Source organism: Camelina sativa, chromosome 4 (genome assembly GCF_030686135.1).
Source record: "Camelina sativa cultivar CO46 ecotype springtype chromosome 4, ASM3068613v1".
Taxonomy (NCBI): domain Eukaryota; kingdom Viridiplantae; phylum Streptophyta; class Magnoliopsida; order Brassicales; family Brassicaceae; genus Camelina; species Camelina sativa.
Window position 1 is genome coordinate 18,142,995 of NC_141883.1, and position 117,349 is coordinate 18,260,343.

The 117,349-nt window shown below is 37.4% G+C and overlaps 12 protein-coding genes, 2 long non-coding RNA genes, 4 other non-coding genes and 5 pseudogenes across 29 annotated transcripts; 11 read left to right on the plus strand and 12 right to left on the minus strand.

Annotated features, from left to right (window-relative positions):
* The first annotated feature begins 10,522 nt into the window (after nucleotides 1-10,522).
* On the plus strand, nucleotides 10,523-10,629 carry LOC147945923 (small nucleolar RNA R71). Its single transcript, XR_015597813.1, has one exon. It is a non-coding gene; the product is annotated as a small nucleolar RNA R71 (small nucleolar RNA).
* Nucleotides 10,630-13,596: 2,967 nt separating this feature from the next.
* LOC104780459 (U-box domain-containing protein 13-like) lies at nucleotides 13,597-16,826 on the minus strand. The gene is made up of 4 exons (XM_010504959.2): nucleotides 16,204-16,826; nucleotides 15,829-15,945; nucleotides 15,154-15,603; nucleotides 13,597-15,063 (listed from the first exon to the last, which is right to left on the minus strand). Exons 1-4 carry the CDS (start codon nucleotides 16,471-16,473, stop codon nucleotides 13,927-13,929), a joined length of 1,974 nt encoding a protein of 657 aa, XP_010503261.1. The 5' UTR covers nucleotides 16,474-16,826; the 3' UTR covers nucleotides 13,597-13,926.
* Nucleotides 16,827-19,370: 2,544 nt separating this feature from the next.
* LOC104780460 (actin-12) lies at nucleotides 19,371-21,625 on the plus strand. Its single transcript, XM_010504960.2, has 5 exons — nucleotides 19,371-19,788; nucleotides 19,993-20,062; nucleotides 20,136-20,529; nucleotides 20,624-21,237; nucleotides 21,334-21,625. The coding sequence occupies exons 2-5, from the start codon at nucleotides 20,003-20,005 to the stop codon at nucleotides 21,397-21,399; spliced, it is 1,134 nt and encodes a 377-aa protein (XP_010503262.1). The 5' UTR covers nucleotides 19,371-19,788; nucleotides 19,993-20,002; the 3' UTR covers nucleotides 21,400-21,625.
* A 759-nt stretch (nucleotides 21,626-22,384) lies between these two features.
* LOC104780462 (disease resistance protein RPP13 pseudogene) lies at nucleotides 22,385-25,857 on the minus strand (annotated as a pseudogene). Its single transcript, XR_015596815.1, has one exon. The product of XR_015596815.1 is annotated as a disease resistance protein RPP13 pseudogene (transcript).
* A 135-nt stretch (nucleotides 25,858-25,992) lies between these two features.
* On the minus strand, nucleotides 25,993-27,589 carry LOC104780461 (uncharacterized). The gene is made up of 4 exons (XM_010504962.3): nucleotides 27,239-27,589; nucleotides 27,024-27,146; nucleotides 26,717-26,878; nucleotides 25,993-26,607 (listed from the first exon to the last, which is right to left on the minus strand). The coding sequence occupies exons 1-4, from the start codon at nucleotides 27,385-27,387 to the stop codon at nucleotides 26,121-26,123; spliced, it is 921 nt and encodes a 306-aa protein (XP_010503264.1). The 5' UTR covers nucleotides 27,388-27,589; the 3' UTR covers nucleotides 25,993-26,120.
* Nucleotides 27,590-27,730: 141 nt separating this feature from the next.
* LOC104780463 (fasciclin-like arabinogalactan protein 4) lies at nucleotides 27,731-30,755 on the minus strand. 5 transcript variants are annotated; one of them, XM_087510286.1, is made up of 3 exons: nucleotides 30,588-30,755; nucleotides 28,576-29,937; nucleotides 27,731-28,109 (listed from the first exon to the last, which is right to left on the minus strand). In XM_087510286.1, exons 2-3 carry the CDS (start codon nucleotides 29,842-29,844, stop codon nucleotides 28,068-28,070), a joined length of 1,311 nt encoding a protein of 436 aa, XP_087366412.1. In that variant the 5' UTR covers nucleotides 29,845-29,937; nucleotides 30,588-30,755; the 3' UTR covers nucleotides 27,731-28,067. The 5 variants fall into 5 exon arrangements, with proteins under 5 accessions (XP_087366412.1, XP_087366414.1, XP_087366413.1 ...); XM_087510288.1 differs by having other exon boundaries at nucleotides 27,731-28,103; nucleotides 30,588-30,704; XM_087510287.1 differs by lacking the exon at nucleotides 30,588-30,755 and having other exon boundaries at nucleotides 27,731-28,103; nucleotides 28,576-30,419.
* Nucleotides 30,756-31,381: 626 nt separating this feature from the next.
* On the minus strand, nucleotides 31,382-32,507 carry LOC104783839 (glucan endo-1,3-beta-glucosidase pseudogene; annotated as a pseudogene).
* Nucleotides 32,508-44,653: 12,146 nt separating this feature from the next.
* LOC104780464 (methyl-CpG-binding domain-containing protein 5) lies at nucleotides 44,654-46,176 on the plus strand. The gene is made up of 4 exons (XM_087510289.1): nucleotides 44,654-44,819; nucleotides 44,915-45,192; nucleotides 45,503-45,628; nucleotides 45,729-46,176. Exons 2-4 carry the CDS (start codon nucleotides 45,016-45,018, stop codon nucleotides 45,987-45,989), a joined length of 564 nt encoding a protein of 187 aa, XP_087366415.1. The 5' UTR covers nucleotides 44,654-44,819; nucleotides 44,915-45,015; the 3' UTR covers nucleotides 45,990-46,176.
* Nucleotides 46,177-46,423: 247 nt separating this feature from the next.
* TRNAG-UCC (transfer RNA glycine (anticodon UCC)) lies at nucleotides 46,424-46,495 on the plus strand. Its single transcript has one exon. It is a non-coding gene; the product is annotated as a tRNA-Gly (tRNA).
* A 1,706-nt stretch (nucleotides 46,496-48,201) lies between these two features.
* On the plus strand, nucleotides 48,202-53,726 carry LOC147945924 (uncharacterized). The gene is made up of 2 exons (XR_015596816.1): nucleotides 48,202-49,521; nucleotides 53,270-53,726. It is a non-coding gene; the product is annotated as an uncharacterized LOC147945924 (long non-coding RNA).
* Nucleotides 53,727-56,672: 2,946 nt separating this feature from the next.
* LOC104780466 (uncharacterized) lies at nucleotides 56,673-58,269 on the plus strand. Of its 3 annotated transcripts, none has more exons than XR_766749.2 (4): nucleotides 56,673-56,998; nucleotides 57,434-57,488; nucleotides 57,638-57,697; nucleotides 57,823-58,269. It is a non-coding gene; the product is annotated as an uncharacterized LOC104780466 (long non-coding RNA). The 3 variants fall into 3 exon arrangements; XR_002037602.2 differs by having other exon boundaries at nucleotides 57,844-58,269; XR_002037603.2 differs by having other exon boundaries at nucleotides 57,865-58,269.
* Nucleotides 58,270-59,514: 1,245 nt separating this feature from the next.
* TRNAG-UCC (transfer RNA glycine (anticodon UCC)) lies at nucleotides 59,515-59,586 on the plus strand. Its single transcript has one exon. It is a non-coding gene; the product is annotated as a tRNA-Gly (tRNA).
* A 1,776-nt stretch (nucleotides 59,587-61,362) lies between these two features.
* Nucleotides 61,363-65,243, plus strand: LOC104711112 (telomere repeat-binding protein 2). The gene is made up of 10 exons (XM_019244640.2): nucleotides 61,363-62,060; nucleotides 62,536-62,689; nucleotides 62,819-63,398; nucleotides 63,490-63,633; nucleotides 63,715-63,777; nucleotides 63,859-63,938; nucleotides 64,047-64,243; nucleotides 64,336-64,635; nucleotides 64,719-64,782; nucleotides 64,873-65,243. The coding sequence occupies exons 2-10, from the start codon at nucleotides 62,609-62,611 to the stop codon at nucleotides 65,038-65,040; spliced, it is 1,677 nt and encodes a 558-aa protein (XP_019100185.1). The 5' UTR covers nucleotides 61,363-62,060; nucleotides 62,536-62,608; the 3' UTR covers nucleotides 65,041-65,243.
* Nucleotides 65,244-65,305: 62 nt separating this feature from the next.
* On the plus strand, nucleotides 65,306-67,896 carry LOC104780470 (scarecrow-like protein 30). The gene has a single exon (XM_087510291.1). The coding sequence runs from the start codon at nucleotides 65,982-65,984 to the stop codon at nucleotides 67,755-67,757; it is 1,776 nt and encodes a 591-aa protein (XP_087366417.1). The 5' UTR covers nucleotides 65,306-65,981; the 3' UTR covers nucleotides 67,758-67,896.
* On the minus strand, nucleotides 67,887-70,469 carry LOC104780469 (protein LOW PHOTOSYNTHETIC EFFICIENCY 1, chloroplastic). The gene has a single exon (XM_010504968.3). The coding sequence runs from the start codon at nucleotides 70,185-70,187 to the stop codon at nucleotides 68,178-68,180; it is 2,010 nt and encodes a 669-aa protein (XP_010503270.1). The 5' UTR covers nucleotides 70,188-70,469; the 3' UTR covers nucleotides 67,887-68,177.
* Nucleotides 70,470-73,466: 2,997 nt separating this feature from the next.
* On the plus strand, nucleotides 73,467-74,515 carry LOC104780472 (small polypeptide DEVIL 15-like). Its single transcript, XM_010504973.3, has 2 exons — nucleotides 73,467-74,119; nucleotides 74,379-74,515. The coding sequence occupies exon 1, from the start codon at nucleotides 73,541-73,543 to the stop codon at nucleotides 74,048-74,050; it is 510 nt and encodes a 169-aa protein (XP_010503275.1). The 5' UTR covers nucleotides 73,467-73,540; the 3' UTR covers nucleotides 74,051-74,119; nucleotides 74,379-74,515.
* Nucleotides 74,516-75,785: 1,270 nt separating this feature from the next.
* Nucleotides 75,786-77,600, minus strand: LOC104780473 (E3 ubiquitin-protein ligase RDUF1 pseudogene; annotated as a pseudogene). Its single transcript, XR_015596817.1, has one exon. The product of XR_015596817.1 is annotated as an E3 ubiquitin-protein ligase RDUF1 pseudogene (transcript).
* A 1,000-nt stretch (nucleotides 77,601-78,600) lies between these two features.
* On the minus strand, nucleotides 78,601-80,765 carry LOC104780474 (protein DCL homolog, chloroplastic). The gene is made up of 3 exons (XM_010504975.3): nucleotides 80,166-80,765; nucleotides 79,148-79,262; nucleotides 78,601-78,916 (listed from the first exon to the last, which is right to left on the minus strand). Exons 1-3 carry the CDS (start codon nucleotides 80,495-80,497, stop codon nucleotides 78,746-78,748), a joined length of 618 nt encoding a protein of 205 aa, XP_010503277.1. The 5' UTR covers nucleotides 80,498-80,765; the 3' UTR covers nucleotides 78,601-78,745.
* Nucleotides 80,766-81,231: 466 nt separating this feature from the next.
* On the plus strand, nucleotides 81,232-94,669 carry LOC104780475 (transcription factor LUX). Of its 2 annotated transcripts, none has more exons than XM_087510292.1 (3): nucleotides 81,232-82,524; nucleotides 83,339-83,532; nucleotides 84,186-90,830. In XM_087510292.1, the coding sequence occupies exon 1, from the start codon at nucleotides 81,481-81,483 to the stop codon at nucleotides 82,483-82,485; it is 1,005 nt and encodes a 334-aa protein (XP_087366418.1). In that variant the 5' UTR covers nucleotides 81,232-81,480; the 3' UTR covers nucleotides 82,486-82,524; nucleotides 83,339-83,532; nucleotides 84,186-90,830. The 2 variants fall into 2 exon arrangements, with proteins under 2 accessions (XP_087366418.1, XP_087366419.1); XM_087510293.1 differs by lacking the exon at nucleotides 84,186-90,830 and adding an exon at nucleotides 94,324-94,669 and having other exon boundaries at nucleotides 81,263-82,524.
* LOC104783840 (flavonol 3-O-glucosyltransferase UGT76E12 pseudogene) lies at nucleotides 84,048-85,169 on the minus strand (annotated as a pseudogene). The gene is made up of 2 exons (XR_015596301.1): nucleotides 84,993-85,169; nucleotides 84,048-84,815 (listed from the first exon to the last, which is right to left on the minus strand). The product of XR_015596301.1 is annotated as a flavonol 3-O-glucosyltransferase UGT76E12 pseudogene (transcript).
* LOC104783842 (UDP-glycosyltransferase 76E11) lies at nucleotides 89,788-90,610 on the minus strand. The gene is made up of 2 exons (XM_087509412.1): nucleotides 90,304-90,610; nucleotides 89,788-90,056 (listed from the first exon to the last, which is right to left on the minus strand). Exons 1-2 carry the CDS (start codon nucleotides 90,608-90,610, stop codon nucleotides 89,788-89,790), a joined length of 576 nt encoding a protein of 191 aa, XP_087365538.1.
* LOC104780476 (UDP-glycosyltransferase 76E6-like) lies at nucleotides 90,913-92,512 on the minus strand (annotated as a pseudogene). The gene is made up of 2 exons (XR_015596818.1): nucleotides 91,969-92,512; nucleotides 90,913-91,899 (listed from the first exon to the last, which is right to left on the minus strand). The product of XR_015596818.1 is annotated as a UDP-glycosyltransferase 76E6-like (transcript).
* Nucleotides 94,670-97,347: 2,678 nt separating the features above from the next.
* Nucleotides 97,348-97,454, minus strand: LOC147945925 (small nucleolar RNA R71). The gene has a single exon (XR_015597925.1). It is a non-coding gene; the product is annotated as a small nucleolar RNA R71 (small nucleolar RNA).
* Between the last annotated feature and the right edge of the window lie 19,895 nt (nucleotides 97,455-117,349).

The following is a 117,349-nucleotide window of genomic DNA, read 5'->3' on the forward strand; positions in this document are numbered from 1 at the left end:
GGCATGCAAGACTTGGTCATATCAGTTTCACAACGATGAACTCTATGTCCTCACAAGAGATGGTTCGAGGCCTGCCTAAAAACACAAGTAAGAAAGTGTTGTGTGAATCATGTACGAAAACAGACGAGACATGTGTTTTCGAATTCAACACAATATAGGTCTACACGAGCATTGGAGTTGTTACGCGCCGATCTTTGTGGACCTATCTCACCAGCCACGCTTGCTAGAAACCAGTATATCTTTGTAATAGTGGATGATTACACCAAATACATGTGGACAATCTTCCTCAAAGAGAAGAGTGAAACCTTTGAGAAGTTTCAATCGTTTAAAGCTCTTGTCGAGAAGGAATGCAACAAAAATTGTAACTCTACTCACAGACAGAGGTGGAGAATTTACATCAAGAGACTTTCAAGAATTCTGTAATGCAAACGGAATCAAAAGGCATCTTACAGCACCTTACACTCCCCAACAAAACGGAGTAGTTGAGAGGAGAAACCAGACATTGATGGAGATGACTCGGAGCATTCTTAATGCAATGTATGTTCCAAATTATATATGGGGAGAAGCTGTAAGACATTCAACATATTTGATCAATAGAGTTCCCACTCGAGCTCTAAAGAATCAAACACCATATGAATGCTTGAGAGAAAGAAAGCCAAGTATCGAGCATCTTAAAATTTTTGGTTGCATCGCTCATGCAAAGGTAGAGGGAGAGCATTTGAAAAAGCTAGATAGTCGATCACAAACACTTGTCCACCTTGGTATAGAACAACAAACTAAGGCATATCGACTTTACAATCCAACAACGAGAAGAGGTAGTAAGTCGTGATGTGGTTTTCAATGAGAAGGAATCTTGAACTTGGAGGGGAGTAGACAACAAAGGAGATCAACCAGGGATGTGTCAAATGACATGGGGAGCAACTATAGACAGTGGACAAGGACCATTCACTGACAATAGTTCTCAACCCACAGATGATCAAGAAAACGCAAAGGGAGAGGAAGTGCAGGATCATGAAAACATCGAAGCAGAGCCAGCTCCGGTCAGAAGATCCAGTCAACAATACAATCCCCCTAGTTATCTTTCCGACTATGTTCTTCTAGCTAATCTAGAATACGAAATACTTCTCTTGTCGCTAAATGATGAACCTAAAAACTATCAAGAAGCAAAAGAATCAGTCGAGTGGACAAAAGCCTGTCAAGAGGAGATATATTCGATTAACAAAAACAATACGTGGGATCTAGGTGAGAAACCACTTGGTGTAAAAGTGATTGGCCTTAAGTGGGGTTTTAAGATCAAAATGAATGCTGATGGAACAATTAACAAATTCAAGGCTAGACCCGTTGCTAAAGGGTATGCACAAAGATAAGGAACTGATTTTAACGAGGTATTCACACCGGTTGCAAGGCAAGAAACAATTAGAATGTTGATTGGATTAGCAGCTTCACATGGATGGTAAATTCATCATCTCGACGTTAAGACTGCTTTTCTACATGGTAAACTAACTGAGGATGTTTATGTTTCACAACCTAAAGGATTTGAAAAGAAGGGAGAAGAATACAAGGTTTTCAAACTCAAGAAAGCTCTTTATGGTCAACGTCAAGCCCCTCGCACATGGAACACAAAACTCAATCAAATTCTTAAGAACATGATGTTTAAGAAGTGTCAGAAAGAACGTTATGTGTATCACAAGGAAGAAAGAACTAAGATTTTGATCGTGGCTGTATATGTTGATGATCTTTTTGTAATCGGAAGTACACTGGAGATCATCAAGGAGTTTAAGGTCGGTATGTCAACAAAGTTCGAGATGACAGACCTTGGCAAGCTTATTTATTATCTCGGTATTGAAGTTAGTCAAAGAATCAACGGAATAGAATTCAAGCAAGAAGTCTATGCTCGTCGAATTTTTAAGGAAGCTGGTTTAGACTCTTGTAACTTGACGCTAATACCAATGGAATTGGGGTTGCAATTGTCAAAAGGACTGAATGAACCAGAGATTGACCCTACCACGTATCGAATAAGGATTGGATGCTTGAGATATCTTTTACATACTCGACCGGACCTTTCTTCCTTAGTAGGGATTTTGAGCAGGTACATGCATGATCCGAGAAAATCACATGGCATTGTATTGAAACAAATCCTAAGGTATTTGAAAGGAACAATGACTATGGAGTCTCATACAAGAAAGGAGCACTAGAAATTTTTGGCTATAGTGATAGTAGCCACAACACGGATCCGGATGATGGTAGAAGCACCACAAGTCATATGTTTTATCTCGAAGGAGCTCCCATTACTTGGTGTTTGCAAAAACAAGAATAGTGGTTTTGTCCTCATGTGAAGAAGAGTTCATTGCAGCTACGGAAGCGGCTAAGCAAGCTATATGGATTCAAGATTTGCTAAATGAGATCACCGGGAAAAAGTATGAGAAGACTATGATCCGCATTGACAACAAGTCGGCCATTGAACTTCCCGGTTTTTCACAAAAGGAGGAAACACATACACAAATGTTTCCATCTCATTCGTGAGTGTGTGGAGAATGGACTACTTGAAGTGGAGCATGTACCTGGAGAAGAGCAGCGTGCAGACATTCTTACCAAAGCCTTGGCAAAAATCAAGTTTAATGAAATGAGAGAATTGATCAGAGTTCAAGATCTCATGAAGAACAACTTGAAGCTTAAGGGTTTAAATGTTGGATAAGCTTCTAGAAAATTCTAGAATAGATATCTTAAAAAGAAATAGGAATCTAGTTAGGAAAAGGAAGAGTTGTAATCCTAAACTAAAAAGGAAGTAGAATGTTTAAGAAAAGGAAGTCTAGAACCTTATAAATAGAGATCATAGTAAGGATGTATGATCACAAGGAAAAACAGAGCTTGTGTTTATGATAATAGGATTTTTACCTAGGGTATCAATTCCCTATGCAGTTGTAGTACAAAGGGTTATCAATCCAAATGGTTGTTATGCTAGCAGATAAAATATGATCATAACAAATAAGTCAAGCCAAGCAATAGTTTGATCTAACAATCCTAAAATAATTAAAAAAAATATATAATCAAGAACCACACGACCTAAGTACTCGATGCGAGCATTCGAGTACAGGATCGGGTGGAGTGATCGAGTAAAGAAGAAGAGTAGGAACAGCTCGAAGGCGTACACGAAGCTGGTGATCAAGTACCAGTTCGGGTATAGGGTCGAGTTATGAATAAAAACGTAAACAATCAAGATGCGAAAGTTCCTAAGGATGGGGTAATCGACTCCTAAGTGTTCCTGACCAGCATGGATGTCCTACATGCCTCAAGCAAATATTCCCTAGATAATGAATCTCTAAAACCTTGTTAAAACACTCTCGTGATGAAAACAATCAACCTTGATCACTCCCCTACCCAACTCTCGTTGGAGAAACATGACCAAGCAGGCAATATAAACCGATTCATTATTGTCAATAAACGCCTTACACATCTAATCTCTTAGGCTAACTGAGTAAATCTCTAGCATTGATTGATTCAAGCAATTCAACAACATCTCTCGATGGCAAAACACTCTAGATCTACTCTCAACCTCTCGGTCTGAAAATAACATTAAGAACACCAATCTAGAAAGGAATTTATATAACATAAACAATCAAGCTAAGACATCCTAACCGATCAAGAACACATATTTGTCTATCCCATCCCTAGAAACTTTGTTTCACTACTCAGATCTCATTGCAGAAAGCATAAAAAAACATATAAACAAAAATTGCATTGTATTGAAAATATAAATAGAGTAGAAGAGTACAAAATCGAAATCTAGAAGAATAGCAAAAAGAAAATGAAAATAAATCCTAACAAAGTGGAAAAAGAGTTTGGATCGCTCATTTTCTCTCCCATAAGCTCTCGCTCTCTCTTCCGAGGGTGTGCGGCGTGCTAAGGCGATAGGAAGAAGAGGGGGATTTATATATGGAAACCCTTTAAACCTAGCTGCCCAGTCCTGCCCGAGGGTTTGCTCGAGGCGGTGCTTGAAGATGTGGTCGGGTTACTCCTCGGATAGGTCTTCGGGTTGTACTTCTTGCACTTTGATCCTCTTCGATCGGGTTGAGGTTCAGATTGTTCTTCCTGCTCCATAGCTCCTTCGGGTATATGCTCGGATTTGACCTTGTTTCTCCCCATTTTAGGCTCTAAAGCACCTGTTTTCATCCAAAATGTGCAAATGCAAGAATGCAACACCCTAAATGGCCTAAATGTGGATTCCTACAGTTAATGACCTAAAAACGCTAAGGTTAGGGGTATATCTAATGCAAAATATGGACAAAAAAAGATGCCTAAAACATGTAAATTAGAGAGTTAACAGACCCCCAAACTTAAATCTTGCTAGTCCTCTAGCAAGGAAGTAGGAGGAAGAGGTTAAAAATGGGACTCATAACCTTTTGAGCTAAGCGAAGGATTCAAACCATAGTCTTTAAAGATAGTTTAACGGTGCTAAGATCAATCATCATACTTACAAATATTTTTCTATGCTTATCACCATGCATCGATCTAGTTCATCCTCCAACTATTAGTAAAGACTGCAATTCCAAAGAACATCTCTTTCACATTCATTAAAGTGTTTGGCGAATTCTTGCAAATGGAAAGTGAATTAAGCTCATTCGGTTTCAAGGATAAGGCTTTTTGGTGGGGTGGTTTCAAACAATATCTTTGGGTGGTTTTCTCTCAAAAGATGGAACGCTAGACAGTTGTGAAAACTATCTAAGATTGAGAACAATTAGGGCCTACAAAGCTTAACTCTTGATAATCTACCCTTTTCTCATTCACTTTTCTTTTTTTTTTCTTATCAAACCCCCTATAATAGAACTACCCACATCCTTGATTTTAACCCTTTTTTTTTATAATCCCTAAGGTCTAATCTTTAAACATCTAACTCTTCTTCTTCTTTTTTTTTTTTTTATTTCTTTGCTAAACTCCTAATAATATTCCTATATTTTTTTTTTCTTTTTCTAGGAGACTATAGCAAGATCTTTTTTTTTTTTTTACTTAGAGACTTAGAGCTTAAATAAACCGAACCTTAGGGACCTTCTTCTTTAATTTCCTTTTTATTCCTCAACCCAACCCCAAATAATCATGCTAACCACCTATCTTTCAAAACCGATTCTATTAGCTAGTCCAAATGATTCTAAACTTAGCTAAAACAAGAGCCAGTTCTTTGTCGTTCTCAATACTCTCAAGGTTTCACAACCTATAGCACAATGAAAAGGCCTCACTCAACAATTCACAACAAGCTTTGAAAGAAAGGCTTGGGTTCAAGGGTATGGAAAAACAAATCGGGTTAAACGAAAAGATTGGCAAAAATGGAATGTTAACCCGAGTTTAGAGTTACCATGAGCAAGTATTCAAATTCCATAAGCAAGATAATTTAAATTCAGGTTAAGTCCAATAATATAGAGATGAGGCAATGTTCAAGCAAGTTTCACACAAGTGGAGGAAGCTTTCAAAAAACACAAGGTTTTAAACAAAGATTTTTCATTTTTTCCAAAGATTGATCTAGCAACAATGAACTGAGGGTTATAGCTTCAATCCTAAGGTTTGGCTTTAAACAAGGTGGTTTTAATCATTGTCCCCTAAAATGCATATGCAACAGTCCTATATGAAGCAATCTAGACTCAATCCTAATATAGAAATGCAACTAAATGAACATTCTTTTATTTTTTTAATTATTTTTTAAAAATTTTCAAATTTTTTTTTTTTTGGATTTTTTTATGCAAATAGATGCAGACTCAAATCAATAAAACTAGCATGCAAAAATTTGAAATAAGAAAATTAATAAAATAAAACACAATGTTATATACATTCTCAGATCCTCCCTCAAACTTAAATTACACAGTCCCTTGTGTAAATAAAAGTCTGAAAAAGCAATCTGAGAATCACATAAAAAGAAACAAAATAAAATGCAATGGTATAAACAATGGTTTGGATGAAAGTGGTACCTCATGGGTTGGTGAAGAAGGAGGTTGTGGAAGCCTCCATGCCTGCCAACATGTACCCAGGATCGTCACCGGCTTCAGCAGGTGCCAGAATTCGCTCATCAGAAAGCTCGGTTATGCGCACGGACGACCTGCTCGGACCAGCATCCGAGGGGTTGATTGGGTAAGACATCGCGTAGGTCATCGAGTATGGCATCGGGTATTACGAAGGGTATGGTGGGAGAGGTCCGGAATAGTCACCCGTGTAGCTGCTCGCAGGGTGCATCGAGTACGGCATCGGATATGGCATATGATATGTCGGAAGGAAAGGACCCGAGTGGTCACTCGAATGTGTGCTCGATGGTGGCATCGTGTAAGGCATCGTGTACCTCGTCGGGTTAGGCGTCGGATAGGCAACCAAATGGCTTCTCTGTGACCTATCGGGTCCGGTTACACCTTCCTCAGCGTGGGGCTCATAAGAGGATGTTCTATGGGGTTCTGGAGGTGCTAATCCTCGGATTCCTCCTAATGGTCCGTTCCTCCCCATCCATGTGGGTGCATAAGCCGAACTGGGAGCTGAGGCACAGCTTGCCTTGTCTTGCAGCTCCCTGATCTGTCCTTCCATCACCTTCACTGTGCCAGTAAGGTCCTTCACTTTCCTAGCCAGGAACTTGTTCATCCTCTTCAACCATCCGATCCTCTTGTGAGCTTCCCTCACTCCAACTGGTTGCTTTTGAGAGCAAACATAGTCCTCCAAGTTTTCTCCCTGTCCTTGCTCAGTCGACTCTCTCTCTTCAGCTGCGGATTCCTCCTCAGGGTTGTACAACTCTTCTAATGGTGGCACAAATTCTATGGTCTCTCCTAGCCAGATTTTGGTGCACACGACGTTGGGCAGGATCATCTAAGTAGCTCCGACTGCTGGATGAACAAACCTGAAAAGCCACATATCATTTGGCTTCTCATAAGCCAAGAATCTCGCGAATGTGAGGTAGTCGATGTCTAGCCATCTCGGCTCATGTACTACCCCCTTTAGGGGCACATTGCAAGCGACCAAAATTGGTGTGACCAAACCTCCTATTGATATCTCTCCAGCTCCCTCTCGCCTCTCGGTTTTCATTGTCCAGGATTTCAGATAAAGGAACTGATCGAGCAACACAAAGATCATGCTAGTGTCCGCAACATCCCCTACTAGCAGTCTACCATCCCTAGCATTATCCAATATTCCACACAAGGCTATGTCTAGCAGTTGGAGCTCATGATCATTCACATTTCAAGTCTCCTTCCTAGCGAATAAGGTGCAAGCTAGAGATTTGTGAAAGTACCTCAAAATTGGACTCCTTATTTGAGCGGATTTGGAGCTTGTAGACTTGTAGGGAAGCTTATCTCCTATTGTCAGCCATAGGGATTTCATTTCTTCCTTGTTTACTTCCATGTTTTCTCCACTCTCAGCCTTGAATCCATACAGCTCCTCCATCTCCTTGTAGGTGAGTCGGTATTCCTTGTTGCGCAAGGAGAAGGTGATGATCCCGATCCCGCCATCGGGTAGTAGGGTCGGGTGGTCTTCAAAGTAGTGTAACCACAGCGTGGAAAGGAAGTGAACCGTCTCCTCCTCATAAGCTTCGAGGTTGGTTCGCATCATCTGGCCCAGGTGGCACATGTCGAAGAGAAACTCGACTTCTCTTGCGATTCCCAACTGCTTCATCGTTTCGCGGTGGGGGTAGCCGGACCAACAAAACTCATCTTGCGGAGGACCTTGAATAGCTTGGCCGGAGTCTCCACTTCTCTTTGTTTCAGCCTCCTTGATGCTAAATGTGTGTGTTCCCTCTGCTCCTCTTCATTATCACGGCTCTCATCCTCGGTACCTTGATCTTCTTCTTCTGCCGCTCTCTCAGCTACCTTCCCAGCCTTTTCAGAGGCTGGTCTCTTCCCCCTCGCAATCGCAACTCTGCTTCTCAACCTGGAGGTTTGGATCTCCTCCGGTTCTCCTCCATCTGCATCTGAATCGACCTCTATTGGGTCGGTGACAGTTCTCTCGACGAAGACAGGTCCCTACGTTGAGGAGATCGGCGGATTGCAACCGCTACTGGGCTAGGTGAGCGAACACGGGTATCTACCCGAACGGGTGCTCGAGCGTCTCCTAGGGTAGATGATCGTGTTGAACATTGGTTGGGGGATTGGAAACGTCCACTCAGCAATTGGGAATGCGAACCATTTCCTCCTCCCTGAGAATCGCGAGCATCCACACTGTCACCTCCGGTTCTAGTAGCGGCGGAGGTTGATCTTGTCCCCTTCTTTTGGTAAGTTTTCATCTTGGGAGCCATTGGTCAATCCTTGAAAAGAGAAGAAACTAAACTCGAGATCAATAGGGTTAGTTCCCAATAGATTAAAGACTCTCGATCCTTTGAGAGAAAAATAGAAAGTTAAAAGGCAAAAAGTTTTTAGGGTTGAGAGACTTATCGATTTTGTGATGCTGATAGAGAGGGGTCCAAGTCCCCTTAAATAGAAGAGGCAGCTTCTAGGGTTTCACCGAGAGTGGGTTAGGGTTTTGTGGATTTTCGGACTCCACTCGCCACCCGAGTAGGGACATGATCAGGCGCGTCGGGTACGGATTCGGGTAGAGACTCAGGTTCCCCAAAATTTCCTTTTAGATATATATATATATATATATGTAAATATGTAAAAATCGAAAATAAGACAAAATAATTAAATAAAATTAAAAGAAAATAAAAGGATACTTTTGGGACTTCCTCCCAAGTGAGCTTGTTTTAAGTCACTAAGCTTGACTCTTCATGCTCTTTAAGCATGGGTTTTAGGAGGGAGAGGTTTTGGAATCCTCTCCACTGTAGCTGGCTGATTTAATGGATTTTTTCTAGTTCTTGTCCAGGTTCCACAACAAATGTAGTACGGACTTCTTTGTGATGCTTGACTCTTCTTCGTTTTGTCTGGGTGAAAAAAGCTTGTCCATCAATGGTTGGCTTCTTAATTCCATTCTTGATACCAAATTCCATTTTGAAGTGCTCTCCATGCTCAATGCTGATCTTCCCTTTTTCACATCTATTACCGCTCCTACTGTTGCCAAGAATGGTCTTCCTAAGATCAGTGGATCTTCTGGTTCCTTATCCATATCAAGGACCATGAAATCGGTAGGAACTTCCACTCTTCCAATCCTAAGAGGCAGGTTTCCAGAATACCAATGGGGTGTCTGACCGTTTTATCATCTCGAACCAAGTACAGGCTACTTGGTTTAAAACTGCTGAAACTCATCTTGTTGGCAACTGATAGTGGCATGATGCTGACTGAAGCTCCCAAATCGCACAAGAAGTTGTTGAAGTTCGTGTGGTGGCAAGAGCTTAGGTGGCGGGGCTTTTCGTTTGGACATACGCTCTGCAAGCGCCTCTAACTAGATGTCAAGAGCAGCTCTGAACATTTCCTCTAATTCCCTTTCCTCAGCTTGAGGCAGTTGAGGTTGATCTGTCATCTGAACATCTACCCGATGGATCATCCGATCACAATCATCGGGTATGTCATCTTTTTCAGCCTCGGGTGGTGCATCGGTTTGCGATTCTCGAACCAGTGCTCGATCATCAACTCGATCAGCCTCCTCGGGTGAAGGATCGGGTTCATACTCGGATATGTAGTACTGACACTCATTCATCCCATAGTAATCCATATCCTCCCCATCTTGAACATCGCTATCCTCAGTGAGGTAGTCCTCAAAATCATCATCAAGAAAGATGGCTTGGGCATTGGCATAGTCTTTTGGGTTTTGAACAGCTTTACCTGGAAGCTGGTTGATTTTTGGAGGTGGTTGTGTGCTGTGTTGGCCTTCAAGGTATCGCACCTTAGTGTTGAGAGAGTCATACTTGGCATTTAGGTCATTATACCCAGAATCGATCTTGTTGCTCATCTCCGCGAACCGTTTTGCATTGTCCATTGCAGCCGATGCTTGACTTTGTATCATCTGCTGAATTAAGCCACATAGGTTAGCTTCTTGAGATTGGTTCTGCGGGCCTTGTTGTTGTAGGAATCCAGGTGGTGCAATCGGTTGGTGGTAATTGCCAGAATATTGTGGCTTGGGAGCATAGCCTTGATTGTATTGGACAAAAGGCTTTTGCTGGCCTTGGTTCCCTTGGACTGTGGATGGGTAGACTTGGTCCTGAGGATTTGCAACATTGGGGTTATGGTATGACAGATTCGGGTTTGGTTTATAGTTGTTGTACCCTTTGTTGTAACCACCTCGGTTGTTGATGTAGTTCACATCCTCTAGTTGAGCACTCTCCCCATCTTGTTGCTGAAACGGGTCTTCCTCTGAGATTGCATGGACATGCTGCTGCTGGTTGAGGAGCTTATCCAACTTGTCATTGAGGGCTTTCATGTCTCTCTTGTACTTGGCATCATTCTCTCCAGTAGAGCGTATAGTGCGATCATACTCCTCACTGTAATGCCCATCAGATTGAGCCAAGTTCTCTACTAGATCCCAACCTTCATCGACATCCTTGTTGAGGAAGTTTCCATTACTAGCGGTGTCCAGCAACATCCGTATCTTAGGGACTACACCTCGGTACAGTGTACTTAGCAATGAAGCATTGCTGAAGCCATGATGAGGGCATCTATTTGTGTATCCCTTGAAACGTTCCTAAGCTTCACTGAACGTCTCATTGCTTTTCTGAACAAAGCTGGAAATGTCATTTCGCAGCCTTGCGGTTCTGGAATTGGAGATGAATTTGGCTAGAAACGTCTTTTTGCATGCTTTCCAAGTGGTGATGGACTCCTTGGGAAGTGATTTCTCCTAGATGTGTACTTTGTCTCCCAAAGAGAATAGGAAAAACCGGAGATTGAATCCATCTTCATTAACTCCATTTATCTTGGTTAGGCTACAGAGCCTATCAAACTCATCTAGATGATCCAATGGGTCCTCCATTGGCAGTCCGTGAAACTTGTTGCTCTGAATCATCTGGATGAGACTACTCTTGATCTCAAAGTTGTTGTTTTGAACAGTAGGTGGCACAATGCCATGTCTTTGAGTGTGAGTAGATGGAGCATCTCCTGCTCCTATGTTGGTCCTCTCTTGAGGAGCTTGTGGACCATTCTGATTATTCATGACCTCCTCAATTGTAGTTGGTTGTGGTTGTTGGACTTGTTGTTGACGTAGTAGCCTAGGTCTATCGATGTTGTCGATAAAAGGACTCAAGTGTTGGCTACCTTTGGATCGTGTTTGCATGCACAATCAGTTGACCGAGTGAGTACACGAGGGTCTACTCGATCCAGGTGATCGAATGACGGGTCGGGTGGGTTCTCGGTTTGTACCTGAAATGCAAAACAAACAAACACAAAAGTAAACAAGTCAGTAACGAACCTAAGTATATAATAGAACTTGATCTAGCAAGTGCTGAAATCTTAAACGTAGCAAATTAAATTCAACCAAATGGCAACGATGCCAAATTGATAATAGGATTTTTACCCAGGGTATCAATTCCCTATGCAGTTGTAGTACAAAGGGTTATCAATCCAAATGGTTGTTATGCTAGTAGATAAGATATGATCAGAACAGACAAGTCAAGCCAAGCAATAGTTGGGGTTTGATCTAACAATCCTAAAATAATTATAAGAAAATAAATAATCAAGAACCACACGACCTAAGTACTCGATGCGAGCATTTGAGTACAGGATCGGGTGGAGTGATCAGGTAAAGAAGAAGAGTAAGAACAGCTCGAAGGTGTACACGAAGCTGGTGATCGAGTACCAGTTCGGGTATAGGGTCGAGTTATGAATAAAAACGTAAACAATCAAGATACGAAAGTTCCTAAAGATGGGGTAATCGACTCCTAAGTGTTCCTGACCAGCATGGATGTCCTACATGCCTCAAGCAAATATTCCCTAGATAGTGAATCTCTAAAACCTTGTTAAAACACTCTCGTGATAGAAACAATCAACCTTGATCACTCCCCTACCCAACTCTCGTTGGAGAAACATGACCAAGCAGGCAATACAAACTGATTCATTATTGTCAATAAACTCTTATACATCTAATCTCTTAGGCTAAGTGAGTAAATCTCTAGTATTGATTGATTCAAGCATTATAACAACATCTCTCGATGGCAAAACACCCTAGATCTACTCTCAACCTCTCGGTCAGAAAATAGCATTAAGAACACCAATCTAGAAAGAAATTTATATAACATAAACAATCAAGTTAAGACATCCTAACCGATCAAGAACACATATTTGTCTATCCCATCCCTAGAAACTTTGTTTCACTACTCAGATCTCATTGCAGAAAGCATAAAAACACATATAAACGAAAATTGCATTGTATTGAAAATAGAAATAGAGTAGAAGAGTACAGAATCGAAATCTAGAAGAATAGCAAAAAGAAAATGAAAATAAATCCTAACAAAGTGGAAAAAGAGTTTGGATCGCTCAGTTTTTCTCCCAGAAGCTCTCGCTCTCTGTTCTGAGGGTCTGCGGCGTGCTAGGGCGAGAGGAAGAAGAGGGTGTTTTATATATGGAAACCCTTTAAACCTAGCTGCCCGAGGGTCTGCTCGAGGCGGTGCTCGAAGATGTGGTCGGGTTACTCCTCGGATAGGTTTTCGGGTTGTTTTTCCTGCCCTTGGATCCTCTTCGATCGGGTTGAGGTTCGGACTGTTCTTCCTGCTCCATAGCTCCTTCGGGTACATGCTCGGATTCAGTGCCGTGCCAATGATTCGAGAGGCTTGGGGCGAAATTTTGTAATGTAAAATTTTAGAAAACTTAACTAACAATATATCATCTAAAATTCGTGTTAAAATAAAATTTATAGAGTTTTTGAATCAAATACTAAGAATTATAAAAGATGATAACAAAAAGATTAATGATAATGATGATAAAGTTCAAATTTGTAGTTAAAAACAATTAAACATTGAAATTAACTGAATAAATCTATAAAAAAAAATATTTGTCAAATGTGGCCTAAAAAAATATGATCAAGGATGTGGCCTAGGGCTATTGCCCCATTTTTTATTAAGTAAGCACGGCACTGCTCGGATTTGACCTTGTTTCTCCCCATTTTAGGCTCTAAAGCATCTGTTTTCATCCAAAATATGCAAATGCAAGAATGCAACACCTTAAATGGTCTAAATGTGGATTCCTACAGTTAATGACCTAAAAACGCTAAAATTAGTAGTATATATAATGCAAAATATGGACAAAAATGGATGCCGAAAACATGTAAACTAGAGAGTTATCAGTTTAATTTTGAGAATATTTTCTAAACATTAATACGGAAAGGATTCTTATTCAAGCTTAAGGTTTTGTGCTTTTATTATTTATTCCTTCTTATTTTCCTGATTTCTTGCCTCTTAGTATTTCTCGTAGTTGTAATCTAAAGGCTTTTCAAAAGTCATAACAATTTCCATAGATTCATCCAAAATCATCTGATTTGTCTAGAAATCAAATCGCCAAAAAAAAGGAACAGAAAAATTGGACTATGTTGGGGAGTTTTAATTTGTTGCTGAACTGTATAATATTGAGTTTTTTTATGTGGAAGGTTCATTTGAAAAGAAAACAAATGGCGGGTTTGAAGGTTTTTAAAGCAATTTTTCGATTTGAATGGATTGAGGTTTTGAATCTGTTCATGAAAAACAAGAGTCTGCATTTTGTACAATCAATATCTCCAAATGCTATTAAGTGGTGTGAACAGAGATCTTCTTGTATTGAAAACAAAAAACCTCGTGGAAATGATTACAAACATAAAATGTTACAATGATACAAGTTGACGTGTATGTATGCATATTTGCTTTCCTCTCCTGTGAACCGGATTGCTCCGTCCACGCAAAGGTATCACCATAAAGTTAAAAAAAAAAAAATAGATCGGAGGAGGAGGCCATCTTTCCTCTTCTGCATCTACAGTGAAGCCTACCTCGAGGGAGGATCGAGTAGCGGAAAAAGAAAAGTGAGAATAATAAACATACGTACGTAGAAGGGATGACCAGAGCACCAAAACAAAGAACAATCTTTTTTAAGTATCAGTAGCTTCTGTAGTGGATGCTGGTTCAGCAGCTTCTTCGGTTTGTGACTGTGCCATTTCCTTCTGCTGTTCAGGGAGACGGCTGATGCGTTCAAGTAATTGTGCTGCTTTTCGTTTCCCTCTATCTGTCCCATTTTCAGCTAAATCTATCAATGGACCCATAAGGCCAAGTTTCTGTGCTTCGACAAGATGTTGTGGGTCTCCAGAACAGAGGTGGACTAGAACCGCAGCTGCGTTCTCTTTGTTTCTAGGCGTGCCAGTTCTAATGAACGCAACTAGACTCGGGACTGCATCAGAGGATCCTATGATTGCCTTCCCTTCGGGATGGCTAGAGAGAATGGCCAAAATTGCAAGCGCCTCGTCAACCATTCCGCTTCCAGGCTCTGTCAAGAGTCTGGTCAACGTGGGAATCACTCCTGCACGTATGGCTTTTCCTTTGTTTCCTTGGTATATGCAAAGGTTAAAGAGTGCAGTAGCGGCATCTTTCTTGCCTCTTTGTGTACCTTCATTAAGCAGTACAACGAGTGGGGGAATCGCTCCCAAGGCACCGATAGTCACTTTGTTTTCATCAATCACTGATAGACTGAAAAGTGTAGCCGCCGCATTCTCTCTGGCTTCCATGCTTCCTTTCTTGAGTACTTGAACTATACCAGGAATAGCTCCAGCAGAAACAATGGCTCCTTTGTTGTTCTCACATATGGAGAGGTTTAAAAGAGCTGTTACTGAATGTTCTTGGATACGAGAATCAGGAGTTGAGAGTAGGCCTACGAGAAGAGGTATGGCTCCAGCTTCAGCTATGGCCACGCGGTTGTCTGCATTTCGTTTTGCAAGAAGGCGGATTTCTCCAGCTGCAGACCGTTGGTCCTCGGGGTTTCCGTAAGCGAGTCTCCACATTAGATCTTCGATCTTGTTTGCTTCTGCTGGAGACGAGAATGACGATACTTTTCTAGGTCTGTAACTGCTTGGTGGCTTTGGAGGCTCAATATCGTTGGCCTCGCACCACTGAGCTATGAGACTACGGAGAACATAGTTTGGTGTGAGGGTTGTACTTGTTAGCGCCTGCTGTGTTTTTGGACATGTTGAATGTCCACCTTCTATCCACTTCTCAATACAGGTGCGTTCGTAGGTCTGTACATAGAAGAGAACATGCTTCTATAGTTAAATCTTAGAAGATCGCAGAGATATATTTGAAGGAGCTGAAGTTGAAGTGAACTATACCTGCCCTGATGAAACAATAACTGGATCCCTCATCATTTCCAGCGATATCGGACAGCGGAAATCATCAGGAATCACGGGTATCTTCTGACTTGCTACCGTAGAAGTTTGTCCATTGTTTCTCGAGTTAACCCCTAGTTTCTGCTCCTCGCCGTTGTCATCCTCAGTCTGCACAAAATCCTTAATCATCTTCAGAATCATTGCCATCTCCTCAATGTTTGCACCGACGTCTCCACCGCTCGAAGCAACCATTTCATGCAGAGCCACTGATTCTTGAGCTAGGTCAGGAATCTCCATAAGATGTAACTTCTTTGCAACCCGCTCTAGGGCAGGCTGATAAGAATCTACATCACTACTTTTATTACACAGCAACTGAAGATCTTCATATAGTTCATCATCTGATACATCTACTCTTCCTTTCGCTCGCCTAAACTGGCTGAGAACCAGCTCAACCTACAACACAACAAATACGCTATGAAATACGCAAACATCCGAATTTTATGAACCCGCTAAAGTTACTAACTACAGTTGATTTCAATACACATCCTAAGATTCCCATGTGTTAATTGGTGGTAGTTTCTAGCATCTCAGCTCATTGTAAATAAACTGATATCAAGAACTCATTCTACGTAGCTACTAGTCATATCTTCAGAACTGATCATAGAGACACTGGCGTACCTGTTCTCTAACTTCATCCGAAATGTCGAGATCCTCATACTGAATCTGGCTCAAAGACTGTTCTAACTTAACACACACCTCCAGCAATTTACTTGTCACTTGTTCCCTCTCCATGACCTACAAGAAACATCTCTCGTGTCAACATCTTCACTATCAGAACCACAAATTCTCAACAACTTCCACAGATCAAAATCTAACATCTAATCAAAAATTCAAGAAGCATTGATATCATCACTCAATACTATAATACCATAAGCAAATAAAAAAACAAAGCACATGGCTCAGGCTCATTCAATGACAACACCAATTCGTCAAATCAACAGATCTAATCAAAACTAAATGCCAAAATAAAAATCGGAAACCACAAAGACGAACCAGATAAATCTTGCTCCCTTCGCTGCAGAATTTGAGATAATCCTTAGCAGAACTCATCGCTTCTTTCAAACCAACCAAATTAGCCAAAGTAACTTCGCTGATCGGCTCGTTGCTTTCTCTAATTTCCTCAAACATAGGAACAAGCAGCTTCAATCTCCTCGCTAGATTATAACAAAGCTTCTTCACCGTAATCCTGTAATCGGAAATCGCCGCAATCTCGTTAACTACATCGATTAAGCTCTGCGCAGCAGTAGCTTTCTCTTCCTCCATTTTTATTGATTCTTTTTTATAAAAAAAAAAAAAACTTCCGATTTATGGATCCGATCTAGTCTGTATATATTGGTGAAGCTTTTCTTCTTCTTCTTCCAAATAAGGTGGAGAGATCTTTCCCGTTTTGGAATCTAAGTGGCGAGATTCGAGCTTAAACGAAGAAGAGAACCATTTGCAGAAGTGCGAAAGAGAGAGAGATTTCTGAGAAAGAGAGAGAGAGAGAGAGAGAGAGAGAGAGAGAGAGAAGACGAGGACTTTTCCCAAACCGACGTTGTTTAGCTGACGGCTTTTGGTTTATTTTGCAAGTTGTGCGCTTCTTTCCCTCGGCTTAACCCTTAAACCGGAGTTAAGGTTTCAGACCGGGATCGATTAAGATTGTATATGTTTATTTATTGTCATTAAATATAAAGTATTGTTTGACAAAAAAAATATATATATATGTATTATCTTTTAAATGATTCTTATATAAATATTACAATTTATTTTGTGAAAATTTTAATACTTTATAAATTATTTAATTCTATAAAAAAAATTAACAAATCGAATTGAATATATGTTTATTTAGTGGATTTGTGGTCATACTAAAAAAAACTGAACCGTGAGTGATTGGGTTCGGTTTTGGTTTTCTTCAAAAACATGTTAAGTTACAGAATTATTAAAAATATTTTGGTTTAATTTGTTTTAAAATCGTAAAACCGTTCGATTATTTTGGGTTTCTAATTTTTCATTATAGGACCACATATTTGGTTAGTGTTTCATCATTTTGGGTTTCTTATTTAGCATTTTTAAAATTGTAAACATTTATTTTTTGGTTGTCGTAGAAGAAAAAAATTGTTAATGAATTTAAATCTTTTGGATTTACCAATAATGGAAGAATAAAAAAACAACTGATACTTCCTCTCTCTGTCTCTCTCTAATCATGCAAGAAAATGTTTTCTTTATAACTAAAATTAGTTATAAAAACATTGGACAACGAAATTATCCCGGTATAGTTCTTTCTTTTGATCTAATCCATCTTCTTTTAAACCTTTTCTTTAACATGTTTCTTGTTATTAGGTAAGTTATTAAGCTTTTTTTTAAATGCGTAATTTTCTAAAAGAGATCTATAAAAACGTGATTACCTCGAAAAGGGAATACACTAGTTAGATAAGTGCATCGATCAACATGACAACATGGATGAATGTTCGCTTTGATTGTGGGATGATAAAAGTTAAATACACTAGAAAAGTCAAAATCCAATCTAAAAATCCCCCCCCCCCCCCCCCCCCCCCGGGTTGTCTCCACATTCCGTAACCCCTATACCAAAAAGTCAATTTTATTTTCTTGATTGAGATTGATTCACTATATAGTTAAAATAAATATTTTCTCCTAAAAATTGTTAAGCCACAGAATAGAAACACTAAAAAGACACACTCTGGAAATAAAGATTTTATTTTGTAACCTTTTTTTTATTAAAAGTCTTGAATAATATATAGATACTAGATTAAGATCCATGCTGAAATTTATTTTATTTATATTGTAATTTTATATAAAATATAATTTATGCGGTTGTTTTTTAAAGTTTTTTTGGATACAACATTATGCAATAAAATAATATATGCAATAAAATAATATGCTAAATATGATTGCTTGAAAAAAGATACATATTTTGTAAGTTTTATATTGTTAATGATTCTAGATAAGTACCCGTGCTATAACACTAGTTAAATTTTATTTTATACAAAATTTTATATATTTTTTATTTTAAAATAAAAATTTAATATGTTGTATTAAGTTATATATGTGAAGTTATTTCAACAATGTATATTCTACATCATGACCTCAATGTTATTATAAGACATAATTTTGTAAATTTGAATTTAAATATTCAAATTTTGATCCATGTAAATTTTTTAATTCAATATTTCTACAGAATAATATTACTAAAGCTTAAATATTTTATAGATTAAACAATTTATATATGTTTTTAAAAATTCAACTTATGGTATATCCGTAAATAAAACTATTTTTTAATTATAATAAATAATATGATAATTTTTTTGTTTCACAAAATAGACTCATATATAAAAATGAGAGGTGAGTATAATGATAATTAACAAATTAATATGTTAAGTTAGATATCAAAAGATTTTATTTGATGAATAATTTAATAAAAGAATTTAATATGGTAAGTTAGATAATATGATTCTTTAGAATATTCTCTTTAAGATTTTCGGTATAATCTATTTGTAACCAATTAATCTATTATTAATGTATAACCTATTTGTAACTAACTTATTAAAATTATATAGTTTACAAAACAATGTTGTGTATTTCCATTTTATTATAAAGGGGATGCTAATGGTGTTTCTCAAATAAAGAAGCTAAGCTGATGATTTTAAGTGGAAAAAATATGTAGTCAATTAAAAATAATCTTTAATAAAACAAAATATGTAGTAAATTAGAACTAAGAATAGTTTTATATACTAAAAAGAAAATAGATTATTTATCAACAGACACTGTTATTTGTTTTTTGTTTTTATGGACAAAACACTGTTATTTGTTATTTTCATTAATCTCATCGATTCTTTTGTAAGAAACTATAGTAATCAAAACTATAAGAAGCAATAGCAATTGTCCAATTGAACAAACACACACTAAGGTCTCATGTCAAATAATTAAATCTCATGCACATGCTTAATTATTTTACTTCCACATATCTCCATCATCATTATCACATTTGTCAATGACCGCTATCATCATTACTCCCAGTCTTCCCCAACTTTTCAGCAATTTTCACATACCACACCCACTGCCACTAAGATCCTTTTTACTTTTTAAATTATAGTTTTGGAATTTTGGATAGCACTCTTTTACTCAGAGCACTTTAATATTGGAAGAAAGAATAATTACAAGAAAGAGATGTTTATCTAAAATTTCAAAGAAAAATGAAATCTGACTTTTTTAAGTGAAGGAAACACAAAACTCTTATGATGATGGTTTTTTAACTTATTTCTTTTTTCCAAGGCCCAAAGGAGCTCATGGCTTGTTCGGTGACCCGATTCTTCCGGTAAAACAGACCCTGAAACCATATTCTTCGGTCAGATTGGTGGTCTCTTATATTTTTCTCAAGCCAAAAATAGCTGGAGACGTGTCAATAGAGGCTGAGATATTGGTCTTAAGAAGAAAAACTAATGGCTCAGATCAGTTTACGGTCGAACGATATTAAGGGGCTAAGTTGCTTCCCTTCTGCAGAAATTTTTGAAAACCCATTTCAGGACGGGGCGTTTCAATATTCCTGAAGCCTCTTTCTCTTCTTCAACGTAAATTCATCAGGTAAGATACATAATGCTATTTTCTTTGTTTATTTGGTGTCAAAACGTTCATATCTTGAACAAGGAAAATGTAACGTTAAATGTGTTAGATTATGTAATACGTAATGCGAGATTTCTCTACGAGGCTAAATTGTGATATTTTGGATCTTATTAATTATGGAATAGGCTTTTAACCATATATTGATGTTTTTGTTATTTTTTCTAGAGATTGAAAAATGGCAGACGGTGAAGATATTCAGCCGCTCGTATGTGATAACGGGACTGGAATGGTCAAGGTAACGCATCTCCAGATGATTAACAAAAACAAGATTTGAATGTTATTGATACAATTCAAATCTTTGCATATAGGCTGGTTTTGCAGGTGATGATGCTCCAAGAGCTGTATTCCCAAGTATTGTTGGTCGTCCACGTCACACGGGAGTGATGGTTGGAATGGGACAAAAGGATGCATATGTTGGAGATGAGGCACAGTCGAAACGTGGTATCTTGACTCTCAAGTATCCAATCGAACATGGTATTGTTAACAATTGGGATGACATGGAGAAAATTTGGCATCACACTTTTTATAACGAGCTGCGTGTTGCGCCTGAAGAGCATCCGGTTCTGCTAACCGAAGCGCCGCTTAATCCCAAGGCTAATCGTGAGAAGATGACACAGATCATGTTTGAAACTTTTAACACTCCTGCTATGTATGTTGCCATTCAAGCTGTTCTCTCCCTCTATGCCAGTGGTCGTACTACTGGTCAGTACACTCATTTTTACTGTTTGGGTCGATGTTCACATCCCTAGTTATTCTCTATTGATTTCTCTCGTTATTTTTTAATTTTGTTGGTTAGGTATTGTTTTGGACTCTGGAGATGGTGTGAGCCACACGGTTCCAATCTACGAGGGCTATGCACTTCCACACGCAATCCTGCGTCTTGATCTTGCAGGCCGTGACCTGACCGACCATCTCATGAAAATCCTGACAGAGCGTGGTTACTCCTTCACCACAACTGCTGAGCGTGAGATTGTTAGAGACATGAAGGAGAAGCTCTCCTACATTGCCTTAGATTACGAGCAAGAGCTCGAGACTTCCAAAACAAGCTCATCCGTCGAGAAGAGCTTTGAGCTGCCTGATGGTCAAGTGATAACCATCGGGGCAGAGCGTTTCCGGTGCCCTGAAGTCCTGTTCCAGCCATCCATGATCGGAATGGAAAATCCTGGAATACATGAAACTACTTACAACTCAATCATGAAATGTGATGTGGATATCAGGAAGGATCTTTATGGAAACATTGTGCTCAGTGGTGGAACCACAATGTTCGGCGGGATTGGTGACAGGATGAGTAAAGAGATCACTGCGTTGGCTCCAAGTAGTATGAAGATCAAAGTGGTTGCTCCACCAGAAAGGAAGTACAGTGTTTGGATCGGTGGCTCTATCTTGGCCTCTCTCAGTACTTTCCAGCAGGTAAATTACTTGCTGTACATACAAATCTAATTAGTACATAAAGTCTATGAGTGTTTCGGTGTATACATTGTTACAAAAATGTGTGTAAATCTGCAGATGTGGATTGCGAAAGCCGAGTATGATGAATCTGGACCGTCGATCGTCCACAGGAAGTGCTTCTGATCAAATATCAAGTAAAACAAGTGCGGTAAAATTTTTGATAATCATTTTTTCACCTTGAAGCCAGTTTCTATAATTTACTTGCAACTTTTCTATTTTTGTGTTTCTTTTTCTTCTTCTCTCCCTCATTGTTCATTTTAATCTTGCTTTTGAAGCAAATCAAGTTAAACAAAACAGATCAGTCATTGACAGAATGTTATTATTCTATATATGTATATCTTCTTTTGAATTTCCTCTCTGTCTCTGCCAATTGTTTCTAAGCTTGGACCTCAATTCCATTTAAATCTTTTCAATATGTGTTCTCATCAAGCAATGAAACGATCTGTATAAATTACTCTCACCATACGTAAATGGATGGTTCCCGTCTTCTTCGGCTAGAAACAAGCAAGAAGTGGGTTTTTTTTTACTGTACATTTTCATCATCTTTAGAAGATAGTAGTCAAGAAACAATGGCACTCTTTTCTCACAACAAAAACTCACAATAATCAAACTTTAATTTTAGAATCAGGAAAATTACATCTATTAGCATCAGCAGACGGTTCAAGAAAGCCATTTCTAAATTCTAACAAAGATCATCATCATCATCAGACTCTATCAGCGCGAAATTACGATGCTTTCGTTCTTGAGAAACCTTAGACTCTATACAGCTTTTTTTTGAGAATTAAGATTCACTCATACATGTTGTTATCTATTAAGTAAGAAAGTCTGCACATATAACTCATAAAGACTCTGAGCTGAGATTCCTTATGGGAAAGGCTGTATATAACATCGTGATCATTTGTTTCTTGATAAATCTTCAGCCAGAGAGCACAAGTGATATGATCAAGATAAGTGTATGCCTCAATTTTGTTGGCAGACCAATGAAAATAAAGATATTTATCATATAAAGGTAGGATTTTATTCATCTATACGTTCTCATTTTTTTTGTTGACTCTCTTTCAGCACATGCTTTTGTCTTATCTTGTTAGTATGTAATTACTGTCAGACATAGAAAAGACGTTTTATGTAGCAAACTTATATATGTTAAAACATGTAGGAGAAAATGACTATTTAAAGACATAAAACTTTAAGGCCTGGTTCACATGTTGCCCTGTTTCTTGTAGCTCATAATTCATCGGCAGCAGTTACGTTTCGTAGAACGTTTCGTAGATTTGAATAAAAGCTCGGAATCGGTTTGGAATTATCAGGTGGCAGTATTGTACTTTGGTGCTTAGTTTCAGCTGAATCAAATTGGGCATGGCCTGTTCTTCTATCTGCAACACACCTAATTTTTCTATGAACAATTGAAGCTTCCTCAACCGACCAAAACCTTGTTCTCTGATGCTCATCTTGCCTCCCACTAAATCACAAGTTTTCAAAATCAGATCTTCCAGTCTCGGCAATTTCTGCAGAATAGGCATTAGGTCTTCCTCGAGATTTATTCCAACAAGTGTCACAGATTCAAGAGTTTGTGATATCACATCCATGGACCTAACTGCTTCTTCCGATTCCAACGATAATCTGATGTTTCTCAGCTTCAGAACACGAAGATTTCTCAGTTTACTTAAGGAAGCCCAGCACACAGTATCTCTTCCTTGCCCCACACGGTTTTCATAAATCTCCAAGTCCCGAAGATTTATGAGCAACTCATGTTTTAGTTTGCTCCAGTTGTAGGATGAGATAGACCTCAAGGTCTGAAGGTTCATTGCGTCGCTTATTAGAAAGTCTCCCAAGAAATTTCCTACGACATGCCTCAGTGATGTGAGCTTACGGAGATCGATTGTTTGTATGAAGGAATCATTGCCAGATGTATCTAGCGTTTGTAGAAACCGTAAATTAGAGATGAAAGCTGGTAAATTTTTTACACGAGTATCAGCAATCCCAAAGTACCTCAAGTGGATTAAATCCCCGACCACATCTGGGAAACTCAATGTAATAACTCCTTTTTGAATAAAATGAACCCCTCCAAGATTAAGCACTCGAAGTAGCTTCATGTTCAAGTTAGTGGTTTTAACATTAACCCTCGATTCTCCAAAGAAGAGGAAGGATCGCATCCTTTTGTTCATACGTTTCTCAGAAAAGTATTTGTTGATGATCTGATGGTTAACCACTTCCCTTCTGCAACAAGTATGTTGTGCCACATGATCGTTATAAACGTTTACAAAGTTTAGCTCTTTAGATTTTTTGATAGCCACGTCTCTCAGAAGATCATGGATTCTACAAGTCATCACTTTTCCTCTTTCTACTCTCACTGCTTCCACTAAGCTTCTGTCTATCAGCTCTTCGATGTAGTACCGAGCCACATCTTCCATCATCATCTCTTCATCCCCTTGTATAAACCCTTCTGCTACAAGTAACTGTATCAACTTCTCTACCTCAATCTCATAGTCCTCAGGGAAGATACTAAGGTAAAGAAAGCAAAGTTTCAACTCTTGTCGCATCTCCTTGAGGCTTAGATCACACAAAGTGGAAACATGAATGGAGTTATCCTTTAGCCGTCTCCATAAACTGTTACACACATCATTCCACTCGCTTGGACTCTTCCTCGACAAAAGCCCCGAAAGAACGACTATAGCAAGTGGTAATCCACTGCATTTTTGAACCATTTCTTTTCCGATTTTCCGCAGATCTTCATCAACCCATTCCATATTTATGAATGCTTTCTGTTCAAACAACTTCCAGCTTTCTTCAAACGTCAAGAATCTTAACTTATGAGCATAGAATCTCCCGTCCACGCCTTCAGCAACAGCTCTAATACGGGTAGTGATGATGACTATACATCCTTCTTCATGGCTGCAAGGTAACGCTCTCTTTAAACTCTCCCACGCTTCTCGCTCCCATATATCATCTACCACCACCAGATATTTTTTCCCTTCTAAAATACCATGAAGGTAAACTTCTAATTCCTCCTCTGTAAACTTCCTGATCTTCTCCAACTCTTTCACAGAAGCCACCCCCAAAGATCTAATGATCCTCATAAGTATATCTCCAGTTTTATACTCTTGAGAAACATAAGTCCAAGCGCGGTATTCGAATCTTCTCTTCACTTCCTCTGAGTTGTAGAGCTTCCTAGCAAGTGCAGTCTTTCCGAGACCTCCCATACCGAAGATCGAGATAATAAATCTATTGTACTCTCTCTCATCGAGAAGCTTTTCCAATAAAATCTTAGCATCATCTTCCAAACCAACTACAAGCTCTTCTTGATCAATAGATCGAGCACGTCGAAGCTCCCGTACCCTTAAACTTAAATTACTCTCTCCTCCTCGACGCTCACTGAAGTTTCCTATGCCATAAGTCTCCCGCTTGCGAGTAACATCCAAGATTCTTCTCTTGAGGATTCTGATATCATCAACTATGTTGTACGCATCTATCTTCCTGCCTATTTTGTTGGTCAATCTTTTCAAACCACGTCTTTGTGATCTTTCCTCGAGTTTCAGAAAATAGGTGTCCAAAACATCCTCGACGTCATAAGCAATATCTAAAACCAGTTTTGTCCACTCTTTCGAAACCTCATCTTCTTGTTCTCGCGCTTCAACATCCTTGAGATAACCTTGGATGCACGTCAACTCTGTCTTTAGGTCTTCTAGATCATCTTTGACTACCATCAACATTGATGTTTCTTCAATGAGATAGTTGCCTATCTTTCCCACAACGAATCCCGTGATAGCATCTACCATCTTCACTATATGGATATGAATCCAATCCACGGATATATCACAGTAAGCACAAGACTTTATTGAATGTGAGATTTATCTCTAAAAACTGGAGAAGATTTTTCTAAAGAGCATGAAAAAAAAATCAACTCAGTTTTAAAACTAACAAAAGAACAGACCAAACGAGAATACTTTGGGAATTTGTCAATTTTGGCTGCTAAAGGAGATCCACCGACAATTTAAAGAGAGAATTAACCCTTATGGCTTTTTATTTCTTTGTGTCGTCGACTTGATTTCGGAAACATTCATACTTGACTTGTATACATTTAATGAAATTTGAAATTTCTTCGTCTCCTACATTTTATCTTTGCAATCATGCATATTTTGTCGTTTATGTCCAGAATAATTCAAGTAGACCTGGGTGGAAGACCAGCTGGGTGGAAGTTTCAATCTCTCATTTCTCAACTTGTCATACTATCTTTCGTGAAAGTTTCAATTTTTCATATGTATGTTCCCACCTCACATTTTAGCTGAGATTTATGTGACTGTTAAAGTGTATATACTTTAGGGATTTAGAGTCTATAGATTTTTGTTCAAACCAAACATATATAACATCTCTATCACCTTGAAACTCATGAGAAACATTTTTCTCTGAGAAAAATGTTCAAAGCTACGAGTGAGAGTATACTTGTCTTAATTATATTATAGCTTAGTGCTTTTGTGTATAATAATACTGTGTGATAAATTGTTACAAAATGTGTGTGATCCAAATTTGCAGATGTGATTGTCAATTGCGGAAGCCAAGTATGAACGGATATGGACCACAGGAAGTGCTTTTAGACCAAAATACCAAGTAAAACAAGTGAGCTATAACTACTTACTTTTCTATTTGTGTTCTTTTATTCTTGTCCCTCATTGTTCATTTTAATCTTGTTTTCGAAGCAAATCGACTTAAAAACAGATCAGTCATTAACAGAAGTGTTATTATTATATATGTATGCATATTGGTATACACACATTATCTTCTTCTTGAGTTTTCTCTCTTTTACACAACCGCGATTTCATTTTAAAAATTATCAATCTGCGTTCTCATCAAGCTATGAGACTACTACTGTATGCTTTATTTTCGCCATCCGTAAATGGATGGTTCTCGTCTTCGTCCGCTAGATCTTGACCATCCCGTTTATTACAACCCAAAAGTGGGTTTACCTCTGTCTTCTCATCATCTTCAGGATTCATATTTTCTTTCATACCTGTCCTAGACTCCTCGTTCTGATCAGTTACCAGCGGCTGAGGAAAGAGACTGGTTTCATTAGAAGAAACCATTGAGTTGTTCTCTTGGTCATCCTCATTGTACTTGGTAAAGTTGGAATTGCATTTCCTATAGACTGGAGAATCTTGTAAGACTTCATTCTCTGACATACAACGAGATGAAGACTTGTGGTCAAAGCTACCGAAACCTTTAATCTCTCGAGATAACTCACGAGCACGCTTCCTCTCTTCCTTGAGCAATTCCCCTTTCTCAAGTAGCTTTAACACCTTCTCTGCTTTCTTTCTAACAGCTAATCCCCAATTGAACCTGCCCCACAAAAAAAAAACCAATTGTCTTAAGAAGATCGACACTGCAAACAAAGTTCTGTTCAAACCAAACATGATCCGCCTTAAAACCTTCTAAGTAAAACAAGTACCCTTTCTCATCGATGCGTTGGAAAGTTTCCATTTGAGAGATAACATCTATATCGCATTGAAACTCATCCGAGACACTCTCTGGTCCGTGAGTGAGCAAATGTTCAATAACTATGAGTGAGTTGTAAGCTATTCTCCAGTTTCTCTTATCAAACCTTGCCAATCTAATTTACACCAAACAACACACAGATCCACATCTCAGTAACATAATACATGGCATGTCCTACTATTAAGTAAAAAATTATAGACTAATCACCGATTTAATCCAAACTTGGCAATATATGATAACTGAATTAGGAATAATGAAACCTTTTGTGCAAAACATCAACGATCCGCAAATAATCTTCAAACTCGAAAGCAGCCTTAGAAATGGATCCTAAGGTTTGTGTATTTGGCCCCCATGATTCACCATCCGTAGCTTCCTCGGTCATTCTTCAACCAAATTTGTTCAAATCATAAATTACATACACATAAATCAAGAATCCTTAAGAAAAGAGATAAAGCACAAAAAACACAAAACTAACAGTTGAAGAGGAGTGACATCAGTGAGAGCCAAACGCGCAGTTTTGAGCTTCTCTTTGAAGAAGAAAGAAGCTTGTTTCTTCAACTCAAGGAACGATGGTGTTCCCATGGCGATGCTGCTGCTGCTTCTGTTTTTGCTCATCATCGACATCTCTTAAGAAAGAGAGAGAGAAGAGAGATGTTTTTGAAACTACTATTTCATAGTGTTGGGTTAGTTCAAAAACCATAGATATATTCAAGATTGGTCATTGAATATAGGGACAACAAAAACGTTAATTTAATCAAGAAAAGTCCAAATCTGTGATCCAAAAAGGTCCTCAAGTTTGAAAATTCGAAAGATCATTTACTTATTTGTTACGTCGGGAAAAGTCAAGCACTATGGTACCACCAAATTACCATAAATTCTAACATCAATTTCCCTAACCGATCCGATAGTGAATCATTTTTTTTATAACTAGTAGTAAGACATTAAAAAAGTTCCAAAAAAATTAACATTTGAAAACGAATACTATAATTTATTCTGTTTATAAAAATTCATGCTGATGTTTTTGGTCGGCTACAAAAAAATACTGATCTAAGGTTTTTTTTGTTAAGATAAGGTTATATAAAAAAGAACAGATAAACACGGTAGTAGAGTGCGAGCGACCGCAGAGTATTGTGACTCTCATCTTTTTTCAGAGTCAGTGAAGTGAATAAGGTTAGAGTTAGATCTGACCGGACACCCCACACGCGCGGCTAAGTGAACTAGATCTCAAGATCCAACGGCTCTGGATAACCCGTAAATCTAGCGAGAACTTGACCTGAAGAGATAGCAGATCTGGACCGTCGGTGTCAACTTGGTACGAGTACGACCCACACAAGACACAACTGCACCTGTCACGCATTTACTGTATATTATTCCTGCTGAGCTAATTCACTGATTTATTTAGATTCCTCCATTCTTATTCTCTTATTCACTTCCGTAGAAAATTTCACCACTTGATAAAATTAAAATCTAATTGTATTGGTAGTAGAATACACACCTTTTCACAAAGCTGAATTATACCAAATATTTTAGGTTGACAAAAAAAAAAAAAAAAAAAGAGATTTTGATGGAAGACCAACAAAAGAGAAAATAAAAAATAAAGGATTTTTTTTAGACATGGGTTTTACCCAAAATTGCCCAATCAAATCCAAATTTACATGGGAAAGTGAATTTGTTTTTTTCCTCAGACTAATAAAATAACATTATGACGTAGAATAAATATATAAACCCTCGTGAAAAAAAAAATCCAGTAAAAATAAATAAAGCCCTAATCGAAGGCAAAACATTTATGTGATTAAAAAAAAAAAATCATACCAAAAGATAACAAAATGCTATACACCAACAACACCACCACCACCACAAGGCTAATGAACCAAGTGGTCTTTTAACCGCGCCGGAAGAAACTATCTCACGCGGTGGTGATACTAATCGCGACGGTTGCTCATCAGAACTCTCCGGCGACAAAGAGATCTCTTGTGGAGGAGCCGGGGCAACGGGTTGACCCGACTTCGGAAACAGTTCTTTAGGCAAAAGAACTTTGGATACTCCGAAAACAGAAACCGGGTTTTGATCAAATGCCGTTTGTGTCACGACAGCTAAAACCACACCCGAATTGATCGTTACGATTGACCCGTTAACCCGGGAGATGTTGAGCGTGTATGAACCGGCTCCCATTTCTTCGGTTGCTAATGTCGGTTGAACCGGATTGGTTATTGATTCGAGCGAACCGAGAGTGTAGTATGAATGTAGCACATGGAACTTTAACACAAAGGCTTTTTGCTCCGCCGGTAGAGACTGGAGGTTAACGTTGGAAGGGAGATCGGAGAAGGCCGAATCGGTGGGGACGAAGACTGTGATTCCGGCGCCACGTTCGTCGTTTTCGAATTCCGTTATGACTCCGGAGGCGACGAGGAGGGAGAGAGCGACGTTGAAGTTGTGTCCATTGATTAGTATCTGAGTGAGGTTGATTCCCGCTGGTGGAGGGGAGAGAGACGTCGATGTCGGCGGTGGAGTGAGAGTCTCCGATGCGGTGATATCGATTCCGGTGGGGACGATGAGTGAGTCGACGGAGAGGACGGTTATGTTTGGAGGTTTCGTTTCTAGCAGCTTTAAAACGGTGACGTTTTTGGTGCTCGGAGATCCGATCGTGACTGATCCTGAAGCCGGGTCACGGGTCACGTTAACGGATCCGGATCCGAAGAATGTACGGCCGGAAGCTTCGTAGAGAGTGGTGACGGCGGCGCCTGAAGGTGGGATACGTCGTAGATCGGAATCTGAGAGGAACTGAAGGAGGACATGGAAGCGGAGGAGATCCGCGAGCGTTGAAGGAGGTAAGCGGCGCGTGAGGTCCACGGAAGCGGAGGAGAATTGAGAATTGGGAACGGCGAGGAGGGTTAGCGAGTTTCTACCGGAGAGTTCGGCAGCGATGCCGGAAGAGACGAGGAGGTTGGAGAAAGAAGATAGGTTAGGGAAAGAAGAGAGGACGGCGGTGACGTTGATGGCGGCGGCGGTGGAGGATAAGAGGAGAAGTAAATAAGCTAATGCGGGGAGGGTAAAATGGGAAAGTGAGATTACGTTCGCCATTTATTTTTTTCGAGTTAGGTCATGAGATTGAGTAAAGGAGAAGAACAAGGAGTGAGTGGATGATGGATAGAGAGAGAAGGGAGTGGTGTGAGTCTGAAGAGTTTTGGTTAGGGCTGGGCAAAATAACCGATAACCAAATAACCGACCGAAACCTAACCGAAAAAAACTAAACCGAACCGAACCGAAATTCTTCAAATACTCGAATGGTTAGTAAAAATCTATATCCAAACTAACCGAAACCGAACCGAACCGAACCGACAATTAAATGGTTAACCGAAATATCCGAAAACCTAGAAGATATCAAATATTATATACTTAATATTATGCAAAACTATAAAATAAACTTAAAATATAAATTATTTCTAGATTCAAAACAATTAAATATTTTAAATAATCAATATATGTAAATGTTATTATTTTGAATTTACAAAGTTAAATACTATTTTGTAAAATTGAATCAATATTTTTCCCTTTTTTGTATTTTTGTTATTGTATATTTGGTTAATTTTGGTTATATTCGGTTAGTTTTGGTTATATTTGGTTTATTTGGTTAATGTTAATATAATTTATGTTAGTTATGGTTATTTATTTAAATAACCAAACCGAAACCGAACCGAAAGAAACCGAACCGAACTAAACCGAAATTTCATAAATATGCAAATGGTTACTATATTACTATATCCAAAATAACCGAAACCGAATACAACCGAACCGAAATCGAATGGTTAACCGAATGCCCAAGCCTAGTTTTGGTGGAGACGAAATAAAAAATTAGAGATACATCTTTGGAGAATTTTGTGACGCGCGGTGTTAAGGGGAGTTAAAGTTCACGCGCAGGACAAAACAGATGTCATTGTGTCAGAGAGATGCTTTTGTGGACACTTCTAGTCTTGTAGTGATTAGATTTTGGTGAGCAAAATTATTAGATTGAAAATTTATTTATATAATTTTGGGTGGTGCCCACGTGGGGTATAGTTTTTTTTTATAATAATAATGTCATTAAAGTTTTTTTCGTTTGCATGTGAAGTTTATTTATAGCTGTGCAGTCTGTTAAAATCTTGATCTCCCACTAGAAACGTTTTGTGGAGTAATTGATTTGGTTGGTAGTATTAGTTTGTATAGTTAGATGAATTGTTTGAACTTGTGGTCGATAAATTATATTTTGTCATCTAACGTCCGTCGGCGATTATCAAATGATTGTTTGACAGATAAATAAAACTCATTGATGATGAAAAATTGTCTTCTCCTTCTACATCATATTTACGATCAATTATATAGTTTGGGTGGATCTGTCAATCAAATGACATCTATCTATCAAGAAATAGTAAAATTGGCATTTCAAAAGATTGATCAAGGCGGATTCTTCCTCTCCAAGTACGATTAGTATACTGGGCTACCTGGAATAAAATTAAGCTAATAGATCTATAAAAAGCCTAAGCCCATCAGGCCCAGTAAAAGTAGGGTTTAAGATGCAGAGAACTAGGGAGGCGATGAAGAACTGAATCTGTTGTTTGTGTAGACGAGTTGGCGAAAAAATGGACGCAAACATGATGGCTGGACTAGATGGTCTTCCTGAAGAAGACAAAGCACAAATGAAGCACCTAGATGACGTTTATATCAGTTTTTCATGATACCGACATCGTAAACCGGGGTGAAGTCCGGTTTGAACAAACCAAAATTTTGCTCGGAAATCGAAGGTTTGAGGTTCTCGTTGAAGAGAGCGAATATGCAAGTCTCGAAAACCCGGTTTGGCATCAATGGAGTTCTCCTACCGGAATTCACATGCTTTATATAAGGTTCCGGTTGTATGTAGCCGCATAATCTAAACCAACGCCGGTCTGGTTCGGTTCACCAGCTGAAGGCCAACCGGTTTCAGCCACAACGATGTCCACGTCTCCGTACCCGATCCGTTTCATAGCGGAGTAAACCGCGTCAAGCTGAGCGTCGAACATGTTAGTGTAGTTTAACTTCGTAACTGTGTCAACGACGACTACGTCGTTTGAGTTAAAGAGTGCGTAGTTTAATGTTTCGGGTCTGAACCCGAAATATGGGTACGGGTTAACCATAAAGGGAGACTTTGTGCGGTTATGGAAGTCGAGGATTGGAGCGAAGATGGCTTTCTCGTAGCCTCTCCGAAACTTTCCGGAGCTAGGTGGTTCGGAGGAGCCTGAGAGGATACCGAGCGAGTGAGGCGTCGAGACTAAGATCCCAGTGACGTTAGCGAGGTGTAATGCTAACGTAAGTGCCTCCATGGCGGGAAGGAGATGACCGATGAGTGTTCTGTCGGATGTGGCGATGAGTTCGTTTCCGACAGCGATGTAACGGATCGAGGTTGCCGGTAGGAAAGGGAGGAGGTTGTACGAGAGCCATGAACGTGCGTTAGGAAGCTTGGAGAGGGAAACGATGTCGGAGTTTGGGATCGTGACGGTGAGAGAGATCCCGGTGATGCCTGAAAATGCAGCGAGGATGTCGGCGTTTGCGTCGAAGATTTTGACGTGGTTGATGTTTGTTTTTGTTTTGATGAAGTTGACGACTTGGTGAGGCGATGGGAGGTTGTTGGCCACCGTGCCGTAGTTTACGCCGACGTGATATGCGGCGGAGAAGGGAAGGATGAGCGAGAGAATCAGGAAGAGAAGTACATGAACAACTTGACCTCTCATCATGATATCGTGAAATGATTTATTAGAGTAACTTCCACGTTTAGCAAAACTTACTACTAGGAGTTATTTTTTGAAGAGCAGGTCATGTTCGTTTGATTGTAGAGCCAGTGAGCGAGTGGCTGATTAATTGATGGTTTTTTAATCAGTAAAATTAGAGATTTTAAATTAATTACATTCGATAAGATATTATGAGAACTGCTCTGAAGACTCTGGCACCGACGTTGTTCTTCCAATGTGGATTGCATTTCTCTAAAATCCAAGTTTTTAAACCGAATCCGACTCGATTTTTCTTTGGTCAACCCAGTTTATTTTAGATTTTTATATATTTGTTTTGTAGTATCTATTTTTTTTTGGGAATTTATATATGCTTGTTTTAGATTTCGTTTTAGCCTCATAAGTTTTTTCTTCAAAAACACTTGTATGAATCTTTGTCATTTACTTTTTTATCATATTTTTTCTTTTAGATTTCTTATTCCTTTTAGTCATGTTAAATCAAAGATCAAACCTATTGTTTGTGTTATCATGATTCTTAGTTAGTAGTCCCTTAAAACCTCTTGGGTACGGTAGATTTTAGATGATTAAGAGTTGAATTGTGGAATTTATTTTTATATTATACTTTATTAGGTGTTGATTGGTTCGTCCATTATCACCCGCGAATGTTAGTAGATGATTAAGTTGTTAACTAGCGTTAATAGTTAATACCAATCGCAAAAACCATTTTATACCGCTTTGAACCGGTCGAAATCGATAGATTTTGAATAGTTCTTTCAAACGATAGTGGGTGTGTCAAAAAAGAAAAAAAATATAAAATATAAAGAATCATTCTTTAACTTTATTTTTACAATATGAATAATTATTTTGTTTCACTATAAAGTTTATTTGTTTAATATTTAAATACTTATTTAGTAATTATTTATGATTTTTCTTTGCTAATCATGTTTAAAACTTTTTCATAATATTGATGTTGTATACATTTTGATAATTATATATTATAGGGAAAATCACATTTTAAACATTTAAATTGTCATTGAGTAGCACTTTAAACCTTGAGATATTTTCACTAACACTATAAACCTTTAAAATGATTTCATTAACACTTTAAACCTTAAAACTAATTTTCCTGTTTGTACCGCCACGAAAGATGACGGAACAGTAATATCCGTTAACGTGAAATAGTTAAACTATGTTGGTTTGATTTAAATACTTATTTAATTAATTTAATTATTTATGACGAATGATAAAAAAAAAAATATACATCAAAACGAAAAAAATGAAAAATCAGAGGTAAGGTTAAAACATTTGACAAATGTAAAATTGAAGACGACAATATATTTAGAAGACTCATTGGTTTCCATGAGAAGGCAATCGATTTGAATCAGAATCTAGTGGAGATGCATTTATTAAAAGGATTAATAATGTGACTAACGTCGTAAAAGTTTTGTCTACAATGAAAATGAATACAAATTTATTTTTTTATCTTTTTATTTATATATAAAAACTAAAACTAATTAAATTTTAAATTAAACAACCATAGTTTAACTATTTCGCGTTGACGAATATTATTATTTTGTTACTAGGTGCTTCCCCATGCAACGCGTGGGTTGTGGTGTAGTTGGCACTTTCTTGTTTTTTTGGTCTTTTTCGTTTTCTCTTTTGTATTATTTCGTTTTAATTAGGCATATATGGGCTTCGCAGTCAATTGTATTTATATACTATATGTTTATACCATTTCGTTTAGATGTGTACAATTGTGGCGTTTATTTTTTATGAATTATGAGGATGTTGTTTCTTGCTTTTGAGGATCCAATCTTATCATTGACTGATATTGTTCCCAATACATTTATTGTATTTTAGATTTTTTAATTAACTGCTTATGTAAACCCTTCATATGTTGATGTTGCAATAATAAGTTATTTTTTAAAAATAATTATCTTCCGTGTAAGTGATTATGTTTGTATGCCCATGTTTTGGTCTAATATCAATAAGATCATTTTTGTTTTTCTTTAGTTGGCTTTGAAACCAATTTTGAGTTAAGCAAATAATGGGTCGAATTATGGTGGTAATAAGTAATATGAATTCTTATGTATATATATTGTATATATGTGACTATAAGTTTAGCTAACTAAAAAATTCTGTAATATTTAAATATAATCTTGAACATATATATATATATATAGATATATATTTGTGGGAGGAATGTATGGAATTATTGGGTAGAAGTTATTTTGAGTTAAATGACCTTTTATGCCTTTAAAGTGAGTTAAATATTAATAAATTTTTATATGTGTTGTGACCTTTTTAAAAAGAAATACCAAGTGTTTCCTTCCAAATTTGAAGTGACATAGTATTTTAGTTTTCTTATATGATTTTATGAACTTCAATGTAAAGGTTTTTCAAAGTAATAAGTACACTCACACTGATTGAATTATAAAATTTGGAGAAATGTTTATTTTGATTAATCATCTGCTCTTTTAAATATATTAAATAAGTATGTTGTTGTTCCTACAAATAGGACAACATATATTATAGTTTAACCATGGAGTTAAGCAATGGAAATGGAACTTGTGATCGCAAGACAAAATGCTTATATATATTATGTTACACATTGATCGTTTAAAAATGAATAGGAACATCTAATTCTCAAATAAAGTTGATTTTTTTTTGTTAAAACCAACATATGTGAATTTAAATTTAACTATGCAAATTTAAAAAATAATTATGAATAGATTAGAAAGGCAAGAAATATAAAAGAAATATTTTGTTTTTATATAAATAAAATAAAAATGGAAAACAATGTTAAATATATATAATACTTTCTAAATTAAAATATATAATCAAACTCTTACAAGTTACAACACATATGAGATATAACAACATTTGATATTGGTGGGAGAGGAGGAGAGAATGATTACTATAAGATGGTAATCCAAATTAGATAATGAAGATAAATCTTTAAAAAATAGAACACTGTAAAATATATATATATATAATACTTTCTAAATTAAAATATAGAATCAAACTCTTACAAGTTACAACACATATGAGATATAACAACATTTGATATTGGTGGGGGAGGAGGAGATAATGATTACTTATAAGATAATAATCCAAATTAGATAATGCAGATGAATCTTTTAAAATAAGAACAGTGTAAAATATATATCATGTAGTCTCTAAAATTAAAATTCAGCATTAAAAATTTACAATGATATTTCATTTGTTTTTTACAACCCATAAAACAAAAATAAGAAATCAAAAATAAAATAAAAACGAAAAATGATTTAAAGTATTGTAGAAGAGAATGAGAGAATGTGAAAATGAGATAGTAAAAGAATGTCAATATGAGAGAATGAGAGATTGAGAGAATGCTTATTTATATGATAAGAAATTATGGAAGTTACATTTAGAATTATGGAGTTACAATAATAATTTATTGTGTTTGAATAAAATCAAGTGGTAGAATATGATTAATGCATAATTTATTTTATTTTCAGTTATAATTTTATTTTAATGTGTGAGTTAAATGTATTGTGTTTATTGGGTCTTAAATATTGTTTAAAGCAATTAGAAAGCAAAAAAAAAAAAAAAAAAAAATAGAAAACATTAAATGAAAATCAACCAATAAGGAGAGACCAAAACCATACTTTTATATATATGATATATTGCTTTAAACTTTGAAATGAGAAATATATTATTAACAATAATTTTACATGAGAAATATATTAATTTAGCCAACCAAAATATGAATATAAATTTAGCCAACCAAAATAATTAAAAAATATTAAAATTTAACCAAAAATATTTTCTCTTGAAAGATAAATAAGTTAGTAGGAGAAATGAATTAATGTACAATTATTGGATAGGACTTACATTTGATTTAAATGGAGTTACATGCCTTTAATTATAAATACATATTTTGATTTTTTATAACCTAAAATAAAAGGAATACCAAGTGGCCGAATCAAAATTTACATGATTTGGTTGTTTGTTGATATAAACTCAACACTTACACATAATATTTCAAAATATAAAAATATCACTTTTGAAGTGACAAACTAAATTAGTTTTTTTATAAAATTCTATGAATACTTCAATCTCAATAATTTTTAAAACCCCAAGGATAACTTATATTTTTTTGGTTTTTTTTTTCACTCATCAATTTAATTTATAGTGCTAGATTTCATACTAATGGTTTCATCTTTAGAGAATTTAGTTAAATGGTTTTTTTTTAATTATATTTTATTTTTATATTTAAGTTCCAGTTGAATATGATTTCTTTTTTGGATCATTTTTTATTTTGATTAAACACACAAAAACCAATTGTTTAATTATGTTCTTTTTGTTTTCAAAAACCTCATATCATAAATATATATATATATATATATATTGTATTGATCTTTGCAGATTTATCAATTGGATCACAAAACAAAATAGTCTTTATAAATGGATAATTATATTGATCTTTAAATATTATATTGATCTTTATAAATTATTAAAAATGATACATGAATATGTAAGATAACCAGAGACATAATAGATAATTAGATATGGATCATTTCAACTTCATGATCTTATTGTGTGGTGAATATTGTAAGAAAGTATGAAAATAATGACTTATTATGACAACCCGTCCCGCGGACCCCACTAGACCCCGCTAGCTGCCCCAACGGACCGTCTCTGGACCCTGCTAGCCTCCCGCTAGCCGTCCCAACGGACCCCAAGCTGGCCCTGCAGGGCATCGATCCTAACCCATCACTGTGGATATCCAAATCCACCAGTAGGTTATTGGTGCGCCAGGCATTCCTCGAACCCTGTTCCCCACCCTTTAACAACCTTCCCACAAGACAAGTTGCCACCAATTGAGTTGTGTATTTGGATATCCATGGTGAGGGGTTAGGATCGATGCCCTGTAGGACCAGTTTGGGGTCCGTTGGGGCGGCTAGCAGTGAGGCTAGTGGGGTCCGTGGGACGGATTGTCAAACTTATAAGATGTTAATATAAAATAGAAAATGGAGATAAACCTTTTAAAAGATTAAATATATATATATATATATAAGATATACATATCATACAAACTCTAAAACTAAGCTTTTACAATGATATTTGATTTGATATTTTATAACTCATATACAAAACAAAACAAAACAAAAAAAAAAGAGATTTGAGAGTAGTGAAAGAAGATGAGAGAATGAAAGCGTGATAGACTAAGAGAATAAGATAATAAGTATTTATAGGAAGAGAAATGATGAAAAATTACATTTAGAAAAATGAGAGTTACAATTTTAATTTATTGTTTTGTTTTAATACAATTGATTAATACAACTTAGTGGAGAAATAAAGTTAATGCATAATTTATAGGTGGAATTCATATGATTTCAGTTTTATATTATGTGAGTTAAATATGAAAATTAATTGTTTTTAAATTTGTGTTTTAATATAAATATTTTTTTTTGTTAAAATTGCATTGCCAAGTGGACCAATAAGGAGAGAGTGAAACCTTACTTTTATATATATGATTTTTATGGCGGTACAAAAATGAAAGTTAGTTTTAAGGTTTAAAGTGTTAGTAAAATCATCTTAAAGGTTCAAAGTGTTAGTAACATCATTTTAAAGGTTTATAGTGTTATTGAAATTTTCTCGAGGTTTGAAGTGCTACCCAGTGACACTTTGAAGGTTTAAAACGTGATTTTTCCATATATTATATTTGTTTTGGTAAACTTTAGTTTACCGCTACCGTGTGATTAGCATCTAGGCTTGTTATTAATGCTCATTGACCATTTGATTATCTTTGGAATTTTTTGATGATTAGTGAAATAATTAATATCATAGAGATTGATTAGTATTGTTTAGTGATCTAAAACCTAAGGATTAGCTTCATTTATTTGCATGAACTCCACAAGTGAGCAAATAGCCAAATAGTCATTCTTGTCAATTACCTTATCCCACTTATTTCTTGATTTAAACCATTTGCTTCTTTCCCGCCTTATTTGAATTTGAATTTTGTTAGTCTTGTTAATTAAGCTTGTTACAGTTTATAACCAACTTTGTTTGATTAGATGGAATGAATGCATGAATTCTTAGTGTGTTGTTGTTCTTTGTTCGTTGGGGATTAACACTTTTATACTCAATGACATAACCATATACTTGTTGGGAATTTGTATCACAAGTATTCAAATTTCTAAGATAAATAAGCAAGCAAGCAATGAGGTAAATGATTCTTCATTCTTATGGATATTTGTTGTTGATTGCATAACTGGTATGTAGAATTTATGAAACACTGGTTTAGGTGTCAATGATCTGTTATCATTGGCTTACACTTTCAAAATCACACGGTGCACAAGTCAAAATTTTGGCTGGAAAGAAGATTGAGCTTATCACGTATAAGATGAATTATATGGATCCTAGGTTCACCGTTACTTGGTGCAAACATTATGGAATACCAATTGAAATAGGTAAAAAGCTTCATAGAATAAAACTGTCTTTTTTTTCTTTTTTTTTTTTTTTTTTTTTTTTTTTTGTTTGTCGAAAAGAATAAAACTGTCAAGATGGTTCTTTTTATTCCTTTATAAACTCAAATAAAATATTTCTTTATCTATGTATTCAACAAATCTCTTGTGACAAAATTCGCTTGGGCAATGGAAGCAGAACCGAACTTCATGTTCTAATGCATTTGGAGAGAAATATCATCATCGTCTTTCTTTTGGTTTTGTTTGGTTTTTACCATGACTTGCTAGTCTCATATGATTTTGCCTTTTGTAGTGGTTTTGTAGCAAAAAAAAAAGAAAAGATTTGTTACTCTAATTTACTCAATGAAAAAATCATTAAAACTCCAGTTTATACATAGACGAGTTCGAATTTACTAGAAATATTCTATATTTTATAAATTTAAATTTATTTTATTTAAATTTTGGTCAAAAATATTTGCATTAATAAGATTCAAAAAAGGAAATACCCATATTGATATAAAATATAGTAGTTGTCAAAACAAAAGAGGATTTGTTGTTTTGTAAATGAAAATATATATACATACGGCTGTTGCAAGTTCTCACATTCAGAATAAGATTTTTTTATTTTATTTTAGAATAAGTTTTTTATTTTGACATAAAATTGGAAGGAAACGTTGGAATAGAGAGCAACAAATAAATAAAAAAAAAAAAAAAAAAGGGAACTTTACTCTAATAGCTTAGAAAAGCTTAAAAAAGACTAGAATGTCATTTTTTTCCGAAAATTTTAATGACATATGAACCCTTTGGAAGATGTGTTAGGAAAATAAATTACAAGTGTGCCATTAAAAAGCGATGCCACGTACGTGTTTGTTCTACAACTGTTCAAAGTTTTTGGGGGGGAAAAATTCCCGCTCAAATAATCTATTTAACGATAGACATATTTTTTTCAATAGAGTTATATAAATTTTGGTAGACTTATTGGATAGAGTTTGAAAATTAAGTAGATTAAATTGGTAGAGATAGATTAGTGATGACAGACATAAATATAGTTGACAGAGTTATGGTTATCGGTAGATATATTTGATAGATATATTCTAATGATGATAGAATTATTAATTTTTGATAGAGATATTAGTACAATGGTGACAGATATAATAAGTTAATGTCGGGTGGCAGATTTGTTTGACAGATTTATATAGTCATTTTGGCAAACATATACACTGAGATAGATTTATATGACAGATATAGTTATATGCGATGATAGATATTTCCATATGGATAGACATAATTAAAAGCGATAGAATTATTACTTAATGAAGTGGTAGACATATTTGTTACTGAAATAACAAAAGTTAAGTAGAATTAAACATATAGACGTGATAGAGTTATTTAAATTGACAGATTTATACTATTGCTGTTTTAGGTCAAAACAAAGCATTTTACGAAATATGCTGTGTTTTATTTAATATTAGCTTTATATATGGTTTTAATTGATAATAACATTGAAAGATAAGGTAGTGCAGTGGTTATAGGTTGTTTAAAAGTGTTTCAAATCTGCAGTTCAAAGCTTAGCAGTTAGCAATTTTTTTTTTGTTTAAACTTAATTTGAAAAGGTAAATTCATAATTTGCTCAAGTCACCTTCTTCCCAAAAACCCTAGCGGCCGCTACACATTTCCTGCATTTTGTTCTTCAGATTTTTCCGTTTCTCTTTTTTTTTCCCGTCACTTTCTCACATTTCTTGACCAAAAAAACTTAAATACACCTTTCATTATGAGTTTTTAGCCAAAATTTTAGTAATAGGAGCTTTTTTCTGATTTTTTTTAACGCTTTGACTAAGTCACAACGGCTAACCTCTGCCTCCTCGCCGCGTTAACAGCCGCCGTCGCCGAACTAACCTCCGAATCATAAGAATCCAGTGATGGTTTGTTGCAACGAATCATGTTTTTAGTCATGTGTTATTCCAGACATTTTGTATTATGCAAATTGAGACATGTGAACAATTAAAATGATTCGAAAATCTCCCAAAACCAGTTCAAACCTAAACATTAAAGAGAAAATTAGGTTTAGGTGTATTCTGGCGATTTAGGGTTTCCGATTTATTCTTGCGATTTAATCTATCATCAGAAAAATACAAATATTACAAAAAATAAAAAAAAAACCAACAAACCAAACTAGAGATTTGTTCCTAGATTGATTGATTCACTCTTTGATCAATGGAGAACTTCTCTCCTTCTGTTAATTTTCTTCTGCCGATCTCAGATCCATCCAAGAGATGCATCAAATTCTTCCGGTTCTAGAATGAAGCTCTTCAAATCTTCTCCAAAAATCATCAACTCTGGGAAGGTTCACCACCGATTACGTGCATATCTGGTGTGATTCTTCTCTTTAATTTGCTCTTATAATATGAGCAAAATAATCCCCTAAGACACAACGCAAACTGTAAGTAATCCAAACAAGATTGAACACAGAATAAGAGCTCCACTAAAAGCACCGTATATTGCCATACACATCAAAGCATATTATGAGACATAAACGTCAATTACCTTTCATGGATACATAAAAGCCGAACATGGTCGCCACTTATGTTCGATTCAGAACTCTTCATTAATTTCCATGCCCATCACTATCACAAATACGAATGTGTTATGCTCTTTTTGATCAAATCCTAAATTAATGATAATCTGGATCCAAAGTTCAAATCCTAAATAACATGGGAGCAAGTCCGACATAGATCTCCTTTGGTACCGTGGGCGAAGATTGTTTGGTTCAAACAGCATGTTCCGCGCTACTCCTTCATTGCCTGGTTAGCAATGCTCAACCGGCTTCCCACTCGAGATAGACTCCACAGGTGGGGAATGAATGTTCCTACCTCTTGTGTGTTATGCTCGTCTGAGGTTGAGAGCCATGCCCATTTGTTCTTTGAATGCCCATTTGCCTCTAACTTGTAGGGTTTTCTAGCTGCAAAGTTCATTTCAAACCCTCCCTGCAACCTCCTTGCCGCTGCATCGTGGATTGCCTCTCGCAATTCGCCTTCTCAAGCTAACCTAACCGCCATCCTCAAGCTCCTCCTTACGACTATCCTCTATCACGTATGGAAGGAGCGAAATTCCAGGATCTTCGCCAACGCCGCCTCCACCATCCACCAACTCCGTACTGCTGTTGATCGTGCAATGCGGGACAGGCTTCTGTCCTTCACGGGCCCTTCTGTGCACTCCTCTCTCCTCCTTACTTACTTCTCGCATGTTTCTCCTGTATCCTTTTTGGTGTAAATAATTTTTTTTTCTGTCTAATGTTCCTGTACTAATGGGTAGTTTTTGTAATAGTAGAACCTTCTGTTTCTTTTGGAATGAAATCTTCACATTAAAATCAAAAAAAAAAAAAAAGTTCAAACAAAATACTAGATCTTTGGAATCAACAAACTTGTTTTGAATCAAATCATTTCTGTCCTACATGTTAGCTATCATTAACACTAAGGAACCAAAAATTACAATAAAACATTCTTACCAACGAATTGGACAGTGGCATGGCCTGGATGTGGAACAAGATACAAAGACGAGAGACTCCATTGACAACCCACACCTCGGCGGCTCCACAAACCCAGAAACAAAGACGATAGGCTTCATTAAATACAAAATAAAACTAGAAGGGAAAAGAAACTCACTCTGGCGGCGACAATGACGATGAGGGCTTGTAAATTGCCAGAATAAATCGGAAACCCTAAATAGCGATTTGGGGGCGAAGAGAAAAATGAAAAGGATTAATTAGGGTTTTTTTTTTGGGTGTTTTTCTTATATAATTTCAGTTTTTTTCTGTTTTTAATTTTAAATGACATGAATTTTAAATACGTGAAAATAATAAGGCTTTAAAGTCAATTTTCAAATTTTATGTGTTATTTGAGTAAAAGTTTGGTCAGATGTGTTATTAGAGTAAACCATCTAACTTATATGTGTTGTTTGAGTAATTTTTTCAAAAAGAAAGTTGTAGAATAACATTTTGTTTGCAATGCTCGTAGACAAAAAGAAAAGAAAAGAGAGAATCTGGAGAGAGAGAGAAAGAGAGTTTTGGGGGAAGACGATCAGAGACTATGGCGAGCAGTTTCGAAGATTTGGGGTTATCGGAGGGTCTGTTCAGAGCAATGCTTTATGCTTTACAAAAAAGGCATTTGCCTTAGGCCACACAAAAAAATAAGCAAATAATGGCCACATTTTCTTTTGTACACTAGACTGAGCATTTTTTTTATGTAGTGTTTTAGGAAATTTTTGGAAAGAAAACTCAACATGCACATAAGTTTTGTTTCTTTTTTTTTGCTTAATATAAGCTATTATATCTTATTCTTTAAAGATTTTTTTTTAAAATTAATAATATTTCTTTTTCTTATAACCAAAAAAAAAATTTCTCTTAAAAATAAAATATGTGAAGTTTCATTTAAAATTTTGTTTTAGGCCTCTACGGACCTTGGCACGGCACTGGGTCTGTTAGCTGCGATGCAGGATCGCTGTCGTCTGGAAAAGCCGACGCCTATTCAAGATACCACTCTTATGAAGATGATCGGAGGATCAAGCGTGATAGCAACAGTTGGATCCGGTGCCGATAAAAGCACTCTGGTTGCAATGGCGGTGTGTGGGATTGTGAACTGATTTTGGTCAAAAATATTTGCATTAATAAGATTCAAAAAAGGAAATACCCATATTTGGTTATAAAGTTTAACAACATAATGAATTTAATTCCTAATTGTACAACATGTGTACTAATGAGGTTTAGTCATAAGATTTTTAAACATATTCAACTTGTGATAGCTTTTAATGTGTCTATTTTAAATTGATGATAGATCCCAAAGACTTAATAATAACAATTGTTTGCTCTTCAGTTTTATTTGTACAACTTTTTAAGTAACAAAATCCTTAGAACCAAGTCTTGGATTTTTTTTGGTTATGTGTGTGTTGGTTTCTTTTTGATACATATTATTAAAACAAACGACAATAATTGTGGTATATGATGAAGTCAAAAATCTACATGTGTTGGACAACAAAAGTGTGTCGTGGGTTTGCTATTTCTTTTGCAAAATCTCATAGCTTGCCTAGCATGAAAGCCACCAACTATGATGATAAGGAATGATAGTTTTATTGTAATTGATTTTTAGATTAATATTATTCCATAAGACTTTAACTATTCTTTATAGCTTCGTTACTCTTCCTATTTGCAAAGTTTAAGAGCACCCTTATTATCATTTGTGTGGGTGTATTTAAATATAAAACTATAATAAAAAATTAAAAACAAATTAATTGATGAACTGGAAAGATATGTCTAGAGACACTTTAAATCCCAAAAAGGCTAGTGTCTTTAATTTTTAATATTTTTTAGTTGGTATTAATTACGGTTATAAATTTCTTATCTTGTAATCTAAATTATTTGAACAAGATTTCAGTTTTTTTTGTTCTTAATGTAAATTAGTTTGGTTTTGGTTCTAGTTGATGCAAAAAAAAAAAAAAATAATAAATTTGTTGAGATCTAGTTGATGCAATTTATAGTTTGGAGTTGGTTTTAGTAATAATATAATCTTGAAAATATTAATAATATATGCAATTTGTTTTGGTTAAACAAATTCCAAATTTCCAATTTGCTTTCCCATTGATTTTCCGGTTACACACATTTCGTGTGTTATTCACTTATTCTTAACAACAAGAAGGATATATTAAATTGCCAAATGACCCTTTAAACTGGAGTGGACACATGTGAAAAAAAAAAAAAAAATAGGCCCAAAAACCCAGAAAACAACCAGAGATAAAGGCGACGTGGCTGATTAAAGCCATTCCTCGGAGCTCAAACTTTGAAACAGAAACCAAAACACGACATTTACGTTTTTACGAAGTCTTATTATTATAACCTCTGCTGCGTTCAATTAGCTGTCGTGGTTACATCTTCTTCTAACTCACAAAGCTGTTGTACTTTTGTCTTTTTTTCAGAAACTCTGATTCAGTAAAAAAAGAATCTTCAAATCTCTCTCTCTCGAGAGACCAGATTCTCTCATCCGGATTTGGATTGAAACCCTTTTGCTTTTCGAGAAATGTCGGACGGCACAGATCAGGCTCAACCACCGCCGGAGAACACTTCTAATCCGGTAGATCCGTCGAAGTCACGGAAGCGTGCGACCCCTGGGGATGATAATAATTGGCTTCCTTCTGATTGGAGAACCGAAGTTAGGGTTCGAACCTCCGGCACTAAAGCTGGTGTTGTCGATAAGGTAATTGGCTTCCTCCTGGTCTCTGTGTTCATCGAGATTTGCTTAGTCCTTTAGGAATGGAATCTTGTGAAAAGTTTATTGAGAAATTGTCTGTACAAATTGATTGATATGTTCTTTCTTGATTTGAAATTGGGAAAATTTGATTATTTTGGGTATTTTAGAGACTCTTCAGTGTGTAATGAAGATTATAGATACATAGATAGATTTAGTGGGTTCTTACCTAAAATGCATGATGAAGATTTTGCTCTGTGTCTGTGTGTGTGAAGGATGGCCATTTAGTAATATTTGAATGTCTGGTTCTGTAATGTAGTTCTACTACGAACCTATTACGGGTCGTAAGTTCCGGTCCAAGAACGAGGTTTTGTACTACTTGGAACACGGGACGCCTAAAAAGGCCGTCAAGAAAGCGGATAACAACGGAGACCTGCATCCTGAAGTGAGTGAGAAAAACGTTTCTCTTTGTTAGTTTAAAGTTTAAACCCTTTGTTTGCTTCTTCCTTTACTTGAACTGTTTGTCTTTGCACATTTCTTTGTAGCATTCTGAAGGTCGAGGAAGCAGTAGTAGGCGGCAGACCAAGTCCAACAAAAAAGCTAATGAGCCACCGCCACCGCCAAAGCCTGTGAACTTTGATTTTATGAATGTGCCGGAGAAGGTCACTTGGACGGGGACTGATGGTTCAGATAAAGCTTGGTGGCCTTCCATTGGGGACTACAAGATTCAAGAATCTGTCAGCCAAGATTGGGACAAAGCATTCACTCTTGTCACAACCCGAAACGCTTGGAAACCAATGTTTTAGAAGAAGATTGCTGCTGCAGCTCAAATAACAGAAGCGCTAGAGAATCATATCTATTTGGTACTTTGGATTTTGCTTTCATTTGTTTAACATGTGTAATGTAGGTTAATGATATTTTAATTTGGGTTGTAATATACTTTATAACGTTTCGTAGAGATTTTGAAGGCAATGTATGTCAAATATTATTGCCTTTGAGAGAATCATTGAGTAACAAAGTTTTGAAATCTGAAATTTAGTGGGTGGAGTTAGACGAGCCATGTTACTTCGCTTCTCAGTTCTCTCTGCTTTAAATCAGAAAAGCATCAGCTTTGTACATAAGACTCTACCTATTTTTTTTTTTTTGTCAAACAGACTCTACCTATCTAGGCTGCTTCAAATCTAATACCATTTACAATCTTTTACGCTTCCTAAAGGGTATTATGAAAATCCAATAAAAAGCGTCTGTAGTCCAACGGTTAGGATAATTGCCTTCCAAGCAATAGACCCGGGTTCGACTCCCGGCAGACGCATTTTATTTTTATTTTTGTTTCCCCCCCGCCATAATCATCTGCTTCGACTATATATATGTCTATAATAATACAGATGGAACCGGTCATAATTATACTTAAAACTAGATTATGAGCTGCGGTATACCGCGGAACAAGTTTTTTTTTTGTTTTTTTGTTAATGTACTATTTTCATAGTAATTTTGCTAATGTACTTTTTTGTTAATTTTAGTGATCTAGTATATAATACGCGATATACCACACAACAATTTTTGTTTAATACAGTCTTAATAAATCAGTTTGATTCGATATATTTTATATTGATGTTGTTAAAATAGTAAAATGAGGATTTAACCCGTATTGAAGTAACATATTAATGATATTTTATGTTTTAATATTATCAATTTACTCATGTCATGTCATATAACCAGTCATGTAATATAACTCGTTTGTGTTATTTTAAAAATTTAATATGTTTAAATATTCATAATTTTAAACTTTTTGTTATGTTAAAATATCAGTTATAAATTATAATCTTCTTAAAATTTTATAATTTATTATATACGGTAGATTTAATATATATGTATGTTGAACACACAATTTTTACATTAATTGAGTAATATATGTTTGTTTTAAAAACACAAATTCACAATATATGCAGAAAAAATATTTTTATTAACTTTATGTTTTATATAATGATTTACTACATTTAAAATTTTAAATAAAAAAGATTATAGGAAAATAATTTTTTTTAATCTGGAATAAATCTTCTAAATATCTATATTAATGATAGAACATTATATGTATGGATATTTTAAAATATTTTAATTATGTTTGGTTAGAAATTTAACAAAACTTGTTTGGATATGAATATAAGCATTTAATGGTAAATGTTTCCAAAAACATAATTTTGAGCAAAAACTGCTGCAAAAATACTAGTATAGATTTTTCCATTGAAGAAATTGACCAATAAATAACATATATATTAAATTTCCAAGAATAATAGATATACAAACAATAAAATAAAAGATTATCTCTTAGAAGTACGATTATATGTTAACTATAACAAACATGCTAATGTTGTAATGTAAAAATGGCATGTCAATGGCTGTGGTTAAAAAGCTAAATAATGTTTTTTTAATGTTGGAAAAGCTGAGCAAAACATGAGTTCTTTGTGAAGTGACTTTAATGCAGTGGCCAAAAGTAAGTCCTTAATGCACAAGACACCATCACACCAGGGATCGAGCGTAGAGATTAGACTAATGGACCGGCTTTTTGTTGCCCAATGGTTGACAAAAAAAAAACATGAGTTCTTTATCTTGCTCCAACAAAAAAACACCACTATTTGCCAATTAAAAGTACAAAAAAAATCTATAAGGAAACATAATACAATAAGTCAGTAAATACTTTGGTTTTGTATTATTGTGAGATGATGTACTAAACATATATAAAAGTTTTGGTAGCAATATTATAATGTTTGGAGTTTTAAGTTTGTAGTTTTTGCATATAAGAGAGTGAACGGTTTTTAATTAATCACTGATTTGATTAAGAACCAATTTTTATTGATGCACAAAAGAAGATATGAAAATGTTTTACCTTATGTTATGTGGCTTCAAAACCTAAGTAAATACTAGTTGATATTTTTGTCTTCATACATATTTTTGAATTTTGTATTTGAAATAAAATTTTCGACTCTCAATAGTAATTTGAAAATTTGAAAGAATGAAGCAGTTATAAATTATTATATGTTTGATAATTAATTTTTGGCAACGAGGATTCCAAAACTTCTATAAAAGACAAGACCCAAAGAAAAAATCCATAACTTTGCTATAATTGACCAAACCAGTAGCAAATCCATTACAGACGTTTGAAGCAGGTGATCTACTAGGACAAGGTAACAGACCCTAAAAGAAATCTTTCCTTTTTACTGCTAAATCTATCAAAGAAAATCCTATACGGTTTCTATTATACAGTATTCGAATGAGTGGATGAACCAGAACAGCTGCACGAAAGCTGGTGGACTTGCTGGCAAATAAAGAAATTGCATAATCAAGTACTATTATTCTGAGCGAGGGGAAAAAAAAATCAACAAAACCAAAAACAAAAACAACAAAAAAAACGTTTGAAATTCTCCATGTGATTTGCATAAGTAGATATGATGCTGAGAGGTCCATTCCGGCGTCTAAATTGGTCATCCACAACTCCTTCAACCACAACCGTTCTGAAGCTGTTAGCCTTGGGATCAAATTATATAATCCGAAACGGACTCTCCAAAGCTGATGGTACATAAATAAACTCGCCAGCATCATTGACACCGCTCAAGTGTAATCGGGTTTTTGAAATCGGATCATCGCGAGTGAAAGGTAAATGGAGATGTTTACAAGACCACTCCTCTTTCTCGGCATCTTCCAGAATCCACATGGTAATATCATCATCTTCTGAAGAAACACTAACTAACTTCCCCTCATAAACTATGAGGAAACAATAAGAAAAGGACCATGGTACTTTTATTACACTCAACTTTTCTGACCGGACATGGAACCTCACCAAAAACTGAGAAAGACAATCATATATATGAGAGGCCACATAGTAGACAACCCCGTCAATGCATCGTCCAGAGCCAGAAGGGGTATGTTCAGGAGTACCTTGGATGACTCTCCATGATTCTTCAGCTCCTCCTCCCAGTGTAAGAGCCCGAGGCTGATGATTGTTGCACTTAGGAAAATGACAAGAAGGGATAGACAACACTTTGTATGTACCATCTATCGGATCATATCCTAGAAAGTTAAACGGGAATAACCAGCGACGGTTGGGTATGGGTAAACTCGAGAAACGCCTCGTGGTTGGGTTCCAGATTTGGGATTGTCCTGATATATTATGGCAGATCAGGCCATTGACCGACTCTCAGCTTTTAAAGACACCAAATTGAGGATATGTCATCGAATAACTGTCTGCCACTACTAGAGGGTTCTTCTCCTTTGAACTCTGGTTTTCTAACAAGGACAGAACAAACAGCTTGTCGTTTTCTCTTAACAAGATGACAAGACAGGGTGTAGAATTAGATATCGAACCAACTTTCTTCATTAATTCACAAAACAGAGTATTTATACAAGCGACTCGACACAAAGAGATAGACTCGAGACTACGAGAATATAGGACCACAAGTCCTTATCAACACAAAGAGATAAACACGACACAAAATACAAGTCTATCCGTAATACTCCCCCTCACGGTGGAGGGTGCAGGTCACGAACGCCCAACGTGGACAAAATGTAATGAAACTGATCACGTCCAAGTGCTTTGGTGAAAATGTCGGCGAGCTGCTCAGTCGTACGAACATGCTGTGTAGTAATAATGCCGTCGCGAACCGCATCACGAACGGCATGACAATCGTTTTCAATATGCTTCGTACATTCATGAAAAACCGGATTAGTAGCAATATGAAGAGCAGCTTTACTATCGCAAAACAAACGAGCTGGCGCAGCTTGGTCGATGCCTAATTCCTTTAACAACTTGCGAAGCCACTTGATTTCTTTAAGAGCAACAGACATGGCCCGGTACTCGGCCTCTGCGGAAGAGTGTGAAACAGTTTTCTGCTTTTTAGTTTTCCATGAGACAGGAGAACCACCAAGCAAGACTACATACGCACTAAGCGACCGACGTGTAATCGGACAAGAACTCCAATCCGAGTCATAGTAAACATCGATAGTCAAATCCAGCGACGACTGAAGCAAAATGCCATGACCAGGCGAACCACCTAAATAACTGACCACACGCAAGGCTGCTTCCAAATGAGCTTCTCGCGGAGTTTGCATAAATTGAGCCAAGACATGAACAGCATAACTTAACTCAGGCCGGGTATGTAATAAGTACAGAAAACGACCAATAAGACGACAGTAAGACCTAGGATTCGTAAGTAGCGGACCATCATCAGTAGCAAGGTGATGATTTTGTTCCACAGGAGTATACGCAGGACGAGTACGAAGATCATCACCATGATCAGCAACAATGTCAAGAGCATACTTGCGTTGAGACAAGAAGAAACCGTCAGGTCCACGACTAACTTCGAGACCAAGAAAATACTTGAGCTTGCCCAAGTCTTTCATAGAAAAGCACCGACTGAGATAATCTTTAAACTTTTGGAGCATGTAACTATCATTTCCACAAATGATAAGATCGTCAACATAGATCAAAACATGAAGCTCAATGTTCTTCCGGGTATATGAGAAGAGAGAATAATCATCATATGACTGGAAGAAGCCAAACCGCAAAAGTGCATCGGACAACTTCTTGAACCAACAACGAGGGGCCTATTTCAAACCATACAAGGACTTGCGAAGACGCCAAACCTTGCCAAGATGAGACTGACGAAAACCCGGAGGAAGCTTCATATATACCTTCTCATCAAGATCACCATGGAGAAACGCATTATGTACATCCATTTGGTAAACCTCCCAGTTCTTAGCAGCAACAAGACGAAGAAGTGTACGAATTGTCGTCATGCGAACCACAGGAGCAAAAGTCTCCTTGTAATCGTCCCCCTCAACCTGATTATAACCAAGAGCAACAAGCCTTTCCTTGTAACGTTCCACAGAACCATCGACATTGTACTTTGTCTTATAAATCCACTGACAACCAATCGCCACTTTGTTAGGAGGAAGATGAACCAGCTCCCTGTTTTATTATGTTCCAGTGCCTCAACCTCGTTAGACATAGCATTGTTCCAGACTTTGATCTTAACAGCTTCTTGAAAGTGTTTAGGCTCGTCATGGTTAGCGATTGCCGCAAGAAAAACACGCTGTGCTGGTGAAAAATGTTCATCAGAGACATAATTTGTGAAAGGAGATAGAAAGGTACCTGGGACCGAAGACGAAAACTGTGACGAGAAGGCAGGAAGAGCGTTTGATGATGGTGTGTGATTAACATTGTACAAGACGTAATCACTAAGCCGCACAGAAGGCTTCGTAGGACGTTGACTTTGACGAGGAAGAGGTGGAGCAGGTAAAGCCGTCAGAGCCGGTAATACAACAAGTAGAACAGAATCCTCATGAAGACAGCTAGACGAGACAACCGGAGGCAGAGCAGGTTGACTCGAGACAACAGAAGATGGTTCAACAGCAGGAACTACCGAGTCTGTAACAACCGGAACAGAGGAGACAGGAACAGAACCTACATCAACATTGTCAACCGCCGGTGAAAGAGACTCAGTGCCAGATTCTGGCACAAGAGAAGCAACAGAGCTCCCCCTTGCATCCGAAGTAGAAACAATCCAATCATCATAATCAGAAGTCGGAGAAGAAGACACAAAGGGTAAAGATGCGGCTGATACAACAGTCGCATAAGGAAACACATTCTCTTGAAAAATGACATCCCGCGAGACAAGGAACTCGTTTCTCTCAATATCAAACACCTTCCAACCTTTCTTGCCAGAAGAATAGCCAACAAAAACACACAAACGACTTTGCTGGCCAAACTTATCTTTGTCTCGTGTAAGTCGGTGAACATAACACGCAGAACCGAAGACACGAAGTGTATCATATGAGGGTTTGGAACCATGGAGCAACTCAAAGGGACTGCGACCCGAATGTATAGAAGATGGTGTACGGTTAATCAAATATGCAGCAGTGAGAATAGCCTCACCCCAGAACTTAACCGGTAAATTTGCCTGAAACAACAATGCCCGAGCAACATTGAGTATGTGCCGATGTTTCCGTTCGACACGTCCGTTCTGCTGAGGCGTACCAACGCAAGATGTTTGATGAACAATTCCATTAGTACGAAAGTGTGAAGAGAGACACATGAATTCTGTTCCATTATCAGTTCGAACAACCTTGACAGCTTTACCAAATTGTTTTTCCGTGTATTGTAAGAAATTTGTAAGAACTCCCCGCACTTCGGACTTCTCAAGCAAGAGAAACGTCCAAACTGCTCGAGAGAAGTCATCAACAATAGTCAAAAAATAAACCGCACCACAAGAGGAAGGTACACGGTACAGACCCCAAACATCACAATGTATCATCGAAAAACAATCTGTTGTTTTATTAAGACTATCTGGAAAAACAGCTCTCGTTTGTTTGGCTCTAAAACAAACGTCACAAGGCGTAGAGTCAACAGTAGACGAGGAGCGAGAAAACACAGGTAAAGCTGAAAGAACAGAAAAACTAGGGTGTCCTAAACGCCGATGCCACAGCGCAGGATCAGAAACCGCACTTGCCATATGGACCTTTGTTGTAGCCACATCCGTAAAATAATACACACCATCACGCTCTTCACCGCTTCCAATCAAAGTCTTCGAAAAACGGTCCTGCAAAACACAAAATGTGTCAGAGAATGTGGCAAGACACTTTGTTTGTTTCAAAATCTTAGAAACAGAAATCAAAGTGCAGTTGAGTGAAGGCACAAAAAGAACATTTGTCAACTTGACATCATGTGAGAGTGGAAAAACCCCATGCTTATAGCAAGGTTTTACTTCCATCAGCAAATCCAACCGGACTTGGTGGAATAAAGACCACATCGGTTAACAAAGAGAGAGTCCCCGTCATGTGATGGGATGCTCCAATATCCAAAATAACGTTGCCAAATTTAATCTTACCAGACAACTTGTCGCTTGTATAAATACTCTGTTTTGTAGAATTAAATATCGAACCAACTTTTTTCATTAATTCACAAAACAGAGTATTTATACAAGCGACTCGACACAAAGAGATAGACTCGAGACTACGAGAATATAGGACCACAAGTCCTTGTCAACACAAAGAGATAAACACGACACAAAATACAAGTCTATCCGTAATACAGGGACTTTTTGATCGAGCTGCGAAAGACTTAATGAAAGATGGAAGGGTGGTGGCTGATGAACACAGATTCGACACGCAGCGCGACTTGCCAACAGATTTTGCAGGAAGCCGTACGAGTACCTCCAAGATTAGATCCATAGGAATTGAGGTGCCTTTCGACGATGATGAAAAGTCTTTTATTGCCGTAATCCTTTTTCCTGTTTTCTCTGGATCTTCTTGCTCCCCCATCATCGACGCCGCTCAACCCTAATTCTTCTCTCTCTGTTTTCCTGACGGCTGTTTCTAGCTGTTTGGTTTTCAAAGTTACTTGTTAAAGGGATTACGACACTTATGAATTGTATAGTTAAGATTTGACATGTATGATGTATCAAATCTAAAATTATTAAATATATATATATATAATGTAAAAATTCAAACTTATTTTAAAAAGGATATATATATATATATATATATATATATTATATAAAGTTTGATGTCAATTGTATTGTTCAGATTTCGACATATGTCAATTCTAAATTTATTAAAATTTTAAAAAATAAAAATATAAAATAGAGAAAAGAAAACCTAATTTTATTTAAAAAAAAATTTAGAAACCTTTATAAACTTCCAAAATGTATAACAAAAGTTTTGTTTTTAACAGTTTTAAAATTATTAAAAGGCAATTATAAGAAAATTATAAAATTTAAACAGCTTTAAAATTTAGAAAAGATCATTATAAGGAAATTATGTATATATATATCATAAAATTAGAAATTATAATATTGTTTACAAGAAAAAGAATTACATTTTATATAAGATAAAAAATAATTCAATGATGACAAAAAAATGATTGTGAAAATTATACAATTATTACTGTTTCTACAAAAATGTAAATACTCACCTTTACATAAAGAAAAAGATTGTTGAAGTGAAAAAAATAAAAAATAAAACTAGATCGTCTCATATTATTTTCACCAATCAAATAATTTATTCAATAAGCTATTTAATGAGTTTATAAAGACAATTTGTTGGTAGTAGTAAAGACTAAAAATTATATTTTAAAAATAAAATATATTTGTGTGTACAAATACATTTTTAATGGTAATGTAGATAGTATATTTGTAAATGGATATACATTAGTGAATTATAGGAAAAAACAACTATTTTCTATAACTAAAAGTTTATCTCTTATTCTCTTTACTTTTATACATTGTTTTTACTTACGAAAAGAATTAAATATATATTCTTTGTTAAATTTAATTTAATTTTAATAACTTGAACTCATCTACAACTATTTTCTTTAACAAAAATTATATCTATTTACTTTTTCTTTTTCTTTTTCAACGAAAAAAATAAATTAAAAGGATTTATCTTGGTTAGTTGCCCAAGCTGGAAGGAAAGTGTTTACAAAAGAAACTTCAGAAATAAGAGAACGTGAAGCACGAACAAGACAATCTGCCTTCATATTTGATGCACGCGGAATCCAAGAGATGGAGAATAGTGGGAAGGACTCCAACGAGTTAAACTCATCGAGCAGGTTGGAGAAGGATGACCAATCTTCAGAAGACTGCACCATAGTGAGTAACTCAGCACAATCAGTCTCGAAATGTTGACAAGAAATCCCTGCAGCACGTATCCGCTTCATGGTCAACAATAACGCTTCTAACTCCGAATGTAGGGGGGAAGGGCTCCGTCTTAGGCACTTGGCCCCCAACAACAAGGTTTACTCCTCACCAACACAACACCACCAGCCCAATCATGAATGCAAATTGGCTGCTTTACAAGAACCATCAATCTAACAACCAGGTGAATAAACCTAGACATCCGAAGACGAAGATGGAGATGACATGACCACCGTAAAAGAGAGCGCCTCTTCCCAGACTAACTTATCTCTCGAAGCCTGAACAATTATATCATTTGCCTCGATCTCTAAACCTTGAAAACTCTTTTATTTATGGCCTTCTAGATTGCCTATAAAATCCATTGTAATTGAAAAAGTTGATCAGGATCACCCTGTTGAGAGGCATTCCTACAGACAACAAAATCCAAATTCGAGTACACCAACTCATATGGAAAACCCTCTAACGAGACCGGAGTAAGATAGATCCCAAACTTCACTAGAGCGAGGGCATTCAAAGAAAACATGATGAATAGTCTCAACCGCGGAGTCGCACCTTTTACACCAAATATCACATTGGACACCTCGGTGTATCTACTTACTTTTATAGATAGTTTTTACTTACTAAAATTATTTACTTTATATTCTTTGTTAAATTTAATTTTTTAATTTAAAAACTCTAAACCGCACATCGGACGGATCCTAATCTAGCATATATATATATAACATCAAACCCACTTTTGAGGATCAATTTAAAATAACAGCAGTTTAGATTTGTTAATTTTTAAAAAAGTGACAATGTTTTGATCCAACAATTGTGTTTCTTCATCATAAGCATAACTTTCAATGTTGGCACCTCTTAATTTTACGTACCTTTTTGTTTCGCACCTCTAATTTTTTCACAGCTGTTTATTTTGTACACCTTTTTATTTATATAGATAAAGATTTTTATGGATTTTGAAAAGAGTTTTTATTTCCCTGAGTATTATTTCACACTTCCGAGTTTTAAAAAATCTAATTATTGTTTTTTTTTCAATTTATTAATCGGCATTGATTCACTTTTCTTCGTTGAAATCTGGATAATTTTATTTATTGATTCATTTATCCAATCTTTATTTGGTGTCATTTTCCATCTTATACCCATATCAATCATCTCAACCAAATATTAATCTAGGTGATTGATTGTGACTTCTAATTTTTCATAGATCTATCTTTTAAGTCAATTTAGTTGGTTGTAGCTATGTGCTCTCTCACACTGCTTCTCTTATTATATTTTGTAAATTTTGACAGACTAATGATTTAATTTTTGATTTACGTGAATATCTTCCAAAATTGATTATGTGACTAAGATTCGGCAAACCTAAATTCAAATATCTTGTTAACATTGTTCTCTTATTGTTCTTGAATCGATTTTTGTATTTATTACAAAATTATTATTTGATTAATTTGTTTTCTTTGGAGTTTGAGGATATGACTGATTAATGTTAGACATTGTTTCACTAGGGAATTTGTATCATATAGTTACGTTTTTTCCTACGAACAATTTAATAACAAATAATATCTAGAAACGGTTACATATTATTGATAAAATTTAAATTAATAGATATTGTAGCTGTAATTAGTTACTAAGTGTAGCTATATAATGACAAATAGTAACATACATAATTTGTAGCAAAAATGCTACATATTTTGTGACACAAAATATTGTAACACCGTGATACACAACACAAATGTAGCAAATTCATAGCAAAAATTGTTTGGAAACTAGAACCAACACTTAGAAAAAAAAGTAACATTTCCCTTTATTATTTTGTTTGGAGACAGACAATTTTTTAAAAAAAAACTTAGACCCAAAAAAAAAACTTCGTAGATCTCTTCTCCTCTCTATCGTTGATGTCTGACCTACTCTTCTACTGTCTCTGCCGCTATAGCTGAACCGCGCTCCCCCACCCTCATACTCCTCGTCCACCTCCTCCGTCTCTCTTTCATTCGACCCAACTCACCCAAACCCTACATCACCTTAAATCGAATCTACATGCCTCTCTTGCATATAAGACTAGAATTGAAAATTCATTCTCTTTGTGGTTTCAACAAGTCTAAATGAATTCAATGTGGCAACGTCTCTCATTTCGGGTAAGCCTCTTTCTCTCTTGCGCTGGTGAATTCTATTTGTGGGGTTTTAATCTGATAGGAGGTTAATTTAGGGTTTATAAGTTTTAGGTTTGAATTTGGTGTTGTTTAATTTTTTTTTTGAATTTTGAATTTTGCTGGATTTGTGAATTTTGTTATGGGGTTTGGATTATGTTTGAATATTCTACTTAGATTTCGTTTTGTATTTTGTTTAATCTCTCACAAATTTAGCTTATAGATGACTTTATTATATGTTAGTTTGGATTATGTTTAAATATTCTACTTAGATTTCGTTTTATATTTGACATGGTTTGTTTGTCTTCTCGATTTCCTATCCCTTTTATCTTGATCTCTAATCTCATATTGAAATTGTTATCAAATCATGTGTTTCTAATAGCTGATAGCATGATAATCTGAATTCATTGGATGTTGGAACAGAACATTCATAATTGGTCCTTGTTGCAAATGGTGTATCTGATTTTAACAAGAAGAGGTAAATTAAACATTCATTTTTGATCCTTGTTAAACTTTTCTTAAATTGGCAAGTAAGAAAAATTTGCAGGTCAGATAAAGCTTTGTCGTTTAGCTGCGCTTGTTTAGTTTTAACTGCTAAAATTGAAGAGATATCCGTTTCTCTCTCAGGAACTACGGGAAGAGTCTAAGCCTCTCTCACATGCGTTAAGAGAAGACAGAACATCCCAGGTGCGTTTATGAGCAGCTCCACTGTCCTAAAAGCTGGAATCAATCACAAAGTTATATTAACTTTCTAGTCTCTTATTTGTAATGTCCATTTCCTCTTTTAAACACACCGGTTTGAATTTCATTAGACATATGAGTTTTGATGGAAGGGTGGTGGCTGATGAACACAGCTTCGACACGCAGCGCGACTTGCCAACAGATTATGCAGGAAGCCGTACGAGTACCTCCAAGATTAGATCCAGGGGAAATGAGGTTCCTTTCATCATCGACGCCGCTCAACCCTAATTTCTTCTCTCTCTCTGTTTTCCCGACGGCTGTTTCTCGCTGTCTCTCTCTCTCTCTCTTTTAATCGGAGACGAGACAATAAACACAAGTTATGGCTTTAGTGTCTTCCTCAACGATTTCTTCAACAGCAAGCCTTCAAAAGATAAGTCACACGAGAAGAGACAGAAAATTAGGGTTTCAAAAGATTAAAGGATTATGACGTAAGAGCAAAAATATAAATGGACTTGGAAAAGATTCTCTGTACATGAAGATTCTTAAAACTTAAATTGAAAATTTGAAAAGTTTACAAATCCAATATTTAGTTCCGATTTATATGCAAATTAAAAAGGAAAACAATATAACATTTGCATAAAAATCGGGAATGTTGCTACTAGCATATTTTGTTTTATTCGATTTTTGGTAATATATTTTCACAATGATAATTACTAGCATATTACAAGCATATCTGATTGTTTCTGAATATTGAACTTGTTCTTTATTTCTGTTGCACTAGATTGTTCTCTATTACTCTGCATGCAAGTCGTTTAGCTTGTTATTGCTTGTTCTATCATTTGTTTATCCATGTTTGGCTTTCGTCCAGTAGTTTAATAAGTTTGTTCACTTATTGGATAGTTAAACCTCTTTGAATTTGGCTTGACTTGTTTTATCTTGATGCATCTTAATTGTTAGTGAAATTCCCAATGGGTTAATTGAGACCTTCTAGGGTAAAAATTCTAGTATCAAAAGGTGAAGTCGTGAAGAATGCCCATTGTTTCGAAAAGAATATGATTTTGCAATGTTTGAAATGTGTGGTTTTGTAATGTAGTTTTGCTACGAACCATAACTGGTTCGTAACTTCCAGGAGGTTTTGTACTACTGGGAATACGGGATGCCTAAAAAGGCTGTTAAGAAAGAAAAAACGGAGACTTGTATCCCGAAGCGAGTCAGAAACGTTTCTTTCTTCCCAACTTTATTAGTAGACAGACACCACCTTAAAAGTTTAAACCCCTTGTTTGCTTCTTCCTTACTTGAACTGTTGATTTTGCAATTTTATAAGCATTCTGAAGGTCGAGGAAGCAATAGTAGTAGTCCAACAAAAAAAGTAATGAGCCACCCCCAAAGCCTTTGAACTTTGATTTTATGAATGAACGGGATAAAGTCACTTGGACGGGGACTGATGGTGGCCTTCAATAGGGGAGTACAATATTCAAGAATCTGCCAGCCAAGATTGGGACAAAGCATTCACTCTTGTCACAACCTAAAACGCTTGGAAAACAACGTTCTAGAAGAAGATTACTGATGCTGCTACTCAAATCAAATAACACAAGCGCTTGAGAATCATATCTATCAAAGTTATGAATCATTGAGTAACAAAGTTATGAAATCTGAAATTTAGTGGGTGGAGTTATATGGGCCATGTTACTTCACTTTCTCAGTTAACTCTCTGTCTCTGCTTTAAATCAGAAAAGCATCAGCTTTGTGCATAAACTTTACCTATCTATATCATTTGGAATCGTTTACGTTTGATAAGGAATAGTATGAAAATCCAATAAAAAGTGTCTGTAGTCCAACGGTTAGGATAATTGCCTTCCAAGCAATAGACCCGGGTTCGACTCCCGGAAGACGCATTTTACATTTTTTTTCCACGCCAAAATAGAGCCATGCACCAAAGCATAGATGTGTCCAATCAAACCATATTAAAACGAGAACACAAATAAATGTGAAATGTAAAAACCATCTGAACCAGAGGTCAAGAACATAAGTAACTTAGAAGTATAAAAAAATATGATGGAATTTCTTTTTTTATGGTATCACCTTTAATTCCATATGCTTCTAGAGATATAAATAAGAATTTTTTTATTCACGCACTATAGTTTTTTCCTATCTTATGTGTGGGATCAGTGGATACAAACGGGCCATTACTGTACCTAAAATTATCCGTTGAATAATTTACCAATTATGCGTCGACAATAACGGTGTTTCAAAGGAAAACGTAACAAAGAGTAAAAAGCTCGTGTTGCCACGAATATGAGCCCACAGATAAAACGAACTGGCTTTTATTTAAATGACTGAAATAGTGAATTCTCAAAGCAAAAAAAAAGTTATTTTAACGATTTTAGTTTTTAGAAAAGTTCAGTGACTATTTGATGTCTCTTCAGTCTTCAAAGTTCAAAAAGATCTAAAAACCAACAAATGTTAGATGCTTTTTTGGGTGAAACAAATGTTAGGTGCTTTTTTGGGTGAAACAAATGTTCGACGTTGATCGGACCATATCACAAATGAGAAAACGAACTTGATAAGTTTTCATAGTGAACTTATCTTATTCGAAGTAATTCATGAAAAGTCTATCACAGATTCACAATCATGATCTAGAAATGTTTGAGTAATATCTAGTTTACCACCGTTCTCTAAATCCTCGTAACTCATATAAATGTATCTTTTCATTACGTATTTAGTTGAAGTATACTATATATTCTATATGCACTCATTTTTGGGTTGAAATATACCATCGATCTTAGCCTTTTAAAACTAAAATATGCATGAAATTGCGCATATGTTTTGGTTGTATATGTATGTTAGAATATTCTTTTTAAGTATTTTCCAAACAAATTTAATATTGAACGGTGGTGTTTGTATGATATAAATTCAAAACCACCCACCTTTTATCCCTTTCGAACTTTTTCGAGATAGGATAAGATGACATAATTATTTTATTGTAATTTAAGAAAAGAGGTAGGCCTTCCTTTTAAAAAAATAAAATAATAATAATGATTGTGGGGCTAAATGAAATAATTTGTAATTGTATCCAACACAGGATTATAAATATGTCGAACTTGTTGTACGTAAATGTTGACTTTTTAATTTATTTTTCTCAACACAGGATAAAAATTCGTTAAACGTTAGAAACATCGACGTATGAATTTAATTAATTATGAGAGTGTATTCATTTACACATGGAAATATTTAGTTAGAGCAAACAAATTTAAAACACAAGGGGATTAGACAAAGATACATTCTCATAATCTCACCTTTCCTAAAAACAGGTTCATAAACTGCTGGGGCTCTTTGCTCTTTACTAATGGCAACAGATTCAATTGGATCGAGTACAACTCTAATTGTTTTTTTTTTTTACTTTTCTTGTCACATCTACAATGTAAAATGGTTCATATTATATATACTAAATAGATTACATTCATGATTGATTTTCAATATAAAATTTTAAACATATTTTTCTGTGAAAATTTTGGAATCAGGTACTGTACCATGTTCAGTTTTAATTAATATTCCCAATTAAGAGAAATCGAGTACCTCATAATTGCAATATAACAAACTAGGGACCATCTTATCTTTAAACGTGATTCCTAAAACATAAATATTTCTGGAAAATTTGGTTATTTTCTCTTAGGGAAAATATAAAAGCACAAACGAATATTCCAAATAGAAACTAAAATATATATTACCAAAAAAAAAAAAACATTTTCTTTGCCGGAAATGAGTTTTGTTTGTAATAAAATCAGTGACAAGACGTAATTTACTCAAAAGGCTACGGACCAAAGCCATCATCTTTAGTTCTTTACCAACGTGTCATAAATCTAAGGACTTACGAGTGTGTGTGTGTGTCGTGGGTCATCTCGACCATGGATGGGTAAAAGAACCTGAGTCTTTAGGGTGAATGTTTTTTTTACTGGTTATTATAACCCGGTAAGAACGGGACTGGTAATACCGGTAGCTCCGGTGGTTGAGTTATTTTTACATATGGCTCTATGAGATTGAGAGGGGTTTAAGCAAGAAAGACGTGGTGGTTTACTTCACTTTTGAGGGTTTTTGTATAATTTGGTAGTCGCAAAAAAAAAAAGAAAAAAAAAGAGAGATTTTGATCAAATCCTTTTTGTGGTGAGAGAACATAATCATATAGGTAGCGTTTGATACAAGTAAAAAATAAAAAAAAGTTTCAATCACTTTCTTGGGGTTAAAAACATGGGTTAGAGATTTGATTCAGTGTGTTAAAGAATTCTGATTCCTTCAACTCTGATCCTCTCATTCTCTCTGAAGAATTTCAATTTCGTTTACAGTTCTTGGAAAACTGAATATTCATAGAAAGGTGAGAAAGATTTAAACTTTTTGTTCTTGATGGGTTTTTGTGTTCTCGATTTTGTCGAAAGTTTTGTGTTTTGGTCTTAGGATTTTCAAATTCGTTGGTTTGGGTTTGGATCTTGAAAGGGTTTTTGTGTTATCTGTTTTGAAGTTATCGTCATCTTCTTCGATTGATGTTTTGTCGTTTTGTTTATACAAACCAAAAAAATTCTCATTCTATCGATCTGTGTACCCGATCTGTAAGTGTCTCTCTCTTTTTTTGCTCTACGTTTGATCTGTTATGTTCTTTTAATTCAAAGATCGAAGCTTTTATTTGAATTACGCTTTCTATGTTCTTGATTTGGATCTTGAGTTGATCAGGGTTTTAGGATGGTTTATCAGATTTTGATTTGATAAAACCCAGATCCTTACCGATCTGTATAATTCATGTTTTTCTCTTATGTGAATTGAGTCTTATGGTTCTTGTTTCTTTATCTACACAGATCGTGCTGTGAGTTTCATTCATTGCTTTATCGCTCGTGGCAATCACTATCATTTGTGTTATGCATCCAAGTAATGGTGTCGCATAAAGTCTTGGAATTTGGAGACGATGGTTACATATTGCCTCCTCAAGCTCGAGCTCCCAGATCACTCCGGGTAAAAATGGGCCTTTTGCTATTCTCACAGTTTCTGGTTTTAGCTGTTACAGAATTGATCACAAATTGTGTGTGTGTGTGTGTGTTACATGGATGATCATTCACATTTCTTCATTTTTTTTTTTGACAGAAGAGGCGCATTTACGAGAAGAAACTGTGCGCGATTGACTTATTGGCCACCGTAGCTGGAACCTTGCTGCTCGAGGGAGAAAGCTCGGTGAATGCGGGTGGAGAAAACTGTGTAGTTGTACAAAATACTGTAAAGAAGGAATTCCATGCCGAAGAAAACGCGTTATCAGGACCCCCGAGCCCATTTGACAATGGCAAGTGTGGATTTAGCTCTGTGATTACAACAAATCCTAATCACTTGTTGGTAGTAAGTGACAAAGTAGACAAGGAGGTTGTTGAGGGTTTTAGTAAAGTCAGAAACTTTAGGAAGGATCTTAATCCGGGGGTGAATGTAAAACCTGATGTTGTAGCTAGTATAGGTAGTAACAGTAGTACCGAAGTAAGAGCATGTGGGAGCGGTAGTCCCAATGATTCTCGGGATGATGATGTACATTTATTTACTAGAAATGATAATGATGATGATGATGATGAAAACTTCTCTGGGTACATTCGCCCTCGTCTGACTAGGCCTGTGCCTCGTATTGGAGACAGAAGAATCAGGAAGATATTGGCTTCTAGACATTGGAAAGGAGGCAACACAGGTAATATTGCCTAACTAGTGTTTTTTTTTTTTTTTTTTTTTTTAGTTTTATTGTCTAAGTTAACGTGTGATTTGATGTCTGGTATTTGTAGATGCAAAGCCATGGTATTGCTCAAAGAGGAGTTATTACACGCACAATCATCAGAGGAGTTATCCCATCAAGAAAAGGAAGTACTTTGACAGTATTTCTGATTCGAACTCTGATGATTACCGTTTGCAAGGAAAGACACATAAAGGTTCACAATATTGTCATCTTCTCATTCAGGATGTTGTAAGTCTCTGCTGCTGTAACGTGATTGCACAAAATTAATCTGCAGGAAACAGAACAATAACTTCCATGAAAAGTCGAAATGCATCTTTTGTGTCAAGGGACCATCATGGTAAGTAATGGTGTCTCAATCTGTATCCTTTGTTGGCTATTATTATTTCTTTTAAAATGTTTTTCTTTTGTTTCTCTTTAGTGAGGCTGCGGATCAAGTCTTTTAGGGTGCCTGAGCTTTTCATAGAGATTCCAGAAACTGCTACTGTTGGCTCATTGAAGGTGCAATAGTATTCCAAATCTTGTTGTGCTGAAAATCCTGATCAAGAACTTATCTTTTTTTTTTTTTTTTTTTTTTTTTTTTTTTTTTTTTTATGTTGGGATTGTCAGCGGATGGTGATGGAAGCAGTGACAACCATACTAGGGGATGGACTCCGAGTCGGGTTGATGGTTCAAGGAAAGAAAGTTCGAGATGATAGCAAAACCCTTCTTCAGACTGGGATCTCTGAGGAGAACACGCACTTGGATTCTCTCGGTTTCAGCCTAGAGCCTAGCTTAGGAACCACCTCTCAACCGCTGTTATCCAGGTTCAGTACTCTTCTCTTCACTCTCAGAGATGCCACATCGATTAAAAAAATCAGTCTATTGCGGCTTAAGGGCCTCATTTTCTCTCTGCCAGTTATCTGTCAGAAAATGCCTGTGATGATTTGATGTTATGCCGCGACAATGTGTTGGTGGATCCTAATCATGATGACTCAACACCATCCCCATCTGAATCCTTTGGCAAACTAGGATCAACTGATGATTCTAGAGCTTTGGTTCCTATTGCGTCATCAGCGTTGTTGGCTCCTCGGACTCCTAACCGTAAGTTTAAAAGGACTGAGCAGCAGCAAGCTGCACATCGCAGAATTCGTCGACCTTTCTCAGTTACTGAAGTAGAAGCACTAGTCCAAGCTGTTGAGAATCTCGGAACCGGAAGGTAAGAAACAAAATAAATTGCATTCTTTTATCATGTTTCTTTAAATAGTAACCATGTTTTGTATGTATGTTTGTTAACTTCAGGTGGAGAGACGTTAAGGTTCATGCTTTTGTGGACGCAGACCACCGTACTTACGTTGATCTCAAGGTTAGTTAGTTTTTAAACTAACTGTCTTAGTTTTGACATATTGGAAAATTACTATTATTGTTGTTGGTGTTGAGTCTCTGCCTTTTGTAGGATAAATGGAAGACGCTGGTCCACACGGCAAGGATATCCCCACAGCAGCGGAGAGGAGAGCCGGTGCCACAGGAACTTCTGGACCGTGTTCTGAAGGCACACGCTTACTGGTCACAACACCTAATGCATCAACTGCAGATTGAGCCACCACCATCCTCTCAGGTATAGAGGCTCTAATCTGAACAGGTTCTTGTTCTAAAGAACCTTTGTGTATTATTATTATGATCATCAATATTGTAAGATTCTGACATACTTGAAGCTCTGGTCTCAGTCCTTCTTGTTTTTTTTTTACTTTCTTTCTTTCAAGTGTAAAGTTTTATAATTGGAATAAGGTTGAGTTTTTTCTAACAATGTGAAGGATTTGTTGTAAATCTCTTGGTGACATTTTTATTCTCTCTATATGATTGATGATGACTCGGCCAATCCTGATGAAATCAAGATTCGTATTATAATCTCACAACTATTGCAACCTGAACCAACTAGTTAAAAATCTAGTCTCCCTACATAAGACACGTATGTTTTTTTCCTACAAATGTCTCTTCACTATCTCCAACAGAGAGATAGAGCGATTAAAGCTAGGATCAACATATAGAGTGTTTAGGCGATGACATACACAAACCATACGCTAAAAGTTGTTCTGGTCTTATGTTAAAAAGATATTCAAAGTACCAAGTCAAATTTTTGACCAGAAAAGTGACCAAAAAGGAAGACAATAACAAGAAGACAAATAGCATTTTAGACACTTGGACCCACGACAGTAGATAAAGTCTTTGGACATATTATTACTAACCTTTTGTGGTCGCGGCTTAGTGTTTATCTCAACCCCCACACATTTCTCTGTTTCCTCGAACCTTCATTTTTCTTCTTTGCCAAGACAAAGATAAACAATAACCAAAGTTTGGCAAAGAAGATAATCAATAACCAAAATAACAATACCTTATTATATATATCAACATCTCTCCACTTGTGTGTTCACATGAATCTTCCCTCTAGTTTTATATCTCATTTCTTCTGTTAGTTGACTTATTCTACACTTTCTTTGTCTCTCTCCTCCTCTCCTTCTTCTTCTTTAATCTTCCTTGAGATTCTCTCAGGAGTTTTGATCCTTTATGGATTCTGTTTTGCAAGTAACCGTTGATGGGTTCAAATTCGAAAACGGTTCTGGATCTTGCTGCAAACCAATGAACAATCTTGATGAATCTTGCTTCACTTGTTTCGACGAATCTGAATCTCAGAGCGACTCTTCTTCTCCTACCGAGTCTAAGGTATGTTCAGATTACCTTCCTGTCTTCAAGTACATCAATGACATGTTGATGGAGGAAGATCTTGAAGGTCAGCCTTGTATGTTGGTAGACAGTTTGGCTTTACAAGCCGCCGAGAAATCTTTCTACGAAGTGCTTCAAGATCAATCTCCTCCTACTTCTGATCAAATCTCCAACGATTTAGAGGATGGTTCTCTCGGAAACTTCAGCTCTATAACGAGCTTACATCAACCAACCTCAGATATCATTGGATCGCCTGAAGTAGTTTCAGAGGAATCAACGAGAAGGTATCACCATAGGGATGATGATCTTGAGGGTGGAAGGAAATCGAAGCTCCCTGCAATATCTACAATGGATGAGCTGGCTGAAAAGTACGAGGAAGTGTTGTTGATATGTCAAAAGAATAATCATGGAGAAGCATCACCAAACAAAACCAAACCAGCAAAGGGCTCATCGAACCGATCCAAACAACAAAAGTCAGAACAGCCAGTTGATATGCGAGATCTTCTGATGCAATGCGCGCAAGCAGTGGCGAGTTTTGACCAGTCTAGAGCTGCTGAGAAACTTAAGGAGATAAGAGAACACTCTTCTATCCGCGGCGATGCAACTCAGAGACTTGGTTATCACTTAGCCGAAGCGCTTGAAGCACGTATTACCGGAACCATGGCTACACCAATATCTGCTACTTATAGCAGAACATCTATGGTGGACATTTTGAAGGCATACAAAGGGTTTGTTCAAGCTTGCCCCACCTTAAGAATGTGTTACTTCACTGCAAACAGAACAATCTATGAGCTTGCTTCCAAAGCAACCACACTTCACATCATTGATTTTGGGATTCTCTATGGTTTTCAGTTGCCTTGTCTGATACAAGCTCTGTCAAACCGTGAAGGCGGACCACCACTGCTCCGTGTGACTGGTATCGAGCTGCCTCAGTCAGGTTTCCGTCCATCAGAGCGGCTTGAAGAGACAGGGAGAAGACTGAAGAGGTTCTGTGACAAGTTCAAAGTCCCGTTTGAGTACAGTTTCATAGCCAAAAACTGGGAAGACATAACTCTTGATGAGCTTGTGATCAACAGTGGAGAGACAACAGTTGTCAACTGCATCCTCCGGCTACAGTATACGCCAGATGAAACCATGTCACTCAACTCTCCGAGAGACACGGTTCTGAAACTATTCAGAGATATCAATCCTGACCTCTTTGTGTTTGCAGAGATTAACGGGACTTACAATTCACCCTTCTTCCTAACAAGGTTCAGAGAAGCTCTCTTCCATTGCTCGGCTCTCTTTGACATGTATGAGGCCACATTACCAGAAGAAGACGATTGCAGGACCCTGGTGGAGAGGGAGCTAATCGTAAGAGATGCAATGAGTGTGATAGCCTGTGAAGGGTCTGAACGGTTTGCAAGGCCTGAAACTTACAAGCAATGGCAGGTTAGGATTTTAAGAGCCGGGTTCAAACCGGCGAAACTAAACAAAGAGATCATAAAGCACGCGAAAGAAATAGTGAAACAACGTTACCATAAAGATTTTGTGATTGACAATGATAACCACTGGATGCTTCAGGGCTGGAAAGGAAGAGTCCTTTATGCTGTTTCCTGCTGGAAACCTGCTAAGAAGTAATTAACAATTTTGCAATCATTTGCATAATTTTGTTAGCTTTCCATTTCTTTGTTTTTTATTTTAATTTGTTGGTTTTAAGGTGTTTGTAGAATCTGTTTGCTCTCATATATATGGAACGAGTCTCTCTACTTTCTTGAAACTTGAAAGTACATATATGCCAACCAAGATTTGGAAACAAGTTTAGAAGATTACAAATCACAATTAAACAGTGAGACTAGACAACTAAAAAAAGTATTACAGAACAAGAAGGAAATAATTGAAGATGATTACTTGGACACTTTCTTCGTCCCTGCAATAGCAATTTTCTTGTCTTTAAGAGTCCTCTGCAATTGTTCTTTGTTCTCTGTCCCCGACATGGCAATCCTTGGATGTGCCTTACCCCACGGTAACATTGGAATTTGTACAATGTATTTCATCAGACTAAACTTTCTTCTTTTTGTCTGGTCGAGGACCCAAAAGATTAAGATCAATGGTGGCTCCATAAGTCTCAGCTGACTTAACAACCGCATCGTATGGCTTGGAAGAGAGCTTAAGCCCTTCGTTTTGAGCCTTCAAATGTAACTCATAAGCAAGCCTTGGCTTTGCATCATTTGCAAGAGCCTCGATCAACATCTCGTAAGTTATCTCATTAGGCTCAACATTCTCGCTTTTCATTCTATGAAACCACTCATAAGCCACACCACTTAACCCGTTCCTCGCGCAACCACTTATAACCGCGTTGTAAGTCACAACGCTCGGCTCAATACCCTTTGAAGCCATTTCCTTGAGAAGGGTATCCAAAAGATTGAACTTTTGCTGTCCTGTCAAAACTGAAGCCATTGTCGTGTACGCGTAAAGATTTGGCTCAATCCCTACCTTAACCATATGGTTCCAAACCCGAAACGCCTCATCATATAACTTCCCTTTCTCAAGAGCACTGAGCAGTGCACCGTATGAGATTACCGTTGGCTTTTCGCCGTTGTCAACCATTGCTTTAAAGATTTGGATCGCAGCTGCAGTCTCAGAGGCTTTTGAACACGCTACAAGAACCGCGTTCCAATGTCTGCTCTGCGGTTTCAATCCTTTATCTTCCATTTTGTTAAGCAACCTAACTCCCCATCTCCATATCCCTCTCTTGCTAGCTGCACTCAGCAAGATACTGAAATGAGAGACAACTAACTCGTAAGACAAATTGTTAGGTTCAGGTCCTTCGTCAAGAAGATTCTCATAGATCTCTAACGCTGCCCACCATTTCTTAGCCTTACCCATCAGCCAAATCAAATGGTTGCAGACAGATAGACTTATCTCAGGAAACCTCTCTCTGATTCTTTTATACAATTCTTTACCAACAATATAATGCTCTTCACGAGTACATGCCCATATAAGCCTCTCGTGCTCTTCCCTACTCGGTTTAATCCCTGCACTGTCCATTGCATTCAAAAGCTTCAACACTCTAGTACTCCAGTTTTCATCTTTCACCAGCCACCGCCTCATCACTTGGTAACATATTCTACCAATGAAGTTTTCGAGCTTAACAAACTCATATTCCCAATCGTAATTGGCCTCGTTCCCTATCTCCCCCTTTGCATATTTTTCTCTCAATTCAACAAAGAACTCGAGAGCTCCCATACCATCTTCCATTCTTCTGTAGACAAGCAAAGCCGTTGAATATGTTATCGGGTTAGGCTCAAAACCTTTTTCTTTGACTAAATCAAGAACCCCAAGGGACTTGAGAAACTCCCCTTCCTCCATGTAAATAACCATCAAAGTATTGTAAGTAACAATGTTTGGAACAATCCCTTCTTCCTCCATATCACTCAGTATCTTCTCTGCTTCCCTCAACTGTTTCATCGCACCCAAAAGACTGTTATATATGAAAAGGTTTGGACCTATGACACCTCCTGATTCAATCTTCTTCCTCTTAAGCCAATCTACTACTGCTACCGCAGGCTTCAATCTCTTGTCCTTGCCAAAACCCTTTATCATAGCACAAAAGACTTGTAGAGGCAATTCTCCTATATCCTTGAGTACATCATCCACATCATCAGCTGTCTTAGCACCTCGTAAACTAAACGCTAATTCTCTAACATTAACTCTTGAATTGTTCTTTTCTCCTCCATTTACAGTTTGTGGTTCAGAAGCTGAACTTGAATCTTCTGTGGAAATATCTTCTTCCCCGAGCTCTCGTTGCTCCGTGGCCCATCCTACCCCAACCGATGATCCCAACAAACTTCTCTTTGGCTCACACAAAAACAGAACTTTTGAAGTAGGGTTAATGGCAAACCCGCTAGAGATACTACTAGTACTACCAAAGCAAGCCTGTTCAAGAAAACAATGTCTATTTCTAGTCTTAGGGCTAACTACAACAGAACAAGAACAATCCAACTCAAATTCCAATCTTGAACCAACCAAAAGACCAGACTTTAATGGCCAAATGCTTAAAGCTTGCATCTTTTTTCCAACACGGTCTCACATAAGCTCTATGTAGCGTGGAAGCGTCAAAAGACACACGAGATTCACGCTTCAGAAGCGGAAGCGGAAGCGGAATTGAGTGGAAGCGTGATGGAAGAAGCACTCGCTTCCAATTTTACAAAATCGGAAGCTCAAAGATCTTTCAAAGAAACGAAATTGAGGAGGCAGAGAGGAGGGAAAGTGGAGTAACTAGAAAATAAGTTAGAACAACTTCAATGGCGGATTCATCGTGATGAAAGGCGGAGAAGAGATAGCATTTGTCGCTATTGGGCTTATATGGGCTTCAATCAAGCTTAATTATTTGTCTTCTATTTTTTTTTTTAATTAACCACTACTAGTCTAGATGTTACTGATATATTTTTAATTTTTCAGTTATTCTAATATATTTGTTAGTTTGCTAATTAAGTAGTTATACATTAACATATAGTATGCAAATTTTTTAATTTTTTTTCCGGCAAAATAAAGTCATACAAACAATCCTTTAATCATATAAGCGGTGATAAACAAGCAAAGTAAAATATTACTGTTGTACAATCATGCTTAGCTATTACAATTTCTCTTAACAAACATAAATTCTGCACGTTGGAATTCCTGAGACCCAAAGCATAGTTTGTTGATAAATACCGGCAAAAAATATGTCATACATTTTTCTATTAATTATTTTTGTGAGAAATTCACTATTTCATTTAAAACAAATAGACGTCAGTCCATGAATCCATGCTTGTTGAATAACTGTGAATCAAACTTTCCTTTCTGATATATGTAGAACTACAGATCCCCATCCAAAGAGAGCTGCCCATATGAGCCTAATAGAAATATTTTCTCGGATCCATCCAGCCGTTGTTGTGAGATTTTTTGGATCAAAACTATTATCATAATTACATTTCTTTTTGATGTTTTATTATGATTGTTTTTCACAAAAAGGTTGTTTTATTTCTATTTTTAGTATACTCTATTTATGTGTTTAACAATTTTTTTTTCCACAGGTGTTTAACAACTTTTTAAATAAGAAAGAAAACTAAAATTATATAAGATTAAATAATTACTAATATATTATATTTATATATGGTGTTAGTAGAAATGTAAATCTAACAAATAACCAACAATAGCAGTTTTAACCCAAAATATAAAATTATTATAAGCAATACATTTATTTCAACTACGCAATTAAGAAATCTATAATTTAAATCCAAAACATAGTTTGATTTGTAATAAGCTATTTATTATGATGTAATAGTGTTTTGATTAATTTATTACCTTTTTAATGTGCAATATTACTAATTTATTTATCTTTTTTCTTTGTAATATGTAGATGATAGATAATCAAAAGAAAGTAAATATTTTTATGTGATATATATGTTACTTGATGATTATTGTACTTATATTTTCTATTTGCTTTTATAAATAGAGATATTTTAAGTTAATAAGCTCACCAAACTTTATAAGTATCAAGAATTAGTTTTTCTAATTACATAATTAGCTTAGAAATGTTCATATGATTATTTCCAACAATATGATTATTGTAAAAAAAAAATATATTGTTTATACTCGGTCAATGTCTTACTTATATTTGCTAATTTTTATTAATGTATTCTCATTCTTTTTTATATGATAATAATTAAATTATGTATTGATAGATTCTTTTTGTTTGAAGTAATAACTTTAGATTTTTGCTTATTTTTATTTTATGTATTTTAATAACAAAAATTTATATTAAGAATTGTTTTCATATTTTTAAATATTTTTGTTTATATGTAGATATATATATATATATATATATATATATTTTATAATTTTTTTGAAAAGAAAAATTTCGTGTTAATTGTGTTCGCCCATGTTATATTACATGATAAGTATCTCGTAGTAGCTAGGGTATTGGACAAACTCATTGTGGTCTTGTCCCCGCACATATTTTTTTTAACGAAATATCAATTTTCAGAAACAAAATTAGCTGAGATTGTCAATGGTACCATGTATTTTTCAGGGCTATGTTTACATATTTGATTAACGGCAGAGTTGAGTTTAGTAAGACAATCACTAGTGTTACCTACATCAGAAATTGTAATATTTTTTTCGTGAAACCAAGATTTTCCTATTAGTTGATAAGTGCATTAAGATGAATGTGAGTAATGGGAACTAAGAAGTCTCCATAGACCATGCCTTGTAAGAACTCACATGCTCACATGTGAATGTGAAATTGGTCTGAAGTGTTTTTCTTTTTCTTTCCAAAAACATTAAATGTTCTTTTGGTCCCAAAAGTTTAGTGTCTTTATATACATATGTCTTCGATCCAACTAAAACTAATGTTAGATGACCATTGACCACAACGTTAATATTAATCCTTCCGTATTTTGCCCTGTTTGGCATGTGACAGTCTTAAGAGAGAAGGAAAAAAAAACATGTAGTAATGTGTCAAACATGTAGTTCATGTCCCTTGTAACTAACGTTCAGTTTAAGTGTTTAACATGTGAATTATTAAAATGTTAGGTAAGTTGTTGAAGAACAAGAACAAAACTAACTACTCTAAAGTGAATTATAAGTTCACTCTACATTAATTTGATCATTTTATATTTAGTTTTAGATGGATTAAAAAGTTGCTAAAAATTACTGTGTTGGAAATTTATTAATCGAATCTTCACGTAATCATGTTACGTTCGATCACTACCCGACAGATTACTAGAAAATAATTAAAACTCGTCAGACACTGACAGTGAAATAACATTTATAAACGCGGTCAAAGTTATACACTCGTTGACTGCCAATCGTTTTTTATATGTAGTTTTGTTGCTGGAGTCTTCTTAACTAAGTTTATACGTATATAGATAACTCCCAATGATACTATCATCTATGCAAATATAAAACTACCTTTTAGTAAATTCAAAATACTTCATATATATCTAGTTAGTTTTACACTTACACCCATTTATATGATCATCACTGAAGATTATTGCATCAGGATGTCACACATATTCAAGTTAAAATTTAACCTAATTTAGAGGTGTAAATGTAAAAGTTATTCACAACAACAACAACAAAAACTTGCGTTTAGCTCAAAAATGTGTTTTTGACAATATAATATTGCATGCGTAATTTATATTTTGTTCACTTCAATAGACAAAATGACTTAAACATTGATTTTTCCTTAGATTCGATTCCCATATGCAACCACATTTATGCCGCATCCATGCAAAGGATGTAGTCATGTAGACCCTATTATATATAACATACATACATGTATAGGTATGATCGACACTTAAACTCATTTTTTGCTCTAAACTCTCTCTCCCTCTCTCTTTACGCACACTACGAAGGACGCACATTGTTGTTGACTCATGGATGTCGAAAAGCTATGGAACCATACAAAGAAAGACTCCATCTTTCAAACTACTCATTTCTCTTCTTCTTCAAAACCCTTTTTCACAAGAAGCTTCTCAACCAAAGATTCATCTTCTCCTTCTTCTTCAAACCCCATTTTCACAAGAAGCTTCTCAACAAAAGCTTCAGCTTCTCATCCTTCATCATCCAAATCCCATTTCTCGAGAAGCTTCTCAATTAAACCTTCGTCTTCGTCGTCTTCTTGTTCTTCGGACCCCGTTTTCAGACGGAGTTTCTCAGCAAAGCCTAAAGATTCGAAGTCTTTGCTCTTGGCTAGAAGCTGTTCCACGAAATCTTCAGCTCATCATTTCTCTTCCAAGTCTTCTCTAGATCTCTCTAGAAGCTTGTCTCAGAAAGGAGCTTCCGTGACGCGAAAATGCTTGAAAGTGGCGAAAGAGCATAAGTCCCGCTTCTACATAATCAAACGCTGCGTTTTCATGCTCGTTTGCTGGCACAAACATTCTTGAGAGTCATATGCATTGGATCCAGATATTGAAGAAAAATCTTTGTGGAAGCAAAAAACAATACATATAAGGGTAGCCATATATATGTTGAAGTTCTTGTTTTTTATATTCACTATATATACATTGTCCACCGATTAACTTCAAACACTTAAGTTATAAATGAACTTGATTGTAAAGAAAAACAACCGAATGGGTTGCGGAGTATTTTTCTAGTTCTAAGTGAGTGTTAGTAACTTTTAGAGTATTCTGTTTTTAGATAAAATTAGATTCAATTTGTTACTTTGAATTGAGTTTACAGAATGTTTATGTATATAGCGTTTACTTTTGCCAGGTATTGGATACATGATCACCAATTTGTGGGATAGATAGATCACAGATTCACAAGTAGGGCGAGGTTGAAAACTCGTGTGGTCCAAAAAGCCAATGCCGCTCCCACAATGAGACTCCAGTACCACCGTTATTCGAATAATGGTCGTAAGAGAAGTAACAAATACTAGGCCCGTCAACGTCCTTAGCAAGTGATTTAGAAGCGTGATCCTCGAAACCGGATCGCATAGAGGGAATATCCAATGCATCCTCCGTTAACTTAAGATATTGCCTATTCCTTTTAAGAATATGATAGTAAAACCTCCTGTGGAATCACCGTGTTCTTTAGAAAGTCTCTCCATATAGGAATGAAGTTTTTGTGAAGTGTCTCTCATTGAAATAAGGAAATTAAAGCATTTTCGTTGGAGCAGTTTGGCTTTTGAGTCCTTACTGAATATTGGGCCAGCAATAACAACTTTGATTCCACTTCTACACCACCTTTTCTTGCATTAACGACATTTACATTATTTCTGTTGCAACTAGCAGAGTTATATTTACTGTTTTATATGCCCCCGCAGGACCACACAGTGATACTTATAATCGGTTTATAAATTTCCGAATCTAGTTTATAACTATTGGACCGCATGTATAAAAATAACATTCCTTAGTGGAGGAGAAAAAAAAAAGAAGAAATACGTTTACTTCAAAAGAATGTAAAATAGATCCCACCAAAAAAAAAAGAATGTAAAATAGAGAACAAGTGGTCCGCTCAACTCCTCGTAGCTCCACTACCATCACTTCACATTCAAGCATCTAGATCTCTTTGGTTACATATTTACAGTGACTTACTGTTACAAAATATCTAACACAAAACTTCTTGACTTTTATTATTAGTTCCAACAATTATAGGACCACCCATTTAGAGTAGATGAAAGAACCTTTCACACATTGTTTTTTTTTGTCACAAGAGAAAAGAAAGATATTATTAATAAGACCTTGTCTATGAATGAAGTCTATCCATTCGTTTTATTTTTGTCAAATTAAATGTTACAATAATTTCAAATCATCAGCTTGATGATGTAAGTCATGACGAATGCCAACTTAACATACATATCCATTTCAACAAGAAAAAAATAAACAATGTAAGGATTATGTGTTAAATCGGGAAACTCTTTTATTTCTTGAGAAATTTGTTGTATCCACGTAACTCAATCTAGTCTGATGGAATTGATGTTTTTGTAAAGTTATCCCAGAGACCATTACCCGATTTGCCCCAAAATGAATTTGGATTCGAATTTGGTAACTTTGAAACAATCAATTTCACAACCGTGCATTCATGTCATGTCTCACCAACACAAAACAAACACAACCCTTTCACTTTCTCAGAATCCAATAAAAAAAAGTTTCAAGAAAACAAAAGGCAAACCAATACTACTACTTCGAAATTTGTTTCCAATAAAATTTGATTGTAACAAGAGATTTCCCAATTTGAATAAATATATATACATTACATTGTTGAATCAACAAACCAAAAAATCTGAACTTTGTTTTCTTTTTGTTTTCAACCTAATCAGAAAAATCTTCTGATCAACGAAGTCGATCGATTCATAACTCTAGTTTCACCATCACTATCCAAATCAATAAGATTCGAATTCGCATTCGAATTCGAATTAGAAGAAGAAGAGCCACGATTTGGTCTCACTCTTCTCATAAACGAAACCATTCCACGAACAGCTCTTCTCAATCTACCACCATTACCTGAACTCCCACCGTTTCTACTCATCTCCGGTGTCTCATGAGCTCTAACCCAAGAGATACGTCTCGGTCCTTCATTACTACCAAGTCCACCACCATCCATCTCCGTCAACACCACCGGCAAAACCCTCTCTCCTTCTCTCATCGCCGCGTTAAACCTCCCAACAGCGAAACCACCGCCTGGTAATCTCCAAATCGTCATCCCCACAGCGTTTTCTTCCTCGCTACTCCGTTGAATCGGATCCGAAGGTAACTCGAATCTACAAACGGGACACGAGTTCCGAATCGAGAGCCATGGAACGATACAATCCCCGTGAAAAATGTGTTTACACGGCATCTCACGACCTTCGACACCTGCTTCGAAGACCTCCGTGCACACGGCGCAATTAGCTTCCGCCTTCATATGATAATCAGAGATCTCGACTCTAGGCAAAGACTCAATCGCCGATTTAGACGCCGGCGGATTCCCAGATCTACCGATTCCGTTACCAGACGCTTCGATCTGACTCAATTGTTCGAGCAACCGTTCAAATCCAGATCCCATAAGGATCTCGGAAACAGAATCAGGAAGAGGTCTAAGACCTGAACCAGATCCATCATCGTAATAAAACTCATAAGCGCGTCGTTCTCTAGCAGCTCCGTCTCCTTCTTCGTTCTCAACTCTCTCACCAGCTCCTCCTCCGTGTAAAACGATAACCGGATTAAACGACGTCCGGCGATTGGATCTACGGCGTCTAATTACAGATCTATGACTATCTCCAACCGATCTAACTTCCTGATTCGTCGTCGTCGCCGGAATCGCCGCAACGGAAGAATTATTAGAGGAAGAATCTTCGATCTCTTCGATGAATCCACCGTTGCAATAAGGACATAAGACTCCAGCGTTTGCGTCTTGGTCTTCCCAAACGCTGATGAATCGCGTACAACTGTAACACCAGTACGACGTCGTAACCGTCGTGGTGGTGGTGGTGGTTGGTTCGGTCGCCGGAGTTATCGTCGCCGATCTAGAATTTGGCATCATCTTTTGAAAAAGGGAGAAGAAAAAAAACTTGTGTGGCTGGTGAAAAGGATCTGAAGTTTTAATGAGAGAGGAAGGAAGAAAAAAAGTTTTTGTTTTATATAGCGCTGTTTTGTTTAGTGTTAACGGCGTTAGATTTTGACGGTGATAACACGTGACAGTGTTTTGACTAGGGGGGAGATGATGACGGAGTTATTAACGGTGTGTGTTTTTGCAGTGAAGAGCGTCATTGACGTGTGCGAAAGATTTGACCCAAATGTGAAATCTGTGTTTCCTTCGAAGAAGTTTCAGAAGAATCAGCGTGTGGCCCACCTTTTGTTTCTTTCTTGGTAAGTTACTAAACGTCGTCGTTATTGGGGGTAAGTATGTTTTATTTTGTAATTTTGTATAGAGATATTTTGGTTTTAGAAGGTAAAAGATCTATTTTGAACCCAAAAAAAAAGTAAAAGATCTGTTTGTGTGTTGTTTTTATGTAGAAATATATAAAAGTACAGTCAAACCTCTATAAATTAATAATATTAGAATCATAAAAATATATTAATTTATAGAGGTTTTAATTTCTCAATAAATTAATTATTAATTTATAGAGAGATTTTCCTAATTCGATTAAAAAATATTAAAAATAAGATTCAATCGTTACAACTAATATTTTTATAAATTCAATTACAAAGAAAATAACAATTATCATGTTTTAAAGATATCACTCAAAGATTTTTATATAATAAAAATCTTAAAAAAGAACTCTAGTAAAAATTAATGTGTATATATATACATATATTTAGATAATTTTATATAATTATTAATTTATATTATTGATGGAACTATATATTTACAAAGAATTTTTGAAAAATTTATTATTTTATTATATTATCGAATAGTGTCTAAAATTATATTAGTTCCAACTTGGAACCGAAAAAAATTATTAATTTATAGGTATTATTAATTTATTAAGTATTAGTTTATAGAGGTTCTACTCTATCTTTGAATATTGGAAATCATGTGATTGTGCAGTTCTTGTATATTATTATCATCTTGATCATCAACATAATGTTGAATTTTTTTCTTAGGTTTTAGTAAATACAATAAATAAATGTAGGGACTAAACTAACATAACAAATACAATAAATAAATAAATGTAGGGAAATATCATCTTGAATCTTGATCATCAACATAATATAAAAATATGGAGTCAAATATGGGTTGGAATAAAGTAGATTCGTCTCTTATGGCTGACTCAACGTTTGGACTTTGGACACACAAAGGCATACTGGTTTGGGTTTCTTTTTGAGGTTGTCCATTTTGGGCTTTTGTCTGAACTAGTTTATTTGACTTTGAATATTTTTACTTCGATCTTACGGAAAGAGTTTGTGATAAAAAAAAAAGTTTTTACAATATTCAAATGTTTCTTTCTCCAAAGACTGAAATTTTAGTATCTAGAAATGTTCTGAACCAACCAACTACTACTATTCTGTTATTTTCCTAACTGATTCAGGCCTTTCCAATAGATTTGAGAAATTATAAATTTTGTACAACAATGCTTCAGAGCTGATTGTGTGATTTCAGCAAAATTTATATGAGAAGTTGCTGTGTGATGAAGAGAGGGACGGTATTACAGATTTTTAGCTACTAGCACGTTTAAAATGTTCACGAATAAACCTCTCAGCGTGTGACGGGTACCTATCTCGGACATAAGCTCGAAGACACTTCTGGTACGAGAAATCTATCCATCCACCATCTGTTCTCACAACAAAGAGGCACCTCGAGTGCCTGAATTGAGGATGCCGATCAACCTGCCATTAACAAGTAGCCCCACTCATAAGTATTCCCAAGCACAGACAGAAAGCAAATGAAGAGTTGTGGATGGTTATAAACATGTATTTCTCTCACAACTTTAGATAAAAGCATTTATGTGAATCATCTATCTCTCATGGTGGTCCAAGAATATGCACAGTAACTCCAGATAACTCTATATGCGTAGAGCTTAAAGAAAAAGAGAGATCGATTCTCTCGAATTTACGTACCATTATAAAATCAAGACCGCAGCCAATTTTATCTTTCGAGTAGGGGTGATAAGCAAGAAGCTTTTCTATTATAATCTTCTCATCCTCAAATTCTAACCGTTCTCCATCAAAATACCTGTTTATCAAATAAGGAAAGCAGTTCACTCGGACTGTAGTACTATTAATTACACAAAAGGGCAAGTTATGCACTGCAGCTAGCTTCAAATATCAACAGTTCTCATTTGGCTATGGTTCCAGTATACTGAAGATACAAGAGCATCTATATCACTACATAAAGAACGCTTATTCTGCAATGACCATTATAATCCGATCAAGTTTCCAAGCAATAATAACGGCAGCAGGGAAAACTTCTCTACAACTACAAGTAGTATGGCCTCTTCACATAGCAGTTTGGTGACCTTAGGTCATGACTCCATGGATTCGTTCACATCAAAGGCCAAATAGTGTCTCAATGTTCATTAAGGCTTTGAATGGTTGTACGGTATGGTGTAAACCGGACAATGCATACCAATATTTTGGTATGCAAAACATTGGACTGTGGTATGGAGCAGATTAGTATGGAGTTTATATTAGTATGGAGCTTTTGAGGAGCAGAATGAAAAATGCAGACCAATAGTGAATTTACAATGATATGGAGTTGTACGCTCAAATGCATACTAGTATGGAGATTTTTAGTATGCAACAATGCATACTGGTATGCAATGGTGAATGGTAAATTAAATGCAGACTAATCCAATTTTAGTCTGCTCTGGAGCATACTGTACAACCATTCAAAGACTAAGTATATTGGAAGAATCTATGAGCCTATACCTTCTTCAGGATTAATCCAAACATGAAACAGCTACTGTAGAACATGAGGGATTCATTCCAAGTACTTCATGATCAATCAGAGAGATCAACCACAACCTAAACTTCGATTGAAATTGTAATTCTAAACATTGACACTACTCTATCTAACATAACACTTGAACCAATAACTACAATTCCACCAAAACTATCCCACGAAATTCGAATTTACCTATCCGAATGAAGAATTTCTTTAGCGAGAAGAGAAATAGGTTCGATATCTCGAAGTATCTCCGCCTCTAGATTCTTCCATTTCCGATAATCAGGATCTTCAAAACGCCAGCTGTTATCAACAACCGGCGACGCCGTATTCATAGCCGCACCGGATCGCTCCGCCGCAGAGTCGCCATTATCCTCGTAAAACTGTGGTTTATCAGCAAGCGAACACCATAAACGCCGACGCTGAGAGAGAAATCCACCAGCTACGATACCGACTTGATGACGGTGGTTTAAAAAACCGTTACGGAGGAGCGGAAGACTTCTGAGAAGGAGTAGCGAGGTCATCGACCACAATCAAGGAGAGAACAATAACGAGTTAAATTCCTAAGGACCTAATCTGTACAAGTCACTCGAAGAAGATGAGTTGGAGAGAATCTCAAAAAATAAGAAATTTGGGAAGAAGATAACGTTTCGTTCAGATTTTTGTCTCAGGTTACGAAGTTTGGCATCGAACCCGAGACGTTAAAGAAACCAACAGAGTGACTAAACCATCTGACGAAAGAGATTCTCTCGGCTTTTCCACAATAATTATTTTCATTTTTCCAAAAATTCCTGCCAAATCTGTGCCGTTAGATTGATCTTTAGATACTTCTATAAATATCTAAAACAAACAATCCAACGGCTCAGAGAACGCCGCTGCGTGTCAGTAATGTACATTACTCACCACCGAATCTTTCTCCTCTTTTCACTCTCCAGCTGGCCGAACCCACCGGGCTTTGCCCACTTTTCTCTCCTTCGCCCCACGAACGCAACTTGCTAAGTCGTTTAGTAAATTACTAAACAATACCCACGAAGATAGCTGACTTGGTCCTTCTCAATCCACGTGACTCCTTCTTTGTGCCTAATTTGGTAATTTCCTTAGCAACTAATCACCTACAACGAGATTACTGTTACAGAACCTGAACTCAAGACGTGTCGTGAAGAGATTCGCTGATATTTACACACGTGTCAAATGTTCGGTTGGAGAGATATTTATTAGAAGATCTAAAATATCTTGTTAACTCGTCCACGTTGGCACTAACACAAAAGGCCGATTTGGAATTAGATATTTCGCTTTTTCACTTATCTTTTTTGCTTTTTTTTCTTCTTTCCACTCAAAAGATATTTTAATTTCTCTCTTTTGAATCTTTTTTCTTCTCGTCGTCCGTCGTCTTCACAAACCAAACTTCTCCACGAAATATCTTTAGCTTTTTTTTCTCCGAAGAATCTGAGCTTCAAGAGGAGCTTAATCTCTACCTGAATTTCGAGAAATTAGAGAGTAAAAAAAAATGGGAGAAGAAGTGAGGATGAGCGATTACGATGTTTCCGGCGACGGAGATAGGGTTCTGGAATGGGAGATGGGATTACCAAGCGACGATGATTTAGCATCGCTTTCTTACTCTTTGATTCCGGTGAATCTGGCGATGGCGTTTAGTATCACACCTGAACGGAGCCGTACGGTTCAGGATGTGAATCGCGCATCGGAGACGACGCTCTCGTCTCTGCGAAGCGGATCTTCAGGTCCCAACACATCGTCGTCGAACAATAATAGCAACGCGGTGGAGGAGGAGGAAGATCGAGTCGGATCGAGTAGTCCTGGATCGGATTTTAAGAAGCAGAAGATATCTGACGGAGATGGAGACGGCGGTGGCGGTGTGGATCCGGATGCGGCGATGGCGGCGGAGGAAGGAGATTCAGGAACTGAAGATCTATCTGGGAAAACACTGAAACGACCTCGTTTAGTGTGGACGCCGCAGCTGCACAAGAGATTCGTTGATGTTGTGGCTCACTTAGGGATCAAAAACGCGGTTCCGAAGACGATCATGCAGCTGATGAACGTCGAAGGGCTAACTCGAGAGAACGTTGCTTCTCATCTCCAGAAGTATAGGCTTTACCTTAAAAGGATGCAGGGTTTGACTAACGAAGGTCCCTCTGCTTCGGATAAGCTCTTCTCTTCAACACCTGTGCCTCCACAGAGCTTTCAAGACATCGGTGGCGGTAACGGCCAGGGGAATGGATCGGCTGGACAACTTAGAGTGCCAATTCCAGTACCGTATGGAGGGCAGCCGATGATGCAGATGCCAGTTTATGCGCATCATATGGGTATGCAAGGGTTTCATCATCAGAATCAAGGTCATGATCCTTATCATCAGAACCATCATCATCATCATCATGGAGCTGGTGGAGCTGGATCTGGTGCATTTGAATCAAATCCGTATATGATGCAGCAGAATAAGTTTGGATCCATGGCTTCTTATCCTTCCGTTGGTGGTGGTAGCGCGAATGAGAATTAAAAACTGAGTCTTTAAGAAGATGTGGGGAAGAAGAGATAGGTGAGCTTGTTTTTGCTCGTGGAAGTCTGAGAAAATAGTGTCTTTTTGAGTACAGTTGGATTCTTACAAGATTTGATCGAATTTTCATCAAGTTTCTGTGTTTTTTTTTTTTTTTTTTTTTTTTTTTTTTTTTTTTTTACTATTAATGGTATATAATAAAAGTCTTAAGGCTTTTTTAATCACTTTGTTTGGTGGTTTTAACATCATCAACTAATAGTAGAATTTGATTTTTAAGAGTCTCGTACTAAGTTGAACTGTTCTTGACAAGTAGTATTCAAATTGCTCTCATGTGACTTGAGACCTAATGTAAATCCAGATCAGGTTTGATTCATCTTTGGAATTATAAACTCGTTCTGTAGATTGTTTCTTGAGAATTCAGAATTTAAGTAACTAACACTGAATACCTGTAAATGAGTTATGCTCTTAAGTCTTAACCCAAGAGAGCGCATATGTGTAATGTGGCTTGATATTGTTGGGTGCTGCACAAGTGTAACTTTTATAGTTTGCTTATAGAAAGATAGTCACCAAAGTGGTAGTTTTATACTTTCATGTTATTTGGTTTTGGTTTTCCTCATTGGGAAAGTCTTTATGATGAGTTTCCATTTCGACAAGATATATTAACAGTGAGCTTCTAGGTAGAATGAGCATCTCTCTGCTTTCGAAATAGTTAAGTTTATGTCCAATCATAGAATCGCTTTCTCTCATATGTTTCGTTTTCCTCAGTTAAATTCCATGTCTTCAGGTAGGTATCGTTATGCTTTTCGATATTATCTGCGTCTTTACAAGGCTTGATCATATTTGATTGTTGGTACAGGTTCTTGGCTTCTCGTACTTTTCCAGTTTGTCACATCTTTAGAAATTTCTTATCATATGCCGAGTTTTCCCACTCCAAGGAGAGATCAAACAAACATATCATGTTGAAGCTAAAGCAGTCAGTACTCTTGGAGCACCAATGCATACTTAAAGACTTCTTGACAAGTTTCATATACTCGTTTACTTTCTTGTGAGGTAACTCCCTTTTCCTGTAGGCATCTGGTTCGCATTGTTGTTAATTGTTTATTTCTTTGAGATGGCGTCAGACACAATCTTTTACTTTTTATTTACTTTGAAATTTATTAACCAATCCAATGTTTCAAAAGAGGCCATTTTTATAACAAATCTCTCTCTTCCTCATATCATATGACGACCTTTCTCTTTACTGATAACCTTACGATTGATTGGAGAGCCACTAGCCAATGAAAGTTTCCAACAAAAAGGTAGAAAGTGACATTCCAACAAAAGCAATAGCCTTTTTATTTTTCTTTTTCTTGCTGACATAGTGTTTTATTGGTTTTAGCCACGTAGGGTTCTACTTTGAGGTTTAGATAAATATTTTAAGCCCTCTTCGTCTACAATATAAGATCGTAATCTATTTATCACTTATATATGATTCGCAGAGCATCATACATTCAGTGACAAACCTTATCCTCCTATCACTTTTGTCTCCCCTGTGATTTATTTCTTATATAGTAGCAAGATTCTTCTAGAACAGAAAGGTGCATTTATTACTTAATATATCCACACAAGTAATTATTCTCTTCAACATTACTTTTTAACGTTGTGTGTTCAGTGTCAGATATGGTAAAGTAAAACAGAGACTAATTTCTAATTTTGCTTCATAGAGTCCTCATCAAGCGTACAAACTCTTCCAGCGAGCTGTGTGAAGAACCTCCACTTCTAACAGAGGCTCTAAGCTGCTCTTTCAAACTGAAAGCTATCTTCCTCATATCCTCTCCTTCTTCGTCCACCATTAACCTCTTAACAGCTCTCTCGACCACTCCTCTGTCTAGCTCACCCTCCACTTGAATCCCAGTTTTCCAAACACACTCCACGTATCTCGCGTTCACCTTTTGATCACTCGTAGATGGCCAGCAGATCATGGGAACTCCTTCGCTGATGCTTTCTAGTGTTGAGTTCCATCCACAATGGCTCCAAAATCCTCCTATTGCGTGATGAGCAAGTACTTTCTTCTGTGGAGCCCATTTCACAATGTAACCTCTATCCGAGACCGTCTTACTAAACTCTTTAGGCAAAGACTCTGTCCATTCTGAACCATGTATCGACCCTGGTGGGATCACCCATAAAAAGTGTTGGTTGCTAGCAGCCAATCCCAAAGCAGTTTCCATCACCTCACTGATTTCCATCAAAGCTAAGCTTCCCATGCCTATGTATATCACCGAGTTTACCCTTTGTTTGTTCAACCATTCGATATAGCTCTTGTTCTCTGCAAGCAGACTTGTGGGAACAGAGGCCTATGAAAGGAAGAGCTATGAAACCTAGTAAATACTTGTAAGAGGAGGTTCAAAAGTGTATCTTCATTCATCGAAGTTAGGTTTTACATCACATTGTCCTTTTATAGTGGAGCAATGATAAACCTAATGATTACAAGCTAGATGGATTGTAGACAAGTGTCATCATCAAAAACAGACTGTTGGTGACGCTAAAGGACTAAACATGTTCCTCATTTGGATTGTAGTATGAGCTGGCCTTGGATCCTTGACCGTACGGGAAGAATACGCGGTGAGAGACTTTCCTCTGTTACCGTTGGAGACTGAAGCTAGTTGGACATAAGCAACAGCAGTGGGCTTTACTTCCATTGAGCCCATTTTAGCTTGTTGTTGGACTGAACTTGGGTCTATACATCTTACATCCCTCGCAAACTTTGGGTGGGCTATGAGACCACACCAAGTTTGAACAGTAGATCAGCAAAAACTTGAACTGGCAGAGATTTTGTAAAAATGTCAACAAGTTGGTGAGCTGCAGGAATGTGATAAACAACCAAAGTGCCTTCTGCAACCTGCTCCCGAACATAGTGGTAGTGCACTTTGAAGTGCTTAGTCTTCTTGTGAAGCGTTGGATTTGCAGAAAGATACACAGCAGATAGGTTATCACAATATAACTTAGGTGCATGAGTGAGTGGCATCCCAACATTATCCAAAAGGTCTTTCAACCAGGTTACTTCAGCTGCCGTATCAGAGAGGCAACGATACTCAGCCTCGGTGGAGCTGCGAGATACTGAAGTCTGTCGTTTTGCAGACCATGAAATTAGATTCTTACCAAGAAATGTGCAGAACCCACCGGTTGATCTACTTGTTGTTGGACATCCTGCATAATCGCTGTCACTGTAGGCACGCAATGTCGAGTCACTGTCATTGGAGTAGGAGATGCCATAGTCGATGGTCCCCTTTATATAACGGAGTATACATTTCAATAGGCTGAAATCTGCTACTGTTGGCGAGTGCATTCTTTGACACACAAGATTCACTGCAAACTGTATATCTGGACGCGTAAGAGTAAGATATTGTAACTTCCCAGCTAAGCTTCGAAACAGAGTCGGTTGATCAAAAGACTCTTCCTGCCCTTTCACCTTTTGGAGCTCCAAAGGAAGTGGAGTTGAAGCTGGGGCACATTCAGCCATCCCAGCAGCAAGAAGAAGATCCTCAACATACTTGTGCTGATTAAGAAATAACCCTGCAGAGTGATAGTGAGCTTGTATTCCAAGAAGATAACTCAACCTGCCCATATCTTTCATCCGAAACTCTTGACTTAAAGAATGAAGTAACTCATCAATCAGTTGAGGATTGTTCCCAGTTAAGGCCATGTAATCCACATAAAGTAACAGGATGATGAGATTGTTGTCTTTAAGATAGACAAAGAGTGAAGGATCCTTAAAGCTGCACTCAAAACCAAACTGCAAAAGAAATTTACTGAATTTATCATACCATGCTCGAGGAGCTTGTTTTAATCCGTACACTGCTTTATTGAGCTTCCATACATGCGACGGATGATCACTATCGGCGAATCCAGGAGGTTGGTTCATATACATCGTCTCATTTAAATCGCCGTGTAGAAAGGCGTTTTTGACATCTAGCTGTTTGATCTCCCACTTGTGAGCTGTTGCAGCATGAAGAACCATACAAACTGTTGCATTTCGAACTACTGGACTATATGTTTCAAAAAAATCAACTCCTTCTTCTTGATCATACCCTTTGGCTACCAGACAAGCCCTCAATTTGTCCAAGCTCCCATCAGCCTTAAGTTTTGCTTTGAAGACCCATCTGCAACCGAGTACGTTCATATCTTGTTGATATGGAACCAAATTGAAAGTGTTCGTTTCCACAAATGACTCAACTTTATCACCCATTGATGCAGTCCATCCTGGGTGTTTTAGAGCCAAAGCTACTGTTTTAGGCTCTTTGACAGTGGTGTGAGTGGCATTAAGAGCATATTTTGGGTTTGGTTTTCGAACACCATCCTTTCCTCTAGTTATCATAGGATGATCGTTGACAGTAGTCTGCAGTGGAGGGAAATCTTCCTCTGAGAAAAGTGAAGCCTCGCTTGACGAACCTTCATCCGTGTGTGTAGTGTCTGAATCAGAAGTTGTGTTTACAGGATCTGACTCAGAACTTGTAGTTACAGGACCTACAACCTCTGCAACCGGAGGAACCAGAGTTTGTTGTTGGACTGAACTTGACACTGAAATCTCTGGTGGAGCAAGAGGTTGATCCGGATTACTTGATGGAGTTAGAAAGCTTTGTTGCCAGGCAGACAGTAGCGGGCTTGTTGTTGGAGGGAGAAGATTAGAGTAAGCATCGATAAAGGGAAAAATAGTTTCATCAAAGAGCACATGCCGATTGATGTACACACGTCCTGTTGGAGGATAGACACACCTATAACCCTTGTACTTGTCGTTATAGCCAAGAAACACACACTTAAGTGACTTTGGATCAAACTTGTTTCCACCATAAGCACGCAGTGTGGGATAGCAAGCACTACCAAACACGCGAAGAGACGAGTAATCCGGTTTTTCAGAGAACAAAATTCATAAGGACTTTGAAAAGACTTGTGAGCAGACGAAGGCAGCCGATTGCTAAGATAATTTGCAGTGAAAAAGGCTTCAACCCAATATTGTTGTGGAACTTTGCTTTTAAACATCATGTTGAGTCCTAGTTCAGTTAAATGTCGATGTTTTCTTTCAGCTAAGCCATTTTGTTGTGGCGTGTGAGGGCACAATATTAGTTGTTTGATCCCACAATTTGCAAGGTGATTGACAAATTGAGTACTGATAAATTCACCACCACCATCACACTGAAACATCTTGATTTTTTCACTAAACTGATTCTCAACAAGACTTTGGAAAAGAAGAAAAACTGAGTAGAAATCATATTTATTCTTCAATGGATAAAACCAACAATATCGAGAGTAGTTGTCAACAAAGATAACATAATATCTGAACCCTTGAGTAGAGGTGACAGGAGCAGGAGCCCAAAAATCACAATGTAGCCTCTCAAGAGGTTTACTAACTACAAAAGTAGAAGAAGAGAAAGGAAGTTGAGCACTCTTGCCAAGCCTACAAGACTCACAAAGCTTGTTGGTACGTTTATTGACTGAGATTACTGCAGTTGATGATAAGTGTTGAAGAATCTCTGCACTTGGATGCCCTAACCTTTGATGCCAAACCTCATCACTAGTTGAAAGCTGATGTGTTGAGTAAAAAGCACTGAAAGCAAGGTTGTCCAACACATAATGATCCTTACTCCTGTTTCCGGTTGTGAGGAGCTGCTTGGTATGCTTGTCCTTTACACGCACACTATCAGAGTCAAACTTAATCGTGCAAGGATAATCGGAGCATAACTTTGATACAAACAAAAGAGACTGAGTGACATTAGGACAGACAAGAACATCATTCAGAGGAAGGAATTTACCTGTCAAAGTCTGCAGTGGGACTGATCCAATGTGCGTGATAGGTATAAAATCACCATTTCTAACCATGGCCGAATCGTTTTCATTATATGGTTGTGATTGTTGAAGATTTGTTGTTGAGTTCGTGATATGAGCAGTTGAACCACTATATGGAAGCCACTCAGTCCCATTGTGATGTTCACCTTCTGAAACCCGCATAGCCGCAAGAGCAGTAGGTAGTTCAGGAGATTGAAAGTCTTCATTGTAACGATTGTAACATTTGGCAGCATTGTGGCCATATTTGCCACAAATCTGACAGGTAGGCTGAGAGGAAGCACTATTCTGATTACTCCCGTGTTGTTGAAAACCTCGACCCCTGGTAGAGTAGTTACCTCTTCCTCTATAACCATTTCGAGAACCAGATCGTCCTCCTCTGTTGTTGGAAGATCCCCTGTCAAAGTATGTTTTCTCAGCTTGAAAGGCAAGGTGTGGTGTGACTGATGGAGCAGCAGAGTAAGTCTTCAGCTTGTCATCAAACGCAATAACTTTGAAAACAACATCCTCATAGCAAGGACCAGGCACTGTATCCATAGAATGTTCAATCACAGTAGCAACTGACTCATATTCTTTTCCTAAACCAGTTAACAAGCCATGTATCTTCTCTAGATCAGTCATAGGAAATCCTATAGAGTCGAACTGATCAAACACTTGCTTTAGCTCACTCAGATATTCATCCATAGAGCAACCATATTTGAGACAAGCACGCAGCCTATTCTACAGTTTGAATTTCCTAGTAGTAGAAACTCGATTAAATTTCTTAGCAAGAGCAGACCATACCTCTTGAGCAGAGTGCATACCATAGACTGCGCGAAGTGCCGGTTCAGACAGAGAACCAAAGATCCACGCCATAACCAGTTGGTCATTACGAACCCATTTCGCTAACTCTGGATTCGACTCTATAGTAACACCCGCAGGACCAGTAACAGAACGAGTTGCATCTGGACGCGAGATTGAGCCATCAATGTAACCAAGTAGCATTTGAGGTAAGAGGAAAGACTCAAATTGAGTCTTCCATAGCAAGTAGTTGGACTCATTAAGTTTGACGGTCACAACTTGAAAAATAGAAAGAGGAGCGGAAGAAAAAGATTCAGTTGTAGCCATTGAGGAGTATTACCGGTGCTCTGATACCATGAAAGGAATAGTTATGAAACCTAGTAAATACTTGTAAGAGGAGGCTCAAAAGTGTATCTTCATTCATCGAAGTTAGGTTTTACATCACATTGTCCTTTTATAGTGGAGCAATGATAAACCTAATGATTACAAACTAGATGGATTGTACACAAGTGTCGTCATCAAAAACAGACTGTTGGTGACGCTAAAGGACTGAACATGTTCCTCATTTGGATTGTAGTATGAGCTGGCCTTGGATCCTTGACCGTACGGGAAGAACATGCGGTGAGAGACTTTCCTCTGTTACCGTTGGAGACTGAAGCTAGTTGGACATAAGCAACAGCAGTGGGCTTTACTTCCATTGAGCCCATTTTAGCTTGTTGTTGGACTGAACTTGGGTCTATACATCTTACAGCCTATAGGATACACTGGAATCTCTAGCTGTTTTTGCAGAAAAGACAGAGATGAGCTCTCTAGGCAGCTCGCTGTGTTGATTATCACAGTGGAAGCTGTACGTTTGTCAACTGAATTCGTATACAACTCCATTGTGCTTTCTAGTGATGCAAATCGTGAAACCGGAAAGTCTTTATATCTCAGGGGATGAAACTCTGGAACTAGCTCATCCTGTTGCCCTTTGGGTTCTGCGAAAAGGTCAAAACCATAGTGATACAACATTATAGAGACTTAGGAAAACCCGAAACAGAGAATTTGAGAGTACGTTTCAAGTCAGCCAGGTCATTGTTTGCATAGAGTTTGTCAAATACGGAGCGAGAAGCAAAAGCCGTGGCACATGTTGTGCTGAAAATGACAGTTGGAAGCTTAAACTCCTTGGCGCAGCTTCAGCAAAGTACATGAACCCATTCTAGATAACACATGAGATCTCATTACCTTGTTGCAGCAGCAACTGACACAAACAGTTCTTGAAGCTCACCTGACACTCTTTGTTGAGCTTAAGCAGAAACCGTAGTGCTCCGTGATCCTTCAAAGCAGACTCCAGTAAGCTTTCTGGGATAGTGAAAAACTGGAAATCAGTGAAGTCATCTGAAGGAATAAAGTGATTGAACTTGGTTTGAATCACTGTGATTGTGAAACCCTTAGAGTGAAGGCTCTTCGCAAGTTGTGTCATTGGAGATATATGTCCTTGAGCTGGAACTGGAACCAGGACTAGTCGTCTCCTCCCCTGATTCTCCTCCATTTCGGGTCCTAAGATTTTCATCTATGAGATTTATTCAAAGAAGTATGTTTCTACTATAAATATCAGATTGTCAGACTCGTGGACATTAATTTATCTGTGTTATGTGAAGCATGTGGTAGATGGTGTATGCTTCATCTTCTTGGTGCGCCTCTTGTTTCAACTCTTCAATTATTTTGTTAGAGAGTAACCAAATACCAAAATAAAAAGATGCTTTTGTCCTCTTGTTTCATTTAATTGGCTCTTTTGTGATGCAACAATTATATATTGAGCAAACTGCCAAGAGAGATACTTGTGTTTGATACTTTGATGCAACAATTATTTATTGCTTTTTTATTCGCATAAAAAAACCACATACTTTAAATTTTTGCAAGATCTAACTTGATCTACACAATTCAACCATCTCTGATAATAGATGTCGTTCAACATCTTTACTTTGTCTTCAAGTACTTGACAAGCTCATCAAAAGCGTTGTATGAGGTACCCCCACTTTTCACAGAGGCTTTGAGCTTCTCTTTTAGAACGAGGGCTCTCTCCTGCATCCTGGCTCCTTCACCGTCCACCATCAACCTCTTCACAGCTCTCTCAACCTCTCCTCTATCCACTTTACTACCTTCAACCTGGAACCCTATTCTCCAAACACTTTCTATATACATTGCGTTCAACTTCTGCTCGCCATGAAAGGGCCTACAAAATCATTGGAACTCCTTCTGATATGCTCTCAAGTATTGAGTTCCATCCACAGTGGCTCCAGAAGCCTCCCACTGCGGGATGTCCAAGTACTTTAATCTGTGGTGCCCATTTTACAATGTATCCTCCTCTTTCTGAGACCATCGTACTGACTTCCTCTGGCAATGACTCGGAGCCATGTCGGATGACCCATAAAAAAGGTTGGTTACTATCACACAACCCCCAAGCCATCTCCAAAAGTTCCTTGGTGACCATGTCAAATATGCCTCCCAGGCTTATGTCTATCACTGACCTCGGTTTCTGCTTGTTCAGCCATTCAGTGCAGCTCCTGTCCTCTTCAAGTAAGCTACAAGGTGGGGAAGGTGTCATGTGAAGAGGGCCTATATGGTAGATCGGAATTCCAATGTATTGTTCCAACCATGACAGAGACGAGTTCTCAAGGCAGCTCACCGTGTTGATGATAACAGCAAAAGCTGTTCTTTTGTTCGTGACTTCCCTACAGACTTCAAGAACTTGTTCTAGTGGCCCCATTCCTGAAACCGGTAGGTCTTTGTATCGTAATGGATACAAACTTTCCACCACCTGGTCTTGCATTTCAGGATCTACAAAAAAAAGAAAAGTTAGGTGAAACAAATGGTTTCGGGATGGGTTATTAAGCTGGTTTTAAGCACCTTCCATGTCTTCCAAGAACTTCTCGGCATTGAGTTCGCTTAGTACACATCAGGAAGCGTAATTTGTAGCACTATTAGCGCTGAAGATGACACTGGGAAGGTTGAACTCCTTAGCTGCTGCTGCACAGAAGTACATGAACTCGTCGTAGATGATACATGCAATATCATTGCCTTGTTGCAGCAACAACGTAACTGAGCTATAAAGTCCTTGAAGCTTGCCTCACTTGTTCTGTTGAGCTTTTTCCCAAACTCGATTGGTCCAAGTTTCTCGTATTCAGACTCTGGTAAGCTTTCTTTGATGGTGACAAACTCAGGGAAGTGTTGAGAAGAAGAGCTTACTTGATTGAAGTGTCCCTCAACAACTGTAATAGAGAAACCAGTGGAGTAAAGGGCTTTCCCAAGTTGCATCATTGGAGTTACATGACCTTGTGCTGGAACTGGAACTAACACTATCCTTCTCTCAGCTTCCTTATTCCATTGCTTAACTTATTCGGCTATTTCTCTCTTGCTCTTTCTATCGTTTCAAGTTGCATTGCGGAACATCTTTAAATAACTGATCCAACTTACTACTATTATTGAAAATTAATTTGCATGGGCGTTTAGTAAAAGGAAGAAAATGACATTTATTTAACTCTAAGGAAAACGTGCATGTTTCCTTTTTGTTGGTGGAAGCCACCTAAGCTAACTCAATTATTGCATGAGAGTCCTTGGTGGAAGCCACCTAAGCTAACTCAATTACAGCATGAGAGTCCAAAGAGTTGATATATACAGCGTGACCATTTTCCACACTACATATTTTTCTACTACTAGAAAGTATAAACCAGTATTAATTCAGTAAATTCGAATATTTTTTATTAATATTTCATGAAATTGTTTTGGTGTGTTGAGAGCACAGCAGACTAGCTAATGTAATTAACTTTCATTTAAACTAGTTTTTACACTACGGATCTATTATTTTGTTGATATATATACTGTTAACGGTCGTAAATAGAGTTTTGTAGATATTTTTGATTCGCAAGTTGAGAATATACATTTTACGATTTGTTAGTTATGATTTAAGAATAAATGATCTGGCATATTCTTATTATGATTCTCAATTGATATTATTGGATTAATAGTGTATATTTAAAGCTAATAAGATCTTATCAAATATGTAATCGTTTATTAAACGCAAATTAGATATTTCCTAAGATGTATTCATCTTGAATTAGTTGCTATATTATAGGGATGTGATTAAGAGGATGTGATTACATAAATTAGGTTATCAATTCTTTTTGTCAAATTCAGTCATAAAAATTCGGCATGCAAATTAGATATTTCCTAAGATACAATGGGCATTAATTGACATTAATTGGATGTAAATAAGTATGCTATGAATTAAAAACCAGCCCAAAATATTCGGCAATCTTAAGGAAGATCCGAATAATTGAATCGGTTATAATTTTAGTTAAAAACCTGACTCGAAGTTGGCAAAAAGTGATGGCACCCTATTGTACTCCAAAAATGTATTCCGAACTCTATATGTGGATATACTTGTTTGGTTACAAATATCCTAAGACAATTTTTAATATATATCTGTTTATAAAAATTCAAATCATATTATATGCTGAAAAAAATCTAAAATTTTATTAACTTTATGTACTGAATAGTAATTAAAATAATTAAATATAAGATTAAATAAAAATGAAAGGAGAATTATATTTTAATCTAACATATTTATTTAAATTAGATAGATATATTTTAGGAAATTAATATTATCAAATAAGGAAATGATTGTGTTTGGTTATAAGGAATGTAGAGAATTTAGTTGAGACTTGTTTGGATACAAAGATAAGAGAGGATGACACAAAAATGTAGTTCAAAAATGTTAAGATAGATAAAGAAATTGGCATATAAGTGTCAATTCAATTTCCAAAAATTTACACAATGATGACTTACAATCAGTCTCATACTAAATTATGATATGTGTATATATAGTTCGAGTCCAGAAATTAATTTGATCCGGGACAATAATATTGCACCTTAAGTAAAAAAATTAAAGATCATATTTTTCTAAAAACTTAATAAAACAGAAGTGTTTATACTGTTACCAAAAAAAAAAAAAAAATTGGGGTTTGTGTATGTAAGAAATGGAGTTTATAATTTTAGGGCTGTGCTTAGTTATGTACTTATGTTTTATCCATGATTATGTTTCTGTCTTTAACTAAGTGCCTACTAACGCCTTACGGGGTCAGAGCACTTGCAGCCTATTTTTTCTCAAGTTTTATTTAAGGGCAGAGGCTATCATATTACTTTGATTTGATGTTTTCTTATAATGATGCAACAATGACAAGACAAAAATATTTTGTTTTCTAGTGAACAAGTATGTAAAAAAGATGGAATCATGGACTTGATATATGAAATCAACAAAATTTATCTCTTGGAGTACACAGCTTGTAAGCAGGATGGGAAGGCTTACCGTAGGAAAGCAAAGACACCGCAATGCACATAGATCTTTCGACTCATTGATATATAGTGTTTTTATCAGTTTTGAGTATTTGTTTTCTCTTTTATATATTTTATTTAGTCAAAACATGTTTTTGGAGTTTTTATTTCTTTATCGAGTTTTTATGGATTGTAAGATACTTTAAAGAAAAATGAGTAATTGTGAATAAAAACAAGCATATGATATGATATGATATGGATGTTGGTTGTTGAACAAGAAAACAAGTATATGAGAGACCCACATCGCTAAGCAACGAAGTCTAAACTGGCAAGTTCACGTAAAAACCCGCCTATTTGAGAGATCCATCGAGATAAGTAAAAGCGTCTAAACCAGCATGTATATGTACAAACTTGTCTGTCTAAGAAACCCGCCAGTCTGATATACGAATGACTGCGATAATGCCCTAAGCAGGCTAACTTTTTACCTCATTTCGAGACACTATAAATACATTTTCTTATTTTCTTAAAAACCTAAGTTGGAATTTAGATTCATTCTACGCTTTATTTTCTAGCTAGTTTTCATCTCTTTTCACTATAAGCAACCTTGGGATAAGAATCCATCCTCTTTGACAAATTAGAGAAGATTTCTAAATCCTTTTACTTTATTATCAATTCGATCATGATTTCTTTCATATATTTTGTGTTATTTTCTGCAACATGAGTGAGTAGTTTCCTTATTGGGTTTTAGGGTTCCAATTAGGAGATTCAGTGAATTGATGTTTTAATTGTTGTTTAGAGTTCTCAACCATATGTTCTTTGATTCACATGATCTTAATGATAAAGTAGGATTGATCACCTTGTTTTAAACTCTAGATTTTTCTGTGCATCAAAAGTGTTCGATAGTGTGACGCCAGATATATCATAATTTTTAGGTGTTTTTAGTCATGATATAAGTCTTATTTATAGAGTCTTTTTGGTATTTTTAAAGTCTTTTGAGTCTTTATAGGATTTAGCATGGATGGGAGCTAAATATGAAGATTTGGAGCTTAATCAAGCATTGAGGATGAGCTACGAAGTTGAGAGGCGAATTCAGAAGTCTGCATCGATCGATGCAGTGTCCACAAGACAAATAAGAAGTTTTCCCACAAGTTTTGAAGATTTACAAAGCTGCCCCAAAGTTTCCATATTTGCATCATTAGCACCTGGACGTGTTTTTGGAATATTTATATGATTTTTATGATCATTGTTTAGACCTAAGCTTTATTTTTCCCTGCAAATTTTGAGTGAAAACCCTGAGAGATTTTTAAAGAGTTTTTGGAGAGAAGAATCAAGACTCCTTCAGAGAAGATTCATCACTCCTTTTCTTCTACCTTTAATCTCTTAATGCTAACTATTTTATTCATGATTTGTGTTCTTACAATTATGTCTGAGTAGATCTGCTTGTTGGGTTTTGGGTTTTTCATTAGGGATTTCATGGATTGTTAGATTGATTAATTGTTTGGATTCATTATCTTTCTTGTTCTTCACCATAGGTTGTTCTTAATGCTAGATCTTTGATTAGTCATATGGATTTTGATCTTAGGATTATTAATTAATATGAGAATATAATTGATTTTCCTGACAAAAACCTTTGGTGAGAAAAATTACTTCTTGCAAAGAGATTTGATTTAGTAATTTTGTGAACTTATCTAAACTTGATTTTATTGCTGGTTTTTAACTTGAATTTTGCAAAGAGATTTGGATTTTCGGATTTTATAAACTTAGATAATATTTGCAGTGAGAACTGATTTATTTTACAATTGTGTTTAGAGTTCAAGGACGGTGCTTAATTATTGAATCCTGCTTGCTTAATTAATTGATCCAATTTTCCATGATTTCCTGAGAATTTCCCTAGGCATAGCGTTTCATCCATCTGAATTTACCTCTCTTTTATTTTCTGTTTTTGCATTGCTATTTAAATTATAATTTTGGTTTAGCATAATTAAAAGATTAATAAATCTATTGTGTGATCTAGAGTCTCTGTGGATTCGATCCCTAAGTACTACAATTGATCTCTTAATTTGAGAGAGTAGCTCTAGGGTAAATTTGAGCATATCAAATTTTGGCGCCGTTGCCGGGGATCGAACTCGGGTCACCCGCGTGACACGCTTTTGTTTCTTTTCTCTTGTGTGCTTCAGGTACATGCCTAAGCCTAGCACCAGGAAAAATCCTACTGGTCCAGTTGTGAAGCTTACAAATCAAGAGTTAGGACAACTAGAGCGTGAAAACACAAAAGCAGCCAAATCAGTGAAGATGGTCAAAACACTCATATTGAGACCTGATGAGGCTGAAGTTTTGAGGGATCAAGAGGGTCATGTGTACAACGAGCAAGGCCAGAAACTTGATGCTGAAGGACGAGTTATTCAGGAAGAACTTATCGTGGTTGAGGATGATGCATGTGGCGTCAAGCGACGCAACGATGGCATCGATCGACGCAACCAAGACGGCATCGACCGACGCAACATTGGCGTCAAACGACGCAATGCCAGAAACGGTGCGAATGGTGCAGATTTGGAAGGTCACAACCAACAGAACCATTAGGCTAGACGGGACAACAATGGAGAGCTTGTCAGGACCAGACTTGTTCTATGAGAACCGCTCCACAATTGTCCCTCCTCCATTTCCCAGGAATGATTTTGAGCTTAAGCCTGCATACTTTGCTCTTGTTGGACAAAGCCCTTTCCAGAATCTGCCACATGAGAAGCCCTTAGACCACATTGAGCACTTTGAGGATATAGTCACCAGCATCAAGGCTAATGGAGCCACAGAGGACTATCTCTACTGCAAGCTCTTCCCCTATTCTCTTGTTGGGGAAGCTTCTCATTGGCTAAGGCAACTTAAACCAGGATCTCTGAAGACCTGGAATGACATCAAGGTGGCATTTTGAACTACTTCTATGATGATGCGATGTCTGATGAGCTGAGGATTAAGCTCTCCACCTTTAGACAAGGACCTGCTGAATCTTACAAAGCTGCTTGGGTGAGGTTCAAAGTATATCAGAGAGACTGTCCGCATCATGGTTTCTCAGAGGTGCAGTTGATTAGCATCTTTTTTAGCAGTATTGACTGGAGGTATCAGATGGCTTTGGATGCTGCTAGCGATAGGAATTTCAAGACAAGGTATCCAGATGAAGCTGAACAATTGATTGAAAGGCTAGCATCAAGCAACAGTATCAAGAATGCAGATGTAGTGACCCTCACTAAGGGCAGAAATCCCAAAATAAAAGTTCGGAGAAATGGCCTGGATAAGACTTAGGGAGGAAGAGGAAGAAAAACAAAGAAGAAAGGCCGAAGAAAAATACGCGAGTTGGAGAATGGCCAAGCCAAGACCAAAGTGGCTGGATGTACGATCGAGACCTTAAGACTGATCGGGAGTTGGCGGTTTATGCGGAAAACTGCGTATGCGGAAGAGACGGTCTAGTACAAAGAACGACAGTACGGTCCGAGAAGTGCTGGAGGGAAGGACCTAAGGGAGATGGACCAAGAGTTGTCCGAGAAAAGATTGAGAGAGTACGGAGGAACCGAACGCAGTCCAGACCAAGACCGACCCATGGCCGAGAGATGTCCGAACGATACCATACGTGCCGTACGGTCGGACAGGACGATTTTTCCGCAGGAAGAGGAGATAGTGACGGCATAATCATTGTGTTCTTATGAGTTGGGCCAATAAAATTTCATGCAAGGAAGAGTGCATTTCACACGCCACATGCAAGCTCATGTGCGCCAAGTGGCGGGCGATTGGCTTACACGCGCCACATGCAAGCTCATGCTTGCCATTTGTCAAATAGCACTAAGGGAAGAGAGGGGGTGTGCTCGACCTATAAAAATAACCCTTGAGATCATTTTTCTCTCATTTTCGGAAACCCTAAACACTCAAAGCTCGGTTTTTGCTCTCAAATCCAAGAGAAGAGAGAGTTGCTCGGAGGGTGAATCTGTTGAGACAAGGGGGGGGGGGGGAGACGCTGTTGCGGACTAGGAGAGAATTGAGGAAGAGTTGCTGTGAAGTCGCGGTGGACGCAAGAAGAGGGAGTTGTCTGATCCACGGTGCAGTGAAGTCCAACCATCATCCGTTGCCCCAATGTGAGTTCTGTGGTAATTGTGTGTGGAGTGCTGCATTGATCTTTAGATCCTTACACATACTCCTTTGCGTGATACATTTAGACTAGATTCATGTTAGAATCACTTTAAGTTAATGCATGCGAAATATGGTAGGATTCAAGCTAAATTCATGTTTAAATGCACATAGAATTTGAGCTAGGAATCACCATGCGAAAATGAACTTGGATGCATTTTAAAGTAAGTTGGACTTGCTTAAAATTTGGATGAAAGGGTTTGCATGCATGGTTAAATTGGAAGGATTTTATTTGCAATATTTCTTGCTTAAAATCGATTGCATGCATGAATTAAATTGGTGAAGCTTGTTTGCAATTTTTATTGCATAATTTTGGTTGAGGTTAACTTCCATGCGTAAATGGACTTAAAAGATTTAAAGGGTTAAATCGCTTAAAAATTGGCTTGCATGCATAAATGGACTTAAAGGATTTATATGGGTTAAATCACTTAAAATTGGTTTGCATGCATAATTGAACTTGTTGCATTAAGTTGCTTAAAGTGGTTGCATGCTTGTAGGACAATCTAAGTTGCATGAATTGTCATTCTTGTTGCTTGTTGATTGTTGCATGTTCTCTTGCTTGATTTTCCTTCTTGTTATGCTTGATTTTCTTGCTTGAGTTGTTGGTGTATTTTAGCTAAGTCTCTCGAATTTGTTTCTTGAGTCGTAGCTAGAATAGTGTAGTCGATCTTTTGTTCCAAATATTGTTTGTCTCGCAAGATTTCCCGATGACCACTCGCGCGGGACAATGTCACGGCTAGCTAGCTACTAGCGTGACCGCTACATGACGATGTAGCATTTGTGTGGGCTCATGCTGGTTACCTTTGTGGTTTCAGCATGGGAAATGTTGTGGAACGGAACAGATTATCGAGGGCCCTTAGGTGAAAGAGTCTAGAGTATTTCAAGTGTTCCTTGTTTTATTCTAGTCGTCTTTGCGAGTTGTGTAAGAGTTAAGAGTCTAAAGTGGTCAAGTAATCCTTGTTCCCTTTAGTCGTCTTTTTCTGCGAATAGCGAGTGTAGATCGTCCGAGTTGAGTCGTGTCGTTCTAACCTCTCTCGCTTGTTTGTTGTTTATAACTTTCGCGATTGTTTCTGTTGCGTTGCTTTGATTGCTTGTTGGCTTCTTTGCCTTGCTTGTTTCCTTTGCCTGTTGGGGTAGTCGGGTTGGAGAACTAGAATCCTGTTTAGGAAAGGGGTGCCCAGGCTCACTGAGTAATCTTAGATTACTCATGATATTATTTTGTCTTGCAGGAAGCCTAAGTGAGTCTAGAGCTGGAGCAAACATTAGGGTACCGGATAGGGTTTTCTGTGTTCTTTGTAAAACCCTATATTTTCCTAAATGATATGTGTAAAATTATCCGACTATCTATGTATATTTCTTTGATGACTTATTTTCCAATAAAATGAATTATTAAAGTAATATATTCGGATTTCGGGAAAACAAGGCAAGTTGCAAATGGTACTCGGCCTTGTCCGGGTCAACACAACGCGTGCGGGACGCAAGGGTTGCAAAGCCTAAGTGAACCTTGGCCGCGGGTTTAGTCGCGTCCAGGAGGACTGGTCGGGAAGCTGCAGCTTCTGTCCCTCGACCAGACCACCAGGGTGCGGTTCCCACACATGTGGCGTTCCGGTGCCGTCCGCGGTCCTGTCCAGCCGTACGGCGGTTCGGGGGCGTTACAATGGTGGTATTAGAGCGGTGTTTTCGAACCTGCGAGCACTTGTGCATTTCAAAGTTTTATCGAGTAATGTGTTGCAAAAACACAAATTTTATCCGGTTGTTTGCTTGTCTAGTTGTAAGTTAAACCTTAGAAGGGGTTAGCATCTGACCTTCTTTTGTGTGGGTTTAGATGTCTTCAGGTGATTCAGGTTGCGGGGATGGTTCAGGAGAAGAGGGGCCAAGACATGAGGGTTATGAGTATCACAATGGGTATTTGTCGACGGAGTCAGAAAGTAGTCACGGGCCAATTGATCCGAACACTTGGAGTGTGGATTGGCGATTAGTCGGAGACGATGACAACCTGTCTATTGAGACCGATCCATCCGAGTGTCTGGACGGATCAGAAGAAGTGGAAGTGGATCATGATGATCAGACGGTTGTGTTGGAGATTGGGGAGCCAAGTCGTATCCAAGTCAGGATAGATGCTCAAGGAAGTTTTCAAACTGTCCAATCGGAGATCATGGAGAGGCGGAAGTTGAGCTCGCCGATAAGTTACAAAAGTTATTGTTGGAACTTGTGGAGGATCAATACGATGATATTAATCCCGAAGATTATATGAGAGAGTACCCGGAGGCAGTCGAGAGGATTTTGAACTTCTTGACGGAGGTGTATGCACCAGGAAAAGAAGCTGCTGCTAGTGGAAATGGGGTAACACCCGAGACTGGGGGTACCAGTGCGGGACAACCGGTGGAGGAGAGACCGGAGACGGTTACAAGAATTCTTCGTATGTTGAACGAATTGCACTCACCAGAGAGAACAAGTGGAGTTGAAGGTGAGCCTATAGTACCGGAAGCCGAGAGGAAAGAGAATCCAGGTGACGGAGAATCTAAGTCCGAGGAGCGGACGACGAGAAGGGAGGAATTTGAGGAGGTGATCGAGATTTTGTCAAGCGAGGACGAGGGGATACCGACCTTGGTGGTAGAACCAAGGAGTGATCAAGAAACGATACCGAGAGATGGAAACCAAGAAGCTGACGTAAGTGTGGAACATAGAGAGGACGCGAGACCAAGGACCAGTTCAAGCCGAGATGTAAGAGACCAAGGTGGACCAGATCAAGTGGTGCCAGACCTAGTAGTACTAGACCAGGTTGTGCCGAGGCACAACAGTCCTATTCGAGCCATACCTTTGCGGATGGTGTTAGCTGATCAAGAGGAGGAACCAAGAGACCTGGAATGGGAGAGGATCTCCGAGTTAAGGAGATTGAACCGAGGGCATGTAAGATTCGAGGAAGGAGAGAGCAGTTCAAAGAGGCCGAGGATGACATATAAGGAGATGCAATGGAGAGATCAGCCGGACGCGCAGTCTAAGACTTCGCAACCGAGAGGCCGACTAAGGACTAGAGCCACTGCCCGAAAGAGAGTGGTGTATCCGAACCAAGTCAATATGAGGAATCAACCTTATTGCGATCTGTGCGAGGGAGTTGGACATTGGACTAGGAACTGTTGGAGGAAAGCGCTTAGACGTATGTTGTCCCCAAAGAATGCGGAGTGTGAAGACTGTGGGATGCGAGGGTACTTTGCCTATCATTGTCCGAACCCAGATTACATGAGGCATTCGAGGCCTTGTGATTAGTGTGGGATACCGGGACACTTGAATAATCATTGCTGGAGAGCAATACCGCAGCGTCCGTTGATCCCAGATCATATTATCTGTACCGAGAGTGGGAGGAGTGGACATTTCACTCATAGCTGTCCGGACCGAGTTGTGCGAGAGGGAGAGAAACCATCAAGCCAACTTGTGCATACGGGGGAGAACCCGTTAGCCCGAGCTGTTAGAGATGAAAAGAACCCGATGAATCAAGCTGGAACCTCATTGTTTGTTGCCTCTATCTCGACCGAGTCTCCCGCTGAACCGGGAACTGATGGGCTGGCTAGGGCGTGTGTGTGCAGTTGCAAAGAGTGTACCAAGCGCAGGAACCGGTAGAATGGTTGGGAGTAAGGGAAGTTTTCCTTTAAGGTTTGCGTGTAAGGGTTGGATAGTTTTCCTAGTGTTGTAAGCTTCTAGACTTAACTTTTGTTATGTTTGTCTAGGATCCAAACCCTTGAAGTATCGGCTAAGTGGTGTAGAACCTCTGTACCTTTCTTCGTTTGTAAAGTACTTTGTGTTCTTTAGCCGTGTTTTTGGTGTTGTTGTGTTGTTGTGTGCTAATCTTTGCTTGTTTAACTGCTTACTTTGATTTCCTTGAGTTTTATAGGTTGCATAGTTAATTATTTTCATAATTAGCTTGCATCAGCGTGATTGATGAGGATTCACGTAAGTCACCACAAAACGCGATTAGACAAAACAAAAGAAGTCCAAGAAAGGTTCAAGAAAGTTCCACCAAGAAAGGGCAACCAGTTAAAAAAAAAAAAAAAAAAGAGCAAAAAGAGAGAAATGATGGAGGAAGATGAGGCAAATCCTAAGAAATCGGAAGAGCAAAAGAGCGGTGCAAATCAATCGAAAATGGCAAAACAAATTGAGAAGGTCGAACCAAGTATGAGCAAGAAAATTCCAAAAAAAAAAATAAAAATAAAAGGTGCAAGAAGATGATGCGTAGAAGGAGAAGAAGAAGCATTATTATGCTAAGTAAGGGCGAAGAAAAAGCATTATTATGCTAAGTGGCAAGAGATGAGTAAGGTTTATCAAACCACACCTCATGAGTAAAGGAGCTAGAAGAAGTTGGGTGAAGTAAGAAGTCGATCAAGGAAGGTTAAAGCATAGACTATGTTTTGAAACCAGTAAGGTTCCGCTGAATCGAGCATGGCGAGGAGTTGGTGGAGATATGGGAATTGAACAAGAAGTTCGCAAATGGAGGCAAACATTGAAGATGGAGAAGTCAATAATTTCTACCAAGATCATTTGAACAAGTCCAGAGTTGAAGTCAATCAAGGACAATGAAGATATAAGTCAAGAAAAAGGAGTTCAATTAGTCGGGGAGAGAAGCTAAGTGAAGCTGAAGAAATCAGGAAAAAGTTGAAGACCTATGGAGCGCAAAGTTAAAAAAGCCAAGAGAAGTATCAAGCATAAGTTGAAGAAAGAGAAGTATTGAGTCGAAAAATCTAAAGAAGTGGACAAGTCATGGTACAATAAGGAAAAAGCCTTCGTACTTGAAGAGTTTGAAAATATGAGGAACCAAGTGGATGCTGGAGATGAAGAAGCTTTCCAAAAGCATCAGCCAATGGTGTAAGCGGATCAAGTGTCGAATGGAGTAAGGCTATGTCAACAAGAAAGCCAAGGAGAAGTGAGGGAAGTTTAGTCTTCCAAGAGTAATTCAATGAACATATTAATGTGATGGTAATCACAAGACGAGGACGCAGGTGTCAGGAAGTATCGACAACACAAGAAAAGAAGGAGAAGGCCTGAGAATTCGGGGACGAATTCTTATAAGGGGGGAGAATGTAGTGACCCTCACTAAGGGCAGAAATCCCAAAATAAAAGTTCGGAGAAATGGCCAGGATAAGACTTAGGGAGGAAGAGGAAGAAAAACAAAGAAGAAAGGCCAAAGGAAGACCGAGGAAAAATACGCGAGTTGGAGAATGGCCAAGCCAAGACCAAAGTGGCCGGATGTACGATCGAGACCTTAAGACCGATCGGGAGTTGGCGGTTTATGCGGAAAACTGCGTATGCGGAAGAGACGGTCTAGTACCAAGAAAGACAGTACGGTCCGAGAAGTGCCGGAAGGGACGGGAAGGACCGAAGGGAGAAAGGACCGAGAGTTGTCCGAGAAAAGATCGAGGGAGTCCGGAGGAACCGAACGCAGTCTGGACCAAGACCGACCCATGGCCGAGAGATATCCGAACGATACCGTACATGCCATACAATAAGACAGGACGATTTTGCCGTAGGAAGAGGAGATAGTGGCGGCATAATTATTGTGTTCTTATGATTTGGGCCAATAAAATTTCATGCAAGGGAGAGTGCATTTCACGCGCCACATGCAAGCTCATGTGCGCCAAGTGGCGGGCGATTGGCTTACACGCGCGACAGGCAAGCACATGCTTGCCATTTGTCAAATCGCACTAAGGGAAGAGAGGGGGTGTGCTCGACCTATAAAAAGGACCCTTGAGATCATTTTTCTCTCATTTTCGAAAACCCTAAACACTCAAAGCTCGGTTTTTGCTCTCAAATCCAAGAGAAGAGAGAGTTGCTCGGAGGGTGAATCTGTTGAGACAAGGGGGGGGGGGGGGAGACGCTGTTGCGGACTAGGAGAGAATTGAGGAAGAGTTGCTGTGAAGTCGCGGTGGATGCAAGAAGAGGGAGTTGTCTGATCCGCGGTGCAGTGAAGTCCAACCATCATCCGTTGCCCCAATGTGAGTTCTGTGGTAATTGTGTGTGGAGTGCTACATTGATCTTTAGATCCTTGCACATACTCCTTTGTGTGATGCAATTAGACTAGATTCATGTTAGAATCAGTTTAAGTTAATGCATGTGAAATATGGTAGGATTCATGCTTAATTCATGTTTAAATGCACATAGAATTTGAGCTAGGAATCACCATGCGAAAATGAACTTGGATGCATTTTAGAGTAAGTTGGACTTGCTTAAAATTTGGATGAAAGGGTTTGCATGCATGGTTAAATTGGAAGGATTTTATTTGCAATATTTCTTGCTTAAAATCGATTGCATGCATGAATTAAATTGGTGAAGCTTGTTTGCAGTTTTATTGCATAATTTTGGTTGAGGTTAACTTGCATGCATAAATGGACTTAAAGGATTTAAAGGGTTAAATCGCTTAAAAATTGGCTTGCATGCATAAATGGACTTAAAGGATTTAAATGGGTTAAATCGCTTAAAATTGGTTTGCATGCATAATTGAACTTGTTGCATTAAGTTGCTTAAGTTGCTTAAAGTGGTTGCATGCTTGTAGGACAATCTAAGTTGCATGAATTGTCATTCTTGTTGCTTGTTGATTGTTGCATGTTCTCTTGCTTAATTTTCTTGCTTGTTATGCTTGATTTTCTTGCTTGAGTTGTTGGTGTATTTTAGCTAAGTCTCTCGAATTTGTTTCTTGAATCGTAGCTAGAATAGTGTAGTCAATCTTCCGTTCCAAATGTTGTTTGTCTCGCGAGAGTTCCCGATGACCACTTGCGCGGGACAATGTCACGGCTAGCTAACTACTAGCATGACCGCTACATGACGATGTAACATTTGTGTGGGCTCATGCTGGTTACCTTTGTGGTTTCAGCATGAGAAATGTTGTGGAACGGAACAGATTATCGAGTAGGTGAAAGAGTCTAGAGTATTTCAAGTGTTCCTTGTTTTATTCTAGTCGTCTTTGCGAGTTGTATAAGAGTTAAGAGTCTAAAGTGTTCAAGTAATCCTTGTTCCATTTAGTCGTCTTTTTCTGCGAATAGCGAGTGTAGATCGTCCGAGTTGAGTCGTGTCGTTCTAACCTCTCTCGCTTGTTTGTTGTTTATAGCTTCCGCTATTGTTTTTGTTGCGTTGCTTTAATTGCTTGTTGGCTTGTTTGCCTTGCTTGGTTCCTTTGCCTGTTGGGGTAGTCGGGTTGGGGAAGTAGAATCCTTTTTAGGAAAGGGGTGCCCAGGCTCACTAAGTAATCTTAGATTACTCATGATATTATTTTGTCTTGCAGGAAGCCTAAGTGAGTCTAGAGCTGGAGCAAACATTAAGGTACAGGATAGGGTTTTCTGTATTCTTTGTAAAACCCTATATTTTCCTAAATGATATGTGTAAAATTATCCGACTATCTATGTATATTGCTTTGATGACTTATTTTCCAATAAAATGAATTATTAAAGTAATATATTCGGTTTTCGGGAAAACAAGGCAAGTTGCAAATGGTACTCGGCCTTGTCCGGGTCAACACAACGCGTGCGGGACGCAAGGGTTGCAAAGCCTAAGTGAACCTTGACCGCGGGTGGAGTCGCGTCCAGGAGGACTGGTCGGGAAGCTGCAGCTTCCGTCCCTCGACCGGACCACCAGGGTGCGGTTCCCACACATGTGGCGTTCCGGTGCCGTCCGCGGTCCTGTCCGGCCGTACGGCGGTTCGGGGGCGTTACAACAGACCTAGAGCGGAAAAGAGCGCATGAAGGCAATGGTTCAAATCAGTTTGCTACGGTGAATGCTAAGCTGAATACGGTGCACAATCTTCTTGTGGGAAAGAAGTTTGTCCATTTTGCTGAAGATGTTGAGACTTTTGAGCCAAAGCCAGAGATCACAGAAGAAGATGTCAACTATGTGTATGGAGCTGGGTATCAAAATCAGAGATTTGGTTAGAAGAATTCATTCTCAGGAAATCCAAATAGCAACTTCACTAGGAACTATGGTTCTTCTTCTTACCAACCCTTCCCTCCACCCAATTCAGAGAGCAAGATGGAATCAATGATTGGACAGATTTTGGAAGATCAACAGAAGTTAACAGTAGACTTCAATGGAAAGATTGATTTTGTATACACTGAGCTGACTGGGAAGTTTGATGCATTAAACACTCATGTTAAGAAGCTAGAGAATCAAGTGATTCAGACTGCTGGGTCTGTCAAAAGACAAGATGAACTTCTTTCTAGAAGAACATAGTGGAACCCCAAACATGCTTGTAATGCGATTTTGGTGAAGAAAGGAGACGAAGATACGAAAGTAGAACCAGCATCGATCGACGCCATCACAATGGATCGACCGATGCAGTCACCATACATCAAGGCAAACTCACTCTAGAACGAGAGCATTGATCGACACAACATCAGCATCGATCGACACCCCCCCCCCCCCCACGAACAGCTCCGGTTTCTCTTTAAGTTCCACCATCTGATTCAGAACAAGCTTATAAGCCTAAGGTTCCTTTTCCTAAGCCTAGGAGGTCTAAGCAGAAGATTGAAGAAGCTAGATTCAAGGCTATGATGGACAAGGTAATGATTGAGATGCCTTTGATTGATGCTGTCAAGTTTTCTCTTGGGATTAAGCGATATGTGAAGAGGATGGTCACCAATGGTTTGAGTCCTGAGGAAGGAGCACTGCTTACAAAGGATGTCAGATCAATTCTGTTGAAGCAGTCTCCACAGAGGAAGAAGGATAAGAAGCACGAGGTTGTTGTCTCAGAGGAAGTAAGTGCAGTGATTAAGAGTAGGATTACAGAGAAGTTACCAAATCCTGGAAGCTTTGAACTTGATTGTTCTATCTCCACAGGAAGGTTTTCTCACTCACTTTGTGATCTTGGCTCTAGTATCAATTTGATGCCACATTCTGTTGCTGTGTGACTTGGGATGACAGATTTCAAGCCAACTATGATCTCTCTTATCTTAGCTGATAGATCCAGAAGGATTCCTGAAGGTGTCATAGAGGATATTCCAATCAAGATTGGAGATTGCATGATTCCTACTGACTTTGTGGTGCTGGAATATGACAAAGAGCCTAGTGATCCTCTCATCTTAGGACGCTCTTTCTTGGCTACAGCTGGTGCCATCATTGATGTTAAGAAGGGACACATAGCTCTGAATGTAGAAGATTTGGTTATGAATTTTGAGATGGACAAGCTGAGAAGGGTTCCCACTATTGATGGTCAGACATTTTCTGTGGAGGTTATTTCTGATGAAAATCCGATCATAGAGCTTCATGGAGACATTACTGCTGGATATGTCAAAGAGTTGGAGCCTGTTGAGGAAGTGAGTAAGCAAGCTGTTAAGTTTGAGGATTGGAGTGGAGATCATCTAATCAGTACTAGAGACCATGATGAGGTTCTGATCCATGACAAGTTGCTGGTAGATGATGTTTTTGTAATGGAAACACGGATTGCTGAGGAAAGTTGCAGAATCGTTGATGAGACACGAGTTGCAGGCTCAACATCGATCGATGCAGCTGTTGCATCGATCGACACACCTCCACGAGTAGACCTGGACTTGTCTAAAACCGAAGATACTCGAGTTGATTCCTTAGCTTCAAGTCCTAGACCAGTTGTAAAGCTGAAATCTCACCATTCTACAGTCAAGAACCCACAGGTAAGACCAAGGTATGCATCTTCCTCACCCAAACCTTCTCCTATCGTCAATAATAATTTCAAAGGTACAAAAACTGTTTTGCAGTTAACCAAGCCACGAGATTATCGTAGAGAGCTTGTTTCTTCTGTTGATGATTTTGCAGGACATAAAAGGCAGCCACCCATACCTCAATACCGCCCTGGTCCGGTTCCTCACATCCTTGGCAGATCTCATGTACCTACTGCCTACACACCCCCTTGGATGAAGAGAACATTCTCACGGAAGCATTCATTGCCATGTTCCGATCCACTGGATGCCTGAGATCCGACACAGTCAAGTTAATGACTGAAAACAAGCGCTTAGTGGGAGGCAACCCACTCTTAGGTTTTTCTTTTCCACTTAAATTGAGTCATTGAGTCATTTTTATTCTTGCTTTGAGTCAGTTTTAATCTTGTTTTTGAGTGATTCCTAGCAGTGCTAACATCCAAGGAACAAGTAAAACACAATTTGATCGCAACTGACTCAGGAGTAATGTTCGAACTCTCTTCTGTGCATCCACCGACACACCATCAGCATCGGGCGACACAGAACATCCGGTTTGGTAACACGATTTTGTTCACAATTTCAATACTTATTCGTTTTTGTTTATTTTTCTTCGCCAATCTCTTACTTGATAGCACTGGGGACAGTGTTGTTTAAGTCTGGGGGAGGCAGTTACTAACTACGTTTTTGTTTTTGAGATTTTCTAAAAAAAAAAAAAATTGTTTTATTGAGTCAAAATTTTGTTGGGAACTATGATTTTTCTTTTTAGTGTACTGCCTTGGTTGATTAATGCTGCAGATTGAATCCAAAAATCCGACTAATGAAAAATCCAATGGCTGACCAGTAAATCAGAGACATCCAAATTTCCAACAGAATCCATAAAAGTCTGAGGTAACTTCTGTACTTTTCTTTTTACCTCATCAAGGAGATTGATGTTCATAGAGCTTGACTCCTTGGTCATACCTGACAAGTAAGATTTCAGAAAAAAGAAAATGGTACTCCTATCCCTTATTTAAAGTTTGAAAAATTTTTCCTGAGAGCTTTGTTTAAAAAAAAAAAAAAGAGTGAATAAAAGATGAAATGATTTTGATCAGTTTAGAGAGGTAGGTAAATTACCTATAACATCATTATTCTACTCTTGAGTCAAATGATCACACAAAGCTTGGAAGCGAGGGGAAGGTAAATTACCGATGACCTCATTTTTCGCCTACAACTTTGAGAAAAAAAGAAGAAGATAAAAAAAAACAAAGCAAAGCTCTAAGGAAAATATAATAGAATAAGTATGGGGGAGAGAAAGAGTATCACATGTGGTAAAAGATATGTCTTGCTTGTTATGGTATCGTACGGGAATGAGTCTAGAAGGTTCTTGATATTGATCAAATTGATGAGACCTACTGATGAAGGCTTAATGGAGGAAGTAGTGGAATTTGGTTTGAATTTGAGATGCTATGAATGTCAACGGAGAAGTACATGGTGGTTCGATTTGGATTTATCTGCTAAGCATATGAATTATGCTTTGGATGATCATGGCATTACTTTAAAAAGAAAATGAGTTCCTACGTTTTCAAACCTCTTTCATAGGTCTAAGTTTATGTTTTGCTTGAGGACAAGCAAATGCTAAGTCTGGGGGAGTTGATATATCATGATTTTTAGGTGTTTTTAGCCATGATATAAGTCTTATTTATAGAGTCTTTTTGGTATTTTTAGAGTCTTTATAGGATTTAACATGGATGGGAGCTAAATAAGAAAATTTGGAGCTTAATCAAGCATTGAGGATGAGATACGAAGTTGAGAGGCGAATTCAGAAGTCTGCATCGATTGATACAACTGATGGCATCGATCGATGCAGTGTCCACAAGACAAATCAGAAGTTTTCCCACAAGTTTTGAAGATTTACAAAGCTGCCCCAAAGTTTCCATATTTGCATCATTAGCCCCTGGACGTGTTTTAGGAATATTTATATAATTTTTATGATCATTGTTTAGACCTAAGCTTTATTTTTCCCTGCAACTTTTGATAGAAAACCCTGAGAGATCTTTAAAGAGTTTTTGGAGAGAAGAATCAAGACTCTTTCAGAGAAGATTCAACACTCCTTTTCTTCTACCTTTAATCTCTTAATGCTATCTATTTTATTCATGATTTGTGTTCTTACAATTATGTCCAAGTAGATCTGCTTGTTGGGGTTTGGGTTTTTCATTAGGGATTTCATGGATTGTTAGATTGATTAATTGTTTAGATTCATTATCTTTCTTGTTCTTCACCATAGGTTGTTCTTAATGCTAGATCTTTGATTAGTAATTTTGTGAACTTATCTAAACTTGATTTTATTGCTGGTTTTTAACTTGAAATTTGCAAAGAGATTTGGATTTTCGGGTTTTAAAACTTAGATAATATTTGCAGTGAGAACTGATTTATTTTACAATTGTGTTTAGAGTTCAAGAACGGTGCTTAATTATTGAATCTTGCTTGCTTAATTAATTGACCTGATTTTCCATGATTTCCTGAGAATTTCCCTAGGCCTAGCGTTTCATCCATCTGAATTTACATCTCTTTTATTTTCTGTTTTTGCATTGCTATTTAAATTATAATTTTGGTTTAACATAATTAAAATATTAATAAATCTATTGTGTGATCTAGAGTCTCTGTGGATTCGATCCCTAACTACTACAATTGATCTCTTAATTTGAGAGAGTAGCTCTATAGTAAATTTTAGCATATCAACGCCCGACCACCACCTTGCTTAGTGGGCTCTATGTCCACTCCCATTCCATGGGTCCATCTTCTTTTATGGGTCTCACGTCCTTTCACTAGGCCCATGAGCCCATTTATATCCGACGGTTGGTTTGCTACGTCTGGGAGGTTTTAAAGACTTGTTACCGCCCTACAAATTACCACATGATCTTTCCTATGTTTTGTCCTCACTCGTACAGTTCCGACAATCACTTCACAGAAGTTCACCCATCCTGAAACTACTCCACCTTAAGCACCTTAACTCTGGAGATCTCTCAGGACCCTTGACCGAAAGGATAAGTGCACTTTGGTGACATAGGTGGCAAAATAAAATCTTTTAACCTCTTCGAAAACCAGGGTGTCACAGATAGAATGCCTAAATGAGTGTGAACTTAGCAATGTATTTCTAGCCTGCGAAAGTTGATGTTAGGATGCATTGTGAACTTAATGAACTTGATTGTAATGCGAATTTGGCTTGGAGGCTACAAATTAAAGTTAAGCAAATTAATAGTCAAGTTTAATTTCTAATGCCTTTAAAGAGGGTTAGTCTATTCTTGTGTTCATGTTCTAGAACGGTTCTTAATTATTAAATTCCAAATTTTGTTTTCTCATTAATCATTGAACTCTGAAATACCATATGGCCCAATTATCATATAAGTTTAATAGTTTATTTAATTCGCATTTTTATTTACAATCCTGAAAATCAAATAAACTGTTGTTTGCTTTAGTTATTTCCGTCTCTTGCAAATCTTTAGTGTACCATTGATCCTTATGGATTTGACATATCATGGTTTTTATGGTTTTTAATCATGATATAAGTGTCATTTTTGAGTCTTTTGATTTGTTTTCTAGGATATTTTTGAGTTTTCTATGACTTCGGCACGGATGGAGCAAATTGGAGCAATTTAGAACGTTTTGGAGCATTGAACCGAAGGAAATCAACTCGGAGTCCATCAAGAGTGATGGTGTCGATTGACACCACCCTTGGTGTCAGTCGACACCACAGTTAGCCGACAGCGAAGGCCTGAGTTTGAAGTTTTACAAAGTGACCCCGAAGTTTTCTATAATTGCAAGATTAGTTCCTGACGTGTTTTAGGACATATATATATATATTGATATTAATTTTAGGTTTTAGAAACCCTAAATTTTTTTTTTCTGCATCTTTTAAGAGAGAGATATTGAGAGCTTTTGGGAGAGACGGATCTGAATTCATCTGTAGAGAGAAGATTCCTAAACTCTCTTTTTACCTTTTTAATATATATTGCATATTATTCAGTAAGATGTTTTATATTTCATTAAATATGTCTGAGTAGTTTGATTGTTACGTTCAGGGTTTTTCACAGAGTTTTTATGGTTTTTTAGATCTGTTAATTATTTAGGATTCTTATTCTTTGGTGATCTTTATCTTTGGTTGTTATTCATATTAATTCTTGATTGATCACCTAGAATTAATAACCTAGGAAAATAAATTGATATGAGAATATAATTGATTTTCTTGATAAAACCTTTGAGAAGGAAAATTACTTTTTAGAAAGAGATTTGATTTAGTAATTTTGTGAACAATCTAAACTTGTTTTCATAGATGGTTTTTAACTTGAATTTTACAAAGAGACTTGGATTTTCGGGTTTTAAACTTAGATAACATTTGCAATGAGAACTGATTTATTTTACAATTGTGTTTAGAGTTCTAGATCTGATTTTAATTGATTGAATCCTAATTTATTTATTAATTTGATATTCTATAATTTCCTGAGAATCATGATCGCTGAAATCGTTGTCGCTGAGGAGCAGGTCGATGGTGTCGACCGACACCAACAGGGTGTCGATCGACACCCACTTCCATCAGATGCACGTGGAGCTGCCAACCACGTTATCAACCCGGTTCAACAACAGGACCAAAACCGGGACTTGATTAGGAAAATTGTAGACTACAATAGAGCTGATATGGTGTATGAGAACCGCACTGCCATTGTTCCTCCTCCATTCCCAAGGAATGACTATGAGCTGAAGCCTGCATACTTCCAACACGTTGGGCAGCGACCTTTCTCAAACCTGCCAAATGAGAAGCCTCTGGACCATATAGAGAATTTTGAAGATCTTGTGACTAGTATCAAGGCTAATGGGGTTACTAAAGACTACATCTACTGAAAGCTTTTCCCATACTCACTTGCAGGAGAAGTTTCTCAATAGGTTAAAACAGTTGCAGCCCAGATCTTTGACAACTTGGCCAGAAATCAAGGTGGCTTTCCTCAACTATTTCTATGATGATGCAATGTCTGATTAGCTGAGAGTCAAGCTGTCCTAATTCAAGCAAAGACCAGATGAAGCTTTCAAGGCAGCTTGGGTTAGGTTCAAAGCTTATCAAAGGGACTGCCACACCATGGTGTCTCAAGGGTGCAACTGTTGAGTATCTTTTTCAGAGGATGTGACTTGGAATATCAATTAGCTTTGGATGCTGCTAGCCATGAGAATTTCAAAACAAAGTTCCCAGATGAAGTTGAGAATTTGATTGAGAATCTAGCCTCCAACAATAGCACTAAGCGTGCTGATTCTGGAAGGAAGAGGTTACACGAAAGCTATGATTCAAACCAGCTAGCCTTGGTTAATGCTAAGCTAGATACAGTTCATAATCTTCTTGTGAGTAAGAAATCGGTTCATTTTGATGCTGAGGTTGAGACATATGAGCCAGAGCATGAACCAAGGAATGAAGAAGATGTAAACTTCGTCTATGGGAATCAAGGTCAGAGATTCAGAAATCCGCAAGGTAACAGGCCTTACAACGGGAATAGCCAGCGAAACAATTACCAAGGAAACTCTACAGGCTATACTCCTAAGCCGGACTACCAAAAGCAGTAACAAGGGAGAAACTTCAAAAGGACATATGGAAATTCTTTATATCAATCTCCTTCTTCTAAGACAACTGAGAGTAGTATGATGGAAGCGATGCTTGAGCAGATCTTGCAAGGTCAGGAGCAATTGACAATGACATTCAACGGAAAGATAACGTCTTCACTGAGCTTAATCGGAAGTTTGATGCTTTGAATATTCATGTCAAGAAGCTTGAGAATCAGGTTGCGCAGACTGTTGGGTCTGTGAAAAGGTAAAAGGGATTTCTTCGAGGTAGAACTGAATCAAACCCTAAAAACTCTTGGAATGCAATAACTTTGAGAAGGGATAAACAGTTACATTTAGTGCCTCAGAAGCTTCAGTCAGATGAGTTGCCAGAGTTGATAGATGAAGATGAAGACATGCTTGTCTCGGTTGAGCTAGGTGTCGATCTACACCATTTCCACCAACCGAAGATCTCATCGAGTCCGAGACAGAGGATTCAACACCAAGTGATGGTGTCGATCGACACCACCTGGGTGTCTGTCGACACCCTGTTTGAACCAAAACTGAAATCTTGAAGCCTCCTACCCCATCTGCTGAAAGAGTTTACAAACCTAAGGTTCCATTCCCCAAGAACCCAAGGAAGTCTAAACAGAGCTAGATGATGCTAAATGCAAAGCCATGATGGATAAGCTTATTGTTGCGCTACCTGTGATTGATACAGTTAGGACTTCTCCAATGCTTAGGAGATATGTCAAGAGGATGGTGACCAAAGATTTGAATGCTGAGCAGGGAGTGATGATGATTTCAGCACAAGTCAGTGCTATCATTCAAAACAAGATCCCATAAAAGCTTCTATCTTCACTGACTGATTTGCTAGATCTTTGTGTGATCTTGGTTCTAGTGTCAACTTGATGCCAAGATCAGTAACACTCATCCTTGGGATGACAGACTTCAAGCCTACAAAGATCACCCTTATCCTTGCGGATCGATCAGTTCGTATTCTTGATGGTATTTTTGAAGATATTCAAATTAAGATTGGTGATTACTTGATACCTACTGATTTTGTGGTATTGAAGTATGAAGAAGAGTCTAAGGACCCTCTTATCCTTGAAAGATCACTCTTAGCCACTGTTGGAGCTATAATCGATGTCAAGAAAGGGCAGATTGGTCTTAATGTTGCGCTTTGACATGGATAAGCTGGTCAAGAGGCCAACTATTGATGGCCAAAATTTCTATGTGGATACTTTTTCTAATCTTGCTGAAGAGATTTTTAAGGAGCTGCATCCTAAGGATCCACTAGAGAGAGCATTGTTTGCTTCTATTGAAGAAGCTGAGCATTTAGATGACATTGTTGCTGGGTATGTCAAGCTACTAGATGCTAATGAACAAGTGAAGAAGTTGGTTGCACAAGAAGAATTGGTTGGTACTTCTTCAAAATCTGAGAACATCGATCGGTGCCTTGAGAAAGCTCCAAATCTTGATCTCAAACCACTTCCTGCGGGGTTAACGTATGTATTTCTAGGTGAAAATTCTTCTTATCCAATTATTGATAATGCTTCCTTAAACAACATGATATATGGAATTTTTATCGGTTTTGAGTCTTTGTTTTCTCTCTTATTTTATACTTTTTATTGAGTCAAAGTGTGTTTTTGGAATCTTTTGGTTCTTTATCGAGTCTTAATAGGTTTTAGGACACTTTGGAGGAAAATAGAGGAGAATGAGTCATTCTGGATACAAACAAGCATATGAGATGGATGTTGGTTCACGTTAAAACCCGTCTACCAGAGAAACCTGCCTGGCTGAGCAACAAAGTCTAAACCAGCGAGTTTCACGTTAAAACCCGCCTACCAGAGACCACCTGGCTGAGCGACGAAGTCTAAACCGGCATGTTTCACGTTAAAACCCGCCTGGCTGAGAAATGTCCTAACTAGGCCGTTACCTTTTTACCTTATTTTGAGAACCTAGAAATACCTTTTATTTGTTGGGAGAAAAAGCTTAAGTTTTATTTTTACGTTTTTTTTTTCTACAATATGAGACTTTTTGTAAGCCACTCTTTTGGGATTCTAGAGATTCATCCTCATTGACAATTTGGAGAAGATTTCTAAACCCTTTCTTATTATTTATGCAATTTAATCATGTTTTCTTAATCTATGATTTTTGTTTTCTCTTTTGCTATGTGTGAGTAGTTATTCAATTGGGGTTTAGGGTTCCAATTAGGAGATTCAATGAATTGATTTTTGAATTATTGTTTGGAGTTCTTAATCCTTAGGTTCTTTGATTCACATGATCTTAATGCTAAAATAGGACTGATCACCTTGTTTTAGACTCTAGGTTTTTCTATGCACCAAAAGTGTTCAATAGAATACCTAAATGAGTGTGAATTGAGCAATGTATTTATAGCCTACGAAAGTGATGTGTGTCAGGTTTTAACCTAGAATAACACAACGAAAAAGCTGCAAGTGCACAGCAAATCGATTGTTGTATTTAAGGTATCGATTCCACAGAGACTAGTAAGTTACGCGACGAGTTTTATGAAGAAGAAATATGGCTAAGACAAAATAAAAGGGGAGTTTGTTGTGGGTTTTCCTACGAACCAAAATAGAAAGCAAATAAGAAATAAAGCAATGTAAATAGCAATAGACGAAGTGTTGGGTAATAGGGAATTCTCAGGGTATCATGGATCGAATCATACTAATAAACTAAACAGGGTATTTTTGATTATTAACGTTCAAGAACTCAAATTTGGACTATGAACCTGGCCTATTCCCATAAAACCTAATCACTATGTCTAGACAACCTAGATTACTCTATTTCCGCAGGTAAATAGGAGCTAAACACACATAAATAATCCAAGTTTGATAAATTCACAAACAAAACTCCATAACTCAACTTTCGGTTGGTTATGACGCTTTGCTCATCTAAATTACTTTAGGCGATTTAAATCTATCCTAAAAGCAGATTTTGATTTAAATCTAAATTACTAGGGCGTCAATCAAGCAGTAAGCAACAAAGATATATTTAGATGGAGAACAATAAACGAAAAGACCCAAATCTAATCACCCTAGTCAACAATCCATGAATCCCCTTTTGAAAACCCTTAACCCAACAAGAGAACTACTCAGACATACTCATGCAAATAAAAGTTATATGAATAAGATATTGCATAAAAAATTAAAAGTATGAGAAAAAGGTTTAGAGATCTTCTCTGGAATACAAAGTAGATGATTCTTCTTCCTTAAACAAGTAGAGAACATAAACGAAATAATCTAGAAAGAGTGGAAAGAGAGATGGTGACTTCAAAGATGAACGACCATGGCTTCCAAGAAGAGCTGAGAGAGAACGAGCTTTGACGGCTGTGAAGGGGTCTCTGGTCGTCTCTAGGGCTGCTGCTGGAGGCGTGGATGGATGTAGAATGAAGCACACCTTGAAACCCTAGGTCTTAAGAGTATTTATAGTGTTTTGTCTTGGATTAGGGTTTGTAAGATTAGAAACGTCTTTTCTTCTTGAGTGTAGGAAAATGGACGGCGAAATAGGCTTCTGGACCGTGGAGGAGCTTTGGACTGGGCCGCCGTGATGGTCGC

Excerpts from the sequence above, each read along its gene's own strand:
- LOC104780474 (XM_010504975.3), bottom strand. The coding sequence starts at position 80,497 with ATGACCTCGCTACTCCTTCTCAGAAGTCTTCCGCTCCTCCGTAACGGT. Across the intron at positions 79,263-80,165 it reads GAAATTCTTCATTCGGATAG|GTATTTTGATGGAGAACGGT; the intron begins GTAAATTCGAAT and ends TTTGATAAACAG. Across the intron at positions 78,917-79,147 it reads GCGGTCTTGATTTTATAATG|GTTGATCGGCATCCTCAATT; the intron begins GTACGTAAATTC and ends TGTTAATGGCAG.
- LOC104783842 (XM_087509412.1), bottom strand. The coding sequence starts at position 90,610 with ATGGAGGAGAATCAGGGGAGGAGACGACTAGTCCTGGTTCCAGTTCCA. Across the intron at positions 90,057-90,303 it reads TCAGTTGCTGCTGCAACAAG|AACCCAAAGGGCAACAGGAT; the intron begins GTAATGAGATCT and ends ACCTTTTCGCAG.
- LOC104780461 (XM_010504962.3), bottom strand. The coding sequence starts at position 27,387 with ATGTCGATGATGAGCAAAAACAGAAGCAGCAGCAGCATCGCCATGGGA. Across the intron at positions 27,147-27,238 it reads GATGTCACTCCTCTTCAACT|AATGACCGAGGAAGCTACGG; the intron begins GTTAGTTTTGTG and ends ATTTGGTTGAAG. Across the intron at positions 26,608-26,716 it reads CAACGCATCGATGAGAAAGG|GTTCAATTGGGGATTAGCTG; the intron begins GTACTTGTTTTA and ends TTTGTGGGGCAG.
- LOC104780475 (XM_087510292.1), top strand. The coding sequence starts at position 81,481 with ATGGGAGAAGAAGTGAGGATGAGCGATTACGATGTTTCCGGCGACGGA.
- LOC104780460 (XM_010504960.2), top strand. The coding sequence starts at position 20,003 with ATGGCAGACGGTGAAGATATTCAGCCGCTCGTATGTGATAACGGGACT. Across the intron at positions 20,063-20,135 it reads ACGGGACTGGAATGGTCAAG|GCTGGTTTTGCAGGTGATGA; the intron begins GTAACGCATCTC and ends CTTTGCATATAG. Across the intron at positions 21,238-21,333 it reads CTCTCAGTACTTTCCAGCAG|ATGTGGATTGCGAAAGCCGA; the intron begins GTAAATTACTTG and ends GTAAATCTGCAG.
- LOC104780469 (XM_010504968.3), bottom strand. The coding sequence starts at position 70,187 with ATGCAAGCTTTAAGCATTTGGCCATTAAAGTCTGGTCTTTTGGTTGGT.
- LOC104780472 (XM_010504973.3), top strand. The coding sequence starts at position 73,541 with ATGGATGTCGAAAAGCTATGGAACCATACAAAGAAAGACTCCATCTTT.
- LOC104780470 (XM_087510291.1), top strand. The coding sequence starts at position 65,982 with ATGGATTCTGTTTTGCAAGTAACCGTTGATGGGTTCAAATTCGAAAAC.
- LOC104780464 (XM_087510289.1), top strand. The coding sequence starts at position 45,016 with ATGTCGGACGGCACAGATCAGGCTCAACCACCGCCGGAGAACACTTCT. Across the intron at positions 45,193-45,502 it reads AAGCTGGTGTTGTCGATAAG|TTCTACTACGAACCTATTAC; the intron begins GTAATTGGCTTC and ends TCTGTAATGTAG. Across the intron at positions 45,629-45,728 it reads ACGGAGACCTGCATCCTGAA|CATTCTGAAGGTCGAGGAAG; the intron begins GTGAGTGAGAAA and ends ATTTCTTTGTAG.
- LOC104780459 (XM_010504959.2), bottom strand. The coding sequence starts at position 16,473 with ATGGAGGAAGAGAAAGCTACTGCTGCGCAGAGCTTAATCGATGTAGTT. Across the intron at positions 15,946-16,203 it reads AAGGGAGCAAGATTTATCTG|GTCATGGAGAGGGAACAAGT; the intron begins GTTCGTCTTTGT and ends TGTTTCTTGTAG. Across the intron at positions 15,604-15,828 it reads CGGATGAAGTTAGAGAACAG|GTTGAGCTGGTTCTCAGCCA; the intron begins GTACGCCAGTGT and ends GTTGTGTTGTAG.
- LOC104780463 (XM_087510286.1), bottom strand. The coding sequence starts at position 29,844 with ATGGCGAACGTAATCTCACTTTCCCATTTTACCCTCCCCGCATTAGCT. Across the intron at positions 28,110-28,575 it reads TAGCATTTTGTTATCTTTTG|GTGCAGTTGTGTCTTGTGTG; the intron begins GTATGATTTTTT and ends AATGCGTGACAG.
- LOC104711112 (XM_019244640.2), top strand. The coding sequence starts at position 62,609 with ATGGTGTCGCATAAAGTCTTGGAATTTGGAGACGATGGTTACATATTG. Across the intron at positions 64,244-64,335 it reads TCTCAACCGCTGTTATCCAG|TTATCTGTCAGAAAATGCCT; the intron begins GTTCAGTACTCT and ends TCTCTCTGCCAG. Across the intron at positions 64,783-64,872 it reads GTACTTACGTTGATCTCAAG|GATAAATGGAAGACGCTGGT; the intron begins GTTAGTTAGTTT and ends TGCCTTTTGTAG.